Source organism: Xyrauchen texanus, chromosome 28, assembly GCF_025860055.1.
Source record: "Xyrauchen texanus isolate HMW12.3.18 chromosome 28, RBS_HiC_50CHRs, whole genome shotgun sequence".
Classification (NCBI taxonomy): Eukaryota; Metazoa; Chordata; class Actinopteri; order Cypriniformes; family Catostomidae; genus Xyrauchen; species Xyrauchen texanus.
In genome coordinates, this window is record NC_068303.1 from 32517971 (window position 1) to 32657920 (window position 139950).

The 139950-nt window shown below is 39.9% G+C and overlaps 4 protein-coding genes across 5 annotated transcripts; 1 reads left to right on the top strand and 3 right to left on the bottom strand.

Moving 5' to 3' along the window:
• Positions 1-55711: 55711 nt before the first annotated feature.
• LOC127622313 (syntaxin-binding protein 6-like) lies at positions 55712-65973 on the bottom strand. Of its 2 annotated transcripts, none has more exons than XM_052096383.1 (7): positions 65791-65938; positions 64409-64576; positions 64136-64266; positions 63805-64054; positions 62519-62617; positions 59321-59499; positions 55712-57087 (listed from the first exon to the last, which is right to left on the bottom strand). In XM_052096383.1, exons 2-6 carry the CDS (start codon positions 64563-64565, stop codon positions 59372-59374), a joined length of 765 nt encoding a protein of 254 aa, XP_051952343.1. In that variant the 5' UTR covers positions 64566-64576; positions 65791-65938; the 3' UTR covers positions 55712-57087; positions 59321-59371. The 2 variants fall into 2 exon arrangements, with proteins under 2 accessions (XP_051952343.1, XP_051952342.1); XM_052096382.1 differs by having other exon boundaries at positions 55715-57087; positions 65844-65973.
• Positions 65974-67138: 1165 nt separating this feature from the next.
• On the bottom strand, positions 67139-92485 carry LOC127621646 (phospholipase DDHD1-like). Its single transcript, XM_052095326.1, has 13 exons — positions 91446-92485; positions 90613-90789; positions 90195-90323; positions 87511-87658; positions 87302-87411; positions 87086-87192; positions 84593-84846; positions 77916-77991; positions 77317-77466; positions 77007-77071; positions 74840-75018; positions 74263-74538; positions 67139-69167 (listed from the first exon to the last, which is right to left on the bottom strand). Exons 1-13 carry the CDS (start codon positions 92215-92217, stop codon positions 68971-68973), a joined length of 2640 nt encoding a protein of 879 aa, XP_051951286.1. The 5' UTR covers positions 92218-92485; the 3' UTR covers positions 67139-68970.
• Positions 92486-92597: 112 nt separating this feature from the next.
• On the top strand, positions 92598-100177 carry cgrrf1 (cell growth regulator with ring finger domain 1). The gene is made up of 6 exons (XM_052095329.1): positions 92598-92837; positions 93041-93177; positions 93258-93435; positions 97974-98121; positions 98224-98331; positions 98525-100177. Exons 1-6 carry the CDS (start codon positions 92689-92691, stop codon positions 98858-98860), a joined length of 1056 nt encoding a protein of 351 aa, XP_051951289.1. The 5' UTR covers positions 92598-92688; the 3' UTR covers positions 98861-100177.
• Positions 100178-100253: 76 nt separating this feature from the next.
• On the bottom strand, positions 100254-111563 carry psmc6 (proteasome 26S subunit, ATPase 6). Its single transcript, XM_052095327.1, has 14 exons — positions 111398-111563; positions 108425-108504; positions 108304-108343; positions 108159-108211; positions 107753-107820; positions 107200-107314; positions 103798-103885; positions 103616-103677; positions 103347-103470; positions 103181-103242; positions 102651-102771; positions 102456-102536; positions 102275-102346; positions 100254-100689 (listed from the first exon to the last, which is right to left on the bottom strand). Exons 1-14 carry the CDS (start codon positions 111480-111482, stop codon positions 100571-100573), a joined length of 1170 nt encoding a protein of 389 aa, XP_051951287.1. The 5' UTR covers positions 111483-111563; the 3' UTR covers positions 100254-100570.
• Between the last annotated feature and the right edge of the window lie 28387 nt (positions 111564-139950).

A 139950-nucleotide genomic window follows, 5' to 3' on the forward strand; every position in this document is an offset into this window, starting at 1 on the left:
GGGTGGGGGGCGTGCCTTGCGTCCCGTCTGCTGGTGGGTCATCCCTGTCTTGCTCGACTTGGGAGTCTTCTGCACCGTCACGTGGTCCCCGTTCACTCCTCCACCTTCTCAGGCAGACGGCAGCCGCTCCTCCCCGGGCAGACCGGAGTCAGACCAACCTCCAGTGCACAGAACATCCCTCCCCGTTCTCGGCGACCTGTGAGGACTCACATCTGCCCCTAGCAGTGGCCCTACTGCTCCAGACGGTCGAGGAGTCACTTCCCTCCTCCCCTCGCAGACGGCGGTCCTCTCAACCCCTCCGCGTTTCTGGGGAATGGCAGGGCACTCCTCCGCCCCTGGCAGTGGCTCCATTGCTCCAGGTGGTTGGGGAGTCCAGTCCCCACTCGCCTCGCTAACGGCGGCCGTTCCCTGCGTCCGGGCAGTCAGGCTACTCTGTCCCCCGGCAGATGGCAGCAGCGCTCCCCTGGGTGGATGGCAGTGTCGAGGACTCCGCGACGGGCATCCCTCCTCCTTCCCGGGTTTCGGCACCAATGTAAAGCAGGTTAAGGGAAAGGAGGAGGCGAGAACCGGCTTGGCAATATAAATAACAGTTTCATGAAAAACTGAACCAAAAACAAACACATTTTTTTTTTTTCAGCAATCAGGCTGATTAGGGACTGGCCGTGCGTTGTTCCAGCCCGGCCTCACCCTACTCCACTCTACAGCTGTCCACACCAATATGTCTCAGTATAATGCCTAGGATCACTGTCATATTGGCCTGCAAAACAGAAACAAAATTTAGTTAGTGCACCTTTAAGCACAATTTAAGTTTTGGTATGTCTTAAGAAATAAAAAATAAACCTACACTTATGTGTTTGAAATGCTGGGCCACCATTGGTTGTTTTAAATTTTTTGTGAATCCTTCAGGGATTTTTTTATGAATTTCCCTCTTTTTTAGATAGAAATGTAAAATCAGAAATAAAAATGTTTCATGCCTGTTCTTCTGCATGTTATATTTAAAGATCTGTATCCTTTTTGGATTAGTACATTATTATATTTCAGACTCAACCAGTGCTGAGAGGGAGACACTGGAAGCAAGTAATCTGTTCTGGGTAGGCATTCTTTCTCATCATGCAGATCATGGGTGCAGATTGCAGCTGGTTGCCATGGATATCTCTGTCGAATTGAGTTGAGTTTGAAAGGCAGTCATACTTTACTCCTTATTCATGTGAACACTGACTTTTATGCTGCCTGTGTTTGAGATCTATTTTGTCCATAAATGAAGTAAAATTGATTTTCTTTTGCATAATTTCTTATAGGATAAGTGTGCATGGATAAAATCATTTGAACATTTTCAGTTATTTTCATTCCTTAATAACATTTAAACATCTTTCTTTGCATTATTCATATATGAATATCAGATTCTTTTTTCAGAGAATAGATGATACTTTAACAAGACCTATTAAATGCACACTGTTGAAGGATGATTAAGAGGACTATTTGTTTTAGTCACTGCATCGAAGAATAATGGTACCACTTTATAACATGGTTCCATTTGTTAGCATTAGTTAATGCAATATAACAATTCACAGCAATTTAATAATATATTATTTTACATCGTTTATTAATCTTTGTTAATGTTAGTTAATAAAAAATATTATTGTTCATTAGTTCATGTTAATTCATAAACTAATGTTTACATATACAACATTTGATTTTAAAATGTATTACAATATGTTGGAATTAACATTAACTAAGATTAATAAATGCAGTAAAAGTATTGTTTATTGTTTGTTCATGTTACAGGATTAGTAAAAATGAAAATTCAGCCATTGCTTACTCACCCCTGTATTGTTATAACCCTATATGACTTTTTTCTTAACACAAAGGGAGAAATTGTGAAAAAATTATGTTTTGCTCATTGATGTCATACAATGGCAGTTTATGGTGACTACCTCTTCAAGCTTCAAAAGAATGCAGAAGTATAATTCAGAAGTCTAATAAATTATTCCATGAGACTATGAGGCAAATATGTGACGTAAACGATGAGTAGAATCCAGAAAAACTAGCAAAAATATTTACAGTGTTAACCAAAACAATACTTATAGAAACAAACTATTAAAAAATTTACAATAGACATACAGTATATATGAACAGTATATACAACTATATTTTGGCTAAACCACTTGGTTCAAAAATACCATGTACATAAACAACTCACTCGATCTCTTTTTTCTAAATCTGGAGCCCTTTTATACCCTTGGCTCCTCCTCTTTGGATAATACTGCTATTAAAATGGTATACATAAATGTATTAAATTGAAAGAAATAAAAACATACATCATATATGCAACTTGTATCAACATAACATAAATAATTTTATAAATATGTGTAATTAAATCAGATACATTTTGTAGATTGCTAGCCTGCTTAGCATTGCTTAGTTTTCTTATACGTTCATTGTTTAATCCTTTGGCATTTTATCACATGCTTCATGTTTTTCTGCTTTTCTACTGTTTCAACAGCATGTATTTTACCACGTGCACCCTTTTTTCTTTTTTGTCTTCTCCACTGTGTTTTACACAGATTATTGCATCAATGTCAAACCTATGCTGATCAGGAACACCATTGAACCACAACAATCTCTAACCCTTGCCACTCAAGAACAATCAAAACAACAACAACAAAAAAATTTTGTAAGTCATGGCATCTGTTCATGTTATTTCTTCCTGCATTGCATGCCACGTTTACTATAGCTTCTTCTATCAGAAGTGAGACATTTACATGTGATAAATGTAAGGAATTAGACTGGCTGATGGAGAAGTTTAATGAGTCAGAGACACGCATCCGAATGCTAGTGGAGGTCAGTGGGCAAGAGTAGATACTGTTTCGAAAGCGGGTAGTACAGAGAACAACACACACACTTTGGTTCCGGCTGTAGAGCCCCTGCAGCAGGGAATTTGGGTGACGTCTCGGCAGCATACTCGCTCAGCAAAGCGATACCACTCTCCTGTTCCTGTTAGGGTTTGCAATCGATTCTTCCCGCTCAGTGATGCACACACTGATAATCATTTTGAAAGAACCTTGGTAATAGGTGATTCTATTGTAAGGAACATGGAAATAAAGTCTCCAGTCACCATTGTTAAATGCATTTCCAGATCAATTTCAGATAAATTTTTCCTCAGTAAGCCAAAAAGTCTAGAAGAAATATAAATACAGTCTTCTTTAGCACTCTTGATATTGTCACCTCCTTCGATTAAAGAAAATTAAAGAAAAAAGCCTGCACTATGGTACAATGATCACTCTTATGCTCTCAAGAGAGCAGCTCGGAAAATTTAGTGCAATTGGAAGAATTCAAAATTAGAGGTATTTCACTGTACATGGAAGGATATTGTCTGTAGCAACAGACAGGCACCAAACGCTGCCAGGTCAGCATATTATAGCAAACTCATAGAATATAACCACAACAATCCTAGGTGTTTATTCAGTACTGTGGCTAAATTGGTTAGGAATAAAGCATTGACTAAACCAGATATTCTGTCACAGCACAACAGTAATGATTCATGAATTTATTTACTGATAAAATAGAAATCATCAGAAATAAAATTGGAAATATGCAATCAAATGTCACTGCACCTCAGAAACCAATGTCTCATAAATGTACTCATGAGCAACTTCAATCCTAAACTGTCATAGGTCATGAAGACCTAACAAAATGTATAAAAAGAAATCAAAAGCCACAACATGCATGTTAGATCCAATATCAACTAAGCTCTTAAAAGAGGAATTCCCTGTAATCTCAGAACCTCTTCGTAATATTATTAACTCTTCATTTTCATTAGGATATGTCCCAAGAAACTTTAAAATTACAGTTATCAAACTGCTTACTAAGATCCTCAGCTTGATCCTGAAGAATTGTCAAATTATAGACTGATTTTAAATCTCCCATTTAAGTCGAAAATACTAGAAAAGGTAGTGTCCTCCCAACTATGTTAATTTCTACAGAGAAATTGTATAAATTAACAATTTCAGTCAGGATTTAGGCCCCATCATAGTACAGAGACAGCACTTATCAAAGTTACAAATGTCTTGCTCTAATCATCTGATCAAGCTGCATTTCTCTTCTAGTGCTTTTAGATCTTAGTGCTTCCTTCGACATGATAGATACCATTCTCTTGAATAGGCTGGAGAATTATGCTGGCATTAGTGGACTTGCTTTGGCTTGGTTTATGTTTTATTTACCAGACCACTACCGCTTTGGCTTGGTTTAGGCTCTATTTACCAGACCGCTACCACTTTGTATGTGTAAACGAGGAATTAACAAATCAAACAAAAGTATAGAATGCCACAGGGATCAGTTTAGGGCCTAAATATGCTTCCCTTGGGAGATATTATCAGGAATTGTGGAATAAGTTTCCACTGATATGTCGACAATACCCAACTTTATATTTTTTATAAACCCAATGAAATTTCACAATTCTACAAATAAGCAGTGTTTCAATTAAATAAAATATTGGATGGACAGACATTTCCTTCTACTTGACAAAACGGAGGTACTAATTATTGGACCAAAAACCTCTAAAAAGAAGCTGCTAAAATAATTTGACTCTAGATGGATGTACAGTTATGTCGTTGTGATGAGGAGGAGATGCACAGCCAGCGCTTCATCAGCTGATTATTGGGAGAGCAAGATAAAGGGGAGTTGGAGGCGCCAGTTCGAGGGAGACAGACATGGCCACACTGAATGTGTGTTGGTTTATGTTTGTTTTATGTTGAGTTTTGCATTAAAACTTTGTTGATTGTTCAGTCGGTTCCCGCCTCCTCTTTGCCCATCCTTTAAATGTTACAGTGGTACCGAATCCTGGGAGGGAGGAGGGATGCGCTGTCACAAAGTTCTCGCCGCTGCCATCCACCAGGGGAGCAGCCACGGTCATCTGCATGGGGACGGAGGGGTCGCTGCCGGACACCTAGAGCCGGAGGAACCGCTGCCATTCGCAGAAGAAGGGAAGGAGCGGTTCTGTCTCCCAGGAACAGGAGGACTCGCTGCTGTCCACTGGGAGAGGAACGAGCTGGCATCTGCGTGAGGGCAGGAGAGCAATTGAGGACTGGGCAACAGTGCATCCTGGAGCTGGCGAGCAAGTTCTTCTCTCTCCTCTCTCTCTCTCTCTCTCTCTCTCTGTGTCCACTCGCCCTTTTTATGTTTGTTTTATGTTAAGTTTTGCATTAAAACCTTTTGTTGATTGTTCAGCCAGTTACCACCTCCTCCGTGCCCATCCTTTAACTGTCACAGTCGTCTTCTACAGCAAAGTACTAGGTGCTATATATGATACAAATCTGTCCTTTGAAAATAATATTTCCAATGTTTTACAACAGCATTCGTCCACCTCACAAATATTGCTAAGTTATGACACATGCTCTCTGTTGCTGAAGACTCATCTATTTAGCCAGGTATACACCTAATGTATCCATAAACTCACAATTAGGCTGCTTTTGTTAGATTTCTCAGAAACATTTCTCTTAATCTATAACTCTGCAATAAATTGAATGGCATCTATTCTAATATTATTCTATTTGTTTCCATGTTACCAGAGCTGGCCAGATCCAGCTCTGCTACTGCTTGGTTTCGGACTCCACTGCAATATGTCGCAGAGTGGTGACGACAAACTACAGCCGGTGCTAGCCAGACATCACTTCTGACTTTTACGATGGGCTTCAGAGGATGAACTGATGCCAACTCCAACTATAAGATATCGGAAACTTCATATGTCATTGCCTGAAACTTAAACTTAGGATGTACCCCACCGAACCTCACCAAAATGACCTGCCAGTTGAACTGCGATACACCTCATTGATCTCTGCCTGTATCACCTTTGTCTATTGATGGACTACACTCTTGAAATGGAATACATAAACTATCAATTAATTGCCATCAAAGCCTTCATCAGCCAACTAACAAAGGACAATGCATCTATGTGAACTTCTGCAGTTAATCCAGGATGGACTTCGAAGACAGTCATTAAACTTACAGTTCATAAAAAATCTTTGCTTAAACACTGGATCTTAACACTTACTTAGTTTACAAATTTAAACAATGACTTGCACTGCACACAAATAACTAATATTGGCATTAATTTATTGGAAGAATATATGCATTTCAATGTCCAGACTTATTTGTTTTAACCGCAGTCCTTCATCAAACTGGGAGATGTAGCTGAAGGTAGCTATTGTCACACAGTGTCTTACACAGATGCCAAACAACATGCAATAAAAGTTTTCTTTTCTCTGTTAATCAGAGTATTTTTCCTAAAAGGCTGTAACGAGCATCGGGATATTCTGTCGATTGCTTGGTTTCTATGTTTGGTGTCACTGTCCACTATGAACTGGCAATGGTCCAAAATGTGATACATGTTGTGAGCACGAGGCGATTGTCTGTGTTCTGCGACTGCTTTCGGGTCCTTGAATAAGGTATAACTTGCAAGTAAGGGCAGCCGGTGGAGTTTATGGTGCCCCTGTTGGGTAAGATGGTGCCCCCCTAGGGAGTTGGTGCCCTACACAGACTGTGTAATATACGTATAGGGAGCGAGCGGCGGTACTGGTAGCTACCTTAATCCTCCTCCATCACACTTTTTAACTGCGGGTTCAAACAAATAACGCTGGACATTTAAATGCATCTATTCTTCCACTACAAACTCTTCAGACATTTTTTTAAGTTCTGTTCTCTGGTTTGTGTGCAGCTATTTTGTGTTTTCTGTTGTTAATATCGCTGGTGTTCCTTTTGAACAAAACAGGTTTTCGCTTGAACGCCCCATCTCGCACATGCTGCATAACTACTGTTGCTCTCGTACAAAGAGCTCTAAAGCTTGCATGCAGACTCATGAACGTGCACAGGTGAATAACGGTCAGTGAACATTTTTACTAAATAATACATTCGATTTTGGATTGTTTTTTTTACAGCAAACCTTATTGTATGCTTTCATAACAATCATGAGTCTCGTGGAATAATTTATTAGACTTCTGTGTCCTTTTGAAACTTGAAGATGCTGTCACCATAAACTGCCATTGTACGACATCACTGAGAACAAATGTTTTTCACAATTTCTCCCTTTGTGTTAAGAAAAAGAAAGAAAGCCATATGGGGTAATAACATGGGGTGAATTTTCACTTCCCCTTCTGTCGCTCTCTCCACGTTGTGTCGGAGAAGCGACACTAGGGGTCTCTCTTGAGCGCCGATATCCACCTCTGATCTATGAAAAAAGGCCAATGAGAGTTGGCAGCCAGTATTTGCATGTCCCGCCCCCGGACATACGGGTATTTAAGCGGCGCAAATACGGGAGTTCATTCAGAAAATTTCTTCGGAGCCGATGGTCTGTCTGCAGTTTGCTGTGAGTTTACACACCACTACGTTCCTGTTTCCTCTGATGATCTGCATGCTGTTGGATTTGACGGCGCACAACAGCGGCTTTCTCCTACTTTGCACGGCGTGCATTGTTGCCCCTGAGCGCTTCGACAGCGCAGCCACACACACACATACTGTGTATTAAAAGAGTTATTTCCCTTAAAAGAGTGAATTTCTCTAAAAGAGCAAAACACAGCGGCGTTGAACGTCCTTTTCAGGACGCGTCTTTTTTAAGATGCCCTTCCGCCCCTGTGTTGTTCCTGGATGTGGTAGAAGCCTCTCTGCTTCAGACGGCCACAGGCGCTGTCTCGTGTGTTTGGGCCGCGATCACACCGAGGCAGCGTTTGTGGATGGTTCATGTTCTCACTGCGAGTTTTCAACAGAAAGCAAGCGACCAAATCGCCCCCAAATCGCTGGGGGCGATTTGGGGGCGGCAGCGGGTGCAGTTTCGCCGGGTAGCCCCCCGCGAACCTCCCGTTCCCCGACACGCTCGCTGGTCCCCGTCCACGCTCGCGGCGATAGCGGCTCGCCTCACGGCCTGGCTGTCTATCCTCCCGAGCCCGAAGCAGATGAGCTCGCCGCCGCATCGGAGAGTGTGATGTCTGGAGCATCACATTCCCAACGCGTCACTGCCGCCTTCGGGCCAGCAGGCCCAGGCTGAGGCCGACGCTCAGATGTCTGACATGCTTTCCCGGGCCGCCGTGAGCGTGGGGTTGGATTGGAACCCTCCATCCTCCCCACAGCCTTCACGGTTGGATGACTGGTTCCTTGGGGCAGCGCGCCGTTCGCGGCCACGCATCCCCCCGGTCCCATTTTACCCGGAGGTGCATGATGAGCTGACGTCTACGTGGAGAGCCCCGCTCTCCGCTCGTCTAGGTGCCACCCGCTCCACTCTCACCACCCTTGACGGCGGAGAGCGCCACGGATACGGGGCGATTCCCCAGGTCGATAGGGCAGTTGTGTACCATCTATGCCCCGGTAGCCCTACCTCCTGGCGTGGCCGCCCCGTACTCCCATCCAAGCCCTGTAGGACAACATCCTCGCTCAACGCGAAGGCCTACAGTGCAGCTGGACGCGCTGCCTCCGCCCTGCATGCAATGGCCCTCCTGCAAGTCCACCAGGCCAAAACACTCATGCACGGGGGTGGACCTGATCCTGATGTGCTGCAGGAACTGCGCTCAGCGACCGACCTTGCCCTGAGAGTGACGAAGGCCACAGCGCAGGCACTCGGACAGGCGATGGCCACCCTAGTGGTTCAGGAACTCCATCTCTGGCTCAATCTGGTCGAGATGCGTGAGGCTGACAAGAACCATTCCTGGACGCACCTGTCTCCCAGATTGGCCTTTTCGGCGACACCGTCGAGGACTTCGCCCAACAGTTCTCCGCGGTGAAGAAGCAGACGGAGGCCATCTCTCACATCATGCCCCGCCGCACACCTGCCGCTACGGGCCCTGCCCCGTCTGCTCGCCGAGGGCGTCCCCCTGCGGCGAGGAAACCAGCTCCTGCTCCGCCTCAACCCGGGCCCAGCTCTCAGCCCCAGCGTCGAGCACCCCGCAGGCGGCGTATGCCCCCTGTCTCACGAACCCCCTGTAGGACCCGGAAGGCTCCCAAGCGTTCCTGAGACAGCCGACCCAGAGCCGAAGACGTTAGCTCCGGAGGTGGTAAGACAGCTCTGTCCCCCGGTGGAGGGCCAGGTGGAGAATCCTTTGTTTTTTCATTTGCCACACCCCCTGACGGGGGCTGTGGTACCCACATTCTCAATAAAAGAGCTATTTCCTTTGCCTCTGGGTCACCTGGCCCGAAAATGCCGTTCTCACGGCAATGTGCTTTCAGATTACGACAGTCCCGGTACACCGGACGTGGCGAGCCCGCCTTCTGCCCACGACTGTCCCCCGGCCGGCCGGTTCAGATGAGTCCAGAGGACGCCGACGTTGGACCTCCTCCTCAGTCACGAACCCGCCCCCTGCCGGGCGCACGGAGCAAGGTAAGTGCTTTGAGTCTATTCTCAGCACCTCAGCCTCAGGCCACAACAAAGCTGCCCGACGCTGCATTACCTGTTCCGCCCCGCTGCGAGGCCCCGCCTGGTATGTCCAAAATACTTGTCCCATTCGTGCCCCTAGCGCAGAGCTGGGAAGCGTGGCTTTCGCTTCCCAACGCGTCACCCTGGCTGCACCGGACCATTCGACTCGGTTACGCAATTCAGTTTGCCCGGCTCCCGCCCCCCTTCAGGGGCGTCCGCTTTTCCGCAGTACACGGCGAGCATGCCAGTTCCCTGCGCACGGAAATCGCGACCCTCTTAGCCAAGGGCGCGGTAGAGCCCGTCCCTCCAACCGAAATGAGGAAGGGTTTCTACATCCCTTACTTCATTGTACCCAAGAAAGGCGGCAGCTTACGACCAATCCTGGACCTGCGAGTTTTCAATCGGGCCTTGTTAAAACTCCCGTTCAAAATGCTCACGCAGAGAAATATTCTGGCTGGCATTCAGCATCTAGATTGGTTCGCAGCGGTAGACCTGAAGGACGCATACTTCCACGTCTCAATTCTGCCACGACACCGACCCTTCTTACGGTTCGCGTTCGACGGCCAGGCGTTTCAGTACAAAGTCCTCCCCTTCCGCCTGTCTCTGTCCCCTCACGTCTTCACGAAGGTCGCAGAGGCGGCCCTTGCCCCGCTACGAGTAGCCGGCATCCGCATTCTCAACTACCTCGACGACTGGCTCATCCTAGCACACTCTCGAGAGTTACTATGCACACACAGAGACCAGGTGCTCCGGCACCTCAGCCGCTTGGGGCTTCAGGTCAACTGGGAAAAGAGCAAGCTCACTCCGGTTCAGAGCATCTCTTTTCTCGGGTTGGAGTTAGACTCAGTCTCAATGACAGCACGTCTCACGAGCGAGCGTGCTCAGTTGGTGCTGGACTGCCTCGCTTCCTTCAAGCCAGGCACAGTGGTCCCTCTAAAACTTTTCCAGAGGCTCCTGGGGCATATGGCGTCCTCCGCGGCGGTCGCGCCGCTGGGGTTGATGCATATGAGACCACTCCAGCACTGGCTCCAGACTCGAGTCCCGAGACAAGCATGGCACCACGGCAGGCATCGGGTAAGGATCACCCCCGCCTGCCTCAAAACACTCCGACCCTGGACAGACCTCTGCTTTTTACGGGCAGGAGTGCCCCTGCAGCAGGTGTCCCGAAGCGTTCTGGTCACAACCGACGCCTCCCGGTCCGGGTGGGGTGCCGTGTGCAGCGGCCACGCAGCAGCGGGCCATTGGAAAGGGGCCCCGCTGTGTTGGCACATCAACTGCCTGGAGTTGCTGACCGTCCTTCTTGCCCTCAGGTTGTGAGGGCAAGACGGCCGTGTGATGTGTCTACCACTTTTCCTCCCCAAGAAAAAGGGCAGGTGTGGTCTCCGCAGGGTCTGGGTAAGACCCCCTTCCCTATATGCGTGTAAGGGCCCCGGCCGTGATTGCTCTATGCGAGAAACATAGAAAGAAAAGAGGCCCAGCCAGGCTGGCCCGTTCCCATGTTGGCAAACATCGCCTTGTTCCCCTCCCAGGGTAACTAGAAGGATCCCGATGTTCTTATGGGGCATTGGGGAAGGGTACGTGCAGCCAGGTACAGACGATGCGCGGCACTGGATGAAATCCCTGCCCGCCTCTGTATCGGCGGTTCACGTACGCGGTTCAGCGCATGGCAAGATTGGAATGGGTCCCCTAGTGTCGCTTCTCCGACACAACGTGGAGAGAGCGACAGAAGGGGAATGTTTGGTTACGTATGTAACCTCCGTTCCCCGAGGGAGGGAACGACATGTGAACGACTGTGTCTTTCCTCCGCCATGTCGCTGAACCAAGCCACTGTTGTGGCCGGACCATTTCTGACTCCTCAGAAAAATCCTGAATGAACTCCTGTATTTGCGCCGCTTAAATACCCGTATGTCCGGGGGCGGGACATGCAAATACTGGCTGCCAACTCTCATTGGCCTTTTTTCATAGATCAGAGGTGGATATCGGCGCTCAAGAGAGACCCCTAGTGTTGCTTCTCCGACACAACGTGTCGTTCCCTCCCTCGGGGAACGGAGGTTACATACGTAACCAATAGTTTTAGGTGAACAATACCTTTAAAACATTTCTCTTTATCGCCACCTCATGGTGTAAATAAGCAATCTGCATAAATGGTCAATGAACAAATTAATTAACTAAATCAAAATGAACGGTGAATGAAAATTTGCTACTTGTAACACAATTTGGAAATGAAGAGCTTAATAATAGCAAAAACCTTCTGAAGGTGAAATGAAAGTCACACAGACAGGATTACAGAAGCATCCGGTAAACACAATGCATCGCCTTCTGCTGGTCTAAACACACACACACACACACGCCTACACACACAGACTCCACCGTCCTGCTGACTTGCTGCTAGCCGATACTTCTGTCTGGTCATGTGATCAAAAATCCCAGGGTGTCTGAACTGTGCATTTGACATTTTTTTACTGACAAATACTGGGGGATTTCAGACATACACACACATACATGTACCTCTCAGGCACTAATGCACTCCAGGCGAGTTATTTAAGATAGGCCAGTTTAACCGAGATTAGGGTCGCATCCACATGGATAACGGTTCCCATATATCCACACTCATTGCTCATTTTTAAACCAATGTTGTGGAGGGAACAGTTCAAATCCAGTAAAAGCAGTTTTATTGCATAAAATCTGATACAAAGGGTCAATGAAAACACAAATCAGACTGCAGTCTGCCCTCCTGCGGCACAGAGCATGGCATGAGATTTAGACTAATGTGTACTAGATTACTGGTTTCTAAAAATAGACTGGGAGGAAGTACAATACACTCTGACATAAGATGGAGTGCAGTGTGTGTGTGTGTGTGTGTTACATGCATTCACTGTGGAGGTCCATTATTGCTCAGATATTCGCTTGCAGATATCCAAGAATAGCATTAAATGACAAGCAATGACAGCAAAACCAATAACTCCCTTCATTTTAAATCCATTACGTTTAGTCACACATACTAATCCCAACATATATCCCAGAGTATCAGCCTCCACCTCCCCATTAATAAATACAGACTGGTTAAGTACAGAGTGGAGCATATCGAGGAATAGAGTACATACTTTCGGTAGGGGGAGTAATCCTGATTGACAGCAACAGTATCATATATTAGTTCTAAATTTAGTAGCAAAGCTCCATGATTGAATGGATGTTATGATCATAAGTCTGATGCTTACGTTTGACCTTAAAATCTAAATATGTGGTTTTATGCACTTTTTAATAGTAGGATGGCAAAGATCGGATGGTACATTTTTTTTTTTTTACTTGTTCCAGTAAAAATATAAAAATATTTTTAGAACAAGTAGCAAAATGACATAAGATATTAAAGGAATATTAGGGTTAAAGTGATACTTCACCCAAAAATGAAAATTCTCTAATAATTTAATCCCCCTCATGCCATCCCATATGTATGACTTTCTTTCTTCTGCAAAACACAATGATTTTTAGAAAGATATTTATCTCTATAGTTCCATACAATGCTTGTGAATGGAAAACAAAAACATACAAATGCTGCATTTATGTTATTTGTGGAGCTTCAAAGTTTTGGCCCAATATAATTTTTTTTAAACCAAGCTGCAAAAACGCTTTTCTTCCGCAGCTTCCCTATGTCACTAGGGGGCCCATTAATTCATGAACGCCTCTTCAGCAACAACATCAACGCATACTTTACAACACTGACAACACTGAAAGTAAGCTCCAGTATTATTAGACTAAATGTCACTGAATGTGGATTTGACAAATCTATTTAAAAAAAACAACCTGATCGACTGCAGATGTGATGCTTAGACCAGGAACATAGACAGAGGAGGAAGAGGAGGATGGATAAAGAATTAAAAAATCCTTAGCTGACAGGCAAGAAATATAAAATAATTATTACATCCACAATCTTGTCAATGATATGACAAACTACACTGAACCCTGGTAACCTCTAATGACCACTATAAGCCGTCCTTCTGACCTCAGAGTGAAGGATACAAAATCACAACGATATGGTCGAGCAGCAGAGCACATCTGATCTGTTGTCAGCAACCCTTTAAGTCGACCTCGTGCAGACGGTCACACTGTGAGATGTCCCCACTGTTCTGAGGTCAGTGGTGATGTGCAGTGCAGACGAGCTCCGTCATTGTGTACGGCATTGAGTGTGCTGGATGTCATCAGTCTTCATAAACTGTCAGCTGTTCTTCCAATGCATGAAACTTCAGTGGAACATACAGTAGATTAATCATTAAAAGATATATTAAATAAAGCCTTAAAAATAATGTTTTGCAATGGTTTACTTGAAGTGGAAGGAAAACAGTGATGATACTCTTCTTGTTAGTAATTTTTTGGGGGTAAATAAATGATACTCCGAGACTGCTTTTGTTCACAATATTTGTTTATTTAAAAATCAACAAATTAATTATGTTTATATTATACGCCCGGGCTCTTAAACTACTGCTAAACTATTTTCCATATTTATCTTACCTAACACTTTCATTGTAACTATCATGTTAATATGGAAAAACAAAACACTATTATTAATCTGTGTTTATTTACATTAAAATAATCAGGGGAATTTAATTAACATTTTTAAGGTCTGGCCATAAATTCCTTCTTAAGATCTGTCTGGCTGACACTTTCATACAGTCCCTTACCACACCCTCCACAGTTTTAGCACAATATGTGTATGTTTCAGGTGGTCCCTTACACACCACAAGCAAAAATTCCAGGGACTATAAGGTTAAATTAACAGTCTTGAACAGTTTCGCTGTGATGCCATCAGACCAGCTTAAATATGGGACAAAACTCATTCCTTATTGATTCGATTGGTTTCCAACCATCCCTTAAAATATGGGATCATCCCCTAGTTAAAGGTGAAATAATGCGTCCTGTATCAAATCAATACAGGACATCATTTGTCCCGTATTTAAGCTGGTCCAGTGGCGTCACTGCAAAATCATTCAAGATCATTAATTTAACTTTTAACTTTTGATATTTGTTGAAAATTGTGCCTGCAGTGGGTAGGGGACCGTCCAAAATATCCTCACATAGTGCTAAAACATGCCAAAACTGTGGAGAGTGTGGTAAGGGACCGTCTGAAAACGTCAGCCAGCAGCACACCCAAGCTTAAACATGCACACTTCTGTCTGGTACAGGACCATTGATGACAAGTTCTGATGCACGTTGCACATGCCGCTGAGGGTTGTTAAAATTTACCGTGAAGTTTTGAGTAGAGAGCGCTTAATGGTAAGACTGTGACTTGATTTGATTTGATCAAAATCAGTTGGAGGGTCAGATTAAAGTGATTGCCGGGCATTGACTTACATTAAATAATGAAATTACATCTTACCAGGACACTTTGAGAAGTGGTGGTATGCAAGACAAAACTACCAGTACTCTATTGAGTAAATTATAGAAGTGAAGGTACTGCATGCCAGTGAGTACCCGCCCACTTCAAGCACTAGATCCAGGCAAAAAAATGTCACTTCATTATCCCATGCAGGGGCGGATTTAGGCATGGGCGAAATGGGCAGTCTCCCAGGGCGGCATCTTGCGGCACATGGCGGTGCTGGCACAACTTTGGGGGCGGTGTCATTTAGAACCCCCGACCCCCACCCCGTCAACAACTTTGATGCGACTTAGCAGCACTTCATAAAAGGAAAATGTTTATGTGGGTTGTTTAATCACTTGGAAATACTGTTACATTAATTGTAATGCTCAGATAGATGTCAGATGCTCTGATGTGTTTGTTTCTGTTCTTGTAGCTCAAATTGAAGAGCATTGCTAGCAACACTAAGGTCAAGGGTTCGATGCACTTATTTTAATTTAATTTAATTCTATTTTCATCGATTGACAGCTCTTATTTGAATACATATGAATACAAGTATTAAAGGGATAGTTCACCCAATAATTCAATTCTCTCTTCATTTACTCACCCTCGTGCATCCCAGATGTGATGACTTTCTTTGTTCTACTAAACACAAATATAGATTTTTTAGATGAATATCTCAGCTCTATTGGTTCTCGTAATGCAAGTAAATGGTGACCAGAACTTTGAAGCTCAAAAAATCACATAAAGTCCCAATAAAAATAATCCATAAGACTCATGTGTGGGTGAGAAACAGAAAAATATTTTCATCCTTTTTTCTTCAAAATTGACATGTTTCTCACCCACACCTATCACATCACTTCTGAAGATATGGATTTAATCACTGGAGTCGTGTGGATTATTTTTATGCTGCCTTTATATGCTTTTTGGACCTTCAAAGTTCTGGCCACCATTGTCATTGGATTGTAGGTAGAACCCAAATACAGAGGCAGTTTAAGGGCTTTTATTAGCCAAAAACAGTCTAACAAGAACAGGAACTGACAGGAAATACAGAATGGCAAACTAATCAAACATACATTTGACAAAACAATCCGGCACAGGACAGAACACAAGAGGACCTTAAGTATGGAAGGGTAATAGGAAACAGGTGACTCAGATAATGAGCAGGGTGGAGAAATGAGCAGTTGTCAGGGCAACAGAGCTAGCTTCTCCATGTGCCACATGCAAATACAAGAGGAAGAGGGTGAAACACAGAAACAAGCACACACAAGCAGAGGAGACTCTCATGATTCTTCCACAGCATGAATAAACAATGACAAAAGTAGCAGGACCATGACAGCCATTCACTTGCATTGTATAAATACACAGATCTGAGATACATACATACATATCTGGGATGGCATACGTGTGAGTAAATAATGATAGATTTTCATTTTATATTTATTTTACATATATTTTGCTTCATTAATATGTCTTATTTTAAGAATGCTTAGATATTTTTACTGGAAAACAAGACAAAAATATTAAGAAAATAATTTTGGTGTGTTATCATTAGGGCCAAAAATCCAAAATATACCTCTTGTGATTTGTTTGATACACAGATGTGTGAAGCATATTTGACTTTTAGCTATCCTTTGTCATGATCATCCTTACAAATCTATGAGGGTCAGCTTTTGAAACACTGTTGACCTTACAGTGAAGTGTCTACTTCTCAATATACACACAGCGTCCTGACCATGAACCCATTCATACACACACAAACATACCTCTCCCTTCATAAATCACTAACAGAGGGATTAAAGGATGTGATCTTCAAAGGAGATTAGAACTGTTTGTTATTTACCCAAACTGTCCTCTGCCTGGCTTTGTTTCTGAACACTTTACACATGCACTGAAGTGTTTTTAAACCAGTGGTTCTCAATTGATGGGTCACAACCAGAAAATGGGTCTTTTCTGATACGGTTGCGGACAGCAGGCAAAAACAATACTAAATGCAAACAATACAATCTTTCTGACCATATCTTGCATAGATAGGATAGGATTCCCTTCAACTTCGCAATATTCTTCAAATGTTTTTTATTCTTGACAATAAAGTACACGTTCGATCAAACTAATGCATTTATGGCATTTTGGCGCAAATTAATTTGTCACTGTGTAGAAACTAGCCAAATTAGGTCAATACCAACATGGACAGATAGATTACTTCTTAAATGGCAAATTACATTTAACCTCTTAACTGGCAGACCCACCTGAGGGACAGAGTGGACACAGCTATTATAGGGTTAAACCTGAACTATAAACTATAAGGGTTAACCATTAAAATGATTCTAATCAGGTTACTTTTGGATTAATTATTCCCCAAGTTTTGATGAAAATCGAATTTGCTATCTGTCACCAGTGCAGCAATACCAGTTGAGAATCACTCGTTAAAACCAGACAGTAAAATTAGTTTAAAACCAGTAGTAGTGTCACACATCATAAATCAAATAATTTAAAGCTGGGTGATGAAGCGATATCAATATTTATTAGGAAAATTTATTTTTGATATAGATGATGAACTTTTGAACAATTTTCGATATTTGGCCTATGTTATACCTTTAGACGAACGGATCAGGTACGTCTCGCTAAAAACGCAAGCAGTTCTGCAAAGTTATACACACAACTAGCTATCTGAATCAACCTCTACCAAGCTATCCGGCTAGTATAATATCATTGTTTATTACAGCACGGCCTGGAATACTAGATTCTGATTGGTCAATGGTGCCATACAACCGCAGCTCCACGTATCAAACTGCTGATCCAGGTTCTGCCTCTTTGATCATTATGTGATCACTTCAAGTAAGTTAATAAAATATTTTCAACTCAAATTCATGTTTTATGTCCACTTATTTGTTTATTTGGCAAGTAGTTTTGTAATATGCTGAATGATGAGGAGTCAGACTCTCATTTTCACAAAAAGAAACCACCAACAGAACTCTGACGCAAACTGGAGGTGGATTTCAGCTGTTCAGCGATTTCTTTCTTATCAAATTACATAACAGCAACGCAAATCAATATTTTATGTCCATGTATATATTTATTTGATTAGTAGCCATCTAATAAGTGGGTTTGGAGAAGGCGTGGTGGAGTGTTCGTCCGGGGAGAGGGGAAGAGGTAAGGATTCATCCCTGGTTAATAATTAGAACTAACAGCTGTTTTTTGTTACAGTAATCCAGGAAGAGCAATAAGAGGAGCCCATGGCAGAGGAGAGGAAAGAGAGAGAAACCAATCAGAACAATGTGTTTGTGTGCAGATTGTGAATGCTGGAAAAGCAAACTGACTCTGAGTTTTGAAGTAGTTATAAAAGTTTGATCCCACTTCCCCTGTCCAACCCAGTCGAAACTTGTTATAGTGGTGCCAAAACCCGTGAAATCTGAGGAAGCTAATGCGCCATCATGAAGTCCTCGCCATTGGCCGAAGTTATCCAATCCTTCGCCAGAATGCATCAGGCCCTGCAGTTGTTCTGGAGCTTGCTACACTAGGGGGAAGGCCCAACCCCCCGGACCCAGCAATCTCCATACCTCCGGCAACCCTTCTGAAAATGGGCCCTCAGGATGAACCGGCGGCATTCCTCTAATTGTTTGAGTGGACGGCTGAGGTGTGGTAATGCCCGAAGGATCAGTGGGCGAAGGATCAATGCCTCCTTCCGCTGTTGTCCGGGGAAGCCCAGCTCGTGGCCCAACATCTGCCTCCAGCTAACCGCCTGGTGTATGAGGACGTTAATAAAGCCATCATACAACGGATCGGCCGCAGCCCGGAGCAACACCGGAAGCACTTCTGCTTGCTAAGACTGAGCGAGTGCGGTCGCCCATTTGCATTTACTTAACAGCTCAGTCACGCATGCCAGAAGTGGCTGCTGGTGGAGGAGCAGGAAGTTGAGGAAGTCATAGATCTGGTGGTGCTGGAACTATTCATCCTCTGTCTGCCGACAGGAACAGCAGAATGCGTCCAACTGCCTGTGGACCGCATACCTGGGGCAGAAGAGCCCTCGTTTGTCTCTCTCTCATACTCTCTCTTGCTCACTCTCGCTCACTCTCTACAACCAGATACAACCCAGTTGTTGATACCGAAGAGCCGTCGGGAAATGCTATTTAACCATCTAATGTCCCATTTCTGTTGGCCAGGCATTCACGGAGATGTTCACATATGTGTGCGGCATGCCATGAATATCAGTTGGTGAATCCACCAGCCACCCCAAAAGCACCATTGCACTCTCTGCCATTAATCAAGATCCCCTTCGAGAAAATTGGCATGGACCTCGTCGGCCCATTAGAAAAGACGGCACACAGACATTGCTTTGTGTTAGTCCTGGTGGATATCTGGAAGCAGTGCCTCTACGCAACATCTTAGAATGCAGTGGTGTGGAGTCCAATTCCGAAAGAAATCCTCACTGATCGAGGCACTGCTTTTATGTCTCATACACAATCTAATAGACAATTTGTGGGCACGACTGAAAAAGCATGTGCGAACAAGGAGGCCTTCAAACCTGACTCAGTTACACCAGTTCTGTCTGGAGGAATGGGCCAAAATTCCAGCAACTTACTTTGAGAAGTTTGTGGAAGACTACCCAAAAAGTTTGACCCAAGTTAAATAATTTAAAGGCAATGCTACCAAATATTAACAAATTGTATGTAAACTTCTGACCCAATGGGAATGTGATGAAAGAAATAAAAGCTGAAATTAATCATTCTCTCTACTATTATTCTGATATTTCACATTCTTAATATAAAGTCGCAATCCTGACTGACCTAAGACAGGGAATTTTTTCTATGATTAAATGTCAGGAATTGTGAAAATCAGCCAGTTTTTATCGCACAATAAACCTCTACAGTGTAATCAGGACCCGACATGAAGTGGAGCGGTTTGTATCATCCTGAAGGGGTTTATTTTGCGATAACCTGCTGACTGTATATTATCCCACTGTCACAAGTTTCGACTGGGTTTGACAGAGGAAGCAAGATTCAGGTATGGGTTTTGTTCACTCTTTTATTACTACTTCAAAACTCAAAGTCAGTTTGCTTTTCCAGCATTCATATTCTGCACACAAACATGCCACGTGGCCAACGCCCATACAGCTGCTGAAATGGGGAAAACTTGAATGGGGAAAGCCACTTATCCCATTTCCTAACGTCCTTATGCACAAACTTATTCATCATTTTTTTCAGGGTTTTATTAAACCGTTCCACCAACTATTTGTGGGTGATAAATACTGGTGCGAATTTAATACCCAATAATTTGTACAGTTTGCTTGGAGTACGTGACAAAAAAGTAGTGCCTTGATTAGTGAGGATTTATTTCGGAAGATAATTCTGAAGAGTGCCTCCGCAAATCTGCGTGCTAAGAGGTTGCACAGAGGCACTGCTTCCAGATATCATGTTGCGTAATCCACCAGGACTAAACAAAGCAATTTCTGTGTGCCGTCCGTTCTAACGGCCCGACGTGTATTCCAGTACATGATACTAATTTAACATGCATTACAGAATTATTAATAATTATATTGCTATTAATATTATTGTTAATAATGGAAATTGTCATCATTCACCACCATGATGTTCCAAACCAATATGATTTTCAGAAGCAATATGATAAGTGTGGGTGAGAAACGGATAAATATGTATAACTTTATAATATAAAAAGTCATTTTTTTATTATTAATTCTCCTCACAGCCCAGTAGATGGTGATATCACCCAAAACATGTGAAAGTGGAGATTTAGTAGTAAAAAAGTATTTAAATATTGATCTATTTCTCACCCAAATTTATCATATCCCTTCTGAAGACATAGATTGAACCAGTGTCATTTTAATTCCTTTAATGCAGCCTTTATGTTCTGCCTGAGTGGTATGTAATTGTCCCTATCGACTTCCCGAGCACAAGAAAAAGGGATACGAGAAGAATTGGATGCTATGCTTTAGATGGGGGGAATCTCACAGTGACTGGGCCAGCCCGGTGCTGGTCCCTAAGAGTGACAGGTCGGTCCGGTTCTGTGTGGATTATCGGAAAGTAAATGCAGTGTCTAAATTTGATGCATACCCAATGCCTCATATTGAAGAACTGATAGATCGGTTAGGTACAGCTCATTTTTATTTGACATTGGAGTTGACATAGGGCTATTGGCAGATCCCCTTAACCCCAATATCTGTGAGAAAATGGCTTTTTCCAAACCATTTGGATTACACAAGTTTGTGAGACTTCCGTTTGGTTTGTTTGAGGCACCAGCTATGTTCCAGGAGTTCATGGACCGAGTCCTCAGACCACACTCGGCATATGATGCTGCCTATCTAGATGACATCATAATTTACAGCAGTGATTAGCAGTGGCATGTACAACATCTGAGGGCCATCCTGAGATCACTGAGGTGAGCGTACCTAATGTACCTAACTATTCGGCCGTCACCAGCCTGCTGATTGATCTGACTAAAAAGGCAGCACCAGATCTGGTCTAGTGGACAGAACAGTGTCAACTACACTGGCTCCACCACAAGGATACTAACGTGCAGATCACCCATTGGTATCTGGTGTTACAACCTTTTATGTTCGAGGTGGTCCACAGTCCAGGGGCTCAGATGGCTTTCGTGGATTTCCTCTCCAAATAGGGGGGGGTGAATTGTGGGCTGGCTGGATGACTCCCTGGCCTGGGGAGTGGGGGTGTGTGATGAGGGCGTGATGGTGCGTTCGTCCGGGGAGAGGGGAAGTGGTAAGTATTCATCCCTGGATGATAATTAGGACTAACAGCTTTTTCTCGTTACAGTACTCAAGGGAGCGTGATAAGATGAGCCCAAGCCAGAGGAGAGGAGAGAAAGAGACACCAAGAAGAACAATGCATATGTGTACAGATTACGAATGCTGGAAAAGCAAACTGTCTGATTGTACATTATCCCTTACATATTGAACAAGACAGCACTGACATTGCAATACAGCTAATCAACTGAACACAACAGCAACTCCAAAATTAGCACCAATGCTAATTGGTGTAAAAAGTTAAAAGTTTAAAGTACACCTTAGCCAAATACATTTAAACTTAGTTTTTTCACAATTCCTGACATTTAATCATAGAAAACATTCCCTGTCTTAGGTCAGTTAGGATCACTACTTTATTTTAAGAATGTGAAATATCATAATAATAGTAGAGAGAATGATTTATTTCAGCTTTTATTCCTTTCATCACATTCCCAGTGGGTCTGAAGTTTACATACACTTTGTTAGTATTTTATAGCATTGCCTTTAAATTGTTTAACTTGGGTGAAACATTTTGGGTACCCTTCCACAAGCGTCTCACAATAAGTTGCTGGAATTTATGCCCATTCCTCCAGACAGAACTGGTGTAACTGAGTCAGGTTTGTAGGCCTCCTTGCTCACACACACTTTCTCAGTTCTGCCCAATCAGATTGAGGTCAGGGCTTTGAGATGGCCACTCCAATACCTTGACTTTGTTTGACCTTAAGCCATTTTGGCACAAATTTGGAGGTACGCATGGGGTCATTGTCCATTTGGAAGACACATTTGCGACCAAGCTTTAACTTCTTGGCTGATGTCTTGAGATGTTGCTTCAGTATATTCACATAATTTTCCTTCCTCATGATGCCATCTATTTTGTGAAGTGCATCAGTCCCCAGAGGTGGGTCGTAACGTGCTACATTTAAAAAATTACTTTTGTGAGTATGTTTCATGGTGAATTCTTGTCACTCTTACTCAAGTAAATTTCTGATGTTGTTACATTACTGGATTTAATTTAATAAGTGTTGATAAATGCGTAATTTATTGAATGGGACTCTTATGACAGTGGACCTTCACAATTGCATACTTTCACTCGAGTCACGTTCAACACTACAGCAGCAAGCAAACAAAACTAACGTTTCTTCACTCCACACAATGACTTAATTTTACACCAAGACAAGGATATATTTCAAAATTAAAATTGCAGCTCCAACTTAAGAAAACACGGTTGGCTTAAGAAAAAACAGGGGGCTTGCATGTCCCCCTCAATGTCTATGGTTGCTACGGCACTGTCTGAAACATGGTTTCAAATGGAATGCAAGAATGCAACCTATAAGAACAGCCCAACTTTACCTTGGACAGATTGATGGGCTCAATGCTGTAATTTTCTTTCACAAAAAGGTAATTTCATTGAATTATCAGAATTTGTATATTTATTGTTATCTTTGTAATAATTGTGATTACTATACTGTATATTATGTTTATTTAGGGGAAATTTCAGCAAATATTGCTCAATTTAATTAATTGCGAATAATTTGTTGAATTAATTGCCATTTCATGTAATTAAATAGATTTTTTAAGAATTTAACTGAGCCCTAATAGAAATATACAGGGCAGCTGCCTATAGTTCTCTCTCTCGAACAAACTGCCACCTCCGGTTGCCTTTATCCCTCTCAGGATTGATCAGCCTGATTAGGGGCCGTGTGTGCAGCATCACAGCCCAGCCCTGCCCTCTGCCCTGCCACAATGCATTATGTTGAAGATTTATTCAAAAACCCCAAAAGTTCTATATAATATGGTTCCATAATAATATGCTTCCATATGACTACACTGTACCACAGAAGCTTTCCCTAACCAGATCATTTACTGCCAAGAGCTACTGGCTGACTGTTTAAGAGGATGGCTTCATGATTAAACACAATTTAATCAGCCCATGTCTTATGGCCACTTTAATTAATTTACGAGCACCATGAGTTAATTAGCGCTTGCACTTTGAAATCAATTATATTGAGTTTGAACAAGTATTCCTGAAATGAAATGTCAGATTCCAGATATCAGATTAAAATGGTAAATATATGACATATTATGTTTCATCAAGGTGCTGCTCATTCCAAACTATCAAAACGTTAGAACTGAATTGGTGGTTCTTGGTAAGGCGATTGGAACATCCCCATATGTACATTTGGTGTAACTTGTCCCACACGGTTTGTACTTTATAAGTGAGCAATGAAACATGAGTTATACCTCGACCCAAAATACCCTTGCAACTGTATTGCAATGACCAAGAACACACATGCATCCACCTAGCAATATCCTAGCAACTGAATAATGACCCTAACAACCACCCAGAACAGCATAGTGAGTTTTTTCACAAGATATTATTTAGGGCTGCAACAAACGATTCTTTTGATAATTGATTCATCTTCTATTAATTATTTGATTAATTGATTTATCGGATTAAAAAGCTAAATTTTTATCTTCTGTATTTTATTAAAACTGTTTGTTTTTTTGTTTACTGGGTTTAATGATTTGGTTCAATTCATGGTGTAGAAATTCATGATTCGATACTCTCAATAAATTTGAAACATAGCCTGAATCATAAAAAGTTCAGTTTGAATTTATTTTTTATTTTTTTTATTTATTATTGTTACTTTTAGGACAAAAAGTAATGTTCATTAAAGAATAAAATGATTCATTGGGGATGGAGTGGGACTAAAAATCAGCCAAGCAGCGGGCAATGATGGCACCAGAATAGAAATGTTAAGAATTCTGCTCAGTGGAAAATACATTATGTTAGCTACATGTGTGTGGCAGGGCGGAGGGCGGGGCCGTGTGCGTAGGATCACGGCCCGGCCCCGCCCTCTGCCCTGCCACAATGTGCTTGTGCACCTTCACTGATTGCATACTGTACATCTTAAATATCTTAAATTAATAATATTAATATTGTTAGTTTTAAAATAGTATTGTCACTGATTACATGTTTCTAAAATATTATTTTTAAAAGTACATTTTTATGGTAGTTTATGCTTATCCAGTAAAATAATGTTTGCCATAGTATAAATTTACTGGTGAAATCAGACATTACATGTGCGTATCAGCTCTGTGATATTAGTCATTTCATTTTTCAGACCTCATTGAAATTACAGAGAGTACCCTCAGTGTGGAAAAAATAAATTATTGTACCGATTCCTAAAAAGACCAATGCCAAACAAATGAATGATTTTAGACCAATTTCTTTAACATCATTATTAATTAAGTGTTTTGAGAGAATTGTTAAATTTTGGCTCGTAGAGCATACTAGTCAGCTGATTGATCCGCTACTATTTGCCTATAGGAGAAATAGGAGTGTGGAGGATGCCACTCTGACACTCTTAAATTACATATATAAACATGTGGATATCAGTAAGCATCATGCTCGTTTATTATTTATAGATTTTTCTTCAGCGTTTAATACTATTCAACCAATTCTTTTAGCTGAACGTTTGCTTTATGAATTTAATGTCCCTAAGTGTTTGGTGGCCTGGATTTTAGATTTTCTGACCAGAAGATCTCAAATAGTACGGGTGAATGAAGAACATTCCGGGGAACTGCATTCTTCAGTGGGCTGTCCCCAGGGTTGTATTCTTTCACCTTTATTATTTATTTTATATACAGATAGGTGCAGAAGTCAATATCCAGACAGACATATTATTAAATATGCCGATGATACAGTGGTGCTGAGTCTGTTAAAGCAAAGTGACACAGAGCATGGGCCCATTTTGAAATATTTTTTGGATTGGTGTGAGAGTTCTCATTTACAAATTAACGTATCCAAAACTTAGGATATGACTATAGAATTCTATAATTCTGTCGGAACTCCATCTAAAGTAGTTATTGCGGGTAAAGAGGTTGAGAAGGTCAGTTCATATAAGTATTTGGGTACATTAATTGATGATAAACTTAGGTGGGTGGAAAACACAAATCTTATTATATCGAAAGCACAAAAACGGTTATATTTACTGAGGAAGCTTAAGTCCTTTGATGTCACGGTTCATAAATCCTGTCTCTTCCTCGTCTCGTGCTCTGTTGTTTACGTGTGTGTGTGTGTGGATGTGTGTGGGCGTGACTGCTCGTTTACGTGTTCAGCGATTAGCTGTAACCACTTCCCTTCACCAGCTGCAACCCATTTCGTCATCCTTAAATACTCACCACTTTCTCATCTCTTTGTAAGATCGTTGTTTTGTGATGTCCGGTTGTGTTGATCCCTCTAAGCTCCAGTCCTGTTCCCTCGTTGTTCCTGTTCGTGTTCGTGTGGATGTTATGTGGATTCGTCGTGTTTGTTCAGCACTCCTCACCACGCTTCTCACTGGATTCATCTGACCATTGGAGTTCCTGCGCCACTAAACCGTCACCCCGGACTTTTCCCCAATCTTCACATTTTGACTGTTAATAAACTTATTGTCACTTGCAACTTGCTTCCTAGCTTCATTCGTTACAGAACGATCTGACCCAAGATGGAAGCAGCGAGTAACAGTTCAGAGAGACTGAAGGAATTCGTGAACAACAGCAGACTTCGTATGGAGCACCAAGAGAAGAATCTCAATGACACAGCTCGCGCTGTTCAGGCTTTAGTGGCGCAGGTGTCCGGACTCACCCAGCAAATCCAACTTCTGCGAGCTCCCACTGCGTCGCCCGCACCGCCGATTCCCCAACCACCACCAGCGGATCCCTCCCACTCGGAGCCCCGCCTACCGGTTCCAGAGCCGTATTCAGGTGAACCCAATTTTTGTCGAGCTTTCCTAACACGATGCTCAATGCATTTTTCTCTATAGCCCAGAACATTCCAGGATGAGAGAACCAAGGTCGCCTTTGTCCTGACACTACTGACTGGGAGAGCGGCGCTATGGGGAACAGCGGTGTGGGAGAACCAAGACGAATGCTGCGCCTCGTTCCAAGCTCTGTCTGCCGAGATGAAGCAAGTTTTTGACCGTGCCGCTGCCGGTAGAGAAGCAGCCAGAGTGCTGGCCGATTTGCGTCAGGGAGAGAGATCCGTATCGGACTTCTCTATCGAGTTCCGGACCCTAGCAGTGGAAAGCCAATTGAACGAGGAGGCGCAGTGGGACATGTTCCTGCATGGGCTGTCTGACCGTGGCCAAAGTGAGATATACGCCATGGACCTTCCCACCAAGCTCAACGACCTCATCGCTCTAGCGTTAAGAGTGGACGCTAGGCTGTCCAGAGTGGAACAGCGAGCACAGACCAACCGTCCTTCGGGAGGACTTGGAGGCCAACGCTCTGGAGGTGGGGACACGGTCAGCCCCGTCTGCCATCCCGAGCCCATGCAGGTGGGTCGTGCCTGGCTTTCCCGGGAGGAGAAGGAAAGGCGGAGATCCCAGGGCCTCTGCATGTACTGTGGAGGAGCTGGACATTTCGCTTACAACTGTCCTTTAAAAGGTCCAGCCCGATAGTAAGTATGAGGCTACTATCGGGTGGGATCTCCGCTGAGAAGACCTCATCGACATCTACTCTCCTTCCGGTAAGACTCCAATGGTCCACCCACCGTCACAACTGTTGAGCACTCCTGGATTCTGGGGCTGAAGGTAACTTCATGGATTACACGTTTGCACGCAACCACCAAGTTCCCCTCAGGTCCCTCACACATCAGATTGCTGTACACGCCCTCAATGGCCAGGAACTTCCCACCATTTCACTAGCCACTGAAGACATCACCCTCATCACGTCAGGCAATCACACCGAAACCATCTCCTTCTACATCCTGGACACTCCTCTCGCCCCCATCGTCCTTGGTCATCCCTGGCTCACCCGTCACAACCCTAAAGTGGATTGGCAATTGAAGTCTGTGTCGGCGTGGAGCACTCAATGTCATAAGTCTTGTCTAATGTCTGCCTGTCCATCTGTTTCTGTCCCTGTGTTTCAGGAGGAGACCGTGGATTTATCTAACATGCCCGCGGAGTACCTGGACCTGAAGGAGGTGTTTAGTAAGTCTCGGGCTGCTTCTCTCCCTCCACATCGTCCCTATGACTGTGCCATAGAGTTATTGCCAGGTACGTCTCCGCCTAAGGGCAAGTTATATTCACTCTCGGTTCCAGAGAGGGAGGCTATGGAGAAATATATTTCTGATGCTCTAGCAACAGGGTTCATCCGCCCTTCCTCTTCTCGCGGGGCGGATTCTTTTTGTGGGGAAGAGGGATGGATCTCTGCGACCTTGTATTGATTACCGGGGGCTGAACAGCATCACGGTAAAGAATACTTATCCTTTGCCGTTGATGTCTTCGGCTTTCGAGAGGTTGCAGGGAGCATCTATCTTCACGAAATTGGATTTATGTAGTGCTTATCATTTGGTCCGCATCAGGGAGGGGGATGAATGGAAGACCGCTTTTAACACCCCCAGGGGGCACTTTGAATACTTGGTCATGCCGTTCGGCCTGTCCAACTCCCCAGCGGTCTTCCAGGCACTTGTTAATGACGTGCTGCGAGACATGGTCGACCAGTTCATATATGTCTACCTGGATGACATATTGATTTTTTCTTCTTCTCTCCAGGAACACGTGCAGCACGTCCGGCAAGTGCTTCAGAGGTTGCTAGAGAATGGGCTTTTTTTGTCAAGGCTGAGAAATGCGCTTTTCATGCACAGTCTGTTCCTTTCCTAGGGTACATCGTGTCGGTTGAGGGAATGCGCATGGATCCTGAGAAGATCAAGGCTGTGGTGGATTGGCCAAGTCCAGATTCCAGTAAGGCTCTACTGAGGTTTCTGGGGTTCGCCAATTTCTACCGGCGTTTCATTCGCAATTTCAGTCAACTAGCCGCGCCTCTGACCGCCTTGACCTCTCCCAGAACGACGTTCAGGTGGTCAGACGCAGCCGAGGCTGCGTTCTCCAAACAAAAAGGCTGCTTCGTTTCAGATCCCATTCTGATAACCCCTGATCCGTCACGTCAGTTTGTGGTAGAGGTCGATGCGTCAGAGGTGGGGGTAGGCGCAGTGTTATCCCAGCGTTCTCCTTCAGACAGAAAGATGCATCCTTGCGTGTTTTTTTCTCATCGCTTGTCCTCGGCCGAAAGTAATTATGACATTGGTAACAGAGAGTTGTTGGCAGTCAAGTTAGCCTTGGAGGAATGGCGCCACTGGTTGGAGGGTTCGGGGGTACCCTTTATCGTCTGGACCGATCACAAGAACTTGGAATACATTCGCACAGCTAGAAGACTAAACTCCAGGTAGGGTCGGTGGGCTCTTTTTTTCGGTCGTTTTGATTTTACTCTCTCGTACCGCCCGGGTTCCAAGAACATCAAACCCGATTCTTTATCGCGTATTTTTGATCGCTCCGAACGCCCGTCCACTCCCGAGTGCATTTTACCAGAGACTCTATTCATCTCTTCACTCACATGGCAGATCGAATCGAAGGTCAAGACGGCCTTAGAAGGGGTAACGCCCCCGGCTCGGTGCCCACCGAATCGTTTGTTTGTGCCGGAGGGGTTACGGTCCAGCGTTATTCAGTGGGGACATTGTTCCAATGTGGCTTGTCATCCGGGAGTTAATCGAACTAAGTTTTTAGTCAAGCAACGATTCTGGTGGCCTCTGATGGCTCGTGACGTTCACAGTTTTGTCTTGGCGTGCTCAGTTTGTGCCACTGGCAAGACTTCCAATCGACCCCCAGACGGGTTACTTCAACCGCTGCCGGTGCCTTCGAGACCCTGGTCCCATATCGCTCTAGATTTTATTACCGCCCTCCCACCCTCCCAGGGGTACACGGTAGTTTTAACCGTGGTGGACCGATTCTCGGCTGTGCTCATTTCATTCCCTTGCCCAAATTACCCTCAGCCAAGGAGACAGCGGTGATCGCCATTGACCACGCTCGTTCGATTACATGGCCTCCCGACAGACGTGGTTTCTGACAGAGGACCCCAATTTGTGTCAAAATTTTGGTGAGAGTTTTGCAAACTACTGGGAGCTGACTGTCAGTTTGTCCTCAGGGTTTCATCCCCAGAGCAATGGTCAATCTGAGCGAGCCAACCAGGACTTGGAGAGAACGCTACGATGTTTGGTATCCAAGAATCCTTCCTCGTGGAGTCAACAACTCTCTATGGTGGAGTACGCCCACAACACGTTGCCAGTGTCATCCACGGGCCTATCTCCGCTTTGAGTGTAGTGTAGGTTACCAGCCACCAATTTTTCCTAGTCTGGAATCCGAGGTCGCGGTCCCCTCCGCTCACGCCTTCGTCCAGAGGTGTCACCGCACTTGGACTAGGGCCCGTGAGACTCTACTCCAAGTGGGGTCACGCACCAAGGCCAAAGCCGATCGCCACCGGTCTAGGCCTCCCGTATACGTCGCTGGTCAAAAAGTGTGGCTTTCTACTAAGAACATTCCTCTCCGCTCCGTATCGAATAAACTGGCACCCAAATTAATTGGCCCATTCACTGTCACCAAGATTGTTAGTCCGGTGGCAGTCCGCCTCAACCTTCCTCCGGCGTACAGGAGAATTCACACCGTCTTTCATGTATCCAAAATAAAACCCGTTTTTTATTCCCGCATTAATCCGCGGGTTCCGGTCCCCCCCCGCCGCGACTCGTAGATGGGGAACCTACTAATTCGGTCAATCGCATTCTGGACTCAAGAAGGAGGGGACGCGGATTTCAGTACCTGGTGGACTGGGAAGGTTACGGTCCGGAGGAGAGAAGTTGGGTACCGGCCAGGGACATTCTGGATCACTCCCTTATCGATGATTACAATCGGCAGGTAAGGGAGCCTGGGAACGCCAGGAGGCGTCCCTGGGGGGGGGGGGACTGTCACGGTTCATAAATCCTGTCTCTTCCTCGTCTCGTGCTCTGTTGTTTACGTGTGTGTGTGTGTGTGTGTGTGGATGTGTGTGGGCGTGACTGCTCGTTTACGTGTTCAGCGATTAGCTGTAACCACTTCCCTTCACCAGCTGCAACCCATTTCGTCATCCTTAAATACTCACCACATTCTCATCTCTTTGTCAGATCGTTGTTTTGTGATGTCCGGTTGTGTTGATCCCTCTAAGCTACAGTCCTGTTCCCTCGTTGTTCCTGTTCGAGTTCGTGTGGATGTTATGTGGATTCGTCGTGTTTGTTCAGCACTCCTCACCACGCTTCTCACCGGATTCATCTGACCATTGGAGTTCCTGCGCCACTAAACCGTCACCCCAGACTTTTCCCCAATCTTCACATTTTGACTGTTAATAAACTTGCTTCCTAGCTTCATTCGTTACATTTGAAGTGGATAAATCCATATTGATAATGTTTTATAGATCTTTCATTGAAAGTGTTTTAACCTTTGGTATGATCTGTTGGTTTTATGGATTAAATGTTAAACGTATATCCCAGCTTCAGCACATGATTAATTTAGGGTCAAAGATTACAGGATCTGTACAGTTGGGTTTGTCGGCTTTGTGTGAGAGAAATGTTCTCAGGAAGTTTTTGACTATCCTAGAGGATACATCCCACATTTTGTTTTTAGAATTTGAATTGCTTCCCTCAGGAAAGCGATATAGAGTGCCCAAGTGGAGGGCCGTTAAAGCTTCTAGGTCTTTTGTTTCAAACGCAGTTATGAGTGTAAATACTTATTTGAAACAAAGATAAAGGTACCGTAAATTTTAAATAGTAGCTATATGAAAAATTATTATAAATGCCCGGGGTTTGTGATGTTTTTTCCTAAGGTTTTGTGATGTTTTGCTGTTTTCTGTTTTATAAAAATTTGTATGTTTGTGAGGTCGAAGCTACTTAAATTGCCCTGTAAAGGGACAAATAAAGATTTACTACTACTACTACTACATTTGGCATTATCAGGACTATCAAATATAAGGATCCTTTGGGATTATATACAGTTTAATACAGTAAAATCATCTTTAAATGCAGTGCAGATTCACTCTTGTGCTGAAAAATTTAATTGCTCATTGTATTACATGTGCTTACATGATGAGGGGAAACCGTCTAAAACACTTTAAAACCAACACACTTTGAACACTGAGACATTGGTGTGATATACATGAAAGCTGCACGATTGATTGCATTGAAACTGAAATTGCAGAATGATGTTGCACAATTACTAAACCGCAAAGCACAGTTTAATCTAAACGATTTTGCTCCCTTTCTCCATTCCTACTGGTTTGATTGACTCGGATGCACGCTCACTTGCTCAGTGAAGTTTAACAGAGACTTACTCGTGGTAAAGACAAACAGCTTTGCAAAATGGAAATACCATATTTATATTATAAAACGTAGAAAATAGCATTATATGCTGAGAGAAAGATCTCTGAAGTGCATCAAAACAGCACAAGCACCCTTTCAACGCACCTGACGCAGCAACCGGTCTAGATTAAACTGTATGCTTATTATGATCTTCTTTGAAGTGTATATAAAGTGCTCTCATTCAAACTAATCGATAATGATATGGATTAGTCGATGATTGCAACACTAATTATATTATCTCTCATTGCACAGGTATCAAATCAAAGTTGCATACATATACTTATCTACAGTGTATTGCATAGAATGCAGATTGTAGAATCTACCAGGGCTAAAACCATGTAGAAACAAATAAGAATTAATATTGGAGATTAGGATCAAGCTGTATGTGTGCTTGACCTGGCCACTACAGATGCATGTAAAAGTTCCTTCTAGTATCATTGTTGTTGCTGTCCTAAGTGAGACTGTAGGTGGGTCAGACAGCCCTTCTGCGGGGTAGAAAATGCATCCAATCTGGTGGGCCAGGACCTAATGGGCTTTTGACACAGAGGGGGGGGGGGGGGCAAACACTCTCCTGCTGTCCCACTTCTTTTGTTAACCAACATCTGGCCTAAATCTCTCAATATCTCTCTCTCCAGCTCTTATACTCTCCTGTTTTCTTCTGAGCTACAAATTGGATTTTATCTTTTTTATCTCTCTCTCTCTCTCTCTAACAGTGTGTGTCTGGAACAGAGAGAACGCTGTGTAAAAATAATGGTGTTTGTGTGCACTATATGATCTCAATATCCACTAATCACTTTTTCTAGGTCTTCATTTTTACCAGAGAAAAAACATAAATACAATAAAATTAATCAGAAGTAGGAATCATGGGTACATGGACAATTTATCATTTAAAAAACATATTAAAATGTGAGGTGTGTAGTCAACTTAGCTTAAAGGTGCACTCAGTAACAGTTTCCTCATTAAAAACGTTTTACTCCTGAAGAATTGAATTGTAATTTTGAAACATATATATAAAATCATGAGCACACTCATGAAATGAAGAATCATGTCATATCGGTAACATTATAAAAGCTGTTTTATTTTCATGGGTTTTAATTTCATGGGGTAGTTGGACTTGAGAATGTCTTGTCGGCGTCATGGATGAACAACCCCATTGTTGTGTTTGTCAAGACAATCGAACTAGCGAATTTGTTAGTAGAGAGTGTTGTGGAGAATGGTGGCATATTTAATTCAGTGCTTCCTCTTTCTATTCCTTCAAAGAGAGGGACATTATCTAATGTACCATCATTCATTAAGAATGAGTTTTTAGTTGGAATGCTCTTTAGAAATGGAAAATTGGTCTCTACAATAAAGATGATTCCAATCGGAAGTCCTCTTTATTAAACATGTGGTGTCCTGCAGGCGCTTTTTTTTACATGGTTTTGAAGGATAATGCTGATGAACTTGATCTGACTCTTTATTTTCATCATGAAGATTTCGATGATTCTAATGAGAATGTAGCAGAAATGCTAAATGTAATTGCCGCAGTTGATGCGGAGGTGCCAGGTCCAAGCAGGGTACCGTTAACTTAAATAGATGTAGGGAAATGTTCTGGCACAGTGATGTAATGATGTAATAGCTGCTGCTGGAGTAGAAGAGGCTGATCAGGCAGCATCAGGGGTGGACTGGGAAAAGAAATCAGCCCAGATTTCTTTTCCCAGTCCACCCCTGATCAGCCTCTTCTACTACAAAGGTTGTTGGGGTAGGGGGGGTCATTGTCTTTTTCTGCATATTGCTGCCCCCTTTGGCATACCGCCATTCTGAGGCCCATTCTGCATAACGCAGCAGCTCATTTCAGTTTATCGCGGCCCCATCAGTCTGTCCCGATTGGCCCCAAAGTGCTTCGGCCCACTGAGGAAAAAGCCAGGTATGCCAGATTACCAATCCTGCCCTGGGCAGCATGTGGATCAGATGAGTCGGATGATAGTAATGGCGAGATGAGACTGTGGAACATGATATGGTAAATTTAGATATTGAAGGCTCTATGGTGGAAGCAGATGAACGCTGTTTTTTAATGTGTAATAAGGTTCATAATGTGAGCCAGACTGCCACAGATTTTTTCCGAATGCAGTGTTACGGGCAGCTTACCCCAGATTGGTTTCTCTTGCTGGACTTACACTGTAGATGGCATTAAGTTGTTTTTGAAAGTGACGAAAAATGTGAGGAAAGTCAAAATGGAGGAATATTTTCCAGACAGATTGCAGTTCATTGAAAAAGCAAAAGCTTTTAAGAGTGAAAACTGGTTTACTGACCAGGAGGTTTACCGGCTTAAAGAAAATTCTTACCAAGTTAAATGCTCAGTCAGGAGGGTCCAGGGAAAATAGCCAGAATGGATATTAGATATGTCTTTTTTTGGCTTTATTTATAAAAAAAATTCTCCAGTTCTGGGTTAAATATATCTTGCTTCCTTAAACATCAATGGAACAAGAGATATTAGGAAGAGAGCTCATTTATTTGAAATAATGAAACAAAAGAGGGTTGACGTATTATTTGCACAGGAGACTCATACCGATGTATCAAATGCAGCAGAATGGGCTAAAGAATTTGATGGGTTGGCAATTTTAAGTCATTCTACCTCGATAAGTGGTGGAGTTGCTTTGTTGTTTTCCAAGAACTTTATACCATGTTCATGTAAAGTTGAAGAAAAAAATCAAAGGTAGACTTTTAAAGGTCAGAGCTTTGTATGACAATATATATATATATATATATATTGATAGAATGTTTTGTTTTAAATACTCTGTGTACATTTACGCATTTGGCAGACGCTTTTATACAAAGCGACTTACAGTGCAATTATTACAGGGACAGTCCCCCCAGAACAACCTGGAGTTAAGTGTCTTGCTCAAGGGCACAATGGTGATAGCCATGTGGTTCGAACCAGCAACCTTCTGATTAACAGCCCTGTGCTTTAGCCACTAGATAGATTTTATGTCTAGAGATAGAAATTATGTTGAACCACAAATGCAATCACGGAAGAGGATAGTTCAATTCATAAAATCTCATGGCCTTATTGATGTCTGGAGAAATTTCCATGGCACACAGAGACAGGACACTTGGGCACATGCATATGATAATCGGTTACCTTTGGAAAGGCTGGATAGATTTTATCGGTTTAAATATCAATTGAGTGTTGTTGGAGATTGTTCAAATGTTCCAGTAACCTTTTCTGATCATAGTTTGGTAAGATGTATATTATGCCAATAAGTCATATAAAATAAAAAAGCGCCTATTGGCATTTTATTAACAATTTACTGTGTAATAATTTTTTTTGAGAAGTTTTCAAAGAGTTTTGGGCAACTGTTAGGAACATAAAAGCATCATTTCAGACCTTGCAGCGGTTGTGGGATTTTATAAAGGCACAAGTTAAACAACTGTGCCAACAATGTAATCACAATGTTACAAGAGACATATCTAGTTCAATGAGAGTGTTAGAAGATTTGGACAAACTTCAAAAACCAAAAAAGATGAGACCCGTTTTGAATCTCTAAAAAGAAGAAAAATTATTTGGCTTAAATTTTAGGTTTAACTACACAAGGTGCTATAATCAGGTCTCATTTTCAAAGTATTGAATTATTTTTTAATTTAGAAAAAAGGAATGGTCAGAGAAAATTTATTCATGCATTGCATTCGGAATCATAGGTTCTTTTGTCAAATCCTTAATATATTCAGAAAAGAGCAATTAGATTTCATGAGGATTTGTATAAAAGCAAACTTGTAAAGTCACAAGATATTAATCATGTTTTTTTTTTGTTTTTTTACTTTCCTCAGATAATCAGAGACTCTAATAATGAAATAATCAAGGCTTTGACTTTGGGGTAACTTTAGATGGCCCTTAAAAGTATGGAAAGTGGAAAAGTGCCAGGTATCGGTAGTATTCTAATCCAATTTTATAAATAATTTTTGTCAGGGGTGGGTCCAGATTTAGTAACAGTGCTTAATGAGAGTTTATCCAATGGACAATTGCCACAAAGTTGCTGAAGAGCAATCATTATTTTATTACCAAAGAAAGGAGATCTAAATGAAATTAAAAACTGGAGACCAGTAAGTTTATTATATAGTGAATATAAAATACTTTCTAAAGCCTTAGCAATTAGACTAGGTGATGTCCTGGAACTAGAATGTTGTAAAGACAATTTTGAAGTAGCTATTGAAAAGGTAAAAGGGTGCCTGGATAAGTGGACATTTTTACTCCCTAAAATGTTTTATAAAGGGTGAATACAGATCATCAACAATTTGGAAGCCTCTGATCTTTGGCATTGCCTAGCCTGTATAGACCCCCCAGCTGATGTATTAATATTTTGAAGAATTGAAGGCTTAGGACTGGATAAAGCCTTATTCTGGATGGATCCCCTGAAGGTTAAAATAACCTAATGTTCCATTTTTTTATTGTAATCTTTTTAAGGTCTGGTCAGTTTTTAAAGTACGAAGGGAAAGCAATAAAATTTTTTGCATTGGTTACTACAGGAGCCATTGGTTTTTGGCTAACATTTGGATTTACTACACGAGATGTGTTTTGCTGTACCGGAAAGGACCCTATGCACTGCCGGTTTAACGACAATCTGTCGTTTTCAATGTATAGTGGGATCCACTTTTAAGAATGTGATGTCAACATCTGAGCAATTGGTGCTTAGATCATAACGTGTAGTTGCAAGGATACATGAAAAGTGGAGATCTGCCCATACTGAAGAGGAAGTTAAATTGTTTGAACATTATTCAAATGGGTCTATTAACCCTGATTGTAATTACCCTTTTCCTAATCTGTGGATATCTTCCGATTTGGGTGTTTAACAATATGTTTGTAGAATGTGAAGAATTGATGATTATGGGTTCAAATATAGCATCTGGAAACGTTTTGTACAGAAGTAGTGTTAAAGCCATGAATAAGAAGTTTTTGGACAATAAGAGTGATATACCTTGGCATAATGTACTTCATTTGGGTGAAAATGAAAAAACAGAATGTAGAGCATTGTACAAGTCAAGCACAAGAAAATTGGGACTTACAATGGAGGTTGTTACATGGTGCAATTGCAGTTAATGCTTTTGTTTCTGTGATAATGCCAATGAAGACTGTCCTTTTTGTCTGCAAATTGAAACTGTTTTCCATGTCTTTATGTATGGCTCTAGGTTGGAACCTTTATTTAATGTTTTAAGAAGGATTTTTAACAGTTTTGAAGGATTGATTTTTTGGAATTTTTATTTGTGGTTTTAAATTTGCAAAAAACATCTTTATACGTGTCAACAAATTTTTGGTTGGGTCAAGCAAAAATGATGATTTATGCTATGAGAAAAGTAACAATTGATCAGAATGTCTGTGGAGAATTAGAGGCCATTTTTGCAAATCAGCAAAATCTATCATTATGATTGACTTTCATTATTATCAATCAGTGCATGATCATTTGTCTTTTGATTTGGTGAATTGTGTGAACTTTCTGAAGAAGAATTATGTTTTTCTTATTTTTTTTAAATGATTTGTTTCTGTTGAAAATTGCATGCTTGTGTTTCAAGAAATTGTGTTTCTTGTATGAAAAATATGTGTATTTTAATAAAAAAAAGTGTTTGAAATCTCTCTCTCTCTCTCTCTCTCTCGATTTTTTTGTTTAGTTTTTTTTAACAGGTTGGAATTGGAAAAAGCAGCCTGTGACACCGGAGTGGGCAGGAGTGGGACAAAATCTTATGGGTGCGGGACTAAAAGAAATAGATTATAAGTTCTATATAGAAACCCTAAAGGGTTCTGTCCCTTGCTTCATATATGGAACCCCTAAAAGTTAATTTATAAAACACTTTTTAATGGTTCTTAGGCTATGTTCAGACTGCAGGCAAATCTTTTCAGGCAGACTGTCTGCACTATTAATTGCAAGTGATCCAATCAGATTTGCGCGTTCAGAAATAACCAACCTATGCATGGGTTGAATGATTCTGCGTAGGCGTTTGGATGATGGACCGGCCCCTTTTAAATGGCCAGCAGGACATCAGAAGCGAGCCTGATGGACTTGCAGTGAAACGAAGGGTGAGCCCCATTCGGTGAACGAAACCGGACTGTACAAATATATTCGTGTCGTTCCTGTTTGCCCTTCGAACAGTATTGGGTTTAGTTTTTGTTCACGCTTCAAACACCTGACAGCCAGAATATAGTCACGTTTCCCCGCAGCTTGTGCTGGGGTGCGAACATTAAAAACTCACATTCAGAATCGAGCCTCTGTCTCCATAACAAATGGTCTTGAGACATGCATAATATAATTTAATGTTCATCAAACACAAGCGTATACAAAACACACAGTGAAAATAAGCACCACATATTGCCCCCCCATAAAGAATGCTGGAGCCGTTGTGGCGAACCAGTTTTCACAAACAAAAATTTCCCCCAATGTACATTTTCTCGCATTCAAAATACCAGGGAAAAGGTTTATTCTGTCAGTGTCTCTGCTACAAAGGCATCTCAAGGTGCTCATCTTTTATGCCTGAATACACTAAAGGCAAAAGTATTGTCAAATTCCCTTCAACCAACCTAAGTAGTAGATAAGAGAAAGCTTCCCTCGCATGTGCCGCTGGTTGGAGGGAAGACGCCAAATGTAAGCCAAGCACGCCATCTAGTAGTTACAGGTCGCGCTGTAGGCAAAAGCCTATATGAAGTTATAGGTATGGCCCCTCAATGGGCCGCTCTTTTGAATGATGGGTTATCCCCCGCAATGGTTGATACCATTCTGAATGCAAGAGCTCCATCAACTAGTAAGCTTTATATGTTCAAGTGGTGAATTTTTGCTTCTTGGTGTACAGCGCAAGAAGATCCAGTTCAATGGCCTGTCGGTACAATGATGGATTTTTTTGCAAGAGCGTTTTGGGTTGCAACCAGGGCTGGACTGGTTATCTGGTATATCGGGCATTTTCCCAGTGGGTTGACGCACTTTGTGGCTGATCAGGGGTGGAATGGCCATCAGGAGAACCAAGCGGGCTGGTGCGTCGACCACGAAACATGACAAATGGGCCACGATAAGATAAAATGAGCCACCACATTATGCAGAACAGACCCAAAATGGCGCCTCAATATGCAGAACAGGACAGCAAACACCCATTCAACAACTGTTTTTGTTCTCGCTTGCTCGCTCGCTCGCTCAACAAGTTTTGGGCCAGTTGCCATGTAAAATCCCAGGAAGATTTCTCTTCCCAGACCAGCCCTGGTTGCTACACTTAGTCCATGTTGCCGATATAGTGGCTGAGCATGACCATATCTATGGCGTCTCTGTTGGTAGACATTAATGCGCACCGGACAGCAACAGTCGGTCAAAACTTTCACTAAATGCATTAGATTGTGGTTTGATTTTCACCAAACATTATCGTATGCCTTGACAAGTAATTTTATTTAAAAAAATATATTAAAAGAAACATGCTAGCACATTTTGTTTTAGAATAGTTCTAGTAGGACCAATTATTGGAGTGCATATATGCTTCTAAAAAGCAATGCTGAAATAAATGGAAATAAATTCATAAAAATAAAAAAATTATAATAATTTTACTTACATACTTGTATACATTTGTGCAAACCTGTACTTCCCAAATACTGTAACAATAATGGAGTTATGTTTCTACCAATATTTTATATTTTTTTAATTGTAAACTGCTCACCCTTATTTACTAGTTCATCCTTCCACTCATTCCTTTCAACAGTATATTTCCTACAGTGTATTAAAACATGTTCAACTGTTAACACCACATACCTCACATAGACCTGTTGGATGTTTGCCTACTAAGTGCATTGTATTGTTCAACCTTGTATGCACCAATCTTAATCTTGAAATTATGTTCTCCTCAAATCTTCTCCCACTGGGTACTCTTCCCTTACCCACTTCTGACTGTATAAGATACAGATGTCTACCTTTTGTGTCAGTGTCCCAATACTGTTGCCATAAATTCAGAATATACTTTTTGATTATTTACTTTTTTCTAACCTACTAAAACGAATCTGGATATCAACAATCTATCTCTCTCTCTATGGCCTTTTTTGCTAAAAATCTGCCTCTTCAATACCTCTCAACCAATATCCCACAAAACCCACAAAAACTGTACCTTTATACCACTTTGCTGAAGAGAATGTAATTCTTGCAATCTCTATTATCATATCTTGTATCGTTTCTGACTTCTGCTCATTCAGACTTATTAGAGCTGAACTAGAATCTGAGCATATTATTGCTTTAGATATTTTAACTTCATTAATCCACCTAATTGCCATAATTATTGCAAACATCTCTCCAGTATACACTGATAGGTAATCTGATATCCAGTTATTTTTATACACTTTTAACTTTGGAATTATGAATGCAACACCCACATGACCTGTTATTGGGCCTTTCGAAGCATCTGTAGAAATGTGCATATAATCCCCATGTCTTGACCCCACATACTCCCTTACATATACCTCAGCATCATATGGACCTTCCTCTTGCCTTCTTTCTAATAATTTTAGATCAACTTCTAGTTGGGGCATAACCCACAATGGCACTGGAGATAAAGGAATTATTGGAGCATATCTGAATTCTTCCAGTCTCATACATTTTACTAATTTCCCCAAACTCCATCCAAAACTATTGCACTCTTTCTTCTCATATTCCCAACTAGGCATCAATACCATTTTGTAGGGTGATTCACACTTTGACCTCTTAGATTTACTCAGACAGAATGGAAGGGGAGTGAGGTTTATATAGAGGAGTTGATTGATGCAATGTTTGGAGGCAGGTGTGGGTGATCAGTACTCAGGAGAGTGAGTTAGGGATCAAAATCTCAAAATCACTTTATTGTCAAACAACTATATACACACGTGCAAAAGTGGGTAAAAGTCTTGTGTGCAGTTCCGAGCAACATAACAGTGTTGACAGTGATGAGACATATACCAATTTACAATAAACATCAGATATACACAACACAATTTACATATCTAATATACACATATTTACACAACACAATATATGATAATAATATACAATGTACAGTAAACAATACACACAATATAGAATACACATACACACAATATAAAATACACAGTATACAATAAAAATAGTATATATAAAATATACAGTATGTTGTATTGTGCTGTATTGACATTCAGGCTGTTGGTTGATAGTCAGTTGCCAGTAATGTTAAGAGAGAATATAATTTAAGACAGTCCAGTGTGAGATAATACGATTAATAAAATACAGTGCTAATGTATACTGATCGTGAGGGATCAAGAGTTCAAAAGTCTGATTGCTTGGGGGAAGAAGTTGTCATGGAGTCGGCTGGTGCAGGTCCTGATTCTGCGATACCACCTACCTGATTGTAGCAGACTATGGCTCGGGTGGTTGGAGTCTCTGATGATCCTCCGAGCTTTTTCACACAACGCCTGGTATATATGTCCTGGGGGAAGGGAAGCTCACCTCCGATGATGTGTCTGGCAATTCGCACCACACTTTGCAGGCCTTTGCGGTTGAGGGAGGTTGCTGTTGCCGTACAAGGCAGTGATGCAGTCAATCAGGATGCTCTCTACAGTGCTGGTGTAGAACCGTGTGAGGATGTGGTGGTTAATTCCAAACTTCCTCAGCCATCTCAGGAAGAAGAGGCGCTGGTGAGCTTTCTTCACAACAACCTCAGTGTGGACGGACCATGTGACTTCCTCTGTGATGTGGACATCGAGAAACTTGAACCTGTTAACTCTCTCCACTGGTGCTCCAATTATGGTGATGGGGCTGTGTTCTCTGTCTTTTCTCCTGAAGTCCACCACAAGCTCCTTTGTCTTACTGATGTTGAGGGAGAGGTTGTGCTACTGACACCAGCATGTCAGAGTGTGCACCTCCTCTCTGTAGGCTGATCATCATTGTCAGTGATCAGACCTACCACCATCATATCATCAGCAAATTTAATGATTGAATTAGAGCTGTGTGTTGCCACACAGTCATGTGTGTACAGGGAATACAGGAGTGGGCTGAGAACACTGGTCTGCGGGGCTCCAGTGTTGAGGGGCAGTGATGAGATGTTGCTGCCCATTCTAACCACTTAGTATCTGCTTGACAGGAAGTCCAGGATCCAGCTGCACATTGAGCTGTTTAAGTCCAGAGCCTGGAGTTTCACATCAAGCTTGGAGGGCACTATGGTGTTGATTGCTGATTTGTAGTCTACAAACAGCATTCACACATATGTGTTCCTTTTTTCCAGGTGGGAGAGAGCAGTGTTTAATGTAGATGCAATGGCAGTAGTATGCAAACTGCAGTAAGTCCGGTGAGGGAGGCAGCACAGAGCAGATATAATCTCTGATTATTCTCTCAAAGCATTTGCTGATGATGGGAGTCAGAGCAACAGGACGCCAGTCATTTAAGCAAGTGATTTTGGATTGGTACAGGCACAATGGTGGACGTCTTAAAGCATGTCAAGGAGTCAAGGAGAGGGAAAGGTTGAAAATGTCAGTAAAAACACTAGCCAGTTGTTTCGCGCACATTCTGATGACACAGCCCAGAATGCCGTCTGGACCCACGGCTTTACGGATATTCACCCGTCGGAAGTATTGGGTTACATCCGAACTTGCCTCTGTAGCTTCAGCCGTGAGAACTCTCTCTGCAAGGGCGGTGTTATTTCCCTTGAAACAAGCATGAAAATGATTTATCTCATCCGGGAGAGAGGCAGCAGTGTTCACGGCGGAGTTTTTATTCCCTTTGAAGTCTGTGATGATATTAATTCCCTGTCACATGCTTCTAGATTAGGTAGTGTTGAACTGTTCTTTGATTTTTTTCCCTGTACTGGCATTTGGCTTCTCTGATTGTTTTGCAGAGGGCATAACTTTCTTGTTTATGCTCCTCCACGTTCCCAGAAATAAAAGTGGAGGTCCGCGTATTAAGTGCCGCAGGAACATCGCTATTAATTCATGGTTTCTGGTTCAGGTAGATCTATATAATTTTGGTCAGTAAATCATCCTCTATGCACTTACTGATTAAACACATTATGGTATCAGCGTAAACCTAAATGTCGTCATCAGAGGCAGACTGGAACATCTCCCAGTCCGTGTGATCAAAACAGACTTGTAGCACAGAATCTGATTGTCCGACCAGCACTGGATCGTTTTGATGGCGGGTGCTTCCTGTTTCAGTTTCTGCCTGTAAGCGTGCAGAAGCAGAATGGAAGAGTCGTCCGTTTTCCAAATGGTGGATGGGGGAGGGATTTGTAGCCATCCCGGAAGGGAGAGTAGCAATGGTCCAAAAACCAGTCACCTCATGTGTTGAAACTGATGTGTTGGTTGTATTTCGGTGTGATTGATTTGAAATTGGCTTTGTTAAAGTCTGTGGCCTCAGGGAGCTCGGTTTCCTTCTCACTTATACTCCCATACAGTTCCTTGAGTGCCCGGTCTGTGTCGGTTTGTGGTGGGATGTACACAGATGTGATAATGACTGCTATGAATTCCCTCGGTAGCCAGAATGGCCGACACAGAAGCAGTGGTGGACGAAGTACACATACCATGTACTTGAGTTAAAGTAAAGATACTCAAGGTAAAATATTACTCAAGTAAAAGTAGAAGTGCTGCCTTTAAACATTCACTTGAGTAAAGTACAAAAGTATTTGCCTTCAAATGTACTTAAGTATCCAAGTACTATGATTTTTTATGGCCATAATGTCCTATTATAATTGGTCACAAGACTCTTGCTTAACTCAGTCTACATGAAGACTAATGTCACTCTTGGCACACCAATCTATTAATAAAATGACATTAATTAGTCAGATGTGTGTATATATGTATTTGAATTGAATACATTTTTTGTGTGTTTAATTTTGGAGGGAAGGGGACTGTTCCCATAAGGTATAATACATTTACAGTATTTACTGTATATATTTTTCTCAAGTGTCTATGGTCATAATTATTAACATCCTAATGTTATGATACATTCACATAAACCTGCACAACGCCATTAAATATATATATATATATATATATACACACACACATACATACATACATATATATATATATATATATATATATATATATATATATATATATATATATATTCTATGTTATGGGAGCAGCCAATTTCCTCCAAAATTAAACACAAAAACGTATTAATGCAGTGTTTCTGCTACTCCCCAGAAAAAAAATGCTATTATATGGAAGTCATTTTAGTGTCAACATAATAAGCAATGTACATTATGTGTCAATATTTACCGATAATTGCTGCAATAATAGCTGCTGCTCTCTGCCCCGCTTAAAATCATTGGCAACGCAATTTGTTTGGAACTATTGAGAGCTACACGAATCACGTGACCGCATGGCGGCGAGATCACTGTCGCAACCGTCTATGTTCGCAACTCTCATATTTAACGGCTCTGGGGTGCGTTTCCCGTACAACGACGTAACTTGCTGCTCCACTACCTTAGTACGATGCACTGTTGAAGAAATCAACTTGCTAGTCACGACTGTTTCCCGAAACCGTATTGTCGCAAATTGGTTGTTCAACCACGTTGGTTAATGATATCACACATGTGGTGGAGTAAAAACTACTTTTAATTAATCTGTTTGCGATCGAATTAATGCTAGATGTTTTGCTATAAATTACGGACATGTCATCTGAGGACTCTCTCATATTTTTCTCAGTTATTTGCTTTATTTCCAGATTCAATCATAGGCTCGTTCTTACGCACTAGAGCACGTTCACAAATGCGCACTCTTCAAAAACGGTGCTTTAAATCTATTGACAAACTAAAAGACATAAAGGGCATTTGTATGTCTTCTAAATAAAAGATACTGATTGTACTAAATGTCATCTTGCTTATTTGGCTCAAGATAATAATTTATTAAGCCCACATGTTATAATAACAAGAAACTCTGCTTCTAACCACAGGTCGAGAGCTGTCGTTCCAACCACACAACTCTGCGATGCTGTTTGCGAATGTTCGTTGGAACGATGGTTTCGGTAAACACCGACACGTTGAACTATGATGATAATGACGGAACTTGCGACCATAGTTGGCTAACGATGCTTTTGGGAAACGCACCCCTGGTTCGCGCTTAGTAGATGCCGCCAAGGCAAGTTCAAAACAAAGCGCGCGCTGTACTGTGATTGGTGGCTCGTTTGACCAGTTACGTTTTTATCCACTCATAAATAAAAAGGAACGACTGATTTTTAAAAATGTAGTAGAGTAAAAAGTAAGATATTTGACTTGGAAATGTAGTGGAGTTAAAGTAAAAGTCTCCCCAAATTTAAATACTTCAGTAAAGTACAGATACGCAAAAAAGCTACTTAAGTACAGTAACGAATTACATTTACTTCGTTTCTGTCCACCACTGCACAGAAGCATGAGAAATTTCAGATCAGGAGAACAGAAAGACTTGATAGAATGTATGATCCTCTGATCAGACTCTCCTCAGACATCCCAGTTTCTGTAAGACAGATAAGGCAGCAGTCCCTCATCTCTCATTGGAAAGAGATACGCGCTCTCAGCTCGCAGAGCTTGTTGTCCAGGGACTGAACATTTGCCAGTACAATACTGGGTAGCTGGGGAATATTTGCGCGACATCTTAGTCTGATGAGAACGCCGGCCCTCCTTCCCCTTTTCCGGCTATGTTTCGTGGCCGGGCAGTCCAGACAAAGGGCTCTGCAGGCATGTTTGTAAACAGCAGATCGGTATTAAGGAATTTAAAGTCCTGTTTACGGTGTGCTATTGCAGAACCAATGTCCAAAAGTGTTTGTCTATCATAGACGATAAGGCAGAAAACATCCAAGAAAAAAAGCATAAGAATTGCATTCAAAACAAACAAAAAAATGCAATGACGTGTCGGAGTTCGCAATGCAGCAGCCATACTCGGTGCCATCTTGAACTCTAAAAAAGATTTGTCTTGCAAGAAAAGAGAAAATGTGGGAATAGTAAATTCCCACTTAACTTGAAGTTTGTCAGATGTATTAGGGAAAAGGACCCAAGTAAGATGTAACCATTAACGCCCATAAAAACCCACACACCTCAAATCAGTGGACATGTAAAGGGACCTGTGAAGTTTGACAGAAATTTACAGAAGAAAATTTGGCTCGTTGTTACGACTGATGCAGTCCTGCTGTGAGGGCCTTTTATATGTTAATGACTGGCAATTGTGAGTGAAAAGGTGTTTCAAGCTTGCTGTTGTCAGCAAAGAGCCAGCAGAGAGATGCTGGTTGAACCCAAACGCAGTATTTTAATGAAGGTCAAAAACTATAAAATTAGAGATTCCACAATGTATATAAACAAAAGAGATTAGCATCAACAATAAGAAGGATACTGCCGAAATGCATACAAAAGGGGTGGCTCCTGATGCCCAAATGAAGAGGATGACACTAAGGAAGAGATCTCAGGTGGCCAGCCAGGGCACCATGGGAAGTCTGTAAGAGGGTCAAGAGACCATGGAGGAGTGGTCGGACGGTCAGGAGGCCAGGGAGGAGGCTGCGGATGATCAGGAGACCATGGAGGAGTGGACAGACTATCAGGAGGCCAGGGAGGAGCCTGCAGATGATCAGGAGGCCAGGGAGGAGCCTGCAGATGATTAAGAGGCCAGGGAGTTGGCCACAGGGCAGGGAAAGTGTTAGGAGGCTTGGGAAGCAGTTATAGGCAGGGAAAAGACACAGGGAATGAGGACTCTTGTGGAGGTAGATCTAGAGGTGGAGCAGGCAGAGCCACAGTGTTTTGAGTCTCGGGAGGAAAAGCCGCTGGAGTAGGAGGGGGCGGCTCCACTGGAGGAGCAGGGATTTGAGTTCCACAAGGAGGTTCCGGAGGTGGAGCAGGCAGAGCCACTGGAGGATCAGGGATTTGAGATTCAGCAGGAGGAGCCAGAGGAGTCTCTGGGAGAGTGGACGGAACCACTGGAGGAGTCACCATGGTCAGGAGCACTGGCAGCGACTGGGAAATGGCTTCTGTGGCCGTGAACATGGGCAGTGCCAGAGGAACGACCTCCGTGGTCATAAGCAGTGATAGAGGAATGACCTCTGTGGTCAATCACACAGGCAGTGATAGGGGAACGACCTCTGTTGTCGTGAACACAGGCAGTGATAGAAGAGTAGGAGCCCTTCTTTTCCTCTTCCGGACAGCCATGAGCACAGCTGTGGGAGACCCAGAAGGCGGATCCAAGGGAAGCTTAAGGGGCAGAGCCATGGGAGGCTCAAGTTGTGGAGCCACGGGAGGATCAATGGAGATCTCTAGGACCACCTAGGCTGGGGAGAAAGTGGTCTCAGTTGAAGGGCGCTCGAAGACCACTGGAGCCATAGTAGCCACCCTGAAAATTCCTCTATGGCTGGAGCTGGCATGAAAGCTGGATCTGGGACAGACACAGTTTCAGGAACAATCAATGAATTGGGCCAGGGTCCAGGGGCTTATGACATAAGGCATGAAACACTTCACTGGACCATCCAATCCAATCCAGAAGAGGTCCTTCAAAGCCACATCATTGAAGTCAACCTCATTAGCCAACTCACGGTAGTTCCACTACATTGTCCTCCAGCGAACGATTCCCCTGATGCAGCTGGAGATGTTTTACTGCTGGATTCATGTTGTACTGTAAGCAACTGGTACTGATGCTGGTTGAGCCCAAATGCAGTATTTTAATGATTACGGTCAAAAACTATAAACTTAGAGATTCCACAATGTATATAAAAAAGAGATTATCATTAACAATAAGAAGGTTACATAACACGTAGCTTTGAGAACAAAAGGATGAATGTTATTGTATGCTGCCATAGAAAAGACTAGACAGCTTATAGCTGAACGTGAAGGGCATAAATAAAGGAACAAATTATGGTTAACACAAAACAGCTGAAGACAATAAGTGATGAAGGGTGACAATGATAACCCCCAACTCGTACAGTCGAAGACAGACACACGATCTCAGAACAAGTCAGCGCCTCTAGAACATAAATTAAACAGAATGCACTTCTCGTAACCGAATACATGTTATCATCTACCAAACAACTAGCAGCATGTTCTCTTACTCCTTCAGGTACTCGCATCCAGTTCCTGGAAACAACGATGAAAGCATGTTAACGACGCAGCAGTTCACTGAAAGTGACGCATAAAAGGCAGCACATATACTACCATTTTTATAGCCTAGGGGAGCAGCTGATAGGCTAAAAAAAAACAAATAACAATAATGAAAGCAAATCGCCCCTCCTGCCACACTGGTCTAAGCTTGTTATGCTGGTTTGGTGCTGGTCTAGCTGGTGAACCAGCATAGACAGATTTTTCATCCTCAAAAACTAGCTGGTAAAGCTGCCGTACCAACCTGGTCATTTTGTGTTGGTTTACCTATTCAGTCTTCTGTTACTAACAATATTGTATTTCCTTTTTAGCATCCTGCAAGACTTCTAATGAAACTATGAGGAAGAAGTATTCCTACTTTCATCCTGGAAAAGGCAGAGCTGAGAGTCTCAATCAAGATTGTGGTAAAGAGAGAGAAGAGTAAGCTTAAAATCTATTATACGGTTAATGTACCTTTTTTATGCTTATGTTTTTAGGAGTTCTTTAAGTGGGAGTTATTTTCAGTGGTTAAATGACTGATATGTTTTGCAGTTGCTGGAGACCAGGGGTCCGTTCTTCGTACCTCGCTTATTACATCCGAGATCAAATGACACATCCAAGATGACATCATCATACTAATCATGATCTGGCTAATTAGGTTCTTCGAGCACAGCTGTTGTTTATGATTAGTATCGATTGTAGAAACCTTGATCAGCAACGCTGCTATTGGCTCTTCACCATGGCCAAAGAGCATGCCTAGTTTTTCTCTGCAACAGAGAAAGATCTATTGCTTGAAGGTTACGCAGAATTTGAAGGTTTAATTAAAATGCCAGGGAACACGTCAAAGTCTGCAAAAGCAAGGAGAGAGGGCTGGCAAAAAGTAGCAGACAAATTGAATGCGTAAGTAGTGACCATGTTAGATGTTTTTATTACATATTACAGTATAGATTTTTGTATTTTAATAATTATTTTGTTTATCATCTTTAATCTCAGAGCCACCACGGGACCCACTAGAACATGGGAACAAGTAAACGTGAAATACAAGAATATTCTACAAAATGGTAATCTTTACTACTTGTCCTTTTCTTAGTCTCTTTTAAAAGACACTGTTAAATGATGTGTTTGTCTTGTTATAACAGCAACCGAGAAAAAGGCAGAAAAAAAAAAACAGGTTGTGGTCCTGCATCCCCACGTAACACCCTGGCAGAAGAGCTGGACCTTGGGTAGAATGTGAAAAGACCCATTGTTGAGGTCATCCCTTCTTTAGATCCACATCTAGGGACAAGTAGCAGCAACACCTTCATTAGGCCTACTGGTAAATGAGCTTTCAATTCTCCTAGTACACTGTAAAATAATTTGTTAAATTAAGTATAATCCAAATTGCTGTTACAGTCATTTCAACTGTTAAATCTTGATTAGTGATGAATTGCTTTAAATAAGTTAGAGTTAATAGTTCACTTTAATTTAGAGTCCATGTAAAAATATGTTGCCATGAATTATTGATCACATTTTCACAGTGGTTCATTGTAATGACATTGTGCTTTTGTGCAGTTTTACATAATATACCGACACTTGGTGTACCTGTTCCCAAGCAAGTGCAGGCTGAAGCATATGCAGTAAGTGGACTTTTTCTAACTTTTTACATCAAAAGGGAAGAAAGCACAACACGTTGTAATGCCCATTTGTTTCCATTGCACAGGACAGTGAATAAACCCTCTCAGATGACTGTCCTTTGGAGGAAGTACCTGTAAGTGCATAAATAACTTGACTTAATTTATATATACTCATGTACCTATTATTTCTGACTGCAATATGAGTTCCAGGAGTCCACATCCACAGAAAGGCCAACAGAAGAGTCTGCACAGAGAAGTGATACAGAGGTATTGTACTTTTCCATTTTATTTTGGTTGCATGAGGCATGCATTGTTCATTGTTTTGTCCACAAATGGCACAGGGTGACATCCGTTCCCTATATAAACTGAGTCTTCAACACAAAATAGAGTATTTTTCCATGAAAAAAACTAAAATGAAAGGGAGAAATAGAACTTGACCACTTAAAGAAGAAGAAACTGGCATTAGAGATAGAGCTGTTTCAAAAGGAACTATTTCACCATTTCACACTGAGTAGGCTACTATTGTTGAACTTACATAACTATAGCTCTTATTGCAGGCAGAAGATGACTGATTACTGATTACTTTTCTTTACAAAGAATAATTGAAATAAAACTCTCAAGGGACTAAGCATATTTGTCTTGTCATTTAAAAAACTTATCAAAAATGGTCTTCCACAATTCTGACTCATACAGCTCTGCCACTAGGTTGGTCCAAGTGCACTGACTGGAGGTGATCATCAGGCTGCACCTCCACCACAGGGGTCCTCTTCTTTGTGATGGTGGCAATGTTGTGTAATAAGGCACATGCAACAATAATGTCACAGGCCCTGACATGTGCAACCCTCAGACTTTTCAGACACTGAAATCTTCCCTTTAGTTGCCCAAAGGTCATTTTAATGTGTGCCTTTGTCCTAGCTAGCTGCATTGTAACGGGTTTGTGGTCCGGGGTTTGGGTCAGGGAATGGTGTCTAAAAATACTGCCTGCAGGCATAGCCCCTGTCTCCAAGCAGGATCCCATCATAATCACCTGTATAATGGACAAATGCAGTCCTGCTAGGCTCAGCATAAGTGTATGCAATACAGTGACCTTGACATCTATATTATCCCTTACCACGTTCAAATAATGTGCATAAATGTGACTCTGAAAATTATTGAGTCATGCACAGATCCAGGCCATTTTGCTTCAACATTTGTGATATGGCACATAAAGTCACACACCATCAGAGATTTTAGTCAGTCAACTGTATGTTTTTTTTTAACATTCCTTTTTTTTTATTTGATATAATATTACTAATCTGGAATATTAAGAATCCTAATAGTAATTTACATGCACATTTACGCTGTGAACCCCATTTCAATTCACAAAATCCCCTTCATTGGGGCTTGGTGGGGCTTTGATGGGGATGTGTGTGCAGTCTATGGCACCAATCACATTAAGGAAGCCTGGGGGACAAATAAGTCATACTTATTGGCATGGTCATAATTGCATGATCTACATTAACAATTTCTAATGTACCTGCAATGGCAAAAAAATTCAGTTTTACAACCTGGGGTGTTAAATGGCTCGGAAATACCACAAAAACCCCTAAAAACTGCTTGAGCACCAGGTAAACTTTGCGAATGGCTCGACAGACAGGATGGTTCTCCGCATCTCCAATAGTGCAAAGGAAAGTGCCTCTCGCAAAGAATCTCAAGGCAATGCACACAGTTTGTGCTGTGGTTAAAGCCGGACTCCGAGTCGAACACTTAATATGTGGTTCCAACAAATGAATGATGTAAATGACACCCTCACAAGAAAACAAATATCTCTTAAAAAGTATAGTATAAAGGATCTGTGCTAAAGGATCCTGCCTATCATGCAATACGCGATTAATTCAAAAAGCTCTGCAAATTATCCTTGCTCCTTCAGGTTGCTGTCGTAAAAATGAACAAGACATGGCTGTTACAAACTTCCCGATTCACCTCAGCTTATAAAGCTGCAATCTAATCTTGTTTACATGAAACAAGCCTGCTCCCAAGCAGGTATAAACTTACGGACCTGTTGCTATGACAGCAAGTCCAGGATGAGCGTCAAAGAACCTAACAATCCAAGATCATGACAAACTGTCAATAATCAAATCAGATCCCAGATCAACAGATATAGACACAGGAGCATTGTGTATTCTGTGGACATGATGTCTGATTAAAAAGATGGTGTCTTTGGGAGGCCAGTGTGAGCTGTATAACCAGCAGCTTTGAGAAGCTCTGTTGTCCTGGAGCCACAGAAATGTAAGTGCAGCGTAGTTCTAGCGGGAAGACTAGCAGCTGTACATCATCGCAACATTAGCTGGGTAATTCCCAGCCAATCACATGTAAGATGTTGCTTTATAAGTCTGCTCACAATCTATCACATTGCTGTTTCAGTGAGCTAACACAGCAACCTCCACCACCACCAGTTGAGTCCCATCCTGCATGGGGGTAGGCTCCTCGCCCCTGCCTCCTATCTGCGGTAGTATATGATGATTCCCAGTACAACTTCTTCGGACCGCCAGAGCGGGCCTATGCCAAAAAGAGACATTACTTTTCTGTTTTATATTCATCAAATAAATGTCATCATAAATTTCACACAAGTCTGCAAGTCTTCCTGATAGAAGAGACTTGATGCAGACCCACACTATACTGGGACTGACACTTTCATGTGATGACGAGTCAGATTCCAAATAATTTACTGAACTCTAATTGAAGCTTCACAATGTGTTTCATATGTTTGTACATTCAATTATTGTTATATTATGTATATTTCACGTTTTCCTTTTAAATAAATATCTTTCAACCCATTTATGTTGTGTCAACATTGATTAAAGGCCTGTAATAAGAGACATAAGCTAAATGCTGTTTGGGATGGGGTGGGCTACATTTCAAGTTTTTCATACAATTAAATCCAAGGCATACAATGACATGATAGTGGTCAAGTTTAAGGGCAGCCAATCCAGTTTGAGATAAATGACCAATAGGGCAACTTTTGTCTAGAATGTGAGAAATGCAAATGTGACTCAGGTGTGAAAAAGTCTCCTGACAACTTAAGGGGATTACTTACCATGGCAACAAATGGCCATAACATGGAAGGAATTGTAAGTCATTAAACATCTGAAATGGTATACAATCGAATGTATACTGCCCTGTGGAATTTGAGACTCTGGGCCAGTAGATTTTTGAATGCGTCCGAAATTCAGCGGTTTATACATGAGTCTACTGGTCCAGAGACAGCGCTTTTCATGCAGTGTTAAATATGAAATTTACAGGATTTTGAGCATGCTCAGTTGGACCATTTTAAAAGCCATTTGTGGTATAATAATACCCTCCCGCTTAATATTGCCACTAGTGTGCTATCATAACTTGCTCTTACTCAATTTTCAGTCCTGAATTTCAAATAAAATACTTCAGAAAATCAGCAGCATTAAGAAAAGAAGCTCATTAAAATATGGGTGCTATCTCCGGTACACAATTACTGAATAGTATACACCTTAACGCTTCTCTGAGGTCAACTATTAAAATCATTTAAAGGTCATTCGATGGTTATGTGAAGCTCAGGCTCAACATTCAAACTCAAGCAGGAAGAACCTAGGTGAGTCAATAAACAATTGATGTTTACTAATTGCTGTCTCATCCTCAGAAAGTCACAACTTGGGCCTCTGGCTTTAACAGCTCTACACACTTCTGAAAATATATCTTTGAGGTCAAATATCACACGCACAAGGCACCTTGAAAATGCTAAATCATATGGATCGTTTGCCATAATGCTTTTCTAAAGGGCCAGATTATGGTATAATATATAGCACATCAGATTATGGAATTACAGAGAATGAATCCATTCAGTGTCATGCACAGTTCCTACAAGTCACGAATCCCGAAGTCAGATGATGAGTCTTGACATTCATTTCAAAGCATAGGCACATAATCCTGCAGGATGCTGTTTACAGGAGATGCTGATCCAGCAGTGCAGTGCGTCAACTCTGCAGGTCACAGGCTGCATACTGCCTCAGCCCTCTCATCATGTTCTGCATGACACAACACTTGGCAAAATGTAAATGGCAACACAAACAGTACTCAAAGTATACAAAGTACATATGTACGACACACCCACTTATGAACATCATTACGTTTGACAACAAAATACTGTTTGAAAGCAAGTGTCTTCTGCAAAGAAATGATGTTCGACATTTACTATGAACTTATAACCAACTAGTCTCAAGGTGATTTTAGTGCAGGTATGAAATCAGTTCCTCTCAAGGTGTCCTAGCAGAGTAACTACAGGTGTAGTATTTCAGATTAAAGATACACTCGATTATTTTTTGCTAATTGCTTACAATTAATTAACTTATAAACAGAAAGAAATAGTAGAACACAAACACAAATGTTACTGAGTGCACCTTTAAAGGAATATTCCAGGTTTAATACCAATCAAGTTCAGTCGACAGCATTTGTGACATAATGTTGATTACCACAAAAATTTATTTCATCGTGCATATTCTTTTATTAAAAAAAATTGAGGACACAGCGAGGCACCTACAATGGAAGTGAATGGAGCCTGTTTTTGGAAGGTCCAAAGGGGTGTGCTATATTGCGAAAATGCCTACGTCAGGCATATGAGGTATTATTTGAAAGCTAAGAATCTGAACTTTACAGAGATAACCATAATTTTATGCATATGTATGCATTTATGTTACTTAAAATACCAAAATGAGGCCTCAAATCATTTGCATCGCAAATTAGTGCCCCTAATGGTAATGGTGTAGAAATATTTATCTGAAAATAAAAGTCTTTCACATAGCACCTAAATGGAAAATTCCTATATCATATATGGGAGTGGTGGTGGTGGGCTAAAGCACATAACTATTTATCAGAAGGTCGCTGGTTCGAGCCCCACAGCCACCACCATTGTGTCCTTGAGCAAGACACTTAAATGCAGATTGCTGCGGGGGGATTGTCCCTGTAATAAGTGCACTGTATGTCGCTTTGGATAGAAGTGTCTGTCAAATGCATAAATGTAAATGTAAATATATCAAATGAAAGCTCTCACAGGAATGTGACTAAACAGATGTGTTCCCCTAATACCACAGTTTGAAAGATTTTCAAAAGAATCCCAAATTGAAATATGATTTATGTAAGTCCTTAAATACAAATGTCTCTTTTGTGCACAGATCATTGTTGCTGAAACCCCTAAGTGGCCAAAAACGTTATATCTGCTCTTAACATAGGCAGTTTTCTAAAGCATTAGTCATTGTTTACTTGTCTGTGAGCTTGCTTGGCTGAATAATGTTATATTTTAGATGCCCAGAACAAAATATGCCATCCAGCAGGAAAAGCGTGCTAAAAAATAATCCGAAAGATTTCGACTATTTATGATTAAATTATTTATATCATCGGGGAAGATCTTAGCTTTCTAATGACACTTAGTTTGAGCTTGTAGTCCACTCAGAGGCTAAGATATTCAATGAAGCAACAAGGGTGGTGCATGAACTGAAAATTAGACTGAATGTCTATGGACGAGCTCGTCTGTGAGGGCTAAAATGCATTAGAACGCATCTACATTTCAGATTTGTATATTTTGATGGAATGTGTCCAAGAAAAAATATATTTTCTAGTGCCTGCTGCCATCTAATAGATTGAAATCAGACTTTACAAAGTGTGGTCAACAGAACCAGATTTTAAAAAAAAAACAACAACTTTGTTCATCATAAGATTGTAAACATATACAATATTATTTATGAATAATTGGAATTTATTTGCAATTAGTCCAATGTATGTGTGAATGTGTGAGCTTTTAAATTTGAGTATGAAAAATGGGCAGCAGCCCAAAAATGCACCAATGTATAAAGGGTTAAAGGTTGAAACGTAAAGCCTTTAATTTTAGAAAATAAAACTGTGGATACTGTAACGCAAAGACCTTCACTTTTAAGTGTGCCTCAAGGGTCCAAATACTTTCGGGGGCCACTGTATGAAAATCTCACCTTTTGTACAAAAATGTTAACATGGTCACGTTTACTGACATTTGATTAATGACCTAGAAATAGTGCAGAATCTAAAATATTTTATTCATTTTACTTTATATATTTTCTTGCTCTTAAATTCATCAAAATCCTTAAAAGTTTAATTCTAACCCTAACATAAACTAACCCCTAACCCTAAGGGGTTAGCCTAAACCAAAACCTTTAAAATGTGTATACAGTTTGGTCTTACATTGAAAAATAAAATTAAGATAAACTGTTTTAAATAAAATCTTATAGGCCTTAAATAGGCCTAAACATAAAGACACATTGAAACACGTCACCTTTTATTAAAAAAAATAAATTAAAATGGAGTAAAACAGGACTATTGAAAGTAAAAAAAAGACTATTAAAAGATTCTTTTCTGCAGCTTGTTGAAATGGATGTATGTGAGCGCCTTCTAGTGGAGAGAGAATGAATGCACAACCACAACACACGTCAGGACAAACACAAGCGGGACCCATTTCATTTATTGAGTTAATGTGGGGCTTTTGTGTGTTTAACAAGATTTTCTTGGGTATCACAAGACACATGGATTAACAAATACAGATAGAATGCTCTGTTAGATACACATATACAGTATTAGGGAACAGGCTATAAATTAAAGCAACAGAACACAAAAGGTTGGTTGCATTAAACATGCCAAACACCAATCAGGGTATCCATATCAGTGTGGAAACACACCCTCTGGCCTTAAATATGACATGATCATGCTCCTATACGTCAGTTTACAAGCTACTGAGACAATAGACATTGAACAGACAGACGGAACAGAATTGTTATAAACATATGGATCACAATTATTGGATTAAAAATAATAAATCTAAAGCACAAGCATCCTCCTCATGTGAACAATCACAGCCATTACGGAGAACAGTGCAACTGGCAGCTACCCTGGCTCAAGTGCTAAACCTTTTGTTATAGAGATTAGTACATATTACACAAAAGTGACGTACAAGTTAAATTCCTCACCCTCATAACATCACTCTTATTTAATGTGAGAAAAGCAGCTCACACTGTGTGGAACAAGAAATAAATCACCCAGGGAATAAAAGAAATCCAGAGAAGTTAGTTACTCACTTTAGTGGTTAATGTACGCCAATATTACGACATCAATATTATGGCATACCATGCACAGAAAAATAATAAAAAAGCTGTTTAAAACACAAAAGGTATTTTAAAACATACATTATTTGACACTGCAACACTCACTGTTTTCAATTCAGTGCTGTGTACTCAATTTGAAAAGGAGGCAATTCATTTCAGTTTGTTGCTTAGTGAAACAAACAAAAGGAAAGGCAGGCTTAAGGCTTTTTTATACTGCAAAACAAATGTAATTTCAATCATATCACAGCAACATGTATCACTGCAGGGGAGGATCAGCCCCCTGCTGGCTTTTCATATCCCACACATAAGATATTAAATGCAAAAACAATCAGGGTTTTATCATTATCTTATTCAAAAACAGACAGACCACCATGCCACCCCTCAATACAATTGTTGATTTAACCATCAAGTGGTTTGCAAAAATAAAGATATTCTTAAACTACCCCATAAACCTCTAACCTTCAAAAAACTAAAGCAAAAAAAGCCTAAAAATCATCTTAAAGTTTGCCTTGGAAAATTAGACAATTAACGTATCCAGCGACTAGATTAAAAAACAGCTACTTTTAAAATGGTTATTGGCATGCCATCCGGAGCGCTTCTAAATCTGCTTCAGAGCCAGCTGGGGGAATAAAAGAATACAAGAAAAGTCACAATCACACTTTTAATATTAAAATCATTTAAATGGTTACAAGAGTTACAACATGCTGTTGCCTACAGCCTGGTCTCAGTAACATCACCGTACATGACTGTGGCAACACTTTTGCCAAACTGAATTATGCTTTACACGTTTGCTGCAGTTTCCCAGTGAAATGTCCAGAGGGGGGCGCCAAAAGCGAGTGCAATGGTAGTGTAATCGGACAAGGTTTTTAAGGTGAATATTGGGGGTTTTAATGAGTACAGCGTACCTCCCTAACCTGAAACTTTAACCTAAACAATAGGTGTTTTAAAAAAGCAAATGAGAGGTGCACTAAACACCTACACCTAATTTATAATGTTGTTCAATGAAATACAGCACGAAAAAGCAACCGTGTATTCTCGTGTAAGCTTGTGTACTTGACTGGACTCAAACCGCACTCTTCTGAGTCTATAGTCCAACACTCTTTCAGGTGAGCTCTCGTGGAAGCTAGTCAGGTTGGAATAAGTTTGTAAATGTAGGTGGGTCTGTAATGCAAGCATTGAAATTTGGAATTTTTAAATAAAAGTGTTTCAATATAATAACATAGCAGTGAGTGAGCAAGAGCAAAAGTGTTTATTAAGTCATAATCAGCAGTTGTAGTCATGATTTGTGTGAAATAAATAAAACGTACAGCTATTGTAGCACCTCAGTGTTAGTGTGTGGCAGGGCGGAGGGCGGGGCCGGGTCGTGATCATACACACCCGGTCCCTTATCAGGCTAATCATGCCTCCGAGAGGGATAAAGGCCGACTGCGGAGGATTGTGCGGGAGAGAGACATGTCCGTCATGTGTGTGTTTGTCTGCTGGATGTTGGTGAGGGCGTTGATGACTCCAGCCAGCGGTCAATGCTCCATAGCGGCGCTCTCTTCCAAACCACTCGGCACCACTGTAAAGAAGTTCAATGGGAAGGAAGAGGCGAGAACCGGCTTGACAATATAAATAATAGTTTTAATGATAAACTTAACAGACAAACACACACATGACGGACATGTCCGTAAACGATCTCTCTCTCCCGCACAATCCTCCGCAGTCAGCCTTTATCCCTCTCGGAGGCTTGATTAGCCTGATAAGGGTCCGGGTGTGTATGATCACGACCCGGCCCCGCCCTCCGCCCTGCCACATAGTGTTAATATCACCAGGAAACTGCAACGAAATGTAGAATTGGGCACGTAAAAGTAGGTTTGCAAAAATGTTGTTATAGTAACATTCATTTAATGAGACTGGGTTGGATTCTCACTTTAAATCATTATGAAGACACTAGAGTGAAACAGTACCCGCCCACTTTTTCAGCCGCCTTCATTCCGGAAGTATTTTTCCCATTCATTTTTTGTTCTAAGCCATGAACCAAACCTTTCAGCTTCGAGGTGAATCACAACATTTAAAAAAACTTTGATTTGAACTTTTGAAACAATCAAGTATTTAAAAATCAGACAAAAAGACAGTACAAGGCTTTAAAGGAATGTTCTGGGTTCAATACAAGTTAACCTCAATTAGCATTTGTGGCATACTATTGATTACCATAAAACAATTCTAAAAAGAAAATATCAAGGTTAGAGTGAGGCACTTAAAATGGAAGTGAATGGGGACAATTTTTGGAGGGTTTAAAACCAGAAATGTGAAGCTTATACTTTTATTAAAGCACATACAGTACATTAATTATTCTATTAAAACTCATGTGTTATTGGAGCTGTAAAGTTTTTTAAATCGTAATTTGTAGTCATTTTAGAATTTCAGGTTTTATTGACAAACCTTACAGAATTAGAGAGTCCGCAAACTTGACGTAAATTCGCCACTGATCATTTTCACATGCAAATTGCAGCAAATTGTTCATTGTTCCCAAAAATTAGCTGGAGGTTCACCACTACTGGCAAGAGCTGCAAAAATCTGGAAAACATTTGAACCAGACTGTTGCACTCTATAAATGTTATTGGTAATAAAATAGAGCACTTTACTTTGCATAAATGAGTTCACATTTACTATATAGTGTGCTAAATTATTCATAATGTGAACATTATTAACCTTTTTTAACTTTTTACATCAGCAGGATAAGATACACCATATATCATAGATGAATGTGTTTGAACCACAAACTGTGACTGTTTAAAATCTTAAGGGAGAAAAAACTAATTATTTAGAAAAGATGCGGTACAAAGTTGTGCATTGATCGATCAGCTCACCTTCTGAGCAGCTTCTGCAAACTTCTTGGCCCCATGCAACAAGTGGCTGGACTATTCATTAGCCCTCATCAGACGCTCCCCGCGCTCACTCAAAACCTGACTGGCCCTCCTCATTACATTACCCATCTTCTTTACCGCCGGAGGGGAGGGGCTACTCCTAGATGGTTTTACAACAGGTGCTGTAGATAAAAAAGGAGATGTAATAAGTCCCTTACCAGACAGATTTCACTGAATTTGGTGTCCTGAACTATCACACTGAATTCATGTAAATGCCCTAGACCTGTGAGCAGATTATTTCTATAGCCAATCAGAACAGTTTAAGGCGCTTTCTGCCTGTCAGACATTTTGTGCGCTCACAGGGCAGACTATTTATGGCAAGCAGGAAGCTGAGAGTGAGGTAGTTGACGTAGATCATTTAAGTTTAAAGGTGCACCCGTTAATTTTTTGTTTATGTTGCATTTGCCCATTTAGTATTTTTCTTGGACTTATACTGACACCTAGTGGTGTGGATGCAGCATCATGCAAAAGCAATAGTTTTCAGTTATTGATGATGAGTATTATACGGCTGGTTATGTGATCTCAACAGGCAGCCCAGCTACATATAGTAAAAATGATATGTTATGACTGAAGACTGAAGGGTTTGTTTAAACGACAACAATGTACTAAAAAACAGAAACGTTTTTCCTTTGCGTTTTTGAAACGTTTCGCATACAGACGACAACGATCCGCGAAAACGACAAAAAAATGCTGTATTATGCATGCCAGGCCAGTAGTTGGCGATGTCACTTTGTAAAGAAACACTACGCACATAAGCATTCTTCCACAGAGCGGTGAATACAAACAATGAAGATGGTGAAAGCTGAGCAATTTTGTCTGGACGGACGATGAGATTGCTTTATTACTACAAGTGATCCTGGACTATAAAGCACGCAACCTTTTTAAGGACTCCAATTGGTGGTCTCATGTTGGTCTGTTTGCCCTGGAGGAAAGGACAAAGTTCTTGAAGTTCATGCTTATAGACTGAACGTGTAATACGCATGTGCATGACGTCATCGTTTTCACAAATCCACATTTTTGTCCATTTACACGGAGACGATAACGACATAATTTTCAAAAACTTGCACTTTGAAACCCGTTTTCAAAAGTTTGTGTTTCAGGCCCCAAAACGACGTTGTTGTGTAAACGAACAGCCAAAACATTGCCTGCAATTCACAGCAATACATTTTGGGATATGATAGGTGTGGGTTAGAAACAGAACAATAATTAAATCCTTTTTTACTCTAAATTTCCACTTTCACTTTCAAAAGTAAAAGTGAATTTAAACAGGCACCACATGTAACTTTCAGATGTAAAAGTGAAACTGGAGATTTAGAGGGAAAATTTTAATTTTGATCTTTCTCACCAATACCTATCATATCACTTCTGAAGATATGGATTTACCCACTGGAGTCATATGGATTACGCTTATGTTTCCTTTGTGTGATTTTGGAGCAACAAAGTTCTGGTCACCATTCATTTGTATTGTAAGGACCAACAGAGCTGAGATATTCTTCTAAAAATCTTTGTTGGTGTTCTGCTGAAGAAAGAAAGTCATGCACATCTGAGATGGCATGAGGGTGAGTAAACGATGAGAGAATTTACATTTTTGGGTGAACTATCCCTTTAATATGCAGAGTCAACTACATGTAAGCCAATTGTAGGTTGATTTCACCTAAAAGTGTAACATTTGTTGTACTATCAAAACATTTCTCTGTTTGTTTGAGCAGCCCATCCAGCTCGACACAGCAATATTAGCTAAAAGCAATTGTGTGAGTTTGGGATGGGACTATCTGTTTGTACAACCAATGGTAGACAGGGGATAAATCTGCTTGAAAACAGTGATTATTTTAGAAATTCCATTTGCTGATGCTACTGGCGCAGAAATTACACATTAAAGCTTTCAGAATCATTTACACTTGAAAATGCAAATGCAATTCCAACACACTGCCACAAGCTAATCTCATTAATTGATAAAAAATAGACATCATAGCATATATTTAAAATAGAAGGGCTCTGAGTTGATTTAGTTTGTCAGTACATTGGATTTTCTGCTCCAAGGGCTGCTTGGCACCTCTCCCATTCATTACACCCCAATGATCCGTGATTCACCGTGAAGCCTGGTGCCACTTCACTCATCTCCGCTCCCCCTCCCTCTCCCTTAACGCCTGTCTTTGTGTACCCGTGCATGCCTTCATCAGAACAAAGTGGCCTCTGAACCATTCGGGCCCTCTTTGCAATGGAGCCATTCTCCACCACTGCAGAGAGATTGATCAGTGCACTACAAACAACCCCCGCCAGTAGGGCCGACAAAGTGCCCTCTCTTCCTGCCTGCACCCTGACTGATGTGATCCACACAACTAGACACACAGGACTGGATGGAAATGAACATCATTGCCTCAAAGCGGTGTCAGAAATGAACTTTTTCATAAAGGGGCTCTATTTGCCCCTGGACTTGATTTTCAAAGGCATTTTTTTAACTTTGAAGACATATGTTGTTTCCGACCATTTAAAACATAATCCGTGTGTCATCCATTCATGCCAAATACATCAATACATTTATACAAATTCTCAAGATTGAAAATGTATTGCTTCGTACTCATATTTTATACCATAATATGTATAACTAAGACTATAACTATAAGGACTATAGCAGATGTTACAAATCCAAGGCAGAAAAATTCACTAAGATTTTGAATTTAATGGGCATTTTTGTCATTTCTGACCCTACTTGTAGATATACAGTAATTACACAATTAAGCCACATTTTCAAATTTTTGAATGTCACTGCGCATTATATAACGAAGTAGAAAAAAAAAAAGTATTAATTTTAAAGTAATGGCACAAACACTTATCAAGCAAAACTTTCACAAAAAGAAGTTCGTTTTTTTCAAATGATAAAACTATTTGGATACTACAGTATTTGGATAAACTGTAAACGTATTTGGATACTTTGTGGTGGTAAAAAGTTAGTGTTACTCTGCTAGAGCATAATTTATTTGCAGATGTATCTAATGTAATAACATTCAGACAACATGTGTGATTTTTGTGTCCCAATACTTTTGGGCCTCAATCACATTTAAAGGGTATAATATTTTTTGCAATGTAAAATACAATGAATTTAGACAACACTCTAAAAACACTGCACCAAAAACTACTTACCTTTACCCTGAATCTGGCCTTTGTTTGAAGTCATGCTGTTCTTCATTCTGTTCAGAAATATCTTGCAGCGGTAAATGGCCATATTAAGAGAACAACCATCTAAAATATAGAAAAGAAGACAGTGCATTTGTTTTGATTTAATATTCTGGGTTCAGTACAAGTGAAGCTCAATTAACAGCATTTCTAGTATAATGTTGATTACCACAAAAACTTATTTTGACTTATCCCTCATTTATTAAAAAAGTGGTTACCGTAAGGCACTTAAAATGGACGTGAATGGGGCCAGTCCTTAAATGGTAAACTGCACAGTTTCACAAGTAAACATTGTGTTAACATGCTTTTATGGTTAGTAAGTGCTAAAATCGCTTACTGACCTTACCTACATAAAGTAACGTCCAATAATAGGATTGTGTGGTTTTGTTGTCATGGCAACAAAGTTGTAAAATTGGATATAACTACCTTGATAAGGTTAGTAAGTGATTATATCATGCTAAAATCATGTTAACATGTATATTGTTTAAATGGACACCATGCCTGTTTAATTTTTTTCATGTAGTAGACTCAGGAACAGAGATGTTAACCAGTTCCAATTATTCCTTCAAGTCTTTAACTGTCACTCTATGGTTCTTTTTGACCTCATTGAACTTTATGCGGAGTGCCCTATGAGTCATCTTGGCTGGACAGCCACTTATAGGGAGAGTAGCCACAGTACTAAATTGTCTCCATTTGTATGTGTGGGCAGATGAATATCAAAGTTCTTCGAAATAACTTTGTAACCCTTTCCAGCTTCATGCAAAGAAAAAATTATTGATAGTAGGTCTTCTGAGATCTCTTTTTTGTAAGGCATGGTCCACATCAGCAGATGCTTCTTATGAAAAGCAAATACAAAATATTTGAGTGCTTTTTATAAGTCGAAGTAGCTCTAACCCACACCTCCAATCTAGTTTCATTAATTGGATGTCAGGTTTGCCAGCTCCTGACTCTAATTAGCTATTGTACATCATTAGCCAAGGGGTTCATATACTTTTTCCAACATAAACTGTTTGAATGATGTAGTCAGTATATACAAGAACAATACAATAATTTATGTGTTAATAGTTATAACCGAATGTGTTTTTTTTTCTTTTCATTATTGTAACTTAGATGAAGATCAAACAAGATTTTAAGACAAATTTATACATAAATGCAGGTAAGTCCAAAGGGTTCACATACTTTTTCTTGACACTGTACATTTAAATTCTGACGGGAAGCCATAATTGCAAACTTACTTTCTAAACTCATCTCACCTCCCATTAGTTTTGGCTGACAGTTGATAAAGTCAGTCTGGCGTGTAGCACCATGGCTCTTCTTGATCTCTGTAGCTCCAGGTATCTTCGGGTCTCCAGGGGACACGGGGATGCCTTGGCCAAGATTTGCCTCCCAGTATTTCTGACAAGCATGGTACAGAACTTGCACAAACATGCACTTCTCTGCAGCTGAGCTAGCCAACCATTGATCAGAGTTGCGATCGAACACTAGATCAAACTCAGGAGAGTCCTGAAACAATATCCAGAGCAGTCAATAAAGAAATGCAGAAAAAGAAGAGCTTGATTTAAAAGGAAAATGAAGGGTAGTCACCTTATTTTGGTTGATGCCATTGACTTGACGAAGCTGCTCCACAGACCACTGAGATCTTTTAGAGAACTGTCGTGAGCTTGGGTACTTTTTAACTTTAGTGATGTAGATTTGAGCTGGTCTTGTGTTAGTGACTAAATGGAGAAGAAACTTGAGTCAGCAATGCCAGTCTGCCTTCCATCAAACTTCTCAAGAACATCTGAAACCTTAAACTAATACATATTTTTAAACTGGCCATTGGCTAATTGTTCATTTTTACAGATTATATGGAGATACCTGACAAGCAGAGGAAAGTTAGGTAGTCCTTCTTGCGGCCTGCACTGAGGAAGGACAGACTCTTCCTCTTCAACCTTCTCCTCACCTCTATGGCTACCAGTAACTTTTCATCTTTTGGGACAAAGATCTCACGGCTGATGGCTGACTGAATGTTCATCTTCAAAGAACCTAGAAATGTTTTCAAGAATCGACAATACAATACTTTCCATCCCAAGAACTCCTCAACATTTTAAAACACTTCAATAATCAAAATTAAATACAAAATACATTCATGATGCGATTCCTCCAGATATATATATTCTACCGTTCAAATGTTTGGGGTCTCTTACTCGTTCTTTTTTTTTTTTTTTTTACATTTAGAATAATAGTAAAGTCATCAAAACTATGGAATAACATAAATGGAAATATGGGAATTATGTTGTGACAAAACAAAATCCAAAATAAATCATAACTGTGTTATATTTTAGCATCTTCAAAGTAGTCCCCCTTTGCCTAGAATTTGCAGACATGTACTCATTACATGTTCTCAACCAACTTCTTGAGGAATCACCCTGGGGTTAATTTTAAACAGTATTGAGGGAGTTCCCATCTATGTTGGGCATTTAGTGGCTGCTTTTCCTAATTATTTGGTCCAAGTCATCAATTTAAAAAACATTTTTTTTAATATAAAATTTTAGTTTTGTAATTAAATAAATTACTATGTTGACAATTATATTTTTGTCAACAAATATCATTTCAAACATTTAATCATATGCCTTCAGAGCAAAAGATTTTTAAGATCACATGAAACATTTCAACAAACATGGACACAAATATAAATTTTTTTATGAACTGTGTTTTAAACTAATATATATAATTTTTTATGAACTTGATACGGGTTTTAAACTAATATATATAATTTTTTATGAACTTGATACGGGTTTTAAACTAATACATATAATTTTTTATGAACTTGATACGGGTTTTAAACTAATATATATAATTTTTTATGAACTTGATACGGGTTTTAAACTAATATATATAATTTTTTATGAACTTGATACGGGTTTTAAACTAATATATATATATATATATATATATATATATATATATATATATATATATATATATATATATATATATATATATATATATATATATATATATATATATATATATATATAAAACATATCGGACAACCTTTGTCAACGTGACTCATCAAGGACTAATGAAATTTAACGTAGGCCTATTTTTGTATGTCGTTAATTTTCACTAACAGCGGCGGGAACTTTCAACAGTCTTTATGAAATTAGTCGAAGTCTAATAACACTCAAAAAATGTGTCACAATTTTGAATTTAGGAACACGAAAATCTGAATCTGAATGACCCTCTTGAAAGTTCACCTGTTTCCTTTAAAAAGTCCCCAAATATCGAACGGACACACCCTCTGCTTTACCTTCCTCTATCTCTCTTCCTTCAGCAAACCCCGAAGAGCAGTGAAAAGGTTTTAGTACTCCCGTTTGTATCTGCGTTGTCAAGCCATCTTTATCCCTCACGTAGTATAATAGGAGACTGCTGGAGATTGGGGCGTGTGTGGTGCGTCCTGGAGAACAAACACAGGCTTTGTCCCAAAACCTAGTGAGTTCACTGAGCTGCCTATCTAAATAGCATTTTGGGCATCAAAAAGCGAGCCCTAGTGAGTGTGCTGAGCTGACTCGGAAACTCATTTATGCCAAAAGTAGGCAGCTCACTAGATTTGAACACACACACACATCTTTGTTTAACATATTATAATTTGAATAACTTCATACTAAACCAGGGCCTCATTTCTGAAACATCGTAAGCCTAAACGATTGCTATATCATCTGTTTCCCAAAAGTTTTGTAACTTAAGTAGTGTTTGAAAACCGTCGTAGATCTACAGTATGAGTGCTCTTGAGTAATCATAGAACGCTTAAAGGTATTTTCACCAAATGCTCTCATCGTTTACTCGCACTCATGCCATCCCTATGTGTATGACTTTCTTCTGCTGAACACAAACGAAGATTTGTAGAAGAATATCTCAGCTCTTAGGTCCATGCAATGCAAGTGAATGTTTTCCAGACGTTTGAAGGTGCAAAAAGCACATAAAGGTAGCATAAAAGTAATCCATTTGACTCCAGTGGTAAAAAACATATCATCAGAAGCGATATGATACGTTTTTTTTACTATAAATTCTCCCCTGCCCAGTAGGTGGCGATATGCACAAAGAATGTGAACTGCAAATCTTTTTTTTTTTTTTAAATGTGAAAGTGAAAGTGGGGATTTATTGTAACAAAGGACTTAAATATTGATCTGTTTCTCACCCTCACCAATCACATCGCTTCTGAAGACATTAATTTATCCACTGGAGTCCTATGGATTACTTTTATGCTGCCTTTATGTGCTTTTTGGACCTTTATATTTCTGTCCACCATTCAATTGCATTGTATGGACAAGAATATTAATTCTTGGGTGAATTATTCCTTTAAGATTTTAGATTAAAATATATATAAGGGAAAGTGTATATTTCAGCTGCTGTCAGGCGGTCACCACCTCTTATACAGTACATCTTTCCTCAGTTTGTGAGACCTTTTATCTTTTTCTGTTCACTAATAGGTATGCATTGTGAAGTATGCAGTGAGTTTTTTCTTTTTGGATATATTACATGTGTTTCAGATAATATGGGGCCAAAAAAATTGCATGTATAATAATAATAACAAGAATACAAGAATTAGGAAAAACATTTTTTTTAATAGCTGTAGATGAATTATTGCATGCCACACTCCAGGACACTGCTTACAATTTCATGCCCAGAACCCATAAACACTTGGCTACTCCTTTGTGGCCATCTGCACCCCTGTGTCTGCATTTGTCTCTGACTTATATGAGCAAAACTAATTTACCCGCCATGGATTAATACAATTCTTTTGTATTGATTTCCATTTACTTTTTGCTAACCAGAATGCATCATCAAATTGTGGCTATAGTAGAGTAATTAATCTACACAGCTGAGATAAAAAAAATAAAAAAAAAGATTGAGACTCAAGAGCAGGTGGTCAATATCAATTTTAATGAAAAACACGAGGTTCATAAAATTGGAACAGCTCGGTTTTCACTTAAGCTAAACAGTAAAGACTGGAGTCCAGTTCTGATATATGCACATAAAGCAGACAGTTCCCTCTGACCACAGGCCTGATGTGAAATCATCAAGACCTAACTCTATTCGGCTTATTGGCACATTCAAGGGATGTCTTACATCAGGTGAGGTAAGGAGAGATGTTAAGTGCTTTTCTCTTGGCATTGTAAAGGCATGGGGGTGTTCTTCAGGATTACTGTATACAAATCATACAAAATTAATACATAAAACATGGAAGTAACACAAAACAATCGTTATTTTAAAACAGCAATGGTTCTTTAGTGCTCTATTATGTAACAAAAAGTAACATAACAAGTAACATTTAGGATATGTCATCATTGACAAGAAAGAGAATGCCACAAAGAATTTCTAATGGGGGATGTTTAAGGGAGAACTTCTCTATCATGCATGTTAAAGCATAACATAATCTTTAATTTAGTGGTGGTCATACCAAAGAGTGCATTCAAATATGCAGTAGATTTATGTGTCTATCATGCAGGTGTAGAGAACAAACTAATGCCTCAACACGTCTATCAGAAATAGAGTAAGGAGCACCTGGAACAGGACTAAAATGTCTTTTAAGCAGGTTTCACTGATGGCTTTTCCTCTTCAAACTATATCTGTTGAAGTATTATTCCATCAGGTCTATGTGCACTTCCCCCGTCGACAATCACCTCAATATTTGGCCACTTTTAGAAGTGATGCAGATTGTGTTTTATCATCTAAATAATATAAACATGTAATAGCAATGTGTAATTTATCAAAAAGAAATAAAAAAATCTTCAAAATTGCTATTTTCAGGCAAGAAAAATGATCACATCAGATGTATTACTCAAAGAAAATAATTGTGGACTTTCAATTCATCAGATTTTTGTCAGCCACACTATACGACCTTCAACTTAAAGGGATAGTTCACCCAAAAATGAACATTCTGCTATCATTTACTCACCCTCCTGTTGTTCCAAACCCTTACTGTATGACTTCCCTTCTTTGGTGGAACACAAAAAAAGAGATGTTCAGCATCTGTCACCATTCACTTCGTTGAATCTTGTTCCATTCAAAGTAGGTGAATAGTGACTGAAGTTCTCAGTTCACAACAGTCCACAAAATGAAGAAAGTCACGCGTGTTTGGAATGACACGAGGGTGAATAAATGATAACGGAAGTTCCCTTCAAGTTAACACACATAAGTCAAAATGTAGAATCTTTTGCTTTTGGAAAAGGTGTGATCGTTACCACCATCTCATCGAGGTTAACAACCAATTATATTTTGGGTATGTGGGAGAGAATGTCTCTTCCATAGGTGTGCATGAATGTGTTAAAGGAAAAGCAAGGCAAGGACAGGATCTCTGATGCACAGTGAATAAGGTCTGCTAAACTAAACAGGCTTTGAAACCATTGTAATTAAGGGTGGTGCCGATGAAAAGTTTATAGGTGTGTGTGTGATGATTCAGGGTTATCCTCTGCCACGTCGTTCGCTTCATTTGGCCTGTACATGAATGTTAGTAGAAACAGAGCCACATCATGGGAGCACCAATAGGCTGTGTGCGATGTCACCGCTGACCAATAGCGGCTCTCCACCAGGCCCTCCCTCAGCTCAAAGTCGACCCGTTTCTCCAGTTCCACTGAAAAACAGTATAAAAGGGGGTTGCTATTCTCACAGGTATTGGAGGCATAGGTGAATCATGGACCGGGCCATGGATGGCACTTTTCCGCTGCGCATTATGGTTTGGTTCGACTTGACTCTACTCGCTTTACATTTCTGAGCTTGCTTTTCCACTGCAGTTTAGTGCCGCCTCAACGTGGGTGGGATTATAGGCTGATCATCATAGTTGTGCCGCCTCTACTGTCGTGACATCAACTTAAACGCAACACAAACATTACTGACCATAAACAATAACACAACCGCTAGCTGTAAGCTACTAGCTCATTGTACTGCATAAAGCAGTTGTTGTATGGGGATTTTACACAAGTGTAACAGTTACATTGGCCTGGTTGTTTTAGAAGCAAGCTTCCAGTAGCTGGTCAACTAAATAAAGTGAAGCAATCAAGCAAAGTATAGAGTTAATGTAAAAAAAACGAACCATCCTCCATCGTGAACTCCAACAACATCGTGGCTGAGTCCAGAGCTAGATAGCGCCCATTTGGTCGAACAACTTCCACTTTTCCTTGATGGTTCTGTAGACACTTTTAATTTTGTTTTACTTTTCCCTACAATGTTGGTAGGTCCAGTGGTAGCCGTGTGCGGCCAACAGCTGAAACACTTCCTGAAAGTCTATTTCGTTTGTCGCTAACGAGAGGAACGTCTGCACCTCGTTTATTCACCACGCCGTGGTTTTGCACACAACCATTTCTTTTTACAATTCGAAAGTCATGTAAACACATGATACTGCTATAGCTGTTGCTAACTTAAAAACAACGGTTTGATGTCCCGTATCGCAAATCAAGTGACGCTGGTAGTGACGATTCTCTCGGACCAATCAGTGATCTGCAGGATTTTGACGTCACATTTAGTATGGGCTTGGCCCGCTCGGAAGTTCGACCAAGATGATACTAAAAAGTCCCTGGTACCAGGTACTATCCACAGTTGAAAACCCCCAAAAAGCGAGCAGAGTCGAGTTGAGTTGTACCGTGCAGTGGAAAAGTCCCATAATAGAACCCTTTTTCCTTTCTGTTTTTAATAAAAAAATTTGAGCCACTCTTTATCCCTATAACGGCACTTGTATAATATTTGACCAATCACTTTATAGAGCCTCTACATCATCAACATGATTCAAACTTAGCTGAAAAACCTGTTGTATGCTGTGTACTAGATGTTTACTGCCTCCTGGTGAAAGTTTCAATGCTCTTCTGGAAGTAGAAGACCTTGTAATATATTTTCCAAAATGGCTACCTTCACATTGTGATGCACTCGTCTTATTTATGTTAACTCTTTGGTGATTTTGACAAAGTAAAATGAACAATGACGATTATATTTTTACTAATATTTCAAAAGGAGTATTAACTGAATTTAAGCAATATGTGCTAACTTAAAATTGCATTATTTTATTGACAAGTTCGTGTTGAAAATATGTATATAAAATATGATACAACAGGCTTTTGAAGTTTATCTCTCAATCATCATTCCATTCCATTCATGTCCACCACAATAAAAAAGCTTTTAAAATACTGATGCAAAACTTTTAAAGATATCTTTGAAGTGTGATTTATTTTACATATGCAGCTTGTTCTGTCATAATATCTAGTGGTTTTTATACATATCTCATGGTTTGTTATTTTAATGTGATCTTACTAAACAAAATGTTTTACAATATAACTTTTTTCAAACATCAATAGTGTTTGGTGTATAAAAACATGATAATTGATTCTTTTTTAAAAAATCATATTGCATTTGAGGTGCTGAATTGTAATGTCATACATTTCTATAGAGCAAGGAGTACTTGCTTGTTTTGATTATTTGCTGAAGTTGCCTTTTTCTTGGCAAAAGCAAATTAGCCAATTCAAAGCTCTGTTATACAAGGACAAAGTTACGTATAAAACACATTTGCAGACTTTAGGTTGCGCTGTATGTTTCGCACTGTTGATTTAAATGAACCTGCTAGTAAGAGTCATTTGTTCAGGAATCAGTGAATAAACGTCTCATCGAAGGGGCTCTGGTGTGTAATATGATATCAATTCAAGAGCTCTGTCAACTCTGGAAACCAAAGGCAGTTGGGCCATTCAGGCGCAACCAACATAACAATTTCCTCATTCTACCATATTTTGCACAACACTTAGTGAAATAACTGGATGGGGGAAACACATACTTTCGTCCCACTGGCCATTAGTGGGCTAGACCATCCAGGCCCAATGGAGAAATAACTCCCTGACTCGAGAGCAGATCTGTGCCGCTATTCAGATGACCAGGGACGTGCATTGCATGTATTGACAGGAGATGCCTCTCACACCATAAGACGAGCTGTTGTGTGAAGTTTAAAATGGGTGCAATCTACCTCCCCCTGATGGGTTATGTATGTCACAACCGCTGTGTTGTCGGATCGGACCAGGACGTGAAAACACTGGACGAATGGGTGGAAGGCTCTCAGGGCTAGAAATACAACTACTGTAGTAGTTTAAGACAATGTATGTGTCCAGTCATTTGTGCACCTGTCCAGGTGCCAAAAGCCGGACGTCAATTGCATAGGGCTCCCCAGGCTGTATTGGAGGCATCCGTCATGACTACTTTGCAACTGACAACTTGACGAAGCACTATGCCCCTCTGAAGGAATTAGGGCATTTTCCTGTGTTGGCCATAAGACCCAGATACCATTGAATGTTTCTTTCCCAGCATGAAGGTGGATTGAATTCGCTCCTCAGGCGAATGTGCTAACATAGCAGCCGAGTCAGGTTTTATTCCCAAGAATGACATCTGTCGACTGGGCTTCAGCATGTTCTTCGACCAGTTGACTCCAAGTCCCAAATGCTCCAAATGCGCAAGTAGCAGGTCTCTGCTCCTATGACTGTGCTTAAAGCAACCAATCGTCAAAGTAATTCAGTACGCAAACACCGCTCAGCTTAAGCAGAGTGAGTGCCTCATCGACACATTACGTGATCGTGCGGGGGGCTAGGGATAAGCAGCCCTTTCGAAGGTGATGGCAAATCTCAAGAATAGCCTGTGGTGAGGGGCTATGTTTACATGAAAGTATGCATTTTTCAAATCGATCAACACAAACCAGTGTCTGACAAATTAACCAAAAGATGACGCTTCGCAGACACTAGGCTACCCATCGACTGTCTATATCATGGGTGGTGATTTTGGTAGCTAGGAGCCATATAAGTGGCACAGCGCACGCAGCTCATTGAAAGACTTGGGGTCCAGCACACTCTCGTCCATATCGCTGAGCAGGTCTTCATGGTAAGCTTGCAGCACCGTCTTGGTGAGAGCCGAGCCAGCCTCACCAACCTGCAGTGTTTGGATGGGTGCGCAGGTCTGATTTTCCATGACGGGCTAGAGGAGGGGCACAAGTGCCTCTCACACACACACTACTAACTCTTCCCCCAGGGGAATCTCTAAATAACCGTCCTGCTCAACGCGTTCCAGTGTTGTGAAGGTTGTGGCTTCAATAAATACAGTAGCGTTTATGAATGCACTTCAACAATTGAAAGGACATGAGTAGGTGGAGCTCAAAGCGCTATCTGCCAATAAAATTGTTACGATTCAATCGGTAAAATACAGTGTGTGAAGTATCAATTACTGTGGGCAATGTTCATGCAATACAATATAATAAACAAAATAAAATCAAACTTTCTGTTTTATTGCATAAATAGCATATTAAGCCAATTCAACGCAAGCAGATATCAAAGGAACTAGCTGTTCAAACGAACCTGCTCATAAGAGTCATTCTTCAGTCATTTGGACTACACTGGTCGTGCTGTATGTTTCCTGCTGTAGCTTCAAATGAACTGGCTCATAAGAGTCATTCATTGTAGATTCAAGTGAACAGGATCAAAAGAGTAATTAGTTTAGGAATCAGACTATACTGGTTGCGCTGTGTTTTCCACACTGTCAATTGTAAAGAAATGGCTCATAAGAATAATTCATTCAATGGTCATGCTGTGTTTCGCTCAGTAGATTAAATGGACCAGCTCATAGGAGTCATTCATTGTAGATTCAAATGAACTAGCTCATAATGGTCATACATTCGGGAATCGGACTACACTGGTCACGCTGTATGTTTTGTGCTGTAGATTCAAATGAACCTGCTTATAAGAGTCATTCATTGAATATTTAGATTAACTGGCTCATAAGATTCCTTCATTCATGAATCGCACTACACTGGCTGCACTATATGTTTCATGCTGTATATTCAAATAAACCGGCTCATAAGAGTCATCCATTCTAAGCAGACTACACTGGTCGCACTGTATGTTTTGTGCTGTAGTGTAAATGAACCAGCTCATAAGAGTCATTTGTTTGGGAACCAGACTACACTGGTTGCGCTGTATATTTCATGCTGTAGATTCAAAAGAATCGGTTCATAAGAATCATTTGTTGTATTTTTTATTTTATTTTTTTTGTCCCCTTTTTTTCCCAATTTGAAATGCCCAATACCCACCCACCGCACTGCGGGCAAGTCTCAGTTGCCTCCGTTTCTGAGGCCATCAATCTGTGCATCTTATCACGTGGTTCGCTGTGCATGACACCGTGAAGAGTCACAGCACGTGGAGGCTCATGCTACTCTCCACACACAATTTTTCCACGCACCCCATTGAGAGCGTGAACCCCTAATCGCGACCACGAGGCGGTTATCCCATGTGACTCACCGGGCCAATTTGGTTGCTTAGGGACCTGGCTGGAGTCAATCAGCATGCCCTGGATTCGAACTCACGACTCCAGGGGTGGTAGTCAGCGTCAATACTTGCTGAGCTCCCCAAGCCCCATTTGTTGTAGATTTTTTTTTTAAAGTCTCATAAGTGTAATTTGTTCAGGAAGCGGACTACACTGGTTGCACTGCATTTTTAATGCAGTAGATTCAAAAGAAGCGGGTCATATGAGTCATTTGTTCAGGAATCAAACTACACTGGTCGCACTGTTTCGCGCTGCTGATTCAATACCTGTGTTTCTGTGTCGCTGAGTGAGTATTTTAGTACATTGTTCCGGTGTTCCACACATTACCTTTAACAAACTATGAATATAAAAAAAATTGTGCATAATGGCTTGCACAAGCATATGATACTTACAGGAAGAGTTATCCATAATAGCAGAGGCTGATTGTGACATGCTGGTGTCTCCTGCCTTCTCCTCTCGTTTCTCCTCGATTTTCTCTTCTGTCTTCTCCTCCGTTTTCTCTTCTGACTCCATAGACCTGCCTTCTTCCCCAGTTACTTCACCCCCTTTCTCACATGCTCCAATCTCACAGTCAGATGGCTCCTCCTCCACACCACCCACCTGCCCACTAGAGCGGGAGAATCGGGAGAAGAGCATCCCGCCAATACCTTTACCTATACTTGCCGCACCTGTTAAACACACACACACACACACTATTACAAACTTAATTTATTGACAAGTGTATTTCCAAATCTCCAGTTGTTTGTGACACTTCCTAATTGCTCTCTATTGATCTGATGACTTGCTGAGCTCTTGTGGTTTTTCGTTTTTCGCACTCAAATCAAGAACTATAAACTAAGGATTTGCCGTAAATGAAGTAAGATTTTCTCAATATTTGGAAACCTAAAATATTTGCAAAATGTTCCCTATTCAGGTTAAAGTGAGACAAATTTAATGGACCAGGACCTCTTGGTGGTCAGACTATCTTACCCATGATGCTGGCTTTTCCCAGGTTGGTGATAGACTCGCCGTAGTGTCTGCGGGGCTGTGGAGGGGAGGTACACGGGCTTGGGAGGCTCTCTGTGTCTGATACTGAAGCATTTTCCTTTGATGGGTTCAGTAGAGTGGGACGGATCTGGTCATACGGTGTGGGGCTTGTGGTGTTGTACCTAAAAATCAATGTACCAAGGTTATTATCATTAACAAAAACTATTCCGAATATAACAAAATATAAAATATTTTGTTAATTAAAAACTAAAAATGTGAGTTTGAAATTAAACTGATACTATTGGCCTACACATATCACACAAAACTTGACTAGTTTTCAGTGTTTGGACTGATTTCAATTATTTCCCAAGCCGTACTTTATTAACAGTATTGTTGTTTTCACCATAGGTGAAATGATTATTTAAGATAACTTACAAAGCTTTAAAATCAGAGATACAATGAGCTCAGAGGTTGTTAATCGATGGTATACGCATCTGTTGAAGCCATCAGTCTGTGTTATTTAAACTTTTATTTTTAACAAATCATGTTTAATAGCAGAATAACTTGTGAAGAACTACACTACCCATAATTCTGAACAAAGATCCACCAATCAGAGAATTGCAACCAACAAAGAATGCCAGACTAGCTCTGCAACAATCGGCCACTTCATTAACACTCTCTCTCTACTCTCTCTCTACACTCTCAAACTACTTAGATATTTGTATTTCTCTGAATATTTTGCAATCAATTTAAATGTAATATACTGTTTCTATACTTATAATCAACAACTTGAAATCAAGTTTTATATTTTTCCACCTTTTATTGAATTACGTCATTTGCAAGTCTACATGGGTTTGTAGTTCATTCACTCATGAAAGATGGTAAGTATCATTTTGTCTGATTTTCAAATATTTTCTTGCTTCAAATCAAAGTTTGTAATGGTGTGATTCATCTCACAGCTGGTTGGTTTTGTTCATGGTTTAGAACTCTTTTATGAAGGATTTTGTGGAGAAAAAAAATGAATGGGAAAAATAATTATTTAACCAAGATGGCTGAAAAAGTGGGCATGTACTGTTGGGCTCGATTAGACAAAAGCAGCCATCTGATTTACATGGAAAACAGCCAATGACAGTTCACTTGTTGCATAGGCAGATTCAATTATTTATGGCGCTGTGTTGTAAGCGATGGGAATTGACAACTAACACTGAAAGAATACAAAACTAAAACTAAAAATTTTCCAAAGATACAAACAAAAAAGAAAACAATTTATGAACCATTTAAACTAACTTAAACTAAGGTAAAGCCGAGGTATGTAATTTCTGCGGCACTGGCGCCACCGAACTGAAATGCAAAAATAAACAATGCTTTCAAAACAGCTTTTTGAATACGCCCCTCGTCTGTTATAGTTCAAACCGTCAGATAGTCCCACGCCCAACTCACGTTGTGAGTTTAGTAACATTGTTGGGGGAGGGTCAAAGGGGCTTGCTCAAAACAAACACAGGAATTTTATAGTGCCGCAGAGACAATGTTTAAAGTTTTCGAGAAAAATAACCTATGCATGGCTTATTATAGTTATCTCTGCATATTAAACAGGGATAGAAGGAAGTATTTTAACACTGAAAAAGTGACATACTTCAGCTTTAACATAAAAACTAGTGGAGTTATATGCAGCTCACAGTGCTGAGTATACAGGAAGCCATCTAGTCCGGCGGCTTATAAGTTATGGAAACAGAAATGTAAGCGCAGCATAGTTCTAGCGGGAAGACTAGCAGCTGTTCATCATCGCACCATTAGCTAGGTAACTCCCAGCCAATCACATGTAAGCCATTGCTTTATAAGTCTGCTCACAATCTATCACATTGCTGTTTCAGTGTGCTAACGTGGCAACCTCCACCACCCCACCACCACCAGTTGAGTCCCGTCCTGCACGGGGGTAGGCTCCTCGCCCCTGCCTGCTATCTCCGGCAGGATATGATGGTTCAGAGTACTACAACTTTGGACCGCCAGACGGGGTCTACGCCAAAGAGAGACATTACTTTTCTGTTTTATATTCATCAAATAAATTTAATCTTCAATTTCACTCAAGTCTGCGAGTCTTCCTGATAGAACTTTCTTTCTTTTCTTAAATCTTCAGAAATATACTGGTAGGATAGAGCATTATTTTACTCACCAGTGGATCTGGGCAGGTGCTATATTACTGTAATGCTTTAGAATGAGGGGCTCCAGTCTGTATGCCTGCAGAAAACCATTTCATTATTCTTTTACTCTGCCTGATTCTATAATTACACTTACAAAAAGTACCATGTTTTTTGGACATTATTATAATAATGACTATAAATGTACCACTTTAAATCAATAGTATTCTTTGAAGAACCTTGGTGTCCCATGTAAATATCTTAGTATAATATACTGTATATGGGCCAGTAACAATAGAGATCTGATTCTGAGCTATATTTAGACTTCAATCTAATCACACTCACCACAGGATCAGTGGGATGGAAGATGTTGAAAAGCCGCTGACAGATGCTTTTGGGAAGGAAGTGGTCCTGCGTTCTGTTGGTTCCAGGACGGACCCCTCGTAAAGCCAAGAACACTGCCAGAGGAGAGCCCATGCAGAAGAAGTTCTCCACCTACAACCCCAAGTCAATGCCCACAAAGGTAATTAGATAAGACTGACAATACTGGATGATGGGAGTAAAAAAAGAAGGACATACTTAGGGCGTCTGCACACAGCAGAGCTCAGATGGAGCATTTGCTGGACAAGAATATGTAAGCTCTGTTTTGAGGGGGTTGAAAGAGCAGTATGAGTTTGTAATCACAAATAGAGCTAATTGATTTTCCGGCAGCACAACTAGATCCGTCTCTGTGAGCTTCGCATCAGTCAACAGCTGCCTATGTCAGAGTTTGTTGTAGCAGAAGTTCTCAATGTTTGGTCGGATGATGGAGCACCACCTCCGCAAACCAATGTGTTTTCATCTACGTCCTTCCAAAGTGTTATCCCCATTGAAATCTACACATGTGCAGCGTTCTCTGATGCAGTGTAAACACTAGTACTGAGTTATCACCCTTATCAACATACCTTGAATTTCAGGGCTGGAGTCCATCTTGACGATGAGGTTTGGAAATGCAGAAGCTGATTTTCCAAGTCCCTCAATCTGCAAATTGAACATTGAGAAATAGATTTAAATCAGTTTTGGAGTGGTCCATTACACAAACTGGATTAATGGGGGGTTATCATTGTGGAGTAGAGTGCATTCAAAACTAAAAACCCTTTAAATAATACATGACTCTAAGAAGGCTTCAGAAACAATAAGAGAACACTAAAAAATCAATGGTATTTTAAAAGCTCATTCCTTACAATAGATCTGTTTAGCCGTGACGTCAATTTGCTAACATGGAAGGCTAATTCACTATAGGTTCCATCAGGAATAAATAATGTAAAATATTGTCTGTGTTCAAATTTACTTGAAGAGACTTTCACGTTGTTCTGCAACAGGGGTGTCATGCACCTAATGTTTTTGAAGGGGCACCAGGGTCAACCAAACCCAACCCACCACCACCACCACCACCATTTATGCAAAGTTCATATTGCTACAACAAGCAGTATAAATCACAGGAAAAGGTATAAACACCTGTTTTAATCAGTAATTGAATCAGTAATGGTTGCATTCGATTGCATTTTTACATTTTCAGATGGTTTTACATTGCTTTCTTGTGCTCTTAACACTTCTTTTGTGCACATAAGAGGCATAAGAGGCAGTGCAAAATGTGTCTCAGCTCAACAGAGAGTGAGCTGAAGCCGATCACTAAAGAAGTTGAACATGTAGCCTTCCTCTGAATGAGGTGATTACTGTAAATGTAGTTTTCCATGTTCAGTGTAAGTTATAGATAATAAAACGAACTAAATGAACTTACTAAAAGAAAATTAACCAAATAAAATGGTTAGTATTTTGTGCCTTGTATTTCTCATTAAATCAGCTGGGGGGGCTTGATTGACACTTAAAAGCACTCTAAAGTAGGGTTGCAAAGGGGCGTAAAATTTCCGGTAAATTTCCGGAAACTTTACATGGGAAGTTATGCTACGGAATTTAAAACTTTGGGCACTTGGCTATATGCTGATGCATCTTTGTGGCATTCTTAACATAGGTCTTTGCACAGTATTTGCAAATGTACACAGCCTTTCCTTCTACATTAGCTGAGGTGAAATGTATCCATACATCAGATGGCGCATGTGTCATTGTTCTGTAGAATAAGATTAGAAAAAAGCTTGTAAAAAACATGAATGCAATGCCATGCATGGATATATAAATAGTTAGCTAAACAATTAGAATATTCTGGAATGGTAAAAACATTTTACAATTGATGCTGGACAAATGAATAGAAATAGGCTAGATGAATAGATGAACACTCCTCAAGCAGCATGCTAAATCAAACTATAACCTACATTCTTGTATGATAACAGAAAACTGGCTAGCAGAAGGCAGAAGAAACAGCATCGCTGTTGAGCCAGCTAGCACCATGATGGCTAGTCACTTAAAATGTCAATGAAATGGTGTTAGCTATCTTACATTTAGCATAACTGAATTACTTGCTAGCTTGCTACTGTATAAACACATTTTGATTTAGTATTTGCTTGTTATATTTTAATACCATAGATCAAATATATTTACCCTAATAATATCAATAAAACATGTTTGACTGGATGTAGACCTTTGGCTCAAATGCAGTAGTGTGGCTTCAATAGTCCTGCTGTAGTAAGTATCCTGCAGTAAGTGCATGTGATTGAGGAATGTGCATTCAATCTGGTTGTTTTAAAAAAGATTATGCTGCAAGACGTTTTTTTTTTCAACTACATTTAAGTTCCCTGTTATAGGCTAACCTGCAATATAGCAAATTTCCAGTTTATTCCTATATTCCCGTTAATACCATATATTCCCGTTAATTCCCACATATTCCCTTTGAAAATTCCTGGAATTTTGTAACCCTACTCTAAAGAAATATTAGTTATTTTTAACATCTTGGATTTAAGTATCTATTACCATTTAATTATATTTTATAAATTGAAATAAAAACGTTTTCAAGGGGACAAAAATCATAATCGCATTCCTGCAGGATTTAATCTCAGAGTACGCACAACAAACTGACCCAGAAAAGAAGTGTGCCCTTATTGTCAAGGGGGGTCCGGGCATGTTCCAGAGGTTGACGTTTTTAATTTTATTGAGTGCATATGCATCTATTGGCTAAAGCATTTCTAAACGAGGCTGATCATACCAGAGTGATTATTTCCATTAAGGGGCAATATTTGACACCTGGAGTTATTTTTCATGGGCATTTATTACATTTTAAGAGGGTATTTTTGGGCCATCATCTGACACAACAGTTCTAATTCATGTTTCACCTTTGTGGTTTTAATAAACTATAATTGTCACATACAACGGTGTATCAAGAGTTATTAGGATTTATAATGAATATATTAATTAATTACATTTCAACAACACAACGGCTAGGGACGTGTAAAACGGCATGATTTAAAAATTGACTAGTCGATGGGTTATGCCAATGATTAGTTAAAGCTCTGTATAATTAGGTTGGAGTCATTTCCCCAAGACACCAATCAGATGTGTTTCAGTAGGATTTCAGATATTCAAAAAATAAATAAGCTTAATAACAATAACATTTGATTGCACAAAACTGTCAAAGTCATCAAAATCAGAGCGGAAAAGTCAGATATTAAAATATTGTTGTGGTGCTTTTAGTGTAGCAATGTTTTTCACCCTTAGATGCATGTTTTATCAGTACCTCTTTTTGTTTGTGTCTTCATTGCATGACGAGTAAAATGAATACATTTGAATATAAACAAAGTAAAAGCAATAGAACAAAAAAAACAAACATCTAGAATGTCTAAAAAGCATGTGGATAAAAACATTACACACAGCTGCTCATAAAATCATTGTGATATACTGTATGCGTTCGGGTATATTGACTAAATACAAAACAAGAAATAGCACTAACAACACTAACAACAATAGATATGGTGTAATAGTACATTTACAAAGGTATGAATTAATGTAATGTTATTTAATGAGGCGCAAATTTATCATAAATTAATGCCAAGGGCTAACTTCTTTAGTTTGACCTCTAATTTCAAGTACAGAGTATTTAAACCTACACTTAAGCAAATCTAAATATAGAAATAAAGTGACATATCAAATATCAAACTAAACATTAATTTACAAAAGTTAGCCTAACTTACTCTATGATGATAGTCTAAGAGTCTAAATTCCAGGTTGGACGTCAGAGTTTTAAAATACTACGAAAATAAACGATATGTAGGCTATAAAAAAAATAAATAAATAATAATCTGTAGATGCATTTAAAATAAATAAAGAACTGAACAGGGCATTGAATTTTAAACATAGGCCTCGCCACGTTAAAATGAACTGTGTTTTAAATGCTAGCTTTTCATATTCCGCAGAGAGATTGTTTTTATTATTATAATTCATGAGAGAATCAAACAAAAAATAACTAGGTTCCGCCCAAAAATGCTCACAGTAAAATAATAAAACATATTATTCACAGAATTTGCAAAGAAATGATGCAAGGAAAGGGAACGAGTACGTACAATTTTATAAGAGAAGAACCCATAGACGAGTGACAGTGACTGGACGAATACTGTGGAAATGTCGCCAAGCAAACCATCTTTTTGTCTTTCGTCTTTTGAAACATGCAGAGAAAACACGAAATGCTGTCTCTTCATCGTGCCAGTAATCGCAATTGCCATCAATGTTTGACACATTACAGTTTTCCCCTAGACTGTAAAAAGCGCGGGTCGTCTCGATCCGTTCAGCCGCCTTTCTCAATGGATACACAATCTGCTGCTATAGAGGAACCATGTAAACTGCCTTTCATTACTTAAAAAACTAACAGTTTTTAATATGACTGGAAAGGAGAGGAACTGCTGCTTTCTTTAAACATGAAGAAAAGAGAGTGTTACGCTGCAAAACCAGTCAAACGCATTTCAGCACCAAAGCGCTGATCAAACAACAATATTGACAATGTATATTAGACTATGACTGTTCCACTGAGACAGACACAGTTAGGAAAGGTTAACTGCACATAAGTTGATTTAATTATTTAGCTTAACATCGCACTTCCCCATATGTGCTCAACTTCCCCGTGAGCGTGATCCAAGGCAGTCACGGGACTGTAGCGAAACATGTGACTCAAATGGACTGACAAAAAAACTACATTTAGAATGTGAATAAAGACTTCTGCCACATACACATTCTTTTTACATGCAATAATCATTCAATTAATTATCAAAGGTAAAAAAAAAATAATAATTTGGAAGTTAAAATAATCCATTTAAAATCATCTTGGCTCAAATATCTGAGGGGCACATTAACCCTTACATTGAATGGGCAAATGCCTCATAAATTTCACATTTATACCTCAATCGTGAATTTTGAAACCAGTGTTTTTTTTTTTATTATTATTATGTTGCTAGCAAGTTGCTATATAAGGACAACATAATTTTTCAGTTTTTGTCAGGCATGTACACTCACATTTGTGATATTTATAGTCCTCATTTAGCAACTTGCCAGCATTATACCATTTTAAATAACACAATGGCTTCAAAATTCACAATTGAGGTATGACTATGTGTAATTTATGTTCTAGAAGAATCTTATTTTGCTCGTAATTCAAAAATCACTGAAGGAATTCATGGCAAAATAGTAGCCATCCGGGTTCACTTATAAATCCAAAACATGGCTGAACAGCTCTATTGACAACCAAATACATGAATCATGCATTAACAACTAAAAGAGAATGATCAGAAAAGTTATCTTTTAATTGAAAAGCCCAGACAGTAAAAATAACAACTAAGCCTAAATTTTTTCTGTTAGTGCAAAACTCCATTACACCATGCTAGAGTGTTGTGGGTGTTACCATGGCATTGCTATACCATTGATGGTATCTGGGTGGTTGCTAGGGCATTGCTATGTGGTTTCTAGGTTGTTTTGGGTGGTTCCTTACTGGTCAAAAAAAATTAGCCCATCCCCAGGTCTCTATCATCTCCCGATCCCTAGATATAGCTTGTGCCCTCCTTCAATGTAAGCCTATGGGATTTTTTTCACCTATTCTATCATCCAGTAAGTGTAAATCATGACACAATTGCTTAGAAAAACAATAGCACACCTCTCCTCGATAAGCGGTATGAGTTCATGTCAATAATCTTCATAGAATAAACAGTGCAGGGACGAGTTACATGCTGAAGATTTAGGGTTAGGGGTTAGGGCTTTGGTAAGTTTAGGGTTAGGTTAGAGTTAGTAATTATAACAGTACTACTGTTAGTGCTGATTGAGAGTAAGATTGATGTTTGCCTAAGCTTACACCACTAATTAGGCTAAAACATTAAGACTAGGCCTGTCACAAATATGAAATATTCCCATGATTGCGGTTAGATATTGTGCACTTCAAATTCCAATCACATTTTAATGTCACAAATAAGGGAATTTTAAGCGAATATATAAATGGCATGAACGGCACCTCTGTGTGTCATTCAGTTGAGCTCCGAGCATCACTGAGAAGCATCCCAGAGGTCAACCAGAGAAGCTCCTATACGGAAGAGTGCATGAAGCGCTCAAGCGCTCTGATGTGTGCCGTCAACAGAGGCTTGCAAACTCCCACAAAAATATAAATAAACAAACAAACAATCAAATACGGGGGGGGGGCCTGGGTAGCTCAGTGGTAAAGACGCTGGCTACCACCCCTGGAGTTCGCTAGTTCGGATCCCAGGGTGTACTGACTCCAGCCGGGTCTCCTAAGCAACCAAATTGGCCCATTTGCTAGGGAGGGTAGATCACATGGGGTAACCTCCTCGTGGCCGCTATAATGTGGTTCGTTCTCGGTGGGGCATGTGGTGAGTTGAGCGTGGATGCCACGGCGGATGGCGTGAAGCCTCCACACGCGCTATGTCTCTGTGGCAACGCGCTCAACAAGCCACATGATAGGATGCGCATGTTGACGGTTTCAGACGCGGAGGCAGCTGGGATTCATCCTCCCCCACCCGGATTGAGGCGAGTCACTACGCAACCGCGAGGACTTAAAAGCGCATACACCCAGTGTTAATGACAGTGACACAGAGGAGGAGACTCGTGCGCTTACTCTATTTCTGTGGAAAAATTATTCAACGAAATCTCAAATGTTTTGCTTCACGAGACATAAGGGCTTGAGCATTAAAATGACATGTGAAAGTGAAGAAAAAAGGACAGAAATATTTTACTGTTGCATAATACAATATAAATGTTAAATTGATCAAAACTAAAGTTTATCAAAAAGAGAGACATATTTAAAGTATTTAGAAATATTTTGATATTTAAAACATAATTTTTCATATAATTCATACAGTTTTAAAGCCTTTTAAGCCTTTAAAGAAATAATATATCCCTATTTATTTTTTGATTTATAGATTTGAAGTTTAATACTATAAAAAAGACGTCTTAAGGTGTATGAAGCACACATGCACCTTAAGAAATATGACAATTCAAATGATAATTAACTGCGAAAGCCCTAAAAGAAACAATTAATCATCATAGCCCTAAAACAGACACTTAATCATCATAATTGCAATTATTAGTTTGACAATTAATCGTTAGCCAAATTTCATAATCGTGACAGCCCTAATTAAGACACACTTGACTTAATTTAATAGCTATTATTATAATAATAATATAACTATTATTAGTAGTAAACCTTAAGCGTGTGATGCGAAGGTCCTCCAGTAGCTGATGCTTATAACCATGTCTGCTTACATCAGCATCCATGGAATCTGGCACCTCTTCATGAACAAAGCGTACGGGGTCCCACCCCGTCATGATGTCAAAGGTGATGACACAGCCGAGCGAGTGAGAGACGATGGACACTTTTCCTTTCTCCGCAAACTCTGGGTTGCGCTCGCAGAAGAGCGTGTAGAGCCGGTTCAGCTCTTTGGTCAGACCTCGGGTGATCTGAGGATACAAGTGCAGTGAGCATGAAACGAAGGAGTGTGACACTTTATTCGTGTAAATAGAACAGGGAGAGTGAGAGTGGGACACAGTAAGTGTCTGTGCATGAGTGGGCATTCAGTCAATTATAACATGAGAGAGGCTAAGGCCCTGTTAACATCTGGTATTAACCTTGTGTGACCCTGAGTCCACATAAGCAACGTGTAATTTAAATGAATAAAAACCAACTGAATAGTTGGACTCCAGACTGTCATTTAAAGAGTTAACTTCTGCCACACCAAGTCACATGACTTGAAGTCATTCTTGAAGTGCTCCTACGGATGCAGTACCAACAAAAGTTTTTTCACTGAAACCTGTTTGGTTGTAAAGAGTAAAGTCTCTAGTTTCATTTGATATGCCACTTTAAAAACCTGATAAACATGATGCCCACATATGTGGAAACTGGCACTGCACTTCCTCAAAAGAAGAGAAAACTTGTTCTAACACATCTGTGGGTCATTTCATTTCATTTTAACATACATTTTGTTAGATTTAATTTTGTTATCACTATGCAATACGATTCTATTAATTAACATCCGATCAGCCACAAGATTTGGCAGCACGAGGGGGACCTACACAATATTAGGCAGGTGGTTTTAATGTTGTGGCTGATTGGTGTATGTTTACTGTGCATTTTCACATTGCGAATATATGGTGTTCATCCAAAAGCTGAAAATCTTTGCTTTCTGAGGCTTCATAAGGAATTAGGATGAACATAAGTTGCATTTCAACCTGTTCTGAGACCAGTGCAGACAGACAGTACTCTGGAGGTTAAGTAATTTACTAAATAGGGAGCAAGGGAGCATCATATGGCTTTCTATTCAGCTAAGTGCATTCACTCTTAAAATACAACCAAAGGTTAAGTTTCAGGCTTCAGATGATGTTTGGACCGCTCAACATGTTTGGCAGACATGGGACAATGTTAATCAGTACATATATTCAGAATTGTATAATGCATCATTTTATTTGAACATGGTTTGCAGTAATTGGATGATGCTTATAATTACAATTCAGCTTTCCTGAAAATCAGCTGTAACATATCTGTAACATCTCAAAAACATGAATAAGCAACACTGCTGGAAACGTAATAAACTACTTAATAAAAACATCTGACTTCCTATAGCTTGGTATTATTAAAAATTTCACATTTTAGTCCCACTGTCCACCATATGTGGAAACCAATTTGCTATAGATAAAATATATATATATATTTGTACTTGTTTATTAGGTGCTTCTAGTTACAAAATCATATAGGGAAAATGTACACAGCAGTCACACGGGGTCTCAGGAATTTAAGATGTGTTTCAGGTGATCCAATCACAAAACAATAGGTGAGACACATCGCAGATAACACCTGGTAGTAAGATTATGTTTAGATTTCGAAAGAAAGGTCTCCGATGTCATGACTACATTCACCACATTCATCACTTACTAGGTCAGATTGTTATTGCAAATTTATAAAGCACAAAAAAGCAGAAAGATTGTTGTTATTTTAGTGTATCTCCTATATTAACTGAACTTTGGAAGTTTCACACAATCTGTTTCACTGCTTGTTGGACTTTTTGAACTGTTTGATTAGATAACAGTGGTTAAATCCATACCTTCAGAAGCTATATGATAGGTGTGGGTGAGAAACAGATCAATATTTAAGTCCTTTTTCACTATAAAGCTCCATTTTCACCTTTCCAATTTCTTCTTTTATTTTTGGTGATCCACATTCTTCATGCATATCGCCACCTACTGGGCAGGGAGGAGAATTTATAGTAAAAAGAACTTAAATATTGATCTGTTTCTCACCCACACCTATCAAATCACTTCTGATGATATGGATTTACCCATCGGAGTTGAACGGATTACTTTTATGCTGCCTTCATGTGCTTTTTTGATCTTCAAAGTTCTGGCCACCATTCACTTACATTGAATGGACCAACAGAGCTGAGATATTCTTCTAAGTCTTCAATGTGCGTACAGCAGAAGTCATCGCATCAGGGATGGCATGAGGATGAGTAAATGTTGAGAGAATTTAAAATTTTCTATCCCTTTAATAATGCTGCCTCTCTTTTGAAACACCCTTTATGTCGAAAGTGCCTTAAAATACTGTCTAAGTAGGCAGCAGCAATCTAGGTTATGAAAGATGTATGAAAGAACTAAGAAAGAAAAGGAATATTATAATGAATGAAAGAGAGGAGGATTATGATCTCACCTCGTCCCTGTATAAAGGGCTTGTGTAGTACATGATGTCCATTGCACTGCTGTTCAGCATGTCTCTCAAACCTCTGACTTTATCAGGAGTAATGGAGTCCACAGTGTCTGAAAGAAGACATTTAATCAATGTTCTGTCATAATGGCCAACAATAATTGTTTTCAAACATAACGTTCTTTGTGTTTTTTCATGTTTATGATTGCCTATCAACAATACCTCCATCGAGCGCAAGTTTAGATCGCCATTCCACAGGAAGGAACTCAACGTGTTCATTTGTTCGGTCAGAAAAGTGCTTCTCCTCCATCTTACGGGCAGCATCACGCATCCTAACCATCAATTACACACATTATTTTACAACACACATCATTCAGGGCTGATATCTAGATGATCACTTTCGTGATAAATTGTTTGATTGGTAGACTCACATGCTTGTATTTCTAATAATACGCCCCTGATCCATCTTCTGGCCAATCCCATGCACCACAAAGACTATGTGCGTTGTCTCAGGAGGTGTGTCCTCTAGTGCCGCCTCCTCCACGTAACCTCGGTGGAGACGGGTCCCACTGCTAGAGGCTAACCAGACAGGAAGGCACAGTTACTGTCAATCCCAATATATTATTTGTAGTTTTCAGAATTACTGAAATGTTATTTTACAAAAAACACTTTTTTAATTGGTTTCCTCAACAACCATACCGTAAGAAAGAAATTAATTCTACTCAGAAACGTACATATTTATAATATTTTTAGCTTTACTTAATATGCATTAATGTATACAACACAAAATCCATAAATTATGTTTTAAGTACTACTAACTCAAACGATCAAGTACAGAACTGAGGATGTGGGGAATACTCATAAGACCTTGTGCTTGAATAATTTAAGCACATTTGTTTGGTCAAAAGGAACCTATTGGGGCATTTAAATAGTTGTTATAAAGAATTGACAGGGACTTCAGCTCTTTATAGTATTATTGTTGTTGTTGTTTATCTGTAATTAGTTGTCTTGTGTAAAGTCACCATTACAGTGATTAGTTCCCTTTTGTGTAGCTGGATCCTGCACAATCCATGTAATTTTTTCTTGCGCACGTGAATGTGAGTAGCTGAAGTTCATTCATGATAGGGCACGAGAGCAACAGTTCATGCAACCCCCTCGCAACATCCAGCATTCAAGAGAAAATTCGTATTGTTTATATAAAAACAGTTCCGTCACAGAGACGTGACAACAGAACACAAGACAGCTGCACACAAAACAGAGAACAGAACTTACTAAACATAAGTTAACAGTGGACGGAGTTAACCGTGCAATGTCAAAAATGGAAAACAAGTGATCAACAGAATGTCCCGTTGCTCATTGCAGCTGGTTAGGACAAAAACTCTGATTACCATAGAAAAGATTATTTTATAGCGTGTCTTTAGCTATCAGGCTAGGACACGGTTTGACCATGGCTGCCTGTATCCTCTTCTATGTTTCTGTTTGATTGATATCTGTTTGAAAACTCCAGAAAAAATAAGGCTGGGCATAGAAACGCATCAATTCTTTGACTACAAACTCTTCAGACATGTTTAGTAAGTTCTGTTCTCTGTTTTGTGTGCAGCTGTGTTGTGTTCTGTTATCACTATCTCTGTGACAAACCTGTTTTTAGATCAACTAAACGAGTTTTCGCGCACAGGAGATCAACGGTCAGTGAACATTTTCACTTAATAATAATACATTAGATTTCAGTTTGTTTCTCACCAAACTGTATCGTACACTGTAAATCATTTTAACGGTAAAAGACTGTAAAAATGCTACAGTAAAAAAAAAAAAAAGGAAATTGGTTAATGAGTAGTTACCGTAAATTATACGTTACAATCTTTAAATATATTTAAAAAGAGAGTACATGTAGTTTTATGGTAAAATGTTGATGTAAATATTTTTTAGATGTAAAAAGTATGATTTTCCTATATAATTAATGGTAAACATTTATATTATGTTTAACAAGAGAATACATTTACTGTAAATTATTGTTACAATTATGATAAAAACTATAACCGGGCATTCCCAGAATTCCCCGCAAGACCCATCACATTTCATTACGTTTTATGTGAATAGATGTTTCTTCTTATTTTTAATATCAGTTTTGTACATTGGGGTGTTATAGTTAATATAGTTTAGTTCATTTTTATTGCATTATTTTAATTTCACATGTGTTACCCTGATGGTGTTTAGTGTTTGTGTGAGAGACACTCGAGCACTGTCTCCACATATTTATTGATCATTGTTCTTGGAAGGGTCACTACTGAAGAACTTCATGTCATAATGTGCCCATTTGTAATTACAACAGTGACAATAACAATACATTTTAAAGTAAAAAGCAGATTTTTACAGTTTCAGAAGGTTAAAGTATTACGTTTAGCATTTAATAATTTAAACGATGGTACTGCACTATAACATATACCGTAAAAACAACAGTTTTAAACTGTTAAATTTACAGGTTGGTTTTTACTGTATTTTTTACAGAATTATTCTGGCAACCACAACTGCAAGTTAATTTGAAACAACATGATATAAGTTGTTAAATCTTATTCATGTGGCATACCTTTTCAAGTAAATACAGTTGAATGAACTAATACATGTGTGAATATCTAACAAAGATTTTCGAGTTAAGTTGAATTTACTTAAAATATATATGTAGCATTTTTGCATCACGTTTTTTAAGTAAATCCAACATATTTTTTTAAGTGAAGTCAACATGTAGCCCAAAATCAAAAGAAAGCAAGAAACAATCCTATTTTGCATTAAAAAAAAATTAAGCCTATTTTTAGAGCCATAAAGTTGTTTTGCATTTTGACACATTTTTTCAATTAGCACATTTTTAATGTAATGTGGGAAAAAAAATATTTAAATAGTAAACATTCTATTCATATATCATGGTTATATTTGTTTTACTGCTTTTAATTAAAAAATTATTGTATTACATTATTTCTTACCGTAATACAGTAAAAAGTGACTGTATTACAGTAAAGAAAATCTGATGAGAATCATCATTGAGAATATTGAATATTTGCCCAACAGCATGCAATCAAGCAAAATATTGAATATGTAATCATTAATCAAAGGTGTTACAAACCTTTTGAGAATCCCAGTTTCTGAGTGACAGTTCGTGCTATCTTGGAGGTGGTAGCATCGCTGTAAAGGTACACTTCATCCACGCTGTGCCAGTCCACATGGCTCCGGCTCAGTTTCAGACTGTGAATGGCTGAGTGAATTCAGGGCAGAAGTCAATCAGGCATGTTTCACATTACTTGAGTGTTAAATAATCTTCACTTCTAACCAGACCATTTCATTTAAGGGCCTTTTAAAGTACGTAACACTCTTTAGTACAAAAACCTGAAAATACAACAAGATGTCTGATTTGGGTCATGATTCATTCACCTAAGTGACTGTGCTGCTAGTTCATGGTGAGTTGACATTGTTTTGTGTATTTGGCCCCTACCATAATAATCCCCTAACCCCAAGTCCTATTTATGGCATGCCCCCTCTATTACCATCCTTGCTGTCCACCGTGGTGGTCACCGCTTCTGTGTCAAATGTATCTTTCATCTGTTGGCCTCGGAAACGGGCCAGGTGCTCCAGTTCAATCAGGTCACTGTCCTCCACCTCCAGGGGTAACCAAGTGCCATCTGTAAACCACTGACCTCGCATCACCGGGATATGGTCTTGTTCTATGAAAGCAAGCACACTGAAATTTTATCCGATGCAATATTTCACATTACCTTAAAGAAATAGTTAATCTACAAAATGAAAATTCTGTCAGCATTTACTCACCCTCATGCCGCTCCATCCAAACCCATATGACTGTCCTTGCCCCCCTAGCTACAGCAGATCGGAAGATTTTCAGTGAACAATGACGAAATTTCATTCTTAAATTTCTCACACAAAGCTAAAGTATGTCTTCAGAAGACTTGGAAGATAGCAGTCAGGTCATATAAACAACTTTCTTGACACTTAAATGCATGGCGGAACTAAGGCGGGCATTGCAGTGAATAATGTCGAAATTTCGGACTTAAATTTCTCACACATCTTTCTTGATACTTTTATGCATGGCCTGGACTATCCCTTCTTTTGATACCCCTTCCCGGTTCGATTGCCCACCCTAAAGATCAGTATTTCCATCCAAAGATCGCATCTTAGTACAGGACCTGCTTTTATGGTGCTTTCATGTCCTGTAGCTTGATGGCTCTCGGTCACCATTTCACTTTTGTTGTATGGAAAAAAGCTTTTGGTCCAAGAAAAATAACACACCATATGCGTTTGTAATGGCACGAGGGCGAGTAAAAGATGAGAGAATTGTCACTTTTTGGTTTAACTCAATACTCACGGTTCCAGTACACTGGGTAACAGTCTTTCTCTTTGATGTCCACCTCGTACAGCCCCCCACGGACACACACGGCATCCACATTAATGCTTTCTGAATCCACGTCCGTCTCGCCTGTCGAGCTTCTAGCCTCCCCAGCATTCACGCGCACCGGCTGCGCTGCTACCGACGCCGCTTGAATACTGACCGCCGGCGCTTCACATGACGATGCCAACTCGAATAAATCCTCTGCTTCCTCACCTCCGACATCTCTGCGTTTGACCTCGTTCGGGTTCAGTTCGCAGAATTTGCGATAAGCCAACTCGATTTTCAGAGAGTCGTGTCCCACAAACGGCTTCCATGTCCTCTTGTCCTCTTTGTAGAACCAGCGCACCTCCTCGGGTCCGAGCTCCGTGACAACTTCACCGCGGTGCCGCGAGCTGTTGGAGCGGTTGCGCTTTTTCGTAGCGACGTTCCCATCACTTTCGCTGTAGGGGATGTCGAGATAATCAGTCTGCGGGTCAGAACCGAGACGGCCGTGATAGGCGGCGTAACCCTCTTCCACCAGGCCTAACATCAAACCGTCCTGGGATAGCCCGCGTTGGCCTCGGGGCAGCGGCAGATGTCCATCTATGCCCGGCTGCACCGCATTCATCTCGCAGTGAATCGCATCGCCGATAGGCTCATCATCAAAGCAGGATGTGTACGCATCGTCCATCCTTCCCCATTCACTGGCGCTGACATTTTCCCTGCTTTCCGAACAACTCAAAGACGTGTTGTCCTGACAACCGCTCATCACTGTCACCGCTTTCTAGAATACAGCAAACAGGGCGATTCCAGCAGCGGTCAGCTGATCATAATAATAACAACAACAAATCTAACAATGTCATAACCTCTCGTTCCCCCGGCGCCATCAAAGCGGTCAGCATATGTACGGGTGCGTCAGTTTAATGATATGAAAATCTACTAAATAAAAGCGAATTCGTTGGCACAGTTCTCAACTTATAGGGAACACAAGCCAACCTGTTCCCTTTCCATCAATACGGCGATTGTACAGTACTTTCTCCCTATGGAGCCCCTCTGCTCTTTCTGTAACGCCCCACCCTTTGCGTGACGGCATTGGTGTCATGTGCGTGTTTGGACCTCCAGGCTACCGTAGCGGCTGTCACAACCGGAAGTTTATGTTTTTGAGTGCTGCGGAGTGACGGAGGGACGCAAGACTGCAGGACAGCCGCCCTTTTTATTTGTAAATTATTTATTTTATCATATGTGCCGGAATTCGTGCGCATTGTATAAATCTAACAGTTTGAGCATGGCTGCGGAGTTTTTAGTGATGTTGTATGAGTATTCTCCTCTCTTTTACATTACTGTCATATCAGTATGTTTCATCATCACTGTAGCTGTGGTGCTGGGCTGGTAAGTTCATATGTATTAGGATAAATGACTGTTTTAGTACAATTTGAGGTAGTTTTGCACTCTGTGTGGACTGTATAAAGTGATGGGCCACGTGTGAGACACCAATGAGAGTTGATATTTGTCTTATGAATCTTTAGTTAGTTCCCTCTTTAAAAGCAGAAGTTAATTTCTACACCCTCGTGTCTTTGGTTTCTTCTGTCAAGGTTTGGATTCGATGTTCCAGTCATTTTACGTAGCTCGGATGAGACTGATTCTGTCACTCTTGTCCCTGAGAGGAAGATGGTGCAGGTGATCAATCCCTTCGCTTTGGAGATGGGCTCTACGGCTGGTACAGTCATTGGTGAGAATAATAATGTTGGATCATTCTAAAATGAATGAGATTTGATCAGTAAGTGGATGTGTCTTCTCTAATCATGTCAGAGGGTCTGAGCTTGCGGCCGTATTGCCTTGAAGACGGCGTCCTCAGCTGTTTCTGGGGTTGTGGTGTTCAGGCTCTCCAGAAAGCACTTCAGAGTCACCAGCGAGGGCCCAGACTTGGCACCCCAGAGCTGTTTAAAGATGCTCTGGATTTCAGCTACCACCACTGCCAAAGCTTCAAGTATCCTTCTCACAGTCATGGAAAACCTGGAAATGTTAGGGAATTCAAAAAATTTGTTTTATAGGAGGCATAGGCATCTTAGCAAATATTAACGCTGACTACCACCCCTGGAGTCGCGAGTTTGAATCCAGGGCATGCTGAGTGACTCCAGCCAGGTCTCTTTAAGTAACCAAATTGTCCTGGTTGCTAGGGAAGTTAGAGTTACATGGGGTAACATTCTTGTGGTCACGATTAGGGTTTCTCGCTCTCGGTGGGGCGCGTGGTAAGTTGTGCATGGATCGCGGAGAGTAGCATGAGTCTCCACATGCAGAGTCTCCACGGTGTCATGCACAATGAGCCACCTGATAAGATGTGTGGATTGACGGTCTCAAAAGCAGAGGCAACTGAGGCTTGCCACCTGTATTGAGGTGAGTAACCGCACCACCACAAGGACTTACTAAGTTGTGGGAACTGGGCATTCCAAATTGGGATAAAAGGGGATCAAATAAAAAATGGGAAAAAATACAAATAAATATACACAATATATATATATGTATATGTATTAGTGGTGGACCGATATGGGGTTTTCAATGGCAAATGCCGATATCTAAAGATAGCCGATGGGTAATATAAATGCCAATAAACATAATACAATTAAATAACAGCAAATCAGATGTACACAAAATTTCTAAAGTGAAACAAACACTTATTTTAGGCAATATTCTTACTCAACTTTGCATAAACTTAAAAAGGAAAACCTTGAAAACAGATAGTGACTTTCCATTGAAAAATCTATTGGTACATTTGTAAACTGACACTAGGGAATGTTAACACTTCTGTTAATCGACCAAATGAACACGGTAATCAGCCGATGCCAATAACCATAAAATACTGGCCAATTAATCGCCATGGCCGATATATCGACCTATCACTTGTATATATACACACCGATCAGCCACAACATTAAAACCGCCTGCCTAATATTGTGTAGGTCCCTCTATTCTTCTCATCACAATTGTACAGAGCGGTTATCTGAGTTACTGTAGACTTTCAGTTTGAATCAGTCTGACTATTCTTTGTTGAACACTGGATATATTTTTGTTTGTTTTTGCCTCCATTCTGAGTAAATTCTGGAGACTGTTGTGTGTGAAAATCCCAGGAGATCAGCAGTTACAGAAATACTCAAACCAGCCCATCTCGCACCAACAAACATGCCATGGTCAAAATCACTGAGATCACATTTTTTCCCCATTCTGATGGTTGATGTGAACATTAACTGAAGCTCTTGACCTGTATCTGAATGATTTTATGCACTGCACTCCTTCCACACAATTGGCTGATTAGATAATAGCATGGATGATGGTTTGTGTCAGATGGGCTGGTTTTAACGTTGTGTAGGGCTGAAACGATTAGTCGGCATCATCGACAACGTCAGCATTAAAAAATTGTCTACAAAAATTTTCATTGTCTAATAGTTGTTTTATCTAATTCAACGTAACATGTGATCACAATAAACTCTAATGATGACGAGTGAGAGCAGCACTGCAGTTTACACCTGACTGAGGAGAGGAAGAATTACACAGCTCACAGTCCAGATGCAAACAGCTTCAGGTGATGTAGATTGCAAAGATGAGGGAATTATAATGCAAAATTACTAAATAAGTAAATACAGAAGCGCTCTCGTTGTGGAATAAGCAGAGCCGGAGCTGTTTAAAGGAAACACTCTAGTGTTAAATCTTAAATGCAGTTTTAATGCGTTATAGCTTTATTAAAGTTCAAATAATACAGAAGCAGATCATGTAAATAACTACAAACTCCGAAACTGGCATTTTTCTGTGCGGTCAGCTCCTCTTCAATGAGTTGCGCAAATGCCCCTATCTAAGAGGGAGAGATTGAAACTGTATCCGCCTGATGCACACTCTGTCGCGGGGATGCTTGTCCCTCGAGTGCACGCATAATTCAGCTATATTATAACGTGATGGCTCACAACTTATTGAATCATAATATATGTCACTGCATTTCTTATTGTGAAGAAAATTGGCAATACGCAGCTTTATTAATAAGAGTTTTTTTGTGAGTTAAAGATGGATTGATGAAAGGTGAGAGAGGAAGTCTTCGCCCCATTATACACTGCAACAAAATCCTTTTTTGATTTGATTTTGTTTTGGCTTGTTTTTCAATATATATATATATATATATATATATATATATAACTCCTTTAAAACAACAAATTTTCTTTAGCAGTTTTACTGCAGAAAAAATTGTCATCTGAGAATGTTGAATATAATAATAAAAATACAAATATTTTAAAATATCTAAAAATCCTCAAAACAATATACATTTACTTATAATCCCCATTATATATATATATATATGATCATCTAGATATTGGTCCTGTGAAATCATCGTATAGAGTAAAACCGTACTAACCAGTGATGTCTGTGAGCGAAATGTTCTCTTGAATCTGTTCTTTGTAAAGAATTGGACAAATCAGTAATATTAATGATTAATTGGAGAATCAAAATTATTTTTAAGTATGCTTAACTGGAAGGGTCAGACATTAAGTGGACTCAGGACAAAAATGCCCCATAATGAATTTCTCTATTTAGGTCAGATTTGAGATATTATTGTATAACACTGTGTTGAGTTGAATTGAAAATTGTTTTGCATTGAGTTTATGTTTATTGAATTTAATTGGTAAGCAATAATACATTTTTAATCTATTTATATGTAGAATTTATGTCAAATGTAAGGATTTTACATAAAAGGATAACACAAATATATATATATAAAAAAAAAAAAAAAAATCCCCATTAATGTATAAATTAAATCCAGCAGGCAAATATTGCCTCTTAAAGGTGCACTCAGTAACTTTTGTCATTGTGTCATCTTGGACTTACACTGACACCTAGTGTCAAATAAACAGACATTATGCGAGTAGGATTTGGCTGATCATGTGATTCCAACATGGCCGCCCCCATGTGTGGACCCTCTCCATGTAGAATAAAACAGCTTTTATAAGGTTACTGATATGACTGGAGTCTTAATTTGAATGTGATTTCCTACATATATTGCAAAATTACAATTCATGTCTTGAGTTAAACTTTTTTAATGAGGAAAAAATGTTTCTCCTTTAAAGGAATATTCCAAGTTCAATACAAGTTAAGCTCAATTGACAGCATTTGTGGCATAATATTGATTACAACAAAAATTATTTAGTCACCCCTCCTTTTCCTGTTCAATTATTTATTTATTTTTTTCAAATCAAGGTTACACTGAAATTTTTTGAAAAAATGTTTCTACTAAAATTAACAGACCCTATTTTTAAGTAAAGTACATAGTTCTAGGTGGCACTGATTAGAAACTCTCAAGAAAAGTTTACTTTGCAATACTATTTTGTACATTTTAATTTAGCCATACTTTTAAATGTATACTGGCATTTCAATGCGTTTTTAATGTACTTAGTCATGTACCACGTCACACGGAAGCTTTCCACAAAGAAACTTAATGTATGCTTTGTAGTCTTTTAGACAACATCACCTTACTTTAATGGTGAAAGAAACAAGTTTCAGAGCTGTGCACATAAAGCTGAACACGCTGCACAAAACACGATGACAGTAACAATCAACAGATATTTATTTTATTTTTTATTATGAACGGTAATTTTGAGTAAAAAATTAACTATAGACTTCATTAAACAAGAAGTTCATAAATTTAACTAAATGAAAAATAAAAATGGTGTAAATAATCTTGCAAACAGTGTAACCAATGAAGCTCATTAAATATTCAAGCAAATTCATGCTGGGAACACCAGCTTCAAAAAATTTATTAAAATTTACTTATTTCATTTACCTGTGAAATGTACTCAAATTAGCCAATAAATATGAAAAGGTTTTCTACTTTAGAATAAATACACGATGACAAGTTGTAAAGATTACAAACAATCATATTTAATTAAAAGCTAGAGCATTCATTTTTACATGTTTGAATTGAGTACAACTGTAGAATTTACTTAATATTTTCAATGTAGAAAATACTTCACCTATCTGCTAAATTTTCTTCACCTTCAATATGTTTTAGTGTAGTAAGGCACTTACAATGGAAGTGAATGGGACCAATGTTTTATATTTAAAAGGCAGAAATGTGCATCTTTTGTAAAAGCACTTACATTTGTTTAAACTTATTATATGAACTTGTAATTTTTACTGTAATTTTAGGGTTTGTTGGCATTACATCGTCATGGCAACAAAGTCGTAAAATTGGCTATAACTTTACACAGAAAAGGTTAAGTGATTTTATCACACTGAAATCATGTTAACACGTGTTGTTTACATATTAAGTCTATACTATTGAAACAGTGAGTATTTTAACATTTACAGATTGGCTCCATTCACTTCCATTGTTAGTGCCTCAGAAACCCACATTTTTGTTCCTATCCTTTAGAGAAATACTTGTTTAAATTGTTTAAACAATTCGTGCTTATAACACACCAATTGCAGTTAAAATTGTGTGTATATAACTACAAATAACAGAATGCTTTCTCCTTAACGAAATATCAGTATACAGAAAGAGGAAAGGGAGGAATGCTTCACCCAGATGCCACCAGATCTCGGGGTGAGCGATTTTGGGTTGCTGCCTCGGGATCGGTATCCCCTGGTGGCTGTGTTGACACTGGCCAATCCGGAAACAAGGGACAACTACAATATTGTAAGCAGCAGAGACTTTGTTCATCACCTTTGACTTATTTGTAAGGGATGAAGTTCATTACACAGGTAATGGTGAGGTTTCAAGCTTTTATCATTTTTTTAGGTGACTAGTGTGACTGTGCTCCATGTCCCTGATGATAAATATAGACTTTCGGGGAGAATCTTGTTCCAGTATCTTCTCACAGCACATGGGAGCATGTATGATTTGAAGGTATGAAAGTGAATCCCCAACATTTTTGTTATTTTAAACTGTTCTGAGATCAGAGGCAGTCATCTCATTTTGATCACACATCACTTCCATCACCTGAAGTGTAATTAGGGTCAGTGTTGAATTATGAACCTTTAATTAAGTGTCATTTCTAGAGAGGGTTTGTGTACTAAGGAGCTCTGTTCTTTTCTCACAGCCTCTTTTCATGTCAGCTGACACCAGCAGTATGTCTGGACCCACCGAGCCTTCTACCAGCACACAAGGGGTGGTATCGCAACTTGAAGGTCTAGATGAAAAAGAGGAGGAGTCTGAATCAGAAGGGGAGTGGCCAGACACCCAAGGCAGGGACTGTGTGGTGTGTCAAAACGCACCAATAAATAGAGTGCTGTTGCCATGCCGACATGCATGCGTATGCGATGGATGTGTGCACTGCTTTCAGCACTGTCCGATCTGCCGTGCTTATGTCTTTGAATCTTTTTCTCTGTGTAACTGGACATCACATGATGAAGAAAAGGACTTAATGGAGGATTAAATCGGTCTCTGAACCAAATGCAAGCAATTCCTTGCTGGACTGAACATAAAAGGAAACCTTGTAGCTTCTATTAGGTTAATGGATGCAGGCATCTGACCTTTACCTACAGTTGAAGTCAGAAGTTTCCATACACCTTAGTCAAAAACATTTTCATTGGGTCAGTAGTTTACATACATTTTGTTAATATTTAATAGCGTTGCCTTTAAATAGTTTACCTTGGGTCAAACATTTTGGACAGAACTGGTGTAACCGAGTCAGGTTTGTAGGCCTCCTTGCTCGCACATGCTTTTTCAGTTCTGCCTACAAATTTTGTCCTGCAGCAAAGCACCCCCAATACATGATGCTGCTACTCCCATGATTTCCCGGTTGGGATGGTGTTTTTCTTGCAAGCCTCACCCTTTTTCCTCCAAACATAACAATGTTCAATTACGGCCAAACAGTTCAATTTTTGTTTTATCAGTCCAGAGGATTTTTCTCCAAAAAGTAAGTTCTTTGTCCCCGTGTGAGCTTGCAGACTGAGTTTTTATGGCGGTTTTGTAGCAGTAGCTTCTTCCTTGCTGAACAACCTTTCAGGTTATGTCTATATAGGACTTGTTTTACTGTGGATATAGATACTTGTCTACCTGTTTCCTCCAGCATCTTCACAAGTTCCTTTATTGTAGTTCTGGGTTTGATTTACATTTTTTGCACCACTAATTAGCATTTAATGCAACAAGGGGTGCAGACTGAAGGAGACAGAATGCATCTCCTTCCTGAGCGGTATGATGGCTGTGTGGTCCCACTGTGTTTATACTTACGTACCATTGTTTGTACAGATGGACGTAGTACCTTCAGGCATTTGGAAATTGCTCCCAAGGATGAACCAGACTTGTGGAGGTCCAAAAAAAACATTTGAGATCTTGGCTGATTTTCTTTCCCATGATGAAGCACTAAGTTTGAAGATATGCCTTAAAATACATCCACAGCTACTCCTCCAATTCAGTACTCCCATCAGAAGCTAATTGTCTAAAGGCTTAACATACTTTTTTGTAATTTTCCAAGATGCTTAAAGGCACAATAACTGAGTGTATGTAAACTTCTGATCCTAAATGCTAATTTTGTGGTTACAAAATTTGTTTTAAGGACGTCAACCTATGTAAACTTCCGACTTCAACTGTAGGTATGAAACTTGTTATTTTAGCATTATACAACTAATTTTAGGTTTTTGAAATGGAGAGTGCTTGAGAAATGTGTTTAAGATTTGAATACGTTTATAAAATAGAATATTTATTTTTATTTTTTCATTATATTGGTTAAACTAACAAATACATGTTTCAAAATGGGTTCATTGTGGACTTTTTTTTCACTCAAGGTATAGCCTACTTAAAAGGATTTTAAGGGAAATACTATGGAAATAAGAAAAGAATCATCTTTTATCATTGACTTTAATGGTGTGGTAAGAAGCAGGCCAGGCACACCTTTTTATTTTTCAGAATTGTAAAGAGTCATTCCATTTAAGAGGCCAACAGGTAAACGTTTTAACCAAACTGGGTCTACACAATGCATGAATATTTCAAACAAGTCACTTGATGGTAATATAACATTAGAAATATAACAATAATACTTTCTAATGTTAACAACTATTTCAGCAACTTTAAAAAGTTATGGTCTCCACTGGCAAAATACAGTTTAGTGAAACCACCTCACATTTAAACTTTGCACAGAAATGTTTTATATAGGTTTGTAATCCAGCTTGGACTCCAACTTTTTAGAATCTGCCACCTTCCTCACAGCCTTCATGAAATCCTCCTGAGTCACATACTCGTGATCGGTCCGGATGGCAAACATACCTGTCAGATAAAATGGAAAACAACGTCATACACTGGCTAAACTCCTTAGTACGCAATTAGTTTGGAATAAGACACTAGCTTACTGAATTATATTTTGCATAGTGTTTAAAACTGTACAAATTATACAATAAACATTTCTGTCACGAGCCCACCATATTACACGTCTTAATCAGTGGGTAGAGTCACGTTATTTTGCAAGTAATAACCGTTATATTTGAGCTTTTTTATTTGAGCATTTATCCAATTGTGTAAAATGTCTCACTGCATTGCTCCATTTTGAGAATGTGATATATTTACACTTACATTTATGCATTTGGCAGACACTTTTATCCAAATTGATAAAAACACAAACACAAAGGGGTGCACTTATTACAGGGACAATCCCCTAGGAGCAACCTGGAGTTAAGTGCCTTGTTCAAGGACACAATGGTGGTGGCTGTGGGGATCTAAGTGGAAACCTTTTTCATAGTTCTGTGCTTTAGCCAACTAAGCCACCACCACCACTCCAATATAAAGCTGTCAAATTACATTTAAGGAGATATAAGGAACAGGTCACTCAAAAATGAAAATTCTCTCATCATTTACTCACTCTGATGCCATTCTATAAGTGACTTTCTTTGAGAATTTATATTTTTGGGTCAACTAATCCTTTAAGATAGAAATGCACATTCAAATGCTAAAATGAGCCTTAGAATTTTGGATGTGCCAAGCACTGATGACTTATATTCTTGGGCTAAAACAGATGCAGTGCAATTAAATAAACAGAACAATGGTGTCTCGAGATGCATTTTAAAGGCTAAATGTTACTTTTGAATAGACACAGCATCTAACAAATAGCAAAATGCATAGTTTCTGCATGAGACTTTTAAAAATAATACAGCAAGACAAGATGCAACAGTCAAATATGTCCGTCTAGCGAGTGCTTGTATAGAAAAAGACAGACACATTCGGAGTAAACAGCCCCTAAGGTGGTCTTTGGCGGTTGTGTCTTGACAATGCCTTGCTATGTTACCAGCGTCTTGCCGCATTAGCATTTGGCATGTACATTCGACTGTATTTAATAAAAAAAAAAACACTGTGGTACCACCAGTATTATGAAGCTTGAGTCTGTGGTAGTACTGTGGCACCAGTTTAGGCTACTGTGCAACACAAAGTTAAAATAGTCTACTGAAGCGTTTCTTTTCTCTTTTTTTTACTTAATTTTTGAGAATATGAAATGGTTAATTTTTTTACTTTGTTTTATGCACCTTTTCACCCTAACAGCCAGATATGGTCTTATGTTCTAAACAATCACTACAACAAGGTGCCGATTGGTTGGTTTTTGATTGGGTGTGGCCTCTTGTGGATGTAGGAGATTTGGTTGTCAGATGTCTTGTAGATTTTTCACACTACCTGAACTAATGTCTTTAAAATTTGAATATAACTCATATTTTGGTACCATTTCAGTAGAAAATTCAAATTTAGATTCTCAGCTCTATTGACAGCCCTTGTGCAATATAGAACATTAATAAAAATTGCTTACTGTGAACAGCATACAAACTGCTAAACTGATATCACTAGTATTCCAGTATTGGAGACGCCTTACCAGCTTCAGTGCACACATTCCTCAAATCAGCTCCATTGAAACCATCTGAGAGCTTGACGATGGCTTCATAATCTGAGGAGCCAGAGTGAAATGTGATTAGAGAAGAAAAGGAAACATGCCAGAAAACAATTCACATTCAAAAGAGACAAAGTAGCATCTTCCTGTTTTAATGCAGACATACCTATATCACCATGTTTGGTGATGGGCCCGGAGTGGATCTTCAGAATGTCTAGTCGAGCCTGTTCATTGGGCAACTCAATGTCTGTGCATCAAAAAAGAAAAATACATTCAACTTGCACGCATTGTCACATGCGAGCACTGTTATGTCCAACAGTGATTGAAAGAATGAAGAGGGAGGACAGAAAAAACAACTTACGGATCTTTCTGTCCAGACGGCCGGGACGCAGGAGTGCAGGGTCTAAGGTGTCTGGCCGGTTGGTGGCCATGATCATCTTGACACGATGCAGAGTGTCGAATCCATCCATCTGATTCAGCAGCTGATGAGCACAGAGAAAATAGTAAACACAGAAGTCTTTTGCTCATTTATAGGTCCTTGTATTATTGTAATTTCTTGCATTGAAGCAGGAAAACCATTTCAAAACAGTACATGAGAGAACATGTCACATTACGGCCTTGCTAACTCCTGAAGTAATACCAGAGATTTTCCTTTTTCTCTTAGGTGTACAGTGAGGAGTAACTTGGCCATGAAATCTGCTGTATGCTTTTCTAAATTAGTTATAATTATTAGTAGAGGATGTTCTAATCACTACATCTACCTCTATGCAAATATACAAGCACTAAACTAATCTATTTCCATAGGCACCTGCTGAAAATATTTGAAAAATACAATACCACAATAACAAAATCTGGCATTATTCACAGGGAGGCGAGTAACCGAGCAAGTACCTCCATCAGTGTCCTCTGGATCTCTCTATCTGCAGATGTTCCTTCAGAAAACCGACGTCCACCTTCAAAGACAAATCATTCAATGTTCACCCAACAAGAACAACCAAACAATTCCCATTGCCTCTTATAAGAGCAGCTTGGAATATAATGTGGCGAATATGATTACCAATGGCATCAATCTCATCCATGAAGATAATGCACGGCTGGTGGTCTCTGGCATAGTTGAACATCTCTCGGATGAGTCTGGCACTTTCACCAATGTACTTATCAACAATGGAACTGGACACAACCTAGTAAACAACACGCTTTAGTCAATAATATGAACTTTTTGGAGTATGATATAGCAACATCTCATTTCAGCTGTTGTATGTCTATAATATGGTCTCATTTACTTATTGACAATGTGCTTGTTTTACAGAAGGTAAACAAACAAACCTTAAGGTAATTGCAGTCCAGCTGACTTGCCACTGCTCTGGCAAGAAGGGTCTTTCCAGTGCCTATTAGATCAAATAGAAGTTTACTTTGAGTGAAAATGCATATGCATTCACGCACACTTCTGGAACTAATTGAACATTATTTTAATTAATATCCTACCAAACCATTATAGGGTGACTAACCAGGGGGTCCGTAGAGGAGGCAGCCTTTAGGAGGGATTATGCCCACCCTCTGGAAAAGTTCAGGATTGGTCAGGGGCAGCTCAATTACCTACAAAAGAGTGTTCAATAAAATATCTCCACAAATCTGACAATAGTCATGGTTCCATCCAAGTTACGAATTTAATTTATGTGAAACATCAGAATATTGCAAAAACAATGTCACCAAAGAAGTGTTTCCATCCCATGTGTTTAAGTGAACAGAATAGTCACCTCTGAGGAAATTGGCACATAATGGACATGAAAACAGAAATTGAAGCCTTTGTGGCTCTTTCATTAAATGAAAAAAAAAAATGACTTTCGGTTTAGAGCGCGCAGAGAATAATGCTCTGATGAACTTTGTTTTCTTGCTTTCAAAAGCGGATGCCTTGTGTCATCATTCTGAGATGCTATTCTTCTCACCAAAAAATTTTACAGAGTGGTTATCTGAGTTACCGTAGACTTTGTCAGTTCAAAACAGTCTGACCATTCTCTATTGATCCCTCTCATCAACAAGGTATTTCCATCCACAGAACTGCCGCTCAATGGATGTTTTTTGTTTTTGGCTCCATTCGGAGTAAATTCTAGAGACTGTCCTGCGTGAAAATCCAAGGAGATCAGCAGTAACAAAAATATTCAAACCAGCCAGTCTGGCACCAACAATCATCCATGCAATTATCTAATAAGCCAATCGTGTGGCAGCAGTGCATAAAATCATGCAGATACGGGTCAGGAGCTTCAGCTAATGTTCACATCAACCATCACAATGGGGGAAAATGTGATCTTAATGATTTTGATAAATGGCATGATTGTAGGTGCCAGATGGGCTGGTTTGAGTATTTCTGTAACGGCTGATCTCAAGTCATTTATGAAATATTCACGAGTCCTGTGTGTCAAGTCAAGTCTGAAGTGATTTTAAGTTGAGTCTGAACTCTACTAAAATGCCACTCGAGTGTGAATTGAATACCCATCTCTGTGACACTGTGAATGACAAGAGTCTGCATCCCTTCACACTTATAATACTCATCTACACTCACTTTATTAGGTACACATGTACATCATCTTCATGCGATTATCTAATCAGCCAATCGTGTGGAAGCAATGAAATGTACAAAATCATGCAGATATGGGTCAGGCGTTTCAGTTAATGTTCACGTCAAACATCAGAATGGGGAAACATTTTTGATCTCAGTGATTTAAATGGCACGATTGAGAGACTGTTGCGCATGAAAATCCCAGGAGATCAGCAGTTACAGAAATACTCAAACAAGCCCGTCTGGCACCAAATATCATGCCATGGTCGAAATCACTGAGATCAGATATTTTATACATTACACTGCTATCACACGATTGGCTGATTAGATAATTGCACGAGAAGTAGATGTACAGTTTAAGTCAGAAGTTTACATACACTTAGGTTGAAGTAATTAAAACTAATTTTTTACGAGTTTTGATTTTTCAGTTTTTTATTTTGAATAAATTTGCAAAGATTTCAAACAAACTTATTTCACGTTGTCATTATGGGGTATTGTTTGTAGAATTTTGAGGAAAATAATTACATTTAATACATTTTGGAACAAGGCTGTAACATGACAAAATGTGGAAAAAGTAAAGCGTAGTGAATAATTTCCGGATGCACTGTAGGACGAGCTGATGCGGTGCAGCAGATTGCAGTCCAAAGTTTCAAAGGTTTTGTACTTCAAGAATGAACAAAGTAACGTTGACGAGTTCGCAGGTTAGTGTATGAAACTGGTGTAACTGTGCAAACGGAATGATTCGAAATGGCGACGTATATTATGCAATTTAACTGCATGTAGCCTTGAATAGGTCATTCTTTCAAGCTGTCAAACCACAAAACTACATACTTGTAATTAAAAATACATCGTATAGGCTCTATGAAAGATCCAGTGATGGCTAGAGTAAATAATCTTCATCTTTTGATAATGATTTGGGTCTAATTTAATGGAAAACATTAGTTGTTCTCTGTGGCACTGCATAATTTTGATGCTGAGCATTGGCAGTGTGCGCGTACTTTTGTAGAAAATATTTTTTGGAAAAAAGAATTTTTGAAAGCACCATGTCGTTTGCCAAACGCGTCCGGTGAGCGACCCCCTTTAACCTCTGAAAATGTTTTTAAAGATTTCCTGTTTCAGTGGCATACTCAAAATTAAAGGCTTATAACTCGACAAAAAAAACAACTAAAAAACAAGGAGGGTCAAGTGTTTGGTATCATTGTAAAGAAAACTGAATTAATGTTAAACTACAATTAATTATATAGATTATGATAAATTCTCAGCCTAAGAAACTGCTGAAAAAATTACAATTTAAACAAATTTTATTAGGGTTTATCTCTGGGTGTAAATAAGGTGGCTACCCCCCATTCATGTCAACTGTATCTGAGAAAAATTGTGTCAATAAGAAAAAGCAATCAAAAGTTATAGCATAACTTAATTTATCATGTGTCATTTATCTTAAGTGTCCAAAAAAATCTACATGTGTCCAAAAGCCTCTCCAAACAATAAATAATAACTGTACAGAAAAAACTAATTACACATGCAAACACAACAATGACTATAGGTATGCATAGCATTCAGACATGATTTTAGTAATGAGACTTCACACATGAGTTTGCATTATTGAGTCTGTCATTTACTTTGTGCCATCTGTAACTTTTTGCTTAATGTGCATTATCTAATGATCCATCCGATTACCTTGTCTGTGGTCTTGTTTGAAAGAATCGCCTCTTAATAATGGTATGTGAAATTTTAAGCAACACTGGCACAATTAACAAAGACATATACTTCACTATTACTCACTATATTTTTATCTGTGAATAAAACAAATAGGCTGCTTGAATTCTACTGTTTGAGAGCTTTCCAAAAACATTTGATGCATGGCTATTCGATAATTTGGATGTTTTTACTGATTGCTATAATGTGTACAGTGCATTTTGTTTTTCATAAATTACCAAAACAGAACACTTTTGATTTGTCTGCAAATTTCAAAACCCTTGTTCGGTTTTGTCATAATGTCTGCATGCATTAGAAAGTCGAGCTTATACGATTTCAAACAATACCTAGTTTGTGTTGGTCAAGACTGTAGTTGTTAATATTTTGATGATTATTTTGTTCTTGCAGGCCCAAGCTTAAAGGGTTCATTTTCACTGCCAATCACACTTTACCAAAGCTGTTTTGAGAAATATGTTTGAAAGACAAAAACTACTGTGCAATGAGCAGGCCTCTTTATTTCTGAATTTTTATTTTTTTATTACAAACAAAATCCTGATGTATAGGGAAAATTTTCCAATTATCTATGCGTGAAAAAGTTTGTAGATAGAACCCTAGCTAGCGATATGCTATTTGAGTATGTCAGACATTGCAAACCAACCTCTCTCAGTTCACGGATCTGCTCTGACAATCCACCGATTTCAGAGTAAGAAACACTGCCAGGATCTTCATGGGACATGTTGTACACGAGAGGGTCAACTTCACGAGGCAAATATCTTGAAAAACAGTGAACAAGAAAACAGTTATTAATGAATAACCCTCCTCTTTCACATTTAAACTACAGTCTTATTGGGATAGTTCACCCAATACGAAAATTATGTTGTTCCCAACTTACAAGACATTGTTCCGTGAAACAAAACATTTAATGTTTGGCACAATGTTAGACTCAGTCACTATTCACATTCATTCCATCTTATTTCGATACAGTGAAAGTGAATGGTGACTGAAGCTAATATTTCACCTAACATCTCCTTCAGTGTTCCACAGGACAACTAGAGACATACAGGTTTGGAACAACATAAGGGTGAGTGAATGATGACTTTGGATGACAAGAGAAGGCCAATTACACAGATACAACTTCGCATTCTCATTTTAAGAGCTCTGGTCATGACTGGCATTTAATAGATATATTCTTGAAGAGAGGTGACCCTTACCTCATGATAGTCAGAGTTGTCATGTCCAGAGCCACTCTGGTGCCTGGTTTAAGCTGGGTTTTATCCAGCTGAAGCAAAATATATGTTATGATGTTAGAGAAACCAATTTACAACCACACATTCATTTCTTATTAAAAATATAAAAAGGCATAATTCAACCATAATGAAAATTCTGCCATCATTTAATCAACCCTCATGTTGTTCCAAACCCATATGACTGACTTTCTTCCATGGAATACAAAAGACGTTTTCTATACAATGAATGGTGACTGGTGACTCATTCTGCCAAACATCTTGTTTTGTGTTTCATAGAAGAAAGTCAAACGCATCTGGGATGGCATGAGGGTGAGTAAATAATGACAGATTAAAATTTTGGGGTGAACTATTTCATTAAGTATTAACTCACCTGTCTACGACATCCAACAACATATCGTGGGCCATTGGTTGCTTTGACAATAACTGCAATATTGGGAGAAATTTAAGCACAGAGCTATAGGAAATGTGTTACAAAACACACCGAATCAGAATAAACTTCAGCCAGATGTACTTACACTTCTCTTCTGTCAGTTGTTTCAGCACCTCACCAACAATCTACAAAGACCATAAGATATGCAGACATGTCACAATTGTTGTGTGAAAAATAAAACCTAGCCTATTTAGGTTAGATCTTACCTGTCCCACACTCTGTAAAGCTTTCAGATCATTCTCAGACTTCTCATACTGTTTGGTGAGCTCCTTCAGCTGTTCTCTCACTGCAACAGAATATTCCAGGTCATCATAAATGGATATGAAGTGTTCATTAACAGGTTTCAGCTGCTTCATGAATCAAGAGATGCTAATCCATCAGAGAGTTAGTGGAGAATAATGGCTATTCTTTTATATCTATATGTTACTAAATATATGTTTTGAACACTTGAAAGCATGCCTCCAGATTTAATTTATTAACCTTTACCCTTGGGACATTTTTGTCTTTTTAGTTTTTCTATCATTTTGGCTGTGTTAATGCCAATTGCATAAATCTAACCAAAGGTGTGAATTTTACAGTTCCTGTAATACATCTATAGTAGTTAAACTTAGGACCTTAAGGACAAAAATGTCCCCATTGAAACAGCAATATTTGATCCCAGTGCCATTAAAGCATAAAATCATGAATTCTATGATATTATACTTTCATTTCAGAGCCCTGGCTTCAAAATTTAAATGTTCAAATTTGATCAGATTCCGATATCGGAAATCAGTATCGGCCGATACGATCCGATACCAGTGTTGATGTTTTTTGCATTATTGTGTGTTACTAATTGGGTGTGCTCTTTAATATGTAAAGAAACACAAACCTCTAACTACACATTATTTCAATATAAATGTATAGGTTATTAAGAAACACTTTATTATTAACTAGTATACTGGATAATGTAGCAGCAAAATTAACAGTAATACCAGTCTTCAAGTCTTCAGTAGAAAAGAAACAGTTTTGTTTTTCGCAACTTGTATCTGGACTTAAAAGGATCTCTTTTTTGTTAATTTAAACAAAAAGTGTAAAGCACTTTGAATTAACACTGTGTATGAAATGTGCTATATAAATAAACTTGCCTTGCCTTAATTTAGTTGAAAGATATCAGCTAATTTTTCATTCACGGTTATTTTATTTTTTTTAATCCATTCAACTTGAATATTATTATCATTTGTTAACAAATAATAATATATTATAATAGTAATAGATCTCAATCGTTCGCCTTTAACTTTTAAACCCTCACGCTTTTATTTTGACATTCTGAACTCTCCAGGAAGTCCTGTATGTGTCTGTTTGTGGGCAAGGTCACAGTAGTTTAATTCGCTTCTATTTCAAATTCTGGTAAAATGCACCTCTAGTGCTGTTCTAAATGCATATTATAATTAACCGAACTATTGAGCATCTACATCTGAGATGGTGTTCGTGAGTAGCGCTCAATTATTGCACACCGCGTGAAGGCTAAAATCAAATCAAATCTCTTTATTGTCACAAGACCATATACAACAGTAGGAAAGTCTTGTGTGCAGTTCTGAGCAACATAGCAGTCATGACAGTGATGAGACATATACCAATTACAATAAACATCAGATTTACACAACACAATATTAATATACAATGTACAGTAAACAATACACACAATATAGAATACACATACAATAAAAATACAAAATAGAGTATATAAAAATAATATATATACACACATTAGTTGTATTGTGGAGAATATAATTATGACAGTCCAGTGTGAGATAATAGATTAATAAAGTGCAGTTCCCGTGTATATTTATCATGAGCGATCAAGTGTTCAAAAGTCTGATTGCTTGGGGGTAGAAGCTGTCATGTAGTCAGCTGGTGTGGGACCTGATGCTGTGATACCACCTGCCTGATGGTAGCAGTGAGAGCAGCCCATGACTCGGATGGCTGGAGTCTCTGATGATCCTCCGAGCTTTTTTAACACACCGCCTGCTATATATGTCCTGGAGGGAGGGAAGCTCACCCTTTGCAGGGCTTTGCGGTTGTGGTCGGTGATATTGCCTTACCAGGCGGTGAGGCAGCCAGTCAGGATGGTCACTACAGTGCTGGTGTAGAACCATATGAGGATGTGGTGGTTCATTCCAAACTTCCTCAGCAGTCTCAGGAAGACGAGGCGCTAGTGAGCCTTCTTCACAACAGCCTCAAAAATAATATATACACGTGTGTGTGTGTGTAAACTGAGCAGCACCATTCACTGACGCACTAGAGCTGCGCATGCATGTTATACATTTACTTATTAAGAGCTAACGCATGGCTTTGAATAAAATGTACGAGTCATATGATCTACTGTGTGTTTTTATGGTCCTTTTATGTCATTTTTTGAGCTTGACAGTAGCAAACATGACTAACACACAGTATCGGATCTGGATCGGCTCGTCACACCGATACCCAATCTGTCTAAAAGCTTCAGTATCGGAGCCGATACCGGTATCAAATCAGTGCATCCCTATTTAATATTTCCACCAGATTGCGCAATTTTTCTCATGTTTAGCCTATGGAGCAAATACATGCTTTTTTCCTATTTTCTGTTTGCTGTATTATAGAGCAGGGGCTTTCCAATTGGGGATCAGGGACCCCAAGGGGCTGCGAAGGGGTGCTAGAGGGTGCATCCCTACAGATAATAAGTACGGTGTCCAATACATCGGTGCACATATTATTTTAATAATTTATTTTTGGAAAATAATAAATTTTTTGTTTTTCATAAAATACAATAGTGGCATTATACAAACAACTGGCATTTCAAGGTTTAAAATCCTGAAAATGAATTAATATTTGATAGTTATGATAAGGACTGATGTTGGATAAAAATCTTTGTCAGGGAAAGTGGAAAATAATATTAATATAATATTTTTATGGCAGTACTTTGACGCAGTCATTTTAGTCCTCGAAGGACCTCTGTGTAACTTTTCTTTTTTTATTGACTTAGAAGGGTTAAGCTCAAAGAATTTGAGCTGTTATCATTAGCAGCTAACAGATCTCGGTACTGCATGACAAAGCGACTTACTGCGCAGACAGCTCAAAAGAAACTACAGCCGGAGAAAATGCCAAACTGGCGAATAACAACCTGCCATGACTGAAGAGGAAGAGACAGATATCATACGTACACTCTTTGAGGCGCCCATCAATCTCTTTGTGCTCGAGTAATTTCTTTCTGTAGTCTTGTAAACCTTTCTCCCTGTTATCCGCCATGTTCACTGCCGCTCCGCTCCGCTCTCGCTTCTTCGTGCAGTTTAATAGCAGTTGGGAAATCCATCTGAGGGCGCGTTATCGCCCCCACAGGACAAACAGCGCACTTGACATATCAGCTTCAGCAATACCAGACCCTGCGGGTAGAGAGCGTAAGAACACTCTGAAAATGGACGTTCAAACTGATGCCTGTATTCTGACGAATATATTTTTGAAAGCAATTTGTTTTTAATACAAACATTTTAATACATTACGTCCACATTTCCAGGCTCTTCTAACATCCCTTCTACCAAAGTGCTGTATTACTTATGGACGACATTACAATTGAGCTTAAAATAACCAAAAAGTGATGTATTAGGTTTAATACACTCCAAAGACTATTGGAGATTTGGACTTCTTTAGCTTTCCATCAGCACTGGGGTATCATGACAAAGCCAGTATTTTAGGAGTCCTTTAGTAATGTTAATTAAACATAACCATAAAACATACTGTAACATGCTGTGACAGTAACTGTTAGAGTATAATGAAGAAAACACACACAAAAAATGATATAAAATAAATCATCTATCCAACACCAAATACAGATTTATAATATTTTACAAAAGACATACACTGGCGGCCAAAAGTTTGGAAAAAGTTACAGATTTTGCTGTTTCGGAAGGAAATGTGTACTTTAATTCATCAAAGTGGCATTCAACTGATCACAAAGTATAGTCAGGACATTAATGATGTAAAAAACAGCACCATCACTATTTGAAAGAAGTAATTTTTGATCAAATATACACAGGCCCCATTTCCAGCAGCCACCACTCCAACACCTTATCCTTGAGTAATCATGCTAAATTGCTAATTTGTACTAGAAAATAATTTGCCATTATATAAAACACATTTGATTCATTAAATGAAGCTTAACAATGTATTTGTGTTTGTTTTTGAGTTGCCACAGTATGCAATAGACTGGCATGTCTTAAAATCAATATTATACCAAAAATTCTAGAGATAGTTTCTCTAGAAACAATCATTGTTTTGAGAAATGAAGGCTATACAGTGCTTGAAATGGCCAAATAACTGAATATTTCATACAAAGGTGTACACTATAGTCTTCAAAGACAAAGGACAATGTGGGGATGGGGCCGTGGTCATCTGTCTGTCTGTGGGAAAGAGAGAGTGGTAAGGCTCGTCACCTGGGCTGTCATTATCATTACAGACAACTGGATCTAACAAGGACAGAAAGAGATGCAGAAGGCCAGATGTACATCTAAACAAGAGGATAAGTACATCAGAGTCTCTAGTTTGAGAAATAGACGCCTCACATGTCCTCAGCTGACAGCTTCATTGAATTCTACCCGCTCACAGAGCCGGCCCAAGGCATAAGCGAATTAAGCGGCTGCTTAGGGCCCCGGTGGCCACCAGGGGGCCCCCAAGAGCACATTTTTTTTTTATTTTTTTGTGATTATACTGTCAATGGACAATGGTAATTATACAAAAATGCAATATTAAATGCAATATTATGTTAACGGGCTGCAGGATGCAAGCACATTCAGACAGCAAAACAGCAATGTCACAAAAAAGGACATATCCTCTGGTGCAGAGAAAAGGAAAAAGAAGAAAACAGAGGAAGAGAAAAAACAGTACGATAAAGGTATGTTAAGTAGCTAGGCTAAGTTATGAGCTAACATTAGCTGGCTAGTTAGTTAACATAGCCTATGTAGCATATCTTCTTTTTTAGGAAAGTTTGATTAATCATCCGTAAATAGTCTTGACATCTTAATATATTATTAGTACAACATATTACTTAGCAAGTTTTAGATTAAAGTTTTTGTCTTCTGTGTAAAAATAACTTTCCTGGGTATATATTTTGTAATAAAAATAAGCTTCTGTTCCATAAACTTTGTACTGATAACAACTTAAAATTATTTACATTAGTCTACCATTTTGGGGTCTTTGCTATTATATTCCAATATCATTATGCCTCAGTTAGCTAGTTATAGATTAAGAGTTGTTGTTTTAGGAGTACAGATGGCTTGCTGCTGTGTATAATAATTTGTGTTGAGAAAATATGTACTCTTATGAAACTTCCCTAGGAGCACTGTTGAAATATTTTGGACGTGGGGCACAACCAACGCCACCTGCCCCAAGTTCCAGTGCTACAGCTGATGATGATTTTTCAACAATCCCAGATCATTATATTATATGGATAAACCATGCCTTTGTTTTTGACAGACAGTTGCATTACCTTCTAATATGACATCTAACATGGCTAGCTTTTATTATTATTTTCATCTTTCATCAGCTCCATCCTCTGCAGGCGAGGAGCACTTCCCATCATGTACATCCACTGATGTGGTCATCTATCCTGTCTGACTCAGAAAGGACTAATCTGGTAAGCAGAGGGCCACTGCCTGTAAAGGAAAACTTCACATTCCCTGAAAAACCTGATGGCCGAAGCTTCCACTACACCTACAGAAAGTTAATTAATGGGGAAAAAATTTAAGTGGAGCTGCTCGCTTATTCAAAAAGAAATGATACTGTCTACAGCTTCTGCTGCAAATTGTTCTCTATGAAGTACACAAAACTGGTAACAGAGGATCAACAGGATTGGGTAAATATAGGTGTGCTACTGTTGCATTTAAAACCGTAGAAGGGTAAAATCATGCCAGGCAGACATTGGAATGTTGTAAGTAACACAGCTACAACTAATACAATTTATAAGGGGTTTGTTAGATTTATAGTGTGCGAATAATCAAGCATTGACCATATTCAATCATATTGGCGGCACCGAGGGGCCCCCAAATCAAATTCTGCTTAGGGCCCCATAAAGGCTTGGGCCGGCCCTGCCCGCTCAACACCAGTTTCATGTACAGTAAAGAGAAGACTCAGGGGTGCAGGCCTCATGGGAAGAATTGCAAAGAAAAAGCCACTTTTGAAATAGAAAAACAAAAAGAAAAAGTTAGATTGGGCAAAGAAACGCAGACATTGGACAACAGATAATTGGAAAAGAGTGTTATGGATCTTAACACAATTGAGCTTTTGTGGGATCAGCTAGACTGTAAGGTGTGTGAGAAGTGCCCGACAAGACACATCTATGGCAAGTGCTACACAAAGTGTGGAGTGAAATGTCACCTGAGCATCAGGACAAACTGACAGCTAGAGGATCTGCAAAGATGTCATTGCTGCACGTGGAGGATTTTTTGATGAGAACTCTTTGAAGTAGTTTAAGAAGTTCTGAAATAACTTCCAAATTGCAATAATAATCGTTCATGTTATCAATGTCCTGACCATACATTGTGATCAATTTAATGCCACTTTGGTGAATAAAAGTACCAATTCCTTTCCATAAGACAAAATCTGTCCATTATTCGAACCTTTTGCCGCCAGTGTATTTTTTTATTCTTCCTATTTGATTAATGTAAGAGGCTGTATTACAGAGGTAAGCTTGTTGCAAAAAACCATATTAGGTACAATAGATGCCATATTTAATTTGTGAATACATAATTTGTCAAATTCTTGCTATAAACCAGATACTAGATTGGGTCAGTTACAAATTATTTATATTTTAAAGTAAAATTAAACTTAGCATTATAAGAGGAGGCTACATTTTAGCTGGTGGATCAAAGAGGTCACTCAAAGAATCTACCATGTCCATTGACTTTCTCACAAAACAAAACATTTGTTCTTAATAGTGATTCGTTTCTTGTTTCCAATTTACATTCTATGAGGAGAAAATTTGTACAAATGTTCTGTGTGGAGTTTACATGTTCTGCCCGAGTTCGTGTGGGTTTCCTCTGGGTGCTCCAGTTTCCCCCACAGTCCAAAAACCTGCAGGTCAAGTGAACAAGAGAGTCTAAATTGCCCGTTAGTGTGAGCGAGAGTGTGCGTGTGAATGTATATGTCATTGTGTGTTAGCCCTGTGATGGACTGGCCACCTGTAGAAGATGGATGGATAGATAAAATAATCCAAAAAAGTTGTAAAATATTACATAAATGATATACAGTATATAACATTAAAAAGTACATAAATAAATTACAAAATATTGAAAAAAATAAAAAGAATGAAAAAGCAAGGAAAGGTAGGATGACAGATTGATAGAACAAAATGGACAGAAGAACTAATGCAAAGATGATCCCACCAGCACAGAGCAGGATGGAGAGCTCTCATTTCTTTGGCCTGCGGTGGGAACTGAGAAGGGAGAAACAGGACTTAGTTGTACTTTGACATTGTTCAAAATCTTCTTGAAATCCATTCAGTATTTTCTTGAAGGTGAAACTAAATACATTGCTGTGTTCTATTTTTAAGTCTATATTTATCTTGCCAGAAAGGAAGTTACCATCTTAAGTGTGATTTTCACCACGATTTTGCTGTCATTAAAAAAAATATTGCGGATCATAAAAGATTTATCTTGTTGTACTGGGCAAAATCGTCAGTCTTTGATCACTTCTTGACAGCTGATGCGATGAACCATATCCTCCTCTCAAGTTCTGGCAATGTCCGAAATTCTGCGTGGGGATCATACACTAACTGAGCACTTTATTAGGAACACCTGCACACCTACTTATTCATGCGATTATCTAATCAGCCAATCGTGTGGCAGCAGTGCAATGCATAAAATCATGCAAAAATGGGCCAAGAGCTTCAATTACTGTTCACATCAACCATCAGAATAGGGAAAAATGTGATCTCAGTGATTTTGACTGTGGCATGATTGTTGGTGCCAGACGGGCTGGTTTGAGAATTCCTGCTGATCTCTTGGGATTTTCACACACAACAGTCTCTAGATTTTACTCAGAATTGTGTCAAAAAACTTTCAGTGAGGGGCAGTTCTGCAGATGGAAACGCCTTGTAAATAAGAGAGGTCAACGGTGAATGCCCAGACTGGATTGAGCTGACAGAAAGGTTATGGTAACTCGGATAACAACTCTGTACAATTGTAGTGAGCAGAATAGCATCTCAGAACGCACAACACGTCAAACCTCGAGGCGGATGGGCTACTACATTAGAAGACCACATTGGGCACTTTATTTGGACCATAAAGTGCTCAGTGAGTGTTGGAAATATTTGTCTGTTAGTGGAGTAACAGAAGGAATTTCAACTTTGATGGAGGACTAGTGTCACTATTCACTGTTGTTTGCCTTGTGTTTCTCCCCTGTCATCTGTTCCTCCCAGACTGCATTTCCCCAAATTCCCTGCCCTCATCACTGCCAGCTGTCCTTGATTGTTTTCACATGTCTTCCATTAAGTTATTATTCATTGTGCACAGAATGCCCTGTTGTTTGCTTGTTCTTTGATCTCCTGTTTATTGACCAGTTTCCCACTGTTTCCTTTGTTCCAGTGTTTTCCCATTGTGGGTGTTTCTTTTGTTTCTGCGTTTACCCCATTATTTTGTACTTTGTTTATTTTATTAAATACTGTTTCGCCACACATAGATCCAGCTCTGGTGACTTCCTTCCTAACGTTACAGAACAACTGACCACAAAATGGATCTAGCAGCCTAATTCATGGACCTAAGCCAGGTGGACTTATCTATAAGGGAATTTTCACACTTCTTCTCCCCTGTTGCACACTGGATTTGATGATGCCACCTTAAAAACATATACAAAATCGGACTCACAACATGCCAGTGGAGGGATTTGCCGGAGACTGCAGATTACACGTGGGAGGAATATGTGAGGCTTGGAAACACTCGCTTCAGAGGATCCTCCTCTCTCAATAGCGGTTCGGGCTTCCGAAACTTCCACACCTGAGTCCTCACCATGCCATGTCACAGCCACATCTGAGTTTGCTCCAAGCTATGTCACAGACATGTTTCTGTCTGCTCCGATCTCTGTCACAGTGATGCCACAGTCGGTTCCACAGCACGTCACAGTCACACTACAATCGGTTCCACGGCACATCACATCAGCGCCTGAGTCCTCTCCACGGCATGTCACAGCCACATCTGAGTCTACTCCACGCCATGTCACATCCACGTCTGAGTCGGCGCCACATCATGTCACAGCCACATCTGAATCTGTTCCATTCCATGTCACAGTCAAATCTGAGTCCGCTCCATGCCATTTCACATCCATGTTTGAGTTGGCTCCACACCATGTCACAGTCCAGACTTCCACGACTCATTGCTCCAAGCATTCTGCGGCCCTGGTCTCGAAGCCATTCACGGCCCTTGTCTCCAAGTTGAATTATCCACCACTGATATCTGGGTGTAGGGCCAAGGAGCCAACACCCACGCCTGCTACAGCCAACGGCCATGCCTGCCACGGCCAACAAGCCAACACCCACGCCTGCCATGGCCAACGAGTCGAGGCCCATGCCTGCCACGGCCTACGAGCTGATGCCCATGCCTGCCATGACCAACAAGCCGAAGTCCACCCCTGCCATGGCCAACAAGTCGACTCCACGCCTGCCTAGGCCAACGAGTTGACGCCCACACCTGCCACGGCCAACAAGCTGGAGGCTTCATCCATCTCAGAGCCAGAGTCGCCAGCCTCGTCCATCCTAGAGCCTACGATGCAAGTCTCGTCCGTCCCAGAGCCTGCATTGCCAGACTCATCCGTCCCAGGGCCTGCATTGCCAGCCTCATCCATCCCAGAGCCTGCAATGCCAACTTCTGCCACCTGGAGGAGGAGGACGAGGACAAAGGCTTCTGTTTCCAAGTCTCAGCCCATGTTCACGACCACAGAGGTCATCTATGAGTCTCTGCCCATGTTCACTACCATGGAGGTCATTTCCAAGTCTCTGTCCATGTTCACGACCACAGAAGTCGTACCCAAGTCTCTGTCTGCACCCACGACCACAGAGGTCGTTCCTGAGTCTCAGTCCAAGGCCACAACCATAGAGAGTTCGCTCTCAAGATTCTGCTCATGTTCACAAACTCTGAGGTAATTTTCCAGTCATCCTGGACTCTTAGCCTCTAGCCTGCCATGACTCTGCCTTCTACGGCTTCGCCCCCTGAGCCTCCCATGACTCTGCCTTCCATGGCTCCATCCCTCGAGCCTCCTACTGCTTTGCCTTCCATGTCTCTCCCTCGAGCCTCCTACAGCTTCGCCTTCCAAGGCTCCATCCCTTGAGCTCCTACGGCTTTGTCTTCCATGGCTCTGTCCCTCGAGTCTACCATGGCTTCGCCCCTCGAGCCTTCCACGTTTCCACCTGCCATGGCTTTGCTCCTCAAGCCTTCCACGGCTCCGCCTGCCCCGACTTCACCCATCAAGCCTCCTACGGCTCCGCCTACCATGGCTCCACCCTCAGAGTCTTCCACGGCTCCAGTCTCTACCTTGTGGCTGCCACCCAGGCCTCCTGATCCAGTCCCTATCCGGAGGTGGTCTCCTGGCCGTCCGCCTGATATACTCTGGTCTCCTGGGTCTTCTGGACATCCACTTGATCTACTCTGGTCTTCTGAGTCTCCTGGCTGTCTGCCTGATCTGCTCTGGTCTTCTGGGTCTCCTGGCCATCCACCTGATCTGCTCTGGACTCCTGAGTCTTCTGGCCGTCCACCTGATCTGCTCTGGACTTCTGGGTCTCCTGACCATTCGCCTGATCTGCTCTGGACTCCTTGGTCTCCTGGTCATCTGCCTGATCTGCTTTCGTCTTCTGGGTCTCCGGACCGTCTGCCTGATCTGCTCTGGTCTCCTTGGTCTCCTGACCATTCGCCTGATCTGCTCTGGTCTCCTTGTTCTCCTGGCCGTCCGGCTGATCTGCTTTGGTCTTCTGGGTCTCCTGACCATCTGCCTGATTTGCTCTGGCCTTCTTGATCTCCTGGCTGTCTGCCTGATCTGCTCTGATCTCCCCTGTCTCATGGCTGTCTGCCTGTTCTGCTCTGGTATCCTTGGTCTCCAGATCCATCTTGGCCCTGCCTCCCTGACCAGCTTTCAACAATCTTCAGTGGAGTTGTAGGTATGCTGCTTCCCCTGCAAAATTTATGTTAATGTTTTACACCACAGCTCTCTCAGGTACTATTTGTAAAAGAGAATCACCTGACAAACCTGTTATGGAGGAGCTACCAGGTTTTTTTTACTGTTTGTTTTAATGTTAAGCTGTCATCCGTAATGTCTTGTAGAGTTTTGCTGATTAATTTGGACTCTATAAAACATACTTTATGTATGTTTTATGTATACATTAAAATAAATACAATACAATGTATTTACTGTGTAACTACATGTTGTTCTGCAAAATTCTCACAAGATTTCCATCTGAGGTTGACGTAGGGCTAGTTTTAATGTTAGTGTTAGGATTGAGGTAGGGTTATGTTAAGGGCTAGTGGTAAGGTTAACAGTGAATCATCAGATGTAATTAAATACAGGTACTTTAAATGTAAGCACAATGCAACAAGTATGTACATAATTAGTACATTGTATAAAATACTTAAGTACACAATAGTTAAAGACAGCTAATATAAAGTGGAACCATTATTTTGGTCTTTCCACTTGACTAACTTTCATCTGATTTTGGGTGATAACAGACCAAAATATAACTCCTTTTTCACTATACATCTTGATGTCAGCAGTCTCCTTGGTGTGTGTGAGAAACAGCTAATTATTTAAGTCCTTTTTTATATTCTCCTTCCTGCTCTGTAGGTGGCGATATGCATGAAGAATCGCCAAGAACAATAGAAGAAGAACTCTTAGGAGAGAACAAACATAACTAGGGCGGCTGTGGCTCAGGTGGAAGAGCGGGTTGTCCACTAATCTCCGGGTTGGTTGTTCGATTCCCGGCCCACATGCTGAAATGTCCTTGGGCAAGACACTGAACCCCAAGTTGCTCCCAATGGCAGGCTAGCACCTTGCATGGAAGCTCTGCCGTCATTGGTGTGTGAATGTGTGTGTGAATGTGTGAATGAGATGCAGTGTAAAGCGCTTTGAATACTACTAAGGTTAAAAAGGCACAATATAAGTACAGACCATTTACTATAACCCCCAATAACTTTTAAATGTTAATTAATAACACCCCCAAACAGTCGCCAAAACCTATACTGATGTATCTCATGAATTATGCAATTACAACAGCCAATATCAAGTCCTGAAGCATAACCAACAACAGACATTAAAATAATTCAAGTAGTTTTAGCATCGGATATTCATTTCAATAAGTAAACATGCCATTTTGCCATTTGCACCAAGAAAAGAGAAAAAACCAAAAATTGCAGTTGTCTGATCGACCCATCCAAGCACTGATCTACAAATGCCATGGACCTGAATAAAGAGCAGCCCTAGACACAGGGCATAAAACACAGGGCATATTGTGCTTGTGTAACATTGTTAAATGCAGACACAAACAATAAAAAGATTGTCAAATGATTTAATAGACACATAAAAAAGGGTCCCATACACAAAAACATGCGGTTGAACCAATTTAGTGTTCCAGTAATAGCCGAAATCAACGACAACTGCCTCATCAAAGGTATGTGTGAACTGTGAATATAATGATGTGTATGCCAGTCTCTCTCTCTCTCTCTCTCTCTCTCTCTCTCTCTGTGCTGGTGGCGCGGAAACAGATTTGAATCTCCTTAGTTAGATTACGCCAGCATTCAAACTGTGTATGTTGATAAATAACTAGTCAAGTCACTGGGATTTTGACAATGTTGGAAGTGTAAATTGGCCATATTAATTAAATTTTTTTAAATACAATTTTAAATAAATAAATTGGCCACATTGACTGCGGCATTTTGTTGTGATGACATCACAACCAGCCCAGTTATGCACTTTATACAACAACTCTATGTACTGTAGTGAATGGAACACTACACAGCCTGTCAGGCCACAGCCTGTCTGACACTCAATTCATTGTCAGTCATGCATTGGCGCATCTATAGATGTTCTTTTGAGTAAAGGTTACAGACATTGCATGTGAATTTTCAAAGAACATTTAAATGAACGCCTTTAAAGAATGACAGCCTCTAGTAAACAACACCAAGTCTGAACTCTGTTGGCATACATCTTTATATTTCAATGGATGGATTACTGGTGAGGTAAGAAGGTTAGTTTATGTTTTTTTCACAAAAACAAAAAACAAAGCTCACTTTCCAAGAAACTGGTTTCTGTTTGCTCTGTTGTACCAGGATATGCAAATTTGTCCCAGCAACCTTTTTTTAAGGTGCTTTATTCACCCCTCCTAGCTGAATTAACATTCAACTACATGTAAACCACTGAAGGCCTTGTGCAATCCAGGCAGCTACAGCACAATACAGCAGTATAGCCACATAGGGGCAATACAGCCATTTATTTAACAAAAAAAATAAAAAATATATGCATGTTAAAAAAGTCAAATAAATACATTAAATAAAATATTTTGAACTCTTTTTTTTTTTTTAAACACAAATTAGAATGTATTTACATTTTTGGTAAACGCAGAGAAACACAAATAGAGTTTTAGCTTTGCTAACATGTTTAACCAAAAAACTGACATCTCAAAGTCACTTCCTCTTGGTGAAAATTTGACGAGGCATCTTTCCCACAGAGGAAAAAGTGTTGAAAGCAAGAAACTAATAAGCAGAAGAATGCAGATTCTCACCATCATGTCCTCATCTCTGAGTCTGTCAGCATAGAGCTTTGCTGTTCCAGAGAGGTTTGAAAGCAGATTCTGCAATGAGAAAGGGATTTACTGTAAATTCACTGGACTAACATAAATGAAAAATATAATTTGAGGGGCATTTATCTATTTTAGAGAATAAAATAGACCACAGCCAAAGAGGACTTAAAATCCATAATTTAATCCTCAGTTTGTTTGAACAGATAATATAAGTAAATATCTGCCACTCAAAACTTTGCTTCCTCAGCAGTTTGATTTACTGCAGTTATTTTATTTCATAACATTACAAAGCTTGTGACGGCAGCACAGACGTGTGGCAAATGTTTAGTTAACGTATCCACACGTTTAACGGGAAGTTCGATGCCGCAAGTGTGTCTGTGCCCTCATCAGATCCAGGAAATAAGGACAGTGGGAAACACACCACAAAATGTCACCACAGACATATAGCAACAGCCAGTACTTACTCAGTTTCATATCATTCCCAAACAAATCCTTTTAATATGTAATCAGTTTATGTATGCCCATGTGGACATAAACTACTCTGTGTAGTGGATAGTCAATGTTTTGTTTATATGGGCTGAAATCTGAGTGCTGTCTATGACCTCATTCTCATAAATAATCTTACTCATGCGGTAGAGCCTGGGAATTTTATCTAGCTGACAAAGAGACAAGACATCTGGCCATCTTATAGATAAGTGTCTCCTTAGAGAGAATGAGCTAATTTGTCTTGTGTCACAGGTTATGAGTAGAGAGAGAGGACCCAAATGCAGAGTCAAAAAAACATTTATTAATACAATTAATCAATAAATCTCGGGGCAGAGGGGAGTTCAGGAGTCCTGGGAGGCAGCCTCAGGGCAGAAACGGGGTCTGGCAGCCTGTGAGATGGCCACAGGGCAGAGAGGACAGAGTACTGGGTGGTGGCTGCTAGACAGGGTTCAAAGTTCAGGGTGGCATCCGATTGACAGGGATCAAAGTTCAGGGTGGCAGCCGATTGACAGGGATCAAAGTTATGGGCAGTAGTCGCTGGACGGGGGTCTATGTTCTTGGTAGTGGACGCTGGACGTGGGTCTACGTTCTTGGCAGTGGCTGCTGGACAGGTGTCATAAATCAGGGCAGCGGCCACTGGACAGGAATCAGGAGGAAGCAGCTTCGGGAGATGGAGACATGGAAGTCTTGGGCGGCAAAGCCGTGGAAGGCTCAGGGGGCGAAGCAGTGAGAGGCTCAGGGGTCGAAGCCGTAGGAGGCTCAGGGGGCGAAACTATGGCAGGCTCAGGGGACAAAGCTGTGGCAGGCTCAAGGAGCAAAGTTGTGGAAAGCTCAGGGGGCCAAGCCATGGAAGGCTCATGTGAGCTCAGGCAGTGACGGGGGAATGGCCTCCGTTGCCGGGAGGGCTGGCCGCGACTGGGGAATGGCCTCCGTGTTCAGGAGCACTGCTGTGGGAGCGGCCATCATGACCAAGGATGTTGGCACTGGGACGGCCGAGGCTTCAGGCACTTGCTCTGGGACAGACGAGGCTTCAAGCAAACTGGCTCTTTGGATGTTGCAGGCATGGTGCTGGCAGCAGCAGGGGAATGGCCTCCGTGGCCTGGAGCACTGGCAGCAACTGAGGATTTGGTGCCCTCCTCCTCCTTTTCTGGGTGGAGGGAAGTTCAGCTGCTATGACAGCCTCCACCTCTGTGTGGGGAGTGCCCTTATACTCGGGTCGGAATGGGAACGAGAGAGGTCTCAAGAGGAGAACGGCCTTGGCAAATATCTCATATTCAGTGGCTTGCCTTGCTGCGTCAAGAAGGTACTCATCCTTACTCTGAACTGGGAGACAAGATCTAAGGGGTTCATTCAGACCTGCCCAAAAAAGTTCAATCAGAGTGGCCTGATTCTATCCCAGACATGAGGACCAAGATAAAAACTCAAGGGCATATCCCCATACAGACTTGTCTTCCTGCTGTATCTCATTAAGAATGTCAATGTGCCGTAAGAGCTCACAGGGAGGAAAACAAACCTCAGTGGGAAAAGGGGAAAAGAATCTCTCTGCTGGGACCATATGGCCAGTTCGTAATGTCACCGGTTATGAGCTGAGTCAAAATACCAAAGTATTTATTAATACAATAAATCTAAATCAAACTCCCTTGAGGGGGAAAAAGAATAAACACCCACAAAGGGGACAAAAGGGTAATCCAGGCTGCGATAGGGGAAACTGGAGACAGGATTGGAAATTGTTCTTAGGTATTGCTGAACCTCTGAATTAAAACTTAAAACGAATGGTTTATAGCCACCATACTTACATTTATGAATACTAAACTTCACCAACAAAAGCAGAACATTAATCAAATAATATTCCTTATGAAGAGACATGTCATAGCTAAAAAAAAAACGAATAAAACATTTTCAAAACAAAGTTGAAAACTGGTAATAATATGATCTTGCAGAAATCAGACCAAAAACAAGTCGAGTAGGGACAACTCCAAAATAAATGAAAAAATATTTCCACCTGCAGACCACAAAATGTACAGAATATATCGACATCACAATTAAATCTCTCTACAAGAAAATAATTAGCAAGGTAGTACTTATAAGTTTGAAAGAAATTTCTTTGATTTTATTCGTGGTTAAATATTTATGAGGTAATTTCCAAATTTTTCACCATCTCAATCCAGCCACACAAGGGTCAGACATGCTTGTATAGTGTCTCGAGTTCGTTGCATCATAAACCAAAAATTCAAGTTAAATATAGTTTAATATTCAATCTTTAAACACATCTTGAGATCCCTTAGTTCGCATTTGCGCTCCTTTGATTGTTTTGAACGCAAGAATGTAACGCATGTTTGTGTTGTTCTGCCTACTGATGTGTTTTCTTCACTGTATAAACTGTGCATTGCTCATACAGATGAAGTTACACTTACTGCCCTATGGAGTAAACAGGTGGTACTACAAGCTTGCATTCCTCAGGAATCTTCCTTATTATGTTCTGGGGGCATGCGATTAAATGCGTAATTTTTTTTATCGCGTAATTTTTTGTAAAATTAATCGCACTGAATTAACGCGTTAAATCAACAGCCCTAATTTTTACTATATCATGCGTTGATGTGATCTGTGGTTACTCTGGGACCTGGAGACAGGATCACTTTTGCACTCTCTCCAAAAAAACATTTGTTACACACCTTCTCATACCCCTAGACCAAGGAAGGTGTGCTGTAACAATTGGGGGCTCGTCCGTCCAAAACGATAATTGATGCGGTGAGTACAATTTCTCTTTTCTCTCTTAACGTATATTTTTTGCTGTTTTCACTCTTGTGAGGGGAGAGAAGTATCTGTGGTGATGGAAATGGAGTTTGATTTGATAATGTTTACTCTTTCTCCCACCTCAGAGGTTTTTCAGAAGTGTCGAAAAAAGGATCTGCTCTTGATTGAAGATTTCTTTCATTTTGAGGTACAGAGAGAAGCGACCAAACGAGTAATTAAAGAGTCTTTACGAACAGCTGGTGCACCCTGGCATTCTACCAGTTGGTGAGGGGGTAGAGCGACCTGTAGTTGCAGCAGAGGCTGTGGCTGAGGACGTTTTTTCTGGTATAGACGCTATTGAAAAAGCAAGGTTCGATCCTGCATTAGCCATTCGTTTAAAAGAGATAGACCTCTCGATTAAACAGCGGGAGAACGAACATTTCCGCTTAAAATTACGAGTTGTGAGGTGGAAGCAGATCGAGACATTAAACTCAGCAGTATAAAGTTGCGAACTGAGGAGATGACCAGGAAATCCGTTCCTGCTCCGCGCTCTAGGCTCTCCTCAGTCGCTGTTTCTCCCTACACACCTAGACTTGTTACTTTGAATGTAGAGAGAGAAAATCATGAGTTCGATGTTAGTAAGTATATCAAGCCAGAGGTTGATGCTTACTTCGTTGCTTTTGAGTATGTGGCGGGTAAGCTTAGATGGCCGAGGGATATGTGGGCGTTGCTGCTGCAATGCAGTTTCACAGGTAAGGCTCAAGAGATTTGTGCGTCGCTACCAATTGAGCAGAGTCTCAATTATGATGCAGTCAAACCCACTGTTCTCAGAGCGTATGAACTGGTTCCAGAGGCGTACCGCTAAATATTTAGAACACAGTCTAAATCAGTGAAACAAGCACTGTTTGAAAAATTGTGTTTCTCCAGCAAGACCGCAACCTTTGAGCAGTTACAGGAATTGCTCTTGCTGGAGGACTTCAAAAGTTGTCTGCCCGAAGGTGTCTTGTCAGTTGTCTTTTAAGTGGAGTTGATTAACAGAATTATCATTTGCAGTTGTTTACTGTTTATATTCCTTTGGGTTATGCCTTACAGTTGAATGTGCAACTTCTACAAGTTTATTACCCCAGTTTTATCTAAATTTGAATCTATACAAGCTGTTTGTGTTGTGGGACTATTTAGTAGGGAGGTGGACACCATTTACTTTGAAGCAGTCTGTTTTCTCTTGGTTATTTATAGAGAGAGAGTTAGGGAAGTGATTTGTGTTTCCTTTTCCTTTTTGATAGGCAAGTCACTCTCTAAACCCCTTTAGGAAGAATGTCTTTTGTTTGTTATTTTGGCCGGTTCCACTCCTGAAGTTTTCCATTTCTCCCACTGTTTTCTTTAATACAATTGTTATATTTGTACTATATCATGCGTTGTTGTGATCTGTGGTTACTCTGGGACCTGGAGACAGGATCACTGTTGCACTCTCTCCAAAAAAACATTTGTTACACACCTTCCCATACCCCTAGACTGAGGAAGGTGTGCCGTAACAACAGAGGTTGTAATGACAGGTCATTGGTATGATGCACACATTGTGTTTGAAGGAGAAACAATGCCATTAGAGACTATTATGATAAATGGGTATGGAACTCATAACCAGTGCAGAGAATCGACTGCCAAATCTAGAGCCGAGTCAGCAAATATCACCAGTGCTATGTAAGGTATGGCGGAGGATCAGTGCTTTAACAGATTCCCGAACAAACAAGAACTTACTGTTAAACCCCCCCCCCCCTAATTACTGAAATAGAGCCAACCAGCCTCCACAAGCACAATAAATGTATTGACAAAGAGACAATGAACTATTGACAGAGAACGCATGTGACATCCGCATGCTCACCACGTGCTTATCGTGTGGACAGGAAGGGGAAACTTTGAACGTAACAATGTGTGTGTGTGTGTTTTTCAGTTAAACACAGAACTGCATATTGCTAATGAAATACGTGTAATCCCTGTATGTTGTGTATTTCTGAGGTATATCAAACTCGTTAGAACTGTTTCAGTTGTGTGTTTTAAACTCTGAGGCCTCATATTTAATAGCCTCAGTGTATATTCCCTTATTAAGTGTACCAAATATACTTTTCTTGGTATCAAATTAAACCTTACAATTTGGCCTAGCTAAATTCGAATATAAGATCTTCAGTAGAATGATATTACGTTATGTTTTGCCATCTTTTGAGTCATTCAGCCCAAAATCTCTTACCGTCATAAACCCAGCCAGAAACATGCAAATGAGCCGTGACGGAACAAAGGAATCATTCTCCTGCCCAGAGTAATGGAGGCCTTTACGACCTCCAAAGGAATGTTCAGAGAAGTGCTGACCCTCCCTTCATTCTCTTACTGAGAAAGAGAAATGAACCCTGTTAATCCTATATATATATTCTATATATCCATGTGATAAATATTGACATGTATCTAATGTGCCATCTCACATTTTCCCTTAAATGTGCTTGATCTATGTTTTCTTGCAAACTAATGGGTTAATGTTTCAGACTTTGCATACTATGGTTAACCAAAATCATATGTGTGGCATATTTGGTCTCTATAACTTGGTATTTTGAAGATTGAAATGACTGTGTACATGATATGTCGATAACAACAGCATATTAGTATTACCAGTATGTTTCCTATTTTCTTTCTTGCACATGCAATGGGCAATTTTACAACAAAGAGCAATAAACCAAATTCCCGCCTAGAACTCAAACCCTTCTTATTGGTCGAGCCAATGAGAGGTGGGACCTGTTTCCCGAGGGTATAAAATTGCTGCGCCCACTTCCTCTATCCTCTCTCTTATCTCTTCGCTCTGTTATGCTCCTCCGGCTTCCTGCCTTTCTGGTTCTCTGAGCCTTGTGCTCTCTCACTCACTCTTGAATGATGCCAAACTAAAGGCCCCAAGGACTCCCAAGCCCGTGCCAGGCTACGGCCTAGACTGTCCATTCACCAAAGATATCAAGACAACATCATCAAAGATCAACTGGAGCCTCAACAAATTGCATCAGGCCAGTTTAATTCAAATGGGACATGCAAGTATTAAACTTAGTCTCATTATTTGATACATTAAGTATCCTCACCCCTTTCTAAAAAGGGCGTGTCAGAACTAATATGATGGTTTGCTCAGGCTGTTGATCTGCTGAACTTCAAACAATGCTATAACTTCTTGCCTTCCTGTATTCTGCTTCAGCCCTCTTTCCCTTGGTAAACTGTATGAATGTATGTATATGTATGTTAGAGTAGTTTAAATGTTTAGTCTAGTTAATAAAGTCTTGTTCATGTCACATGTAAAGTTGTCTGTGTCTCAAGCTCATATCTAAAGTCACTAATCATAGATTTTGACTACTTGCTCTTAATACTTAGTAAGAAAGACATTTCCCTTGCCCGGAAATGTACATTTCTATTAATTAATTAATTAATAACCAAAATTGAGTGTTCACGGGATGAACCGAGTATTTGGTTGTAATGTTAATGTAGCTACATCAAGTTAACCCGATTAACTGATCCAAATATTCATAATCGATTATAACAAGTTATGATTGATTATTAATATTTCATAGAGCTGATTCGCTACCTAATGGTGGAAGAATATAGAGCTGATTCGCTACATAATGGTGGAGAATGTGCGGGCATGATTAAACAAAGGTTATGAGCTTTAACCACTGTCAACTTAAAAGTGTGCATTGAATAATTCCGGTCAGAATAGGACATGACATGCGAAACGGCATTTGCTTCACTAGTTGCTGGCTTGTTTGGATGCGGATAAAGTGATGGCTTGAATTGACATCTACTGTAATTGAAAGAGTCTTAACACATTTAAGCATATTTTCAAACGGTATCAGTGTACGAGTAATATGATTTTAGCGGAGAAACCCTAATTTCAGTATTAAAGTGTAAGTCTGTTTTGATGAAGGAATCTCAGCTCAGCGGCATGTAAACTGTACCAGAATTGATTGCTTAACCTGTTTCTGATGAAGAAATCTCAGTACAGTGTTATATAAATGTAGATTTGGGCGATGCTCCCTTTTCACAGTATAAAGGCCTTACAAATTATAGTTAGATTGATGTCCTTCATCTAAACTTTATCTGTGCATCTAAAAGCTTAGCTTCCTGGTGATCAGAACTGTGTTTCACTCACTGAAACTCTGAAGTGCATTGGTTCCCATGACAACGACTTGTCACAGGAAGTGCTCACTCCAGATAGCGCATGTGTTTCCTTCCGACGCCATTTTGTAAACAAACCAGCCTAGGTGGCTAAGCTAACCCAACTTAGCAGCCCCTTAGCTTAGGCTAAGCTAACTAATAGCTTCAACAGTTAGCTGCTAGCATAATTTACATGAAGCCTTTATCTACAGCTTGTGTGCATGCAGAGTGAAGTGATCTAAACCATTTTCCTTTAACCCCATTTCTGGTTTCTGAATTTTCACTTTCTCTTTCCTTAACTTTAATTCTTCTCATCTAACTTCACCTGCACCTTTCAGGTGCATCCCTTACTGAACGCTGTTCAGCTAAATTTGCAGTTACTTTGTTAATTAAATCTAAAAACTTAATTACATGTAAACTGTTTAGATAGAGAATAATTTTTATAGTTATTGGGAACTTTCAATGGCACGTTGACTAAACTTTATAGAGGGACAAACACATTGTGTGGTCTTGAACACGCAACAGCTGTGACCAACTATAGAATGATGCCCAAAGCAAATCTAATTGTTAATCATCAGTGCTATTGATTATTCCCAATACAAGGTTATTCTGCTATTTTAATCACTTCTTCAAGTCTTTTTATTATTTTTACTAATAATAGAAGTCAGCTATTAATTTTCCCATTTAACCCTCTTGGTCTAGTGTGGTTTTATTTCACCATAAAACTGCAAAAGTAACTAGACATACTTTTCTTCTCGATTTTGTGTTTATTTGCAACAAGTTGCTTAAATTTTATGAGCCAGCTACACAAGTAATCTAGACGATTTCTATGGCATAATTTTGAGCACCACTAATAGACACAATCTAATAGGAAAGCTCTTTTCTTCCTCTTTCTTTCTCCTCTTCATGTGTTCAAAGATCAAGCCTGTTGTATGCTATCAGTAAGTGCTGATAAATAATTTGACCCAAAGAAACATCTTAAGTCATTTATTAAATCTAGGCTTACGCTCTTTTAGCAAAGCCACTCAGATCCACACAAATCTGAGCATCCTGCTATTTGCAGCTAAGATAGTAATAATCAGGAACACATTTCAATTGTTAACCACACCTAGCAAAACCTAGCTGTACATTATACACCTTGCTGTCTCACTTTGCCTTTAGCTCCAAATTCTGTTTGATCTTGCATTAGTCTCTTGCCCTTACTCTCACCAGAAGTGTGCCAAAATGTTGCAGATGCTCAGCCTAACTGCCCAGATGGCAGGCCAAAAGGACTGGCTAGGTGTTTTGAGGAACACCCTTTTATCCATGGCTGCTGACGACCTTCAGCAACAGAACAAAAAGCAACTGGAAAACGAGGGAAAAGAACTAATGACAGACGACTCAAACCAGAGGTATGAGCACAAATATCTGACTGAGGTTATCGTCCTGGCCCACAACCTCACAGGTTTGAAACAGGAGGTAAACAACCTCAAGCGCCAGATCACTGAGTCCCAAGCGGAGCTGACACATGCTAAAAGCCGCATAGACCAGCTAGAGATGGAGGCTCAGGACAGACACAAGGACCCTGGCAGAAGGGAGTCACAGGAGGTAATCCACAGACTTCAAGCGGCTCTGACAGCTGCTAAACAACAAGAGCAGCTGGAAAAGACAGCCAGAGAGCACCTGGAAAAGGTACTCTTTCACAAAGATTCACTGTTAAAAACAGCAAATTCTGAACTCTTGGACAAAGATGCCAGAATCATGGCCTGTGAAGGTCAACTGAATGTGTCCAGAGCTGGAGTTAAAGTGCTGACTCAGCAGCTGGACAACACCAAAGATGAACTTGACATGGTCCAACGAGAACTGAGACACTCTTACCTGCTGCAAAAGGAACCACAGCAGGAGAGACATCTCACTCTCCCACTTGCAATCAGCAGAGAAACCTCCCCAGCCAAGCACAGATTTACAAAGGAGGAGACAAACCCCTATGCTTAACACGTCATCGGACAGTTTCCTTAAAGCTTCTGCAGCCGGAAGGAAAAGGATTGATTCAGGCGAATCTTGAAGCGACACGTGTAGCGACACTCAAAGACCTCAACCGAATGGTCAGACATATCCCTGCATTTACACCAGAGCTTGCAGGAGACCACGGCGTCCACGCTTACCTGCGAGACATTGACTTTCACCTGCAGTCTTTGATGAGTGTGAACCATCAAGATAGACTCCATCTGATCTGGATCACGTCCAGCCCAGAGTTGCGGCGCTTTCTGGCTCGACAGCCAGAAAACATCCAGTCTAACTACCAGCAGCTGAAACAAGCCATCATAAGGGAATTCTCAGAGTCTAAAAGCGGACTGATTGCTGCCCTAGACACCAAACAGGGTCGGCATGAAACTCCCTATGTTTACTACCACAGACTCAGGCGAGCTTACTCGGAGCTCGCAACAAACCTGGGATGGAGGAGGACACCAGCTTCAAGAGCCTTTTCCTCCGAAACCTCCATCCTATGGTAAGTCCCCATTTAGGCATTATGGCCTGCCCCACACAATGCCTATCCAACAACTGCGTGACCTGACACAGAAGGCCTTTAACAAACACAAGGCCTCACCCAGCAAACACCACAGGGCGTCCCACAGCAGTCTACAACAACATCCTCCTGTACACCTTTCAAACAGGTGCCAAACAGAGGCTGCACAAAGACAGCTAGAAACGCCTGTTACTGAGTTACAAGAGCTGCTAGCACTAGCAAAAGAGCTCCTGGAACAGAACTCCCCTGAGGAGTACTGGGAAGAACAAACCTCTGACTCTTGCCCAACACCACTCAGGCAAGCTCAAGTCAGCACTGCTGCCAGAGCAGAGTAACACTGCAGACTTCAGACACCTGGTGACTAGGTGCCGAACCAAGGGCTGAACGGCCACCTGCTGCCCTTTTGCTACCAGTACTAGGTCAGTCTGAAACTCTCTCCACACTACACAATGCCCATAACCACTCCCTGCAGCCACAAACAAGCACCTGCCTCAAACGAACTGACTTCATAATGACAGGTGACACACTGTCAAGGCATCTGCTGCCTCTGCACCTGCTGCAGAGACCTGGATGTGGCTACTGTCTACATCACCCACCGTGGAACAACCACCTGCTACAAAACCCTCATGATTCACCTGCCATCCGCCATTGTGATGATTGTAGATCCGATGATGTCTCCAACAGGGACACCACCTGGCGAAAAAGGGGGACTGTAAGGTATGGCGGAGGATCAGTGCTTTAACAGATTCCCGAACAAACAAGAACTTACTGTTAAAACCCCCTAATTACTGAAATAAGCGCAACCAGCCTCCACAAGCACAATAAATGTATTGACAAAGAGACAATGAACTATTGACAGAGAACCGCATGTGACATCCGCATGCTCACCACGTGCTTATCGTGTGGACAGGAAGGGAAACTTTGAGCGTAACAATGTGTGTGTGTGTGTTTTTCAGTTAAACACAGAACTGCATATTGCTAATGAAATACGTGTAATCCCTGTATGTTGTGTATTTCTGAGGTATATCAAACTCGTTAGAACTGTTTAGTTGTGTGTTTTTAAACTCTGAGGCCTCATATTTAATAGCCTCAGTGTATATTCCCTTATTAAGTGTACCAAATATACTTTTCTTGGTATCAAATTAAACCTTACAATTTGGCCTAGCTAAATTCGAATATAAGATCTTCAGTAGAATGATATTACGTTATGTTTTGCCATCTTTTGAGTCATTCAGCCCAAAATCTCTTACCGTCATAAACCCAGCCAGAAACATGCAAATGAGCCGTGGCCGAACAAAGGAATCATTCTCCTGCCCAGAGTAATGGAGGCCTTACGACCTCCAAAGGAATGTTCAGAGAAGTGCTGACCCTCCCTTCATTCTCTTACTGAGAAAGAGAAATGAACCCTGTTAATCCTATATATATATTCTATATATCCATGTGATAAATATTGACATGTATCTAATGTGCCATCTCACATTTTCCCTTAAATGTGCTTGATCTATGTTTTCTTGCAAACTAATGGGTTAATGTTTCAGACTTTGCATACTATGGTTAACCAAAATCATATGTGTGGCATATTTGGTCTCTATAACTTGGTATTTTGAAGATTGAAATGACTGTGTACATGATATGTCGATAACAACAGCATATTAGTATTACCAGTATGTTTCCTATTTTCTTTCTTGCACATGCAATGGGCAATTTTACAACAAAGAGCAATAAACCAAATTCCGCCTAGAACTCAAACCCTTCTTATTGGTCGAGCCAATGAGAGGTGGGACCTGTTTCCGAGGGTATAAAATTGCTGCGCCCACTTCCTCTATCCTCTCTCTTATCTCTTCGCTCTGTTATGCTCCTCCGGCTTCCTGCCTTTCTGGTTCTCTGAGCCTTGTGCTCTCTCACTCACTCTTGAATGATGCCAAACTAAAGGCCCCAAGGACTCCCAAGCCCGTGCCAGGCTACGGCCTAGACTGTCCATTCACCAAAGATATCAAGACAACATCATCAAAGATCAACTGGAGCCTCAACAAATTGCATCAGGCCAGTTTAATTCAAATGGGACATGCAAGTATTAAACTTAGTCTCATTATTTGATACATTAAGTATCCTCACCCCTTTCTAAAAGGACGTGTCAGAACTAATATGATGGTTTGCTCAGGCTGTTGATCTGCTGAACTTCAAACAATGCTATAACTTCTTGCCTTCCTGTATTCTGCTTCAGCCCTCTTTCCCTTGGTAAACTGTATGAATGTATGTATATGTATGTTAGAGTAGTTTAAATGTTTAGTCTAGTTAATAAAGTCTTGTTCATGTCACATGTAAAGTTGTCTGTGTCTCAAGCTCATATCTAAAGTCACTAATCATAGATTTTGACTACTTGCTCTTAATACTTAGTAAGAAAGACATTTCCCTTGCCCGGAAATGTACATTTCTATTAATTAATTAATTAATAACCAAAATTGAGTGTTCACGGGATGAACCGAGTATTTGGTTGTAATGTTAATGTAGCTACATCAAGTTAACCCGATTAACTGACCGAAATATTCATAATCGATTATAACAAGTTATGATTGATTATTAATATTTCATAGAGCTGATTCGCTACCTAATGGTGGAAGAATATAGAGCTGATTCGCTACAGCTATTCAGGAGTTATATTCATATAGTCTGTTTTAAAATATTGTCAGCACTTTGTGGTTTTTTGTTTCACAAGAATGCATGATGAGATTAATTAAGAGTCTGTCACAAATTCTCCCCAGTTCAGAATGGAGAAGAGGTGACAGACATTCCCACCTACTCCTTCTCTCTCTTCGACTGAGGACTCTGGTTCCAAAAAATAAGGCTGGGCATAGAAATGCATCTATTCTTCTATTACAAACACTTCAGAGATGTTTAGTAAGTTCAGTTCTCTGTTTTTGTGCATCTGCGTTGTGTTCTTTGTCACTATCGCTGTGGAGAACGTGATTTTAGATAGACAAAACAAGTTTCACTTGAACGCATCATGTGGTGAGGGGGACTTCCTGAAATGTTGCTCTTGTGCCCATCACGAATGTGCAGAGGAGGTCAACAGGCAGTCAAATCTTTCACTAAATAATACATTCAATTTTGGATTCTTTCTCATCAAACCTTATCGTATGCTTTCATAACAACCATAAGACTCATGGAAAAATGTATTAGACTTCTTAATTATACTTTTGTGTGCTTTTGAAGCTTGAAGAGGCAAACTCATAAACTGCCATTGAATGACATCACTGAGCACAATGTTTTCACAATTTCTTCCTTTCTGTTAAGAAAAAGAAAGAAAGTCTGCTATGTAAGGTGCTAGCCTGCCATTGGGAGCAACTTGGGGTTCAGTGTATTGCCCAAGGACACTTTGGCATGTGGAGTAGTGTGGGCCGGGATTCGAACCACCAACCCACTCTACCAAATATAGTAACTATAGTTTAACCATGGGATTTAGTTAATCCATAGTTTACACACAATTAACATGGTTACTACTACCAAATTACTGTATTATAATATAATATTATTTAACAATTTTTGTAATTACTTATTAACACCAATAACACACAGTTATAAAAAATAAGAAATGTCACCTTTAGATATGTTGTTATTTTAGCATGAATTTACTCGCAGCAGTTGTAGTAGTCTCTGAAGAGGTGGTCATACTGTGAATTTATGAAAGACCCCCATAAAAAAAAACGAAATAAAAAAAATCTCTAAAATTACATTTACATTTATATAGAGTACAAATGTAAAAAGTGTAAGAAATGTATTTTTCTTGCATAAAAAAAAGACAAGTTAATTATCACATAAACTTACAAAATGTGACATGGTGTACAGAACAACTAAGAACCATGATATGGTAACTTGATGTAAAATAATTCATGTATTTAAATGAATAGGTGTCATTAATGTTCCTTTCATTAGACTACTATGACAATTGTTAATACTTTATTATTACTCTAACTAATAAACTAAATCAGATTAGTCGGACTGTCTGTCTTGCCAGTGCCAGCAGTTGCACGCTTGCAGCTCAGTGTGTATTTAGAGAGAACCTCTGTAAAAAATTATAATAAAAAAAGTATATATATATATACACAAACACAATTCACTCCATGGTCCTGGAGGAACGTTGTCTCGTTTTGCTGTGTACTGTACTAACTGTATATGGTTGAAACGACAATAAAAATACACTTGGCTTGACTTGACTTGACTTGACTCAACGGTGCTGTGGCATCCAGTTAGTAGATTGAAAAAGTTCCGGGACAAAAAGTTCTAAACTCTGCAGTTCCTTTGACCTCATGGCTTGGTTTTTGCTCTAATATGCATTTTCAGCTGAGAGACCTTATATACACTAGACGGTTGTGTGCCTTTCATGTCCAATCAATTGAATTTACCACAGGTGGACTACAATCAAAGTGTAGAAACATCTCAAAGATGATCCAGATAAATGGGATGCACCTGAGCTAAATTTCAAATGTCAAAGCAAAGGGTCTGAATACCAGGGGAGGAAAGAGTACTGAAAAATCATACTCAAGTTGAAGTAATGTAGAGAGTCCTGACATGTAATGTAGCTGTCCTAAAAACTACTCAAGTAAGAGTAAAAGAGTAGCTCATTTAAAATTACTCATGAGTAGTGAGTGCTGAGTACCAAGTTGCAAAACCTATGCCCCATTATAATGAACACTGTATGCCGACTTTTAAAATACATAATTTCTCTATGCTAAACACTACATGAATCTGATTCCCAAAAATAAAAGGGAAACAAGATAACAGAAATTAAAAGATTAAAAAGTTATTTTCAATACACTGATCACCATTTTAAATCATAATGTATGAAACTATTACATTTAAAATCAGTTTATGTGCAGGGTCTAAATTTCCTTTAATGACGACAGAGCGTTATTCTTTTACATAAAACATGTTCAAACAATGCAAGGAATGCTAAAAAATGCTAAATAAGCAGGATCATTTGTCACGTCATGTCCTGCACAATAAAGGAGGTAGAGCGGGCATGGGAAAAGTTGTTTGGTACAGGGAATACATCGCGCATAGAAAGGAATAATTCATCTAAAAATGAAAATTCTCTCATCATTTGCTCACCCTCATGTCATCCCGGCTGTGTATGACTTTCTTTCTTCTGTGGAACACAAATTACGAGATGTTTAGAAGAATATCTCAGCTTTTTTGGTCCATACAATGAAAGTGCATCTGTGCTAAAAAATTGAAGCTCCACAAAGCACATAAATCAGCATAAAAGTAATCTAATCCATGTGACTCCAGTGGTTTAATCCATGTCTTCAGAAGCGATATGAAAGATGTGGTGAGAAACAGATCACTATTTAATTCCTTTTTTACTATTAATTCTCCCTGCTCAGTCAATCTCCACTTTAACTTTCAAATTCTTCTTGTGTTTTTGGTGATATATATACTGTACATTATAACTGCTTGATTACCAAAAGTGTTTAGGTCATTAAAGACCCAAGATATGTAATAGTGTTTGTTTGTTTGTTTGTTTGTTTTTATGCTTCCATCATATTTTTATGATTATTTTATATCTATATAAGTTTGCTATCACAGAACATATATTTATTTATTTATTAAGTCAAATGAGTACTATATTCATACAAATGACTACTATATCACATTGATTTTCTGTGTGACAATAGTGAATTATCAGTATTTCATCTGCAAGTTCACATACATATTATACATACTGTTTGTTACTCAAGGTGCCACTGATGTTTAAGTTATTGACTTGATTTACATTTGACATTGCTTTTTAATGAAGAAGAAATGTGGACGAAAACTATAGCAAGTGTAACACATTAACAGTACATGTATAAGTAATGAATCCTGTTCTATATTTGCTGCATCATCTCTTTGATATATGAAAAATAAAAATATATCAGAATATATTCTGTTCTATTATTTTCTAATTGTCTTGAAAATGTGACACTATCTGGGCATTTTGTAGATACATTTTTGATAGAGACTTTATACGTGCCGATTATGTTATATTATTTGGTGAAAAAAAGGGTTAAATTAAAAAAGGGTCTTTTTTTCTTGTTGAGGCTCAGGGTTACTGACCAGAAGGTCGGGGGTTCAAGCCCCAGCACCACCAAGATGCCACTGTTGGGCTCTTGAGCAAGGCCCTTAACTCCAGGTTGCTCCGGGGGGGGGATTGTCCCTGTAATAAGTGCACTGTAAGTCGCTTTGGATAAAAGTGTCTGCCAAATGCATAAATGTAAATGTAAATATAGCAGCTTGTCTGTGAAGTGATTGTGAAAACATGCACGCTATCTGTGTCCTGCAGTGATGACAGGTTCAAAGAACGGGTGGTTCTCATTGAATTACCAGTCTGTCAATCTACAATGCCTGAGCTAATCAGCTTTGCTGATAAAGCCATAAAGGAAAGTGCATCAGACAGCATTCTGTGCAGGAGGCAGTCAGTCTGGTACCATCATAAAGTCCATAGACATATTCCAGATTTCACACTTCCGTTCCAATGAACCATGTGAAGCAAAAAGTTTTATGAAAGTTTATGAGTGTTTTTGAATGTAAAATAATAGGCCTCCTTATTTTGTATTTATCTTTTTAAGATTGAAGATATTAGAATTGTTTGTTAGCAATGTTTAGAACAATCTGGCAGGGGGCAGCTGTGTTTTTATTATGTTCTTTTTTTTACAAAGAAATGTTTAAAAAGTAAAATTTTCAACCTAAAATGAGTTAGTTTAAACGTGAACTTGGCATTATTAAGTACATTATTTGTACTCAATTTAAGCCTTTAAAAATGAATGTTCTAGCTTATAATGATTGTTTGTTATCTTTACCATGTGCCATCATGTACCAACCCTAAAGCAGAAAATCTTGTCATATTTATTTCCGAAGCTGAGTAAATTTCACTTTTGAAGCTTGTGTTCCCAGCATGCACCGGGCTTGAATAATTAATGCACTTGCATGGTTTTACTCTTTGCAAATTTGTATCATTTTTATTGTCGGTTTTGTTATTACGCGTAGTAACGTCATGTTTTGTTAAGTCTGAAGTTCCTTTTCTAATCAAAATTAACCATTTATGATTAAAAAAAAATTATAATTATTGTTGATTTTTACCGTCATTGTGTTTAGTGCACCAAGTGTTAAGGTCTGCGTGTGCAGCGATTGGTCGATGTCAAGTAATGGTGTAAGAGAGTACATAGTATGCAATAAGCTTTAATGTGGAAGGCGTCTGCATAGCACATGGCAAGAAAAAAGTATGCGAACCCTTTAGAATTAACTTAATTGCTGTGCATAGCAAATTAGATTTATGCATTAATTGGTCATAAAATGTGATATCACTTTCATCAAAATCACAAGTTTAGACAAACACAATGTACTGAAGCTAACATCCCATTAAACATTCACAGTGCTGTGTAAAAAGTAAGTGAACCCTTGGATTTAATAACTGGCTGATCCTCTTTGGCAGCAATAACATCTACATTTGGCAGACGCTTTTATCCAAAGCGACTTACAGTGCAATTATTACAGGGGCAATCCCCCCGGAACAACCTGGAGTTAAGTGCCTTGCTCAAGGACACAATGGTGGTGGCTGTGGGGTTCGACAACCTTCTGATTAACAGCCCTGTGCTTTAGCCACTATGCCACCACCACTCCAATAACATCAACCAAGCATATCCGGTAGCTGCAGATTAGACCTGTACTTCAGAATTAATTTTGGACAGAACTGCTTCAGCTCAGCCATATTCTTAGAACGTCTGGATGAGGGGTGGGGTGTGTTGTTGGAATTGCTGGTGGAACTGCTGTGTGTTAAACATGCGCTACATGGACGCCTCTGTGTCAACAAGTCCGTCTCCCCCTGAACGAGATAGACATGATCCTCCCACGAACATGGATAACTAAAATAGGGCAGGCCCCCTGGGAGTTGTGAGCCCCTGGGTTTCAGCCTGTGTAAGCCTGTGCATTAATACACCCCTGTAGGTGGTGCCCTTTTTACACCATATGTAGTGCTGCTTGTTCTTCCCAAACAATTAAAGCATACTTTAAAGTAC

Bases quoted from the DNA above. Each gene is read 5' to 3' on its own strand.
- LOC127622313 (XM_052096383.1), bottom strand. From the start codon at position 64,565: ATGAACATTCAGTCAGCCATCAGCCGTGAGATCTTTGTCCCAAAAGAT. The intron at 64,055-64,135 runs GTGACTACCCTT...ATATTGTTTCAG, and splicing joins ATGGCATCAACCAAAATAAG to GACTCTCCTGAGTTTGATCT. The intron at 62,618-63,804 runs GTGAGATGAGTT...TCTATATTTTAG, and splicing joins TCAGCCAAAACTAATGGGAG to ATGGTTGTTCTCTTAATATG.
- LOC127621646 (XM_052095326.1), bottom strand. From the start codon at position 92,217: ATGAGCGGTTGTCAGGACAACACGTCTTTGAGTTGTTCGGAAAGCAGG. The intron at 87,412-87,510 runs GTGAGTCTACCA...ATTGATGGTTAG, and splicing joins ATTATTAGAAATACAAGCAT to GATGCGTGATGCTGCCCGTA. The intron at 87,193-87,301 runs GTATTGTTGATA...GTCTTCTTTCAG, and splicing joins TAAACTTGCGCTCGATGGAG to ACACTGTGGACTCCATTACT.
- cgrrf1 (XM_052095329.1), top strand. From the start codon at position 92,689: ATGTGCCGGAATTCGTGCGCATTGTATAAATCTAACAGTTTGAGCATG. The intron at 93,436-97,973 runs GTATCCTTCTCA...ACGAAATATCAG, and splicing joins CACCACTGCCAAAGCTTCAA to TATACAGAAAGAGGAAAGGG. The intron at 98,332-98,524 runs GTATGAAAGTGA...CTTTTCTCACAG, and splicing joins GGAGCATGTATGATTTGAAG to CCTCTTTTCATGTCAGCTGA.
- psmc6 (XM_052095327.1), bottom strand. From the start codon at position 111,482: ATGGCGGATAACAGGGAGAAAGGTTTACAAGACTACAGAAAGAAATTA. The intron at 102,772-103,180 runs GTACTTGCTCGG...TGTGCTCATCAG, and splicing joins TCCAGAGGACACTGATGGAG to CTGCTGAATCAGATGGATGG. The intron at 100,690-102,274 runs GTAAGGCGTCTC...TTTATCTGACAG, and splicing joins GAATGTGTGCACTGAAGCTG to GTATGTTTGCCATCCGGACC.